This window comes from Blennius ocellaris (genome assembly GCF_963422515.1).
Source record: "Blennius ocellaris genome assembly, chromosome: 21".
Classification (NCBI taxonomy): domain Eukaryota; kingdom Metazoa; phylum Chordata; class Actinopteri; order Blenniiformes; family Blenniidae; genus Blennius; species Blennius ocellaris.
In genome coordinates, this window is record NC_137670.1 from 17,087,632 (window position 1) to 17,231,810 (window position 144,179).

Below are 144,179 nucleotides of genomic sequence, written 5' to 3' on the forward strand. Positions count from 1 at the left end.
TATTATGCCTCGGGTGTTTTAAATGCGCATTTATTTATTGCACACTTCTCTTTTTATGATTTCCAGTTGCTTGTAATTTGACACCAGCTTCATTGTCCCATCAGCTGCTGGAGAAATCGAAGACTGAAGAATACAATCATGTCATTTGAGCTCTAAACAGTGTAACACGTGACAGGAGACGTGAAAAGGCATAATATGTCCTCTCTATCAAACTTCTTATGATTCCAGACTAAATAGTTTCATTTACTTTCAGAGATGGTAGAAATATATACGATCGGGAAATGTCAGTTTTATAACAGCTCAGTATTTCAATCTAATCAATACCTGAGCTGCAACACCTTCTGGACCTAGAGCGAGAGGACTTGTTATATTTCTACTTTGGTAAGAGATAAATGAGAAGCAAAAGAAAAAAAAATATATATATATATCTATATATCTGAACTTTTTATGGCCCTTTAAGCGACTGGTGTCTGTATGGAGCGGAGCTTGTTAAATGCAGTATTCTGGCCACCGGTGCAACACGTGTTGACTTTGCCTGATACATTTCATCGACACATGAAGTCTTGTATTGTTCACACTTGCCTTTTTAATCCGTGTCAAGTTGCTTGGCAGACTTTATCCAAATAAAATTTCAGCCATTTGAAATGAGCGTCGACCGGTTTTAGTGTTGCATTGATGTTTCCCCTCTGAAAAGACATTTGTCCTCACATTTAATCAAAACGGCGAAGTGTTTGTAGACTTTAGATTCACTACACATAAGATAGATTTCTTTTTTTTCTCTCTCCCAAATGGTTTTTTTTATTTATTCATTCATTCATTCATTCATTCATTCATTCATTCATTCATTCATTTATTTATTTATTTATGTCCTGGCTAAAACGAGGCAGCAGTACATTTATGTTGACGACAAAAAAACGGCACATAAAACACATTAAACATATAAGAAAAATGTCAATACAGTAAAAAAAAAAAAAAAAATCATGCAAATGTGCTGAAAAAAATAATTGCCAACAAATTAAAATTAGGTCCATAATTCAAAACATCTGCAGACTCCAATTCAATAATAATAGACATAATCTTAAAATATAAAAAATATATAATGTAGCCCAAGGATCACAATTAACATTGAAAAAATGCTTGGATGGGTCTTCTTGCTCTAAATTGTTAATTATTGGTGCAGAATTAAATGGTAATACCTTGCCAAAGCTTGAATTGCCAAATACTACTGTAAATTATGAAATAATTTTTCCAGACGTTAATACACTCTTGTCCATTATTGTCTACTTATTATACTTATTAATTTGAAGACTTTTTTTTGTACCTAGTGCAGAAATACTGTGACTCGAGCTTCACGCTAAAACTTCCACTTTATAGTAAGATCTTAAACAACCTAAATATTTTCATTCGGACTATCTAGTAAATTCACCTCATGTATTATTCCAAAAACATAAAGCCTAAGTGAAGATTTTAATCACAATAAAACCTTGACATTTTTCTCTTCATTATTATTAGTAATAATGAGTATTTATGGGTAATTGCTTCAATTCACACTGGTGGAGGGGTTCAGACTCCCGCCTCACAATGAGGATATCCTCTGTTGAAGCTTTTAATGAGGTTGGTTTTTTTTTTCTCAATTTCAGTCCAAACACATGTATTTGAGAGTGAATTCTGCCTCGGTCAGTTGGATAAACCGGTGCAGAAGATGGAAGTTAATTAAATTTAGTTTGAGTCTGTTGGGAAGGAAGTCTTTGTGCTTTGTGAGCAATCCATCGAGCCCCTCTCCCTCCTCAAAGTTCACCACGGAGAAGGCTGGAGGAACTTTTTATTTTTAATTGTGAGCCACGATACAGTGAAGTGTTTTATCTGAAGTCTGGCAGAAGCCGGGTCATTAAGCTGCAGAATTAGCAGCTTTTAAACCTCTCACATTTAATTTGACGAGTGCATAGCTTTGTATTAAGGAACCCAGCGGAGGGTGTCACACCAGGGGTGATATTAGACACTGAGTGGTCCTTATTACCTGGAATTAGCAGACTGTACCGCCGAGTCATATTTTAAACTGGAAGAGAGGGCCCGTCTGAGTGGATGTTATTGATTCAACCAAATGAGCCCATTATGTTACCGACTCCTGAGTCCGCTGTGCTTTATTAAGCTACGACAGCGGCAGCAAAGTTTAGATTAGTACGAGCTGGAACCGTGTTCAGAAGATTTAACCCTGAAACCACAACATCAATAAAGAGCGTGCAGACAACAGTAGACCACTACTGTGGGAAGTCAGGTGATTTATGCTTAATGAGACACATTACAAGAAAAACACTCCCTTTCAGGGTTCAGAGTTTAATAACAGTGTATGATAAACTGTCACTTATAACCTGTTTTAAATAGCTTCTTTTGTGCAATGGAGGGACGTGATATAAGCTGACTTTAATTTCTAATCATGATTTCTAGTTCATCCAATAATTAAAAAATTTTTTCCCTTACTTTGTGAAACACCAGTCTTGTGAGTCAACAACTGCTAGCTGTATTAGCCAACGTGCTTAGATAGACAATAACAAGAACAATTAGGCCATTTTAGATTAAATAAAGCCAATAATAAGAGTAAAGTGCTGCATGTGACCTCCGGGCCTTATGATGTCGAGGTCTGCTTTAATCGATTCTAAAGTTAATTGTGGGACTGAAACAATTCCATCCTGTAAAACTCAGAAAAATCTGTTGTTTTTTTCCTCCAAAACATTTCAGCAGACAAACAAAATATAAACTTTTTTTTTATTGTTGTCTTGGTACATGACAAATCCACCAATTTATCTTCCATTTAAAAATTCAAGTAAATAAGACAAATTCTCACTTCACGGTCGAAACACGCTGAACCTCTCAGAGTGCTAAAGACAAAAAAACTACACATCAGATTCAAGTGGATATAATGAAGGTTCAAATTCTCAGGTTCCATCCGTTAAAAGATACTGTAGGATAACATGAATATCATACTGAAGGTTTTACAAATAAAGTCAAATATTTATTTACACATCTAAATATGTTTGAGTAACTTAAGGGCAGTAAAATTCACCTGCTCACATACTGAAATAAATACAAAAAAAAAGAAAAAAAAACAGGAAAAAAAGAAACTACATAGAAGAATTTTTACATACATTAAACAACAAACATTTGCCAACCAGGGCTTCACATTGAAATAAATAACATCCAAACACACTTGTCTCAGGCTGAGAAGACGTTAAGAAATGTTACATTCAGAAATGAGGTCTACAGGTTAAGAAGGTGGACGGGAAGCAGAAAGCTCACAGAAAAGCCCCGTCACGCGAGTGGATTTCTTCTTCTTCTTCTTTTTTTCAACAAAACAATACAATGTGCTTCGCGTGAGCAGGTTCATGACCAGCGAAGCAGAATCGTTGTTTTGTGGGATCAAATCTGCCTCAATCAGCTTCACCAATGACAAGATGCGAAACGTCTACATTTACAGTCGAAGGTTTTAAAACTGAAACAGAATCGATCAGTGGCGTCAACACAGAAAAAACAAAACTTCACTATTGCACTAAAAGTCAAACTCATCCCTCGGCACAGTTTCATATAAAGTTGTTAGTGGAGTGTGGGCCTCATTTAACCAAAGAGTTTTCAAATACATTGCACTAAGTTGTTTTTTTTGACATTTTCAATAATCTATTATTGAAATTCAATCTGAGAAATGAAGATTGTGTCAAAAAATACTGAGCAGATGGAGCAGGAATGCATTCAAAATCCTCGATGGATTAAAAAAATTTATAAAATCATGTACTTTGATAATAGTAAAGTCTGATTTATGGACTCTAACTTGCACTTCATTTGTTTGGATTTAAATCAGGGGTGTCAAACATGAGGCCCGTGGGCTATAACTGGCCCACAAGAGTCTCCAATCCGGCCCTCCAAACTAAATTATACATATTTTTTCAGGACTCAATAAGACTAAAAATGACCGAAATCTATGAAAAAGAAAATCTATATTAATAAGTGAATACCAAAAAAGTATGTGCTACTGGAACAAATTCTTTTCAATTTGAAATGTCAATGATAAAAAGAGAAGAGACAAAAGCCCTAAGTTATTAAGTATTTTATATTCACTTATAGGACTTTGAGAAATAAAGAAAACCTAATAAAACGCAGTCAATGAATGCAACTAAACTATAAAGACACCGCTTCAAAACTAATGGAGAGTAAAAACAGGCCAATAAATTAAAGGAAAATGTAATTAATCATAAGTTTTACTGTCCCTCTGATACCAAAATGGCTCTGGTGCTTCCCTAAAAACTCAATCTGGGCTGAAATAAAAAGTCATAAATACGATGATCGCAGGTAAATAAAAGGAAAATCCGACCTGCTGATCTTTCATCAGGTCTGTTAACACGGAAACATTACAGAGGAAAACAAAATGTGCAAAATACTATTTGAAGATGACGCAGCCGCTTTTATCTTCAGAGGATCTTAGAGCTGAAATCATTATTGATCCATTTATAATACTGACCCCCCCCCCAAAAAAGTCTTCAGTCTTTTTATTTTTAACCAAAATGCAGTGACCGTTGCACCGGGCCGTGACAGATCAGGACTGGAGGTGGAGAATCACTCAACATCTTCATCACACTCCAAACTAAATCTTGTAATGTGCCTCGAGGAGACTGAGAGCCCAAATGTTAAACATTAGATTTGAAATCCTACAGCCATCAGACCATCAGTGTGAGCAGCCTGAAGGGACCTGAAGTTATCAGATTTGACGATTTATCGACAAAATGGCAAATAAACAAGAGTTTCCTCTGTCGTTTGAATGTGATGGAATACGACTTGATGGTTCAGACCAGTTGTCTGCAGACGTTATGATCAAAACAGTTATTTAATTTGACTGGAGCCGCAAAGCACGTTTATCCTTTATAAAGCGGTGAACACAGCCCATGAAGTCTCATATATAGTTATGATAAACGCACAAAAACAGTATCTTTTGAGGCGTTTATGGAGTTGCAATCACAATTCAGTATGTAAACATTTTATTCCTTAATGTTTTTGCAGTTTCATGCTTCATTTTCAGCATTTTTGAGATTATTTCTACATTTTAGCGACTAACTGAGCATCTTTGCATGTTTAGTTTAAAAATGTTTAATCTTTTTTATCCAAGACATAAAAAGACTCCTGGTTCAGACTGACGAGGAAAAACATCAAATATGTTAGTGATTTAGGCCCACAGTTCTGATTTAACAATAAATTAAAATTTGTACAGACTCATAGAAAAACAAAAGATGCCTGAAGTGTTTAGAGGAAGCAATGCCCTGTGATGGTTTTGAGATATCTCAGAAATTCCCTCCTTAGCAAACTGTCACGGCACAGAGAGGCGGGAGCTGAAGCTTCCACGTTAACGTGTGAGCTTGTTTTTTGGTTTTTTTTTTTAGGATCTTTAGACACTGAACTCAGCCCTGTGATACTTAGTGGAACAAGCGGCTCATCCCCTGCAGAATAAAACACAGGAAAAAGAAAAAACATTAACTGTTGGAAATTTGACCAATAACTGGGTTAAGAAGTTGTTTCATTGTTGATATTGCACTTATACGTCATCACAATGCTGCCTGCGTATCAACCCCCTTTAGGGCAGAAATGGTAGTGTCTTAAAAAAAAAAAAAAAAAAAAACAACTGCCTGAAGCTTTTCTGCTTCCAGAATATTGGAGAGAAAAAAAAAAAAATACAGCGAACATATGAATGGGTTGTCACAACTTCACTGCATCTTTCTGTGAGCTACAGTACTGCGACACCGGAAACGGTAAGAAAAGAACCAAACAAGCCGGCTCGTCAGCCTCCTTCACGAACGCCCTCAGCCTAATAAAAGCCCCGGGAAAAGAGAGAGAGAGAGAGAGAGAGAGAAAAAGAGAGAGACCTCTTTCAGTCCTCGCACTTCTCTCTTTCCATTTCTTCACCACTGGAGTCATTCAGAATAGAACCAACGGCATCAATTCAGCCTGAGCTGTGTGAGAAGAACTCCCCAGTCTTTTATTTTATCGAGTCAAATTCAGTCCCTCCAGGATCTCGCGCCCCCTTTGTGACATCATCGGGGTCAAAACACAATTTGCAGCCACTTTCCTGGAAAGTTTTAGACTTTTTTCCCTTCTTAACAAATTGTGAATTTAGAAAAATAAAAAAATTAAAAAGTATGGAAAAACACTGGCAATCGGGCATTTTGTAACATATTACAGTAACAGAAGTGACTTTACTGTTAAGACCCGAAAACATGACTTTTGGGACAATTATTTAGCACTCATCAGAATATTACCAAAAACAGTACTGCTATGTACCTTTGTACATATATTCATTTTAACAGGTCTTTATGATAAAAAGTACACTCGGGGGTGTGATATGTGAAGAAACCAGTCAGAAAAAGACCAATTTTTCAATCTGACTATAAGGAAAATATAAAGGATATTTATGGTGAACAACCAGATGTCGCTTCTTTGGTTTCTAATTCTATTATAGGTGTTATATGATGACAGGAACTCTGCAAAGTTTCATGCAAGCTATTTTCTGGATGCGTCTCAGTGGTAATTCCATCCAGCCCTAAGTGATCATGTGACTTCTGGTCAAAGCATTAGAAGTGCAAAAATGTATGGAGTCTTTCTTTTTTGTTTGTTTTCTTAAAAATCACATATGAAGTTGCAAGGTCATGATTTCTCTGGAGGGACTGTTCCAATTTTCCTTGACCATAACAAGACGTAATACATCCCTCGAATATAGAGACCAATCAGTAGCCTGCCATTGTTTTTCCTTTTCACTTTTCTAGACGGAAAATAAAAAAATAAAAAATAAACTGGCACATCAAAGCAACACGATACCTCTTCATCTTTTAAACATGACTTTCTTTTTTCCTCCGTTCTGTTCTTCAGAAATGGGAGGAATACATTGCTGCACTAATACGCCTCTTGATTACTGAAATAACACAGCTGCTAGACGGGACGCTCGCTGAGAGCCACACGGTTTTCCAATCTGCCAGGAGGAGCTGGAGCTACCTGCTCATCACCACTCTCAAGTGATGCTGGGAGGGTTTTTGTCCAATCTCAGGCTGGATGTGTCTCGCCTCTCCCACCGACTGGACTTCAATTGAACACACGGCAGGGTATTACGCGGAACGCTTCCTCGACTTCCACCCCATTCGAAAACACCCTCTCGTGGAGAAATGGAAGTTTCACAGGTTGGCACGTCACTTCCTCTCGCTGGATCTCATTTGTGGACCTTCCAGTTCCTGAGGAGATGAAGCTTCCAGGCTGCAGGGCTTAGAGGAGAGGTGGGACTGTGGAGCGGTCGGACTTGCCCCTGAAATGAGGAGGAGGAAGGAGAGGCGGCAGTCTGCAGGAACCTCCCTGCTCCGACCCTGCCCGCTGCCACCCATGCCTTCAGGCCTGCAGCTGCAGACAGACACCCTGCAAAGGAAAGAGAGTTCATCTCCCTGGATTCCTTCCATGCCTTTTGAGAAACTTTAATGCACCAGATTCCCACGACAGACCAAACATCATCAGCACAACCATGATGAATTGTCACCGATTACATGCTGATGGGTTTTATATATTAGCGTAAATATGCAATGTGCAAAACGTAAATACAAACAAGCCTCACAAACCCGTCAGTCTAATACACACTACAATACTGAGAACTGTAGATGATTTGAGGAGCATTTTTTGGGGGAAATTGCTTTTCCATTTTAAGATGTTTTTTGCAGATTGTTAAATCTGCCCACGTATTCACTTCTGAGAGACTCTGAGAAAAAAAATACATTATTTTCATACTCAACAAATTAACCGAAGTGTTTGCTTAATGCACCTCCTTTGTTGAGGCACGTTGTCGCCATCAAATTGAACCTCAGTATCTTTCATGAAATGGTGAATGTCTTACGTCCAACAAGTGATGTAGACTATTTTCTACTGTGAAATATAAAAACTGGCTTTATGAGTACTGCAAGTCAATGCTTCCTCCTGTCAACACTAAACTGTATAGAAATTGTGTGTTTTTATGGTCAACTACACTTCTAAAGACCAAATCTTAGCAAATAATCCAGACTACAAATCGACACACACTTAATCCAATTAAATACGAGCTCTTCTTTTAAACGCTGTGTTTTTGATTAAAGCTGTCCTGTCCTGCAGGTTTAGGATCCCCATGCATTTTAGCATATCTGACTTCAAGAGGCTTTCCCACAGAGCCTGAGGATCCATCACTTGTCAAAATGCACAGAATGACACTTTTCTGTCTGTTTGTTCGTGACGTTAGATGTTAGGGACTACATACGGTACCTCTGTTGCCTCTCCATGCACAGGCAGAGTGTGAGCCTCACTCCTGGAGCTCTGTCAGAGCCACACAGCATGCAGCTCGATCATCCTTACTCTGGGCGGGTCCGTCCACGCCGCCGCCAGTCGTCATGCTGCGACTGCGACTGGTCAGCTTCTTCAGCTCGCTGGCCAAGGAATTGACTTTCTTTTTGTCTTCCCGAACCACCTGGAAGCAGAAGAGGAATCATGTTGATAAGGAAATGTAGAAATGCGGCAGCCAGCTGGAAACGGGCTTTCTTCTTCTGCATAATCGTAAGAGTAGATCAAGAAAAGAAAAAAAAAATGATTTGACACAGCTTTCAGTTTCTTAAAAATTCAAATAAAAATGCTCAAGTAGTCCCTTAAGCTTTATTTAAAGCGGCAGAACATTCAAGGTGTTCACAGAAAGTTATTTCAGGCGTTAAAGGACAAAAACAATTAATAAAAGCAAGACAACACTTGACTCTACATACACAGAACAACAGCGTAGCACATGAGAAATATTAAAAACAAGACAGGCATGGTGAAAATATGCAACAAGATGAAAGAATGAATAAGATTCTCGCATGCACATACAACAAAAACATCCAAATTAAATACATAAACAGCAGTTACAGATAAAAGTGTAAGCGTGACTCACAAAGCTTTATCAGTTAGTACAACCAGAAAACGACCAAACCACTGACAGTCGAATCGGAAACTGACAAAGTCTCTACCACTGGAAGGTGGCGATCAGCTTTAGAGCTGCTACCTGCTCCTTGAGTTTGAGAATGAACTTCCCGGCTCCGCGCCAGCGGCTCTGGGCTTGATAGACGCACTCGTGATCCAGCAGCGCTCGCTGAAGGGGCTTGGTGGTGGAGGACTTCTTGGAGCCGACGTTGTTGGCCACTTCCTCCATCAGGACGTAGTCACACGGATTGGGATTTGCCAGGATGCTGTAGGAATACTTTGCTTTTGTCAGTGTCTGGTTGAAAGAAGAAGAGGAAAGAGAAAACAGAGCAGGTGAATGAGCAAAGATGTAGAATCGACAAGCAAGCGTTTTTTTTTTTTTTTTTTTTTTTAACTTCTTTCCTCTGGGGGGCGCCGGAGAGCTTCAGCAAGAGGAAAAAGTCGGGATCTTGCTTTTTTCTTAGAACGATTTTATCTTCTTTGGGCCACATTCCATATTCATCTGTGTTAATTCTCAAAACGAAAATTCTCCACTACCCTCCCAACTGGCTGCCAGTGTGCCAAAGGATTGACTTCAAAATGTTACTTCTGGTATATAAAGCTTTGAATGGTCTCGGGCCTAGATGCATCACAGAATCTAAAACCTCCAGACCTCCGAGATCCTCAGGAAGAGGTTCACTTAGAGTCCCTAGAGTCCAAAACAAACAAGGTGAAGCAGCTGTTAGTTCCTACCTCCTCACTCGTGGAACAAACTTCCTGAACACCTGAAGACTGCTGACACAATCTCTTCTTTTAAATCACGACTTAATACATTCTTATTTGCACAGGCCTTTGAATAAAAAAATTGATTCTACTTACTTTATTAAACTTATCTTATTAAATCTCTAACCTTATTACTTTTCTTCATTATTTGTTTAAATGCATTTCTTTCATTTCCTCTAAAGCTTTAATGTATTTATTTTATTCTGTATTTATTCCTTTTATTTCTTTGTAAAGCACCGTGAACTGCCTTGTGTTTGAATGGTGCTCTATAAATAAACTTGCCTTGCCTTTAAATGTTTTTTTTTATCTGTAGTGTGCATAATTTTCCCTTTTTGTCTTCTCTGCTCGCTCTGTGGTAAAACTTCATTTGCCTTTGTAATAGACTTAAAAGTGCAAGGTGTTGTTACTTGCAATTTAACAAATATAAATCCTCTTTGGATTGAGATGAAAGGAAATTATTCCTTAAAATGTACTGACAATACATAAATGGGAGAGTCAAATTGCTATAAAAAGAGACTGAATTCACTGTAACTGATATAGATTTGTAATTAGCAGTTCACTTAAATAACCGGTTATTATCGGATTAATTCTTAGCACTTTATATTGAATTGTTTTTAAATTTCAGGTTTGTTTATTTCCTTTAATTCTTTATTCTCAGAATTCCTGTGTGACTGCCACTTTAAGAGGTGAGGCGCAAAGATTACTATCCTTGGTGCTGGATTTATTTTAATCAAAAAACACATCAAAATGTGTGGAAAATGTGGGAATAGTGAGATACAACTTTTGTTAATGATTTGGCAAACTATTTTTGCAAAAATCGCAAAAAATGGTGAAAAATTGTCCAGTTAAAGTGGATGAGATTTTGGTGGGAAAAAAACCTAAAAATAGCGGGGATACTCGTCGGCAGCGAGCGGCTGGGCACACGCAACATTTGATCTGAAATGTTCTACTTCACCTCAGTATTTTACTATTTACTTAAAATAAATGTTGACCTGCTGTATGATGTCCTGCGCTGTGCTGTAGCGTGGGGCCTTGATCACAGTGCGAGGTTGTTCTGGTGAAACTTCATGGACCTGGACGAAGAACATCTCATCCTCTCCCACTCCCACTCCTCCTCCTCCTCCACCGCCTCCCCTTGCTCCTTCTCTGCATCCCACAGTGGTGTCCTCCTCTCCTTCCAGCACCGCGTTTTTCTCATTCAAGTTCTACAAAAACACAAAATACACGTCTAAGCAACACGGGTGATGTTTACCGACATGACACAGGCACCAGGGGGAGACAGAGTCCACGCAGTGGGACGTATGAGGAGGGACGCACGATAACGCACTGTGTGTACCTCCTCTCTGGTTTTGAGACAGATCCTCCCCACGTAGCCGTCCTCGGAGCTCCAGCTGTAAATCAGCCGTACCACCTCCTCCTCCGGGGCTAACGAGCGGTACTGAGCGCAGCGCTTCGCCTCGCTGCGTTCCTTCAGCAGGGGAATCCTCTCCTCGCACAGGAAGCACTCGCACTGGTTCCTCGCCGGTGTCACGATCTGATGGAGGAGAGATTTCTGGATTATTGACATCTCATTTTTAGGCATCGTGATACAATGAAACGTCCAGTGGTGGGAAAGCGCCGCCTCGCTCTAATGTCAAAGATGCTCAAAGTATGACTCACGGGTATGTGTGTACGCATCGGGCCTCCTCCCTCAATATTTATCTTCTCCTTTAAACAGGGAACTGGAAAATATATGCAATAATCTAGACTGATCTTCAGTGTAGAATCAGAGTTTTATATGTTTTATAATCTATGTCTGTTAATTACTACACTGACTGCTGCTGGTATCTGGGCCAGGACTCCCTTCAAGCAGAGATCTTCATCTCTGTAGGACTGCCTAGTCAAATAAACATGTCTTGGCGATAATAAATAAAAACCACTACAATCAAATACTGTAATAGACATGGCTGGGAGAGCTACTGATGTAAACTAAAGGTTAGGGAAATTATTACTGACCGACAGTGACTTGTATCTGTAAGGTATAACCTATTTACTCCAAACTGGATTAAGTAAAAGTATTTAACTATGACTCAGATTGCTCATGATGCCAACAAAACTCAGAACCAATTGGACAATACTTAATTTCATGTGTCCCTGTGGTGAACCTCTGCAGTATTACCATCCAATCAATTCACTTTTGACGATTCTACAGCCATAAAATCTAAATGAATTCATAAATCATGTCATTAGAGACATGCAACCCTGGTCAGTAAAGAAACATTCTGAATCGAGTGAAAGTTACAGCAACTGATGCATGCAATTGTTCTGATTTTATTTTGAGGATGAAAGCTTTAGTGTCTGTGTATTGAGTTCGTGCTCACGAGAAAGAACAAGCATGGGAAAACTAGAATTGCACCGATCTCGATTATGTTGCCCACTGCTACGGATAATACATCTTTTATTAACTAGATGTATTATTATAATTGACGAAAACCGAGTAGAACTTATGATTCGGGCCTAATCATTTGACCCCCTTAGGGAAATGATTGCCCGCCCGGACATCAGACGGCTAAACTCTCATTGAAGCGAGAGCGAAGACAACTCTGAGGATTTTCTGGTCCCCAGTCCAGTGCTCTCGCAGCTCGACCAACAAAACAGTCAAAGCGTCACGCGACTGATTAATTCACACACGTTTCACCAGAATACAAACCATGTCCAGCAGCTGTTTGGCAGTGGTCTGCTCAGTGACACAGAAAACGGTGAAGGGCTCGGGACCGGGAGCTCCATGCACCGTCACCCGGTGCTGCCGGGGCTTCTCCTCGGAGCTGAACAGCTGTGGAGCCAAGCAACAGGTTAACGCCGAATACGACGACAAGACAGAGGTTCCTACTTCAGTAGACAGTCTGTCTTTACTTTCCCTCTTATTCTCTTGTTAGATAGCACGATATCACTAAAGCAAAGAGCACTAGATTCAAAGTCACGATGCGGCTGACAGTGCCAGCAGGACTTCTTTGAACATTCTTGGACTGCGGTCTTCTGCGCTTCAAATATTAATGAGCGCGTGCCATTAAGAGGGTTTTGAAGACTTTAAAAGTGCTGTCGACTGATCAAACAGTCTGAACGAGATCAGAATAAAAGTCCTACCAAAGTCGAGGGAGTAGCGCCCCCTGCAGGACCCTCCTCCATCCTGTGGCTGTAGATAAATAGGCTGGACACCTCAAGTGGCTCGTTGTGTTGTGTCCTCAACTGGACGTGTCTGTAACCTGAAACATAGCAAAACAACATTCTGAATGTAGAATTGCCAATCACCGAAGAGATTCATTTCAAAGGGGCCATATTGTCCAGATTGTCAACGTTTTTACAAGAGTCTTGTTGGTCCAAAAATATGTATTCAAAGTTTATTGCCCCAAATCTAACTTTTCCTTGATTTCTTTGGAATACTGGATCATATGAGCTGCATTCAGAATCTGCTGTGTCTGTGTGAGCTGGACTGGCTCCGCCCACACATGCCTATCTTGGGAAGAGGAGGAAGTACTTCCTCTCGTGGTGCCATGTGCCAGAGCAGAGCTGCCTGATTGTAGGAGGAGTCAAAGGGAGGAGCGTACCTTGATTGTGATTAGCTGAACCCCCGATGACACTCTATAGGGTTTGATTTCTGATTGGCTGGTTGGAGCAAAAACACTTTTTAAAAACTGAAACAAGCCAGGGAGAGAGAGGACACACTTTCTACACTTCTGGGGCGTCGTTCAGGGTATGGGGACGATTATCGCTGTTGGAAAACCTTTAGAAAGTGAATATTGCATAATATGGCCCCTTTAAAAGAATCAGGTGTGGAGCGTTTACATCGTTTCTTGGACGCACGCCGACCTGCTTTGAGAGCTTTTAGCGGCAGCGTCCTCTGCGCAGTGGTTTGGGAGCTGTTGTTCTCCACCACAGCAACGCGCAGGAAGCACATCTCCTCGAAGTGCACGGTGAACTGGAAGTGCTCGCTCCACATGGGGTTGAGGGTGTTGCGGTGGATGGGTTTCGTGCGGAAGTGGCAGCTGTCGACGGGCATGCCGAGAACGTCCACCTCGATGCAGGGGCTGCCGGCCGTGTTGCCGGGACAGACGTTCTGTCCGGACACAATCTGCGGAAAGCAAGAAGGGAGGGAAAAAAGGAAGGTGTGATGTGACACATGATCAAGCTTATCTTTACTTCCATCTGATTAAAAGCTATGAAAGCCAAAGCAGCCACCAGTGAAGTCACTCCGACCTTCCAACGGAGACTCTGTGTTCTTTACACTAATTCCCTCAGTCTCTCTTTTCTTTCACTCTTTTATGAGTGTGAGATCATTCCTCCTCTTAAACTGCAGCTTTGCCACATTAGTGGTCGACTCCTCGAAGAGTTGAGCCCCAAACAATACGCACGTTAGAGAGAACCCGTGTTGTGCACGTCACAAAAAAAATACCCATGAGTGAAGTCCCTTTACTAGTAACTGGAAATAAGTTAGTTCTTTTCAGCACAGCTGTATTATTTTACTATAAGTGTGCTTTGCCCTACTGATGACAAAAGAAGCAGCAACGCCAGCTGGGATGAACTCCCCATGTGCTCTTCAGGATTAATGAGGCTCTCCTCCTACACTAAAGAGGAATTTAGTAGGATAGTAACAATTAATGTGATGGATGTAGCTCATGCTAAAGCTAACAACTGCTTCATCAACGGGACACAACATCTCTACAACAGTCTAACACAGTTCTGCTGCCTTATTTTGTCACCAATTCATTGATGATAGTTCCTTCAATTGAAAAAAGTAAGCTGAGCAATGCTTGTGTCTTTCCTAATTGTATGGTTTTAATGCATTTCATAATCTCAATCGCTTAACATTGTCAATCGCCTTGTTTTAATATATTTTCTTGTAAAGCACTGTGAAATTCCTTGTGTCTGAATGGTGCAACATAAACACATTTGCCTTGCCTTAAAACAAAATGTGACAATGATTAAATTTAGTTTTTTTTATTGTCATATATTTTGTCTTTACAGCCCCAAGATGTCACTGTTCAGCAGTGTTTTTTTCTTGGAAAAAAAGAACAAAAGATTGCATAAATGGTACAAATGAAACACCCAAGTACAGTTTACTCCCATTTTCAAGTACTAACTCACATTACTATTGTTCAATAAATAAGTTCTATTTAAAATTTAAATAACTTAATTTATGTCCAGCAAAATCCAAATAATAATATCCGGTATGGACCTAAATGTAATTGTTTATGAGGCTGCTTCCATTTACAGTGAGGATTTTATGTTGTAATCACACAGAAGATGCACTCTGTGGAAGAACCACAACCACTTTCACTGTAGTGTGTGTGTGTGTGTGTGTGTGTGTGTGTGTGTGTGTGTGTGTGTGTGTGTGTGTGTGTGTGTGTGTGTGTGTGTGTGTGTGTTTCAGTGTTCAGTCAAAAATGCTGGAGAAGAGGAAACACCAAAGAGGCACTTTCAGTGCCAAATACCTCAGATTAAATGTTTTTCATAAAGAAATCTGTAAACCGGACGAATGTGTATACAAATGAAAACATCTTATGAAGCACTTATGACTGGCTCAGCGTTGCTCCCTGGGAAAATGTATCTGCACCTCTTCTAAAATTGACAGCAAGAAAGAGGCAAATAGAAAAAAATGTGCAAATAGAACAGAGGGGGCCGGGAATAAAAATCGAAAGCGTAAACAAATACAGATAAAGTGGTGACGTCGCAACGCATGTCATCTTAACTGACCGTGAGGGAATAGACGGCGGGGCTCATCTTCTCCACATCCCTCTCCATCGGACAGAACTGCTGATAGAGCGGGCAGCTCCGGTCCCAGAGCACCGCCGGCTTCAGGACGTAGCCACAGCCACCATTGGCCTCGAACAACGCTGTGTTTAACTGCATGGGAAGATCTGAGAGGACAAAAACAGAGAGACTTTTGTCTTAAAAAAGGATTAAGGGGATCGAGATGATGATATTTAGATGTGATCGGCTAAATGTCATATAAAACAAATCCAGGCACTTCCAGCACATAACTGGTTAAGCTTAAGTTCGAAAGGGAAAAATTGAGAAATGGGAAGACAGTGGGAGTGAAAGGAGAGAGAGAGAGAGAGAGAGAGAGAGAGCGAGAGAGAGCGAGAGAGAGCGAGAGAGAGAGAGAGAGAGAGAGAGAGAAGGAAGAAGGAAATGTGTTTCGATGTAATGTGCCTTTTAGTGAAAATAACTTCATCTGTCAGGGCCCGGACGGCAAACACTGACATCAGAGGACTTCTGAAGAGGGAGAGGAAGATAAAGTTAAAAAAACAAAAAACAAAAAAACAAAAACAAAAAAAAAAACAAGGGAGAACTGAGGAGGCAGAAACAAGAAAAGAGTGAACCAATTTATCCACTCAAATAAAGCGCTGTTATCTGTTACATGTCCATTCTGGGGTATTTTAAGTCCAACAATAATGAGAAATCCACCAAAGTTAATGAACTGACTAATTACAGGTCAACTGGTTTCAAACCTTAAAAAGGTTAACAACAGACACAAACCAGTAACACATGCCACAACGTCTTTTTTAACTTCAACACCAACAGAGTTTTTCTCAACTGTTTTATTTTTTTTTGTCTTATCCAAGGCTATTAAACGAAACACAAATTCTCCCAATACATCTAGAAGGTGAACTTGTGGTTGCTAGGCAACGTGCTTGGATTAATTTGTATATATTTGGCTGCGACAAGAGTACTTTCTATTTGAAATTTTTATCACTACCTCTGTTGCATGTCTATTTTTTTAAATGTCTGATACTGTTGTGTGTATTTATTCTGTGTAATAATAATCTCTGGTATCCAAGCCAATCAATAACAACATTATTGTAAAATATTGTCAGTTATTTTCTTGTTTCTATATTTTTGTTACTGCTATTGTTTTTAATATGGATTATTATTGTCTGTATTATGTCTACAACTGTCCACTTGCTGCTACAAACAAGGTATTTTACTCTATTTAGAGAATCGGGGAATTTGAAGAAATGAATAGTCTCTTTGGCAAATTCTGGGCGAGTTTGTAGGAGAGTATTGTTTTAATGCAAAAATTCTGTGATCCACATTTTATGCATCTCAGAAGTCAAAGAGCCATTAAAGAGTCAGTCAAATACACTTCTTGCATCCAGTGAAGACCAAACAACAAACAGCAATCGGCTGAAACTTGGACGAAAAAGTATTCGCGACTGCCAACGAGTTCAGAAAACTGGCATTATTTAAATCTTAAAGACTAATGCAAGAATAGCCTTGGAGCTTATTTTTTATTTAATTAAAGTGGAAGCAAATATTGAACTTTGACTGTTAATACTGTTTTATCCTCCACAAAGGGCTCAAACGTTCTCTTCGCTATAAGAAGCCTCTCCGGATGTGATCCTCACCGTCGGTCTGATAGTTGAGCGCCACCAGCTGGATGCCGTGCAGCCAGAAGAGCAGCGGGTTGGGGTTGGTGGAGTCGATCCTGGTGGCGGCCGGGTACGTCCTGAGCAGCTGGCTCGCCGTGTGCTGGATTAGCTTCTGGGAGTAGCGGCGGCACAGGCGCTTGGCGGCGTTTTCGTTGACGGAGGAGATGTGGTAGCACTTGGGCGTGCGGATGATGGCGCTGAGGGAGGTGGGGGGGTTGAGGGTAGGAGACGTTTGCTGCTCCTCCCAGCTCAGCCGCTCAGAACCACCTGGGGGGGGGGGGGGTGGTGGTTACGTTACGCAGTTTTTACATTATTCATGTCTGCACACACTCCAACGGGAGCGCAGCTTACCTTTGCCAGGAGTGCGGTTCTGGGTCGTGACCTCCCCTGCAGTGCTGCCTCGAGAAGGAGCCGTACCAAATATGGACTTCCTGCTCTTTCCTCGGTCCTTCCCTCTGCCGGAGCCAGCTGGAGACAGCGTGGCCAGGCCTGGGATCGCACATGAGCAGAAGAAGGGAGAGAACAGTCAATAATGCAACACTGATCCCAATCCCAATCCAACTTTATTTGTTAAGCGCTTTAAAACAATTGCAGCTGACCTGAAATGCTGTACAGAAGAAAAATAAGATACATAACAGCTCACATGAGATAAAAAACACTACATTGGAAATACAAAACAAGTTAAAAGGCATAAAACATGAAATACAAAAATACATTAAGAGGCATAAAACATCAGTCAAAATACACAGTATAAAAGAAATAGCGTCAACGTCTTTACCAGGACCAACGTCAAAGGCCAAGGAAAATAGATGGGTCTTAAGAAGGGACTTAAAAACAGGCAGAGAAGAGGCCTGTTCAAGGTGCTGAGGCAGATCATAATGAATTATAATAAATGCCACAACATTCCCATCTTTTTCTATCTCAGTCTAATGTGATTAGACACATTTTTCTCTGAACCAAATCATTGTCTTCAACTTGTGTCTCTGCCTTTCTGGTAGTTCAGCAAATTTCCTACCATTTATTTGTCATATTCTATTTATTTCGATTATGTTCTATTCTGGAAAGAAATTTCTAAAATGTGTGAAACTTGAGATGATAAGAGCCTGATAAACATTTTGACATTCATAACAAAGTTTTTACATTTTAATTGGAGTAATTATGTCTTCCAGGTTACAAACAAAAAAAAGCCATGCGTTATGAAATAATCTAACATTTTGATGTATTGAGAGAAAAATTTTAAAAATTAGAGAACGTTTATGTGCAATAAGTCTGAAAGCTATGCAGGCTGTGCCTGGAAATTGCATTTTAGTATATCCAAGACAATTACAATAGTTACACACAAGTTTTAACAAGTGGCAAGGGCATCTGAAATCACTCTGTACAGAACGATGGTCTAAACTGGGCCACTTGCATCACTTTCTCCCTCTCAGATCTCAGGTCCGTGGAAACAGTAAACAAATAAAATACCAGTGGAAACACAGGTCGGTTTATAAGGGCACATGTCATTTAAAAAGCAAGATGAGACTAACAGAGGAGACGACACATGGGGGGGAGGAAAGGAGAGATAATGGGTGATATATAAAGGACAAAGGGAAATATTTCCGATACTTCAGTGGAATGAAAAATTCCAGCGAAGAGTGATAGTTAAAATGGAAACCATCCCTCTTCACTGGAATGGAAAGTCAAATGTTATGAACTGCAGAGTTGTATTAATACATCTAAAATTAAACACAGGGTTTCATTTGGATAGTTTTTACATGAGGCCCAGTGAAAGACATTTAAAAGCAGTTAACTATGCAACCACCAGGAAGTTTTCTCATTGCCCTGCTCCACTGTTGTTTTGTCATTCGGGGAATAACAGCACAATAAGCAACCGCATCTTTCCCATGGGGAGAAGCAGAACCATCCTCTTGGTGGGTGTCCCGTGTGGGATAGTGTTTGCAGTGTAACACAGGGATATTAAATGACTTGCAATGAAAAAATGATGGAAAAAAAAAACCCCACGACAGAAACATGAAGAAAGACTTGACCTCTTCAATATAACATGGGAGTAGATAAGAGTGTAGAAAAGAGAGAGTAAAACTTTATTCATAAAGAATAAGTTACTTTTGTAGTGGGGGAAAAAAAAGAGAATATATGTTAAACTGAGTATAATCCTTTAAAATGAGACCAAAAAAAGGACTGATTCGTGACATAATCTCTTCCCTACCAGGGAACTTGACAGCCTGGCAGTAGATGACGAGGTCGGAGAGCTCCTGGGCAATCTGTCGACTCTCCTTCTTGTTCTGAGGAAGGTAGAACTCTTCGCCCAGCTCCATGTCAAACACCTGCAGGGGAAGGAGGAAACACACCGTGGATGGTACTGGTGCTAGTTTACCTGAAGAGTGAGTGGCAGCATACAGAAGCACAGGCAAAACTGCACAGATGAATGGAAGCACATGGGCTTTTCTTCGAGTTTCATACCTTATACTAGATTTCATGGTTGATTTTCCCTTTTGCTTGCGTTAACTTCAAAATCATTAATCATTGCTCATTAAAAGAACAACCGGATGATCAGCACCTATTGCTGAGGCGGAGGAAAAGATCTATGTTCCTTTAAGTGGGAGGGATGCGTCACTTATTTTATTGCTTTATTTTTATTGCAAGAGGAGTAATATCCCCTTTTCAAGGTGATTAAAGTTACTTCACCGGCGAATAAAACACATCAAATAAATGAAAATTTATCGACTGAAAATCCAAGTTCAGCTGACCTGCCACTTATCAAGAGAAAAAAAAACCTACTCACTTTAAAAACACACGCAAGAACATATAATCTCCAAATTCCAACTCAGAATAAATTACACATTAAAGAATGTTATTGTTTATAGCTGCTTATTCAAAAAAAGCATAACCGAAGTCATGATAAATTCAAGTTTTTACTAAGTAAATACTGTAAGCCTGCAAGAGTCATACATGTTACATTTATAGTTGTTCACTTTGTGTTAAATTGTCTTTTTAAACAGCTTTTATTTTATTTACATTGCTTTATATTATGATTTCTAGTAACAAATCGCTGGTCAAATCACAGGCGTCAAACTCATTTCAGTTCAGGAGCCACAATTGAGTGGATTAGTCTGGTATAATAGTGCCATATGAACCTTTATATTTAAACTTGAAAGTTGTTATTGAAAGTATACATGATGGAAAAAATCTTTATTTTTCCCATAACCAAACAATTCCTACTAAAGATTACTACAATCTTAAGGAAGTAGACCGTCGGTCAGTGGTTGTGGGAAACGCAAAGATCTGAAGATAAAGCTCAAGATTCTTCCTTACTTGTTTGAATGTACCGGTGCTTCTTTAATTTCTTTTGAAGCTTTAATGTACTCCTCGTTTTATGTGTTTGATTTTGTAAAGCTTTTCTGTATTTCTACAATACCTTTGTTAAGCACTATGAATTTCCCTGTGTTTGAATGGTGCTCTGTAAATAAATTTGCCTTACCTTGCCTATCTATAGCAGCCTATCGCTGTTGCATTATGTATGTTTTGACAAACTCATCCGGACAACATGGCTTTGAGGAACAAATTAGCTGGTTTTCATGCTAATATCTCCGCTCTGGTCTCAGTGTCACATTGTGCATGCTATATTCTCTATTTTCCATTTTCCATTTTTACAATCTGCTTGGTGGTTTGGCCAGATTGGAGCTTCTTGTGGACCAATTTTGAGCTTTATGTTTGACACTCCTGGTTTAGATGCATGGAGGATTTTGTACATATGCGGAAAACTTTAATTGGAAAACAAAACAATCAAATAAAACAATCCCAAAAACTTTAAATACCAACTTGGCTGTTCCTAATTTAAAACTTTCTTGACTTTCTGCCCCCCCCCCCCAAAAAAAAAAAATCTAATTGTTAAAGATGAGTCTTGCTCATAATTGGAGTGTGTACCTTTCCTTTGCTCTGCACTGTGCTGTCGGCCTTTTTCATCCTCTTGGGGATTTCATCGACAGGCTGCTCTTCTTTGTCTGCAGGGCTCTTTCCCTCAGGTTTGTCATCCAGCAGGTTATCTGCACAAACAAAAACAACCAATTACTGAGAAAGGAAACCAAACCAGGCAGAGATTCGTAGAAATGGACGGTAAATAGACAGTAGGGGAGCCGGGGTTCGTGCCAAACAGTTGACAACAGAAGCCACAAGTGCAAAGCAAGACAGTCTCAAATGAAAAACAAACTGAAGTTGCTGCACAAACTAATTGTTGAGGGGCGATAAACTTTTTGTTCAAAACTTGTTTGGTTTTATTTTAACAGTCAAACTAAAATGGTTTACAGCAATAAAACCATGAAAATGAGAAGTAATTCTCAACACCTACAGATATAAGGCCTTCTCTCTCCTTCGGGACACATTCTCTCTTCTGTACTCATAGAATAAGTCTGCATGTGTGGAATTACATAAAATAAAGTCAAAACATATTGAAAGCCAATACCAACACTCTCTATATGCCTTGTGTAGAAGTAGCATAACAGAGAAGATTAGATCCAGAAATGAACCTGTCAAAGACACGAAAACATTGGATGTTGGAGCTGGCGGTCCAGTTCTGCTTGATCTACTGTACATTTAATCACCATTGAGACATGCTGTGTTTAAAAACAAACTTGTAGTCCAAGCGGGGAATTGAGTAAATAACTGGTAGGAAACATTTTGAGTTCATGTTTACAATTTTGTTGTATTTTATTGCTTTTTAATAACGTGGTGACACAGATCACCTCAGTGGAGTTACATGGCGAAGTGGATGAAAAATTGACAAGTGGGCAAACACGATGAATGTACCTCCAGTCTCCATAAGCACAGTGGGTGTGTTTGCCCGGTGGATGGAAACCTTTGCACAGGTGGGAACCATTTCAGAATAATTTGAGAAGGAAAACAATAAGTGGCTATCTCGTAAAATCCCCCACTGTTTGCAGAGCATGTTCCCGAGCAAACGCACCTCCTGACTCAGTAAGCAAAGTCTCCGGGCTGTAAACAGGAGCCACAGTAGGGAGTTCTTCCCTTTGCTCCCATTCCTCCTACACAATGATCGCAGCCAAAACTAAAGCTAAAAGAGAGAGACATCTCGAAACATTTTCATCACAAAAAATTGGTTTGATTCTTGACATTTGCCATCTTGTGTGAGAAATAGTTTTAGCTACAGGATTTAACCTTTGGTTGCTTTTTGAAAGACAGCAGCCAGAAAAGAGTTTGTGACTAGAAGAAGAAGCTCCGACTGAGCCGGAAGATCTCAGCAGCGTACGACTGCAGCGTCGAACAATGGGCCTTGTGAAGAGCGGACGCAGTGAAAGTGAACCAAGCAACATTGGTTTAAAACCTCAAGATGCTATCGTGCTGTGTTTGTAAGGTCCGTGACCGGTAAGGTCTTCTGACGGGAGACGAGCCGGGATGAGGAGGGAGCACTTCTGGGACTGGGACCGGGACAGGGTAGTTTCCCCTGGTCTGTTGTTTAGTGCAGGGGCAGTGCGGGGCCTGAGAAACCAGATGGCTTTGTTTTGTTTCCCTGACGAGCCTGCCCAGCCAGTGGCGAGGTCACAGACAAATACAGTACGGAGGGAATGGAGAAGGGAGGTGATGTGTTTGTGGAAGAGGGAGAAATGGAGGGAGACCATGCTGACAGCATATTGTGTTAACACAAAATAAATCTGTGTTGTTTTGTTAAAAAAAACTAAACACATTTGAATCCGATATCGCACACAATCAAATGTGGTGAAAGAGCAATCGATAAAGAAGCAGATGTTATCTTCCTATATTGTCCATATAAAGCATTTTGATATCATAAATAAACTGGATTTATACTGAGGCAGATCATATATAAAGCAAGTTGCACCCCATGGAAGACTGAAAGCACTGCATCAAACACACACAAGCAAACCAAAACCAGACACAGTACGATAACACAAGCTCACACAAACATCATCAGGCTGTAAACAGTGTTCACAGTGAGTGAATTTAACTATTCTGGATGGTGGCCACACAGACACCGACACGTCACACATTACTGCTGCAAGCTGGGAGGTTGAGATGCTTTGAACGGCTGCAATTATGTAACGGCGATAAAACACACGCGGCACCAAATCTAAACTCTCCTGATGTCACCGACCAGCATTTGTTAGCAATCCAGCGGTTATAAATGTGCTCGCATGTTGAGTCTGTAAAATGCTGCAAGGCAGAGCAATCGCTGCACAAAGCTGCAGTTTTCCTGCGTGAGAATCTGCACTGCGGCCACAAGTGAAGAATACCAGCCTTCGAGGAAACTGTGAAAGAAAATATGCCAATAGAAAAATAGAAATTGTCCCAATCGTGAGAGATGGGTGGAGTTTGCTTGTTGTTTTTCATACCACAGTCCAGTCACTAAAATGGTCCCGAATCAGATAGTAAATAAAGTTAAAATCTGGAAAACGGACTTTATTAAAGGAACTGAATGGCAAAATTGCATATGCAACACGAGAACATGGCATTAACACTATACGGCAATGTTTGTGGCACATCATGCAAGACATGTATTCAAACTCTTATATGATGCAATGCTGGCTGCTGGGAAAAGCTGGACTGTGTTGGTTCCTATTAGAGCGGTTATTTTTTGTTAATTACTTGACCTTAGATTGTAGAAAAAACATGTTTATTAAATTAGTCGACCACCAGCTAAATGTAGTCAGCTATTAACACGTCGTCCCAACCCTAGTTTGAATCACCCACAACCCAAACTTAAATCAATTCTGTTATGAAGATAAATGAAATTAAAAACGTATTCTAGTTCTTGATGCCACGGGTTATATAATAGTAATATGTGGAACTGCTGGTCCTCATTAAAGTGAAGTACAACATGGCAGAACTTGGCATGTTGTCCACAAAAAGCAAGAAAAGATTAAAAAAAGAGCAAAGATGCAATAAAGCTCTTCAACCGAGTGTTTCCTCTGCAGTGTCTCAGTGGTAGACAAGCGCAGTGCTATTATGATGCACCTTAAGCACCATGACATATCGTTGAATTCGATTCCGCCGGTCTGCACTTTCATGTGCCAATGTAGTATTTTTGGACGATATTAAGGATCATACAGTTTTTGTTTCATTGATAAAAGGGGAAAAAAGCACACGCTACTACCACATGCCAAAAACAGAGGAGAACAGCGGCACACAGAGAAGTGTAACAAGACTGAAATTACCTTCCAGGCAATAAGAGGCAGTAGAAGCTGTGAGGCCGTCGGCTAAGTGGGAAAGCAAGTACAATGACATAGCAAAGGAATGAAAAGTTAGAAGAGGGTCATGGTAAAATAGATTTGAGTGTTAACAAGAAAGGAGGCAGAATGAAGTATTAGACAGAAACTGATTTAACGGTTAGAACAGGAGACTCTGGAGCAGCGTTTTGCGTTCCGATCACACCGCGGCTCTCCATACCGTCTGATAGAGACTCGTAGTCGTAGTCGTACTCGTCTTCCTCCTCTTCTTCCTCTTCGTTGGTGTGGTTGCTGGGGGAAGTGACGCCTGGCGACCCGTTGCTCGCCTGGGCTTGCATGTGTGCCAGCTGGTGGGCCTGTGAAGGAGTTGGAAAAAACGAGATTGAGGCCTTCAAATCTATTGCGGAAACATAAAACTCAAGCTTTGCAGTGCAGAAAGATACTGATATTTCTAGATCAGGTTGGTATGACGAGTTTAACTTTGAAGGCAGGTATTATTTACGCAAGAAGCTCTTCACACTCAAAGCAAGACAAAGTCCAACTTGTTGACCCGCGTGCGTCTCGACACGCACCGAATGCAGTTTTGTTCCGTACCTTTTGTTTGAGTATGTCCACAGGTGCTTGATGGGCCTTGAGCTTCTTGTTCTTTAGGAGAATCCTCCCACGCAGCTGCAGTGGCGACGGAAGGTGAGGGTCGTCACTGAAGTCGCTTTCAAAGAGGAAGCGCGTCACAAGGCGTTCTCCGAACACCGTCTAATGGGAAGACATTGAACGAGAAGGGAGGTGAATGCAGCTCAATGATGGCGAGACATGCCGAGTGGAGGGAGGGAGAAAAACGCATTTCTGAAGAAGAATCCTTCACTTGAGAAAATGAAAGTGCTTTTATCTGTACAAAACAACATTACAAATAAACACGGCCGCGGTGATGTAAGCCGGCCTGAGGCACAGAGCTGTCTGAACATAAAAGACTTTTCGTTATCAAGCAACTCAGAAGTTGGTCTCCAGGGGGGATGAAACGCTGGGAAGTTTCGGCAGATGAAAGCGGGATGATATTCCATGATGATGTATCTGTCGTGCCCAGATATGTGTGGCCCTGAGTGTACAGAGTTACTTAAAAAAAAAAAAGAAAAGAAAAGAAAAAGACGGGGACAATTGTGGCCCAAAGATTAGAAAAGCAAGCGTCTGGCAGTCTGCCAGCTTGGATGCCAAGAGGAGCAGGGGGAAAATGTGGCTAAGAAAAACACGAGTAGAGTTTTGCTCCGGATGAAAAATTGCTGCTCTGAGTGAAAGTACAGAAAGTACTCCCACCTGTTCAGCAGAGCATTTCAGTTGTAATGTTGAAAGTGGAGGTAATCTTCGAAATAAGATGCATGAGCTGACTGAGACATGAGAGCTGAACTGACTATTTCCACATCTTATATTAGTTGTGCTCTTGAATTAAATTGTAGATTCGTCACACACATTAACTGTTGGAACATGGTCCAGGAATCGTACCTTAAAGATTTCAGCCATCTTGCGCTGCTGCGGCAGAGAGCAGTGGTTCTCTATGGACAGGATGACTGGCATGTCCGAATTGACGAATGCAGACCGGTTAACAGCTTCGACCACATCCTGGAGGATCACGGGAGACAATGAATTCTCCAAAACAGCAGCCAAAGTTAAATATATGTCACTAAATCCACAGACAAGAGAGTTTCCATAAGACGCCCATCAGCTTTAAACTAAATTGAAATGCTGGTTCAAAACTCAGATAAAATGCATTGACTTATAGATATGAATCCCTAAAAAAAAAACAGTTATGTGGTAAGTACCATCAGTTCATTTCCTATTTGTTGTCAGATCGCAAGATATTAGTGTTCGCAGCTGGTGGAATCAATAGGAAACAATGTATAATGACTCTGGCAGATCTTCATATATAATCTTCAATAGTGGTAATGATTGCATTAATCTTAATTTTCAGATTTACACTTAAGTTCTAAAACTAGCTTCAATAAACAATGAATAGTTTCACTCTAATGTTGTTTATTTGTATCGATAGTCTTTTTCATAAGTTGAAAACCTTCAAACCAATTCTAAAACCTACTTTTACTCACTGGCTTTCAAACCAGCATGATGCATTGATCTGTTTTTATTTGTTTTCACTATTTTTTATGGATTCTTCAGTTTCTGTTTTAGTATTTTTTATTCTTGTTTCAGTTGTAATTTATCATTTTGTCACCTACTTTATTTTATGCCCTATGTTTTAATAAACTTCTCACGCACAGCACTCTGTGTGAAAGTGCTTTATAAATAAATCTGGTGTGGTGAAAAAAAAAAAATGACAAAACATTTCTGGGAAAAGGCTTCACCTGACTCCCAAACAATTCTCAGTGTCCACCAGGTTATCCAGGCCCACAATTCTAAGTTTATTGATAAAAAACAAAACAAAAGAAATCTACCGAACTGTATTGAAAAAATGTCTGACTGTGTGACGGAATTATAAAACAACTTCAAACTCAAGGTTGAAGAAACTTCCCCGAATCGAAGCACTGGAGTGGCTCATAAGCACAATTATAGTATTCACTGATTATTTTTGAAACACAAGAGAATTCCTCTCCTTCATAAATGTAATTATCTATGAGCATTTCGAACCTTGAAGGGGATCTTAGTGGTGAGTGTGTGTCCGTGGTAGATAACTGGCATCCCATCATCTCCATCCCAGCAGTCCAACTCGACACTCCTGCAGCCTTGTAGTAACACCTAAGAGTCCACAATGTTCATAAAACCTCTACTTGTGAACAATTAGAAAAGTGTGACATAATTGTAGAGGGCAATTATGTACCTGACTGTAAAGCTCAACCGAGGACTCTCCTTTGAGCTGGTGCCCCGTCAGATAGGTGTTATGAGAAGATTCAATGTAGTAGTAAGTCAGCGGGTACTGCAGCTCCTCCGTGTTAATCTGGGACTCATCATTGTGAGAGGCAAAGTTATCTTTGTCCATCAAGAACCTGAAAATAATCACAACGGACATGTTATAGCAACGTATTACAGAAAAATCAGGTGTGATACAGGACACAATCTAATTTTAAGTTAAAAACTTAACGACGCATCTTGAAACGAACAGATAATTTAGTGTTTAGATTTACCTTGCAAAACCTTCAAATGACATCCAGCCCATTTGTCTCATGGTTGCTGAAGGCTCAAATTTCTACAAGAAAACAACAAGTTGTTAAAGCTGTATATCAAAAATCCATGTTTAAGCTATGTTTTAGCTTTATTAATCTCTATCACAGCCGAGTGAGTGCTTGCACGCACACACACACACACACGCGCACACACTAAGGGTCAACAATTATCTTAAAGTTCTTGGATGAAAGGCAAAATCAAAGACTGCCCACGCTTGTACAGACAGAAGATGCAGGCTATACACAGAAAGGCCCCCGACATAGAACTTCTTGCTATGAAATAGTGCTAACCACTACACCCAAGTGCAGCCAACTTCTTCTGTCTCAGTTATTCGTGTGAAAATAACCTGAACTTCAATTTCTGTGAAAGTCCGGCATTTTCTTATCACCCAAAAGATGTTCCTTTCCACCACATTCGCTTGCATTCACTCGTCTGTCTCATCAGTCCTCCGGACTCCAGATTCTACCTGGATAATGCTGAGAATCTCATCATAGCTCAGGTGTTCCCTCTGACAGTTGACTAAGAAGTCGTTGAGCTGAGGAATTGCCAATCCCAGGACGCCCAATGAAGCATTTTCCACCCCGGTCCCATTGGTCACAATGCTGGCTGCTGCGATGGCGTCTGAGATCTGCTTCTGGTTGTCAGACATTTGCTGCCTGGTCCGGATGAACAGGCCAAGATCTGAACCATTACGAGTCAGTAGGTCTGCAGAATGGAGGAAGGAATAAAAAGTATGGAGGGATAAATGATCAGAGAGCAGATTTATCATGTGTAACAGTCGTTCTTTTTCTCTGTTTTTACCGAGCTCTGGCTGGAGCCCTGTGTCTTTGTCATCTATCCTGAGGTTTGTATAAAGAGGAGATGATTCTGGACTGGAGCGACTGCAGGGGACAGCAAAGGTGTCGAATAGCTCTTTCAGGTCCTTCCTACTTCGAATACTGTTGAGAAAAAAAGAAGCGCAAGTTGTTTTTGAGTTACACTTATAAATGACATTGCAAATAATCATTGAATCTTCATGAGACATTCCAGCTGTGAGCTTCTTTGAAAAAACAAGAATTTTTGAGACACTGATTGACTCGAGCAGAGCTAAAATGAAAAGGAAGCAGCTGGGCAGCAGATAAAAGGATGAACCGCAATCTAAGAAATGTAGGAGGATTGGTATGAAAATAATCCTTGGCTTATCAAGGTAAAACATTTGTGTGAATTCAATAGGAAAACATCTTATACAAGCTACATAACATACAGACAAGAGACAACATCTTAGGAATTTATTGAATTTGCTTTATCACACTGGCTTTAGCTGCGTTTGATAACTATACTTAAGTTATACAACAATGGAACAGAACATGTACAGTATACATATATGAATGAGTGAGGCCTTGATTCCACACTGTGTGTATGTTTGGAATAGAGTTGCAGAAAGTAGATAGATGTAAAAACAACCCCAAAAATCTAGTCAAATCAGTTTACCTGAATGATTTGAATAGCTCGACAAACTCGATGAAGCTCATGGTGCTGTCAGAAATCATGAGATTCTGGAAGCCCTTGAAGCAGCCTTTACCTCGACCGTGCCACGATCTGCTGCTCCAGGCCCTGCCAGGCAAAGGGAAAACCTCAATGTGGCATCAAAAAGGAAGATTTTGATCAAATCCGAACACTTCCAATGGAGCTGACATACCCTGGCTGTGACTTGGCTGTGCCCGACAGGACTGGAGAGGATTGTGGCCGGGAGGGGTTGGACCCGGCCATGCTGGAGGAGGAGGAGGAGGAGGAGGAAGAGGACGCCAGCAATCCAGAGTTTTTGTTGGATGTGAGTGAGAAGGGTCCAGGAAAGTTGTCTTCTGTTTCGGAAAAAGGGTAAACAAAACCGGACACAATGCTTCATTTCTTAAATGTAATTAAATCTGGCCATCTGGAGTGTCACAATGTTTTATGTCTTGAAAATATGTGAATCGGCATTTAATTCATTTGTGTCATAAAACTACTAAGTTTAAACATTTACATCAAAATTATGATGCAATTATTGTATATACAATATATACCACTTAATTTTGGTTCTCTCATTTTTAAGGCCTCAATCAAAAGTTACCTGGATCCTCTTGGTCCATGCTGTCGCCGTCTGGTCCGTTTCGATGCAGTCCTTCCTTGCAGCTGCGCGTTTTCCTGGAAACCATCTCGTCATCAGTAGCATCACCACTGTCTCCCTGTGGAGGAGGAGTATTACCAATACCTTACCGGCTGCTCAACTCAAAATAAGTCCAATCAATCCAGCAGCAAAAGGGTTAAAGACACAAAAATGCTCTCAGCTACTCCACTACGTAAAGTGCTTGATTGACTGACCCTGACGAGGACCTTCTTCTTCTTCTTGGACTTATCGTTGATGCCCAGGGGGCTGGTTTTTTGGGTCCCGGGTCTCTCCACACCACCGGTGCCCATGTTCCACCTGCGCCCACCGAAAAGTTCAATGGCCTGAGCGAGAGTGGGACCCTCATACCTGTTATCCTCCTGAAAAAGATGGACACACACGAGACAGGATCAGACAAACAGTGAAACATGTTAAGGGATTCAAGGCTTTGATGAAGGACCTAATTTATTTTAAGGTAATATATATCTGCACCGAAAACATTTTCATGCACTCAGTACGATATGCACTAGAAAAAAAGCTGAAAATCTTTTTTAATGGAGAATAATTGTATACTTTTATTGACTTTATTAATGCTGTAAAAGCACAAGCAGTACTTAGGGTTCTTTTATATAGTTATCATATCAACAGGCTATACAAATCATTCGATTTTAAATTTAGACCCTTGGGAGGGGTTTAATACTAACCCTAACCCAAATAAGGTTAAACTCTGGACAAGAAAACAAAACCGTGTACAAATAATACTGATGGGGAACATACAGAAAGACTATATTGGTGAAATGGTGCAGTTCAGAGTTTACCTGATAGAGACTGACATACTGCTTCCTCAGCCACTGCAATCTCTGATCGGGAAACTTCTTTAACTTCCTGGTTGCGTTCACCAGCTCTGATAAGCCCTTGTGAAGCATCTGCGCAGTGTGATTGGGGGCCACAAAGTGCAGGAGTCTAGTGGCATTAATCAAAAAGAAGAGTGGAAATACTTGGTACTGAAGACAGTGTTCTGGCAGTGCAGTGGAGATTCACTGCACAGTTTGACAACACGGTGGGAAGAACAAACTAACCTGTTGTCAGTGGTGCTCAGTCCGTAGAGCAGAGTAAGAGCATTCTCCTCCACGGTCATCTGGCTCAGTTTGTTTTGCAAACATACAGCGTGGACGTCGACTCCCTGATGACCCAGAAAAACTGCCTGCAGGTACAAATAAACGCACCGCTGAGGGTACGTTTCGCTACTGGCAGGCACCACGAGGTACAAAGTCTGCAATTCTCAATCAGTCTCAAGTAGTGAAAATGTGTTTTTAAGCTTTGGATATATATATATATTTTTTTTTTTTTTCAACAAACCTTCACCACTCCGAGGTCCAACAGGCCCTCTGCCAGTCCAGCTACTACAGTCTGTCCTAACCCCAACGGCTGCTCTGGTGGGGAAGCCCCTCCACTCTGGGGCTTACCTGCAATAAATCCACACATTTACGATATGTTTGAAATGTAGTGTCGTCAAAGGAAATTAGAGGAGCTCATGCACACATAAACACATTTACGACCAATTTTAACTGAGACTTATACAAGGCATGGAGATCATCCACTGCAGATAAACACATGTATTCTATGTTTACAACATAATAAAGACACAGGAAATATTGGTTACTATTTTGTGGATGCCGGTTCTAAATTAGTTTGATGTGAGGAGACATGAAGCTTGTCTGCCCCACCATGTGAATGTACTAATATTTACAGATAAGGACGATAAAATACATGCACGCTTCTGAGTCTACCAATGTGAGCGAAATCATGTGCTCCCTATTTTTATTGCAATGGTGCTCAGTGCTGTCCTGGATGGCCAGTGTTCACCATGTTTCAGTGGTTTTCCCTCGACTGTGACAAGTGACCCACTATCAATCTTTGTGAAGAAATAGAGGATGACACATTCATTACATCCAGGAGCAAGGAGACCAGGACTGACTCACCGGAAGGATTTAGATTTGAATGATCCAAACTTGACAGGAAAATGTTGCAGAGTCTCAAAAGCCCAAAACCTTGACATCTTTTTCATTCCACTAATTTATAATGATTTGATGTATGGTGATAAATCATTTCATAGGTTTGGAATTGTAATGATAACGAGTAAGACACAGTTTGATGTATAAAGGCTGAGAAGGTAAGAAAACCAGACTGTCAAATCAATCAGAGAGCTGAACAGTAATGATGGCATCTGGAACTGCTTTAGTTCATACTTTGAATTTCTTCACAGAAACCTGTAATGGGCCACAAAAGTTCTCTTTAGACTCATATTACAAGTAGATTCCTTATCAAATGTGCATGTGTTCGCAAAGTTACCCGCACAATGTGGATTTGGTGCTGGAAGCCAACTTTTACGGCATTATCAAGTCCCAATCTTCTGTTAAAGATGTAGGTCAAAGTGTTGTGCAGATTATCTTTATTTTGGTTTCACTTATAAATGACATTTCAAGAACCAGATTTTGCACAGATTGACAGTGACCTGGTAACAGAAACTGTGAGTGATCTGTGTTTTAATACAGGCGGTAGTACCATCTCCACTCTCCTCCGGTGTCCCACAGGGCTATGTCCTAGGCCCCAACTTCTTCATTATTTATCTGCTACCCCCTTGGCCATATTCTTCTAAAGCATAATATTCAATTTCACTGCTATGCTGATAACAGTCGGCTCAACCATTCCACCAGAGAATTTAGTGAAATGGGTAAACAACTGAGTTAAGACAGAGTTGTAATAGGATACCGACAATATAATAACATGAGTAAAGCAGAAGGGTAAAGCTGGGCATAATCTCTTTTTTTAGTTAGCATAATTTATCTAGGATCCATGTTTTCCAACAAGATTTTATCCCATGATGTGCAGAAAATTAGATGCAAATGATGTTGAAATCATGATTAGTTTCAAACATTGGACATATCTTTATATAATGACATTTCTATGAATGCAGGGAAAAATAAGATAGATGTGGGGAAAAAAGCAAGTTCATTGGCATAAGTTAATAAAACTATGTTATAAGGTAGATTTACATGATTTGTTATGAATAGGAAGGCTATATGACAAGGTCAAGTACGGCCAATGGAAAAAAAAAAAAAAAGAAATCCAATGACAACATGATAAAGTTGTAGTTGTTGGCCCAAGTCCAATGCAATTTACCCCAGGTGAGTGTGGTGTTATCAGGCTGCAGTCGCAGCAGACAGCGAGCAGTGAGGTGGCTGTCCTGCTCATAATGGATGACTGTAGCTCCCTGCAGCAGGAACTGGTGATTGTCTGGTTGGAGTGACAACACATACCTAGAAAGAGACAAAAAATGTTTTCAAAAAAGAAAAGAAATATTGTGTAGCAAATCTATCAGACTGCTATGACTGTTATGTGTCTGTTGTGTGTTTTCCTACCAGGGGATGAGCTCGGTGCCGTGGTTGAAAGCTCTGTGCGTCTCCTCGGTGCCCTGAAACTCAGCCTCCTTCACAATAAGCTCAGATGACAAGTCGCCCTCTGAATCCGACAAGTCGCCGACCGTGAATCTGAAGATGGACATAAGTTGGATTACGAGGGCGGGCAAGAAGAAAGCGTGAACAGACTTTAGTAGAGTTGCCATTTCTATCGGTTGGTCTGCCAATTTCAAACGAATCATTCAATATGAAGTTGTGTAACAAGATGGTTATTCGTCAGAAATCCCGCATTCAAAGTCAGATACAAAGACCAAACAAGCAGAGAAGTGTCATGCAACTGTTATTGCTCATTCCTTCACTATGAATCAAGCAAATAACTCAAACTGGCAACTTCATGTTGATGTTAGCAAACGTACAAATTCCTGTGACTGTTATGGATCAACCACTTACAAAACATGGTTTGTTTCAGGTGCTGTCCTGAATGAATGGGAACTACAATGGGAGAAGGAAACAAAGGAGACAGTGAAGAGGAGGTGTGAAAAGACAAACGGGCACTCTGGAACGTTTTGACAGTCCGCCAACATGAAAAACTAGCAGGAGAGAGTGCCAACGACATCCAGAGCACAGGAAGAGAAATCCTGAACGTGTTTTGAGTTATTTATCTGCGGCGCCGTCCAGTCAGATCAACACCGTGTGGCAGCCAAGATGAGGTACGCTTGTTATCGTGAGAGCCAACATCAAATCATATGTCAGAGTCAGACTTGAAAACATAGAAGAAAACCCAGATTTCCATCATACAAGTGTTAAAAGATTAAATCGGGTTTCTACGTGCTCACAAATTCTAGCTTCTGTTATTAGCAACCTGCCACCAGTCTGCTGATAAGAACCAGGACTCTGCTCCTTCCTGCCCTCACAGGAAACTAGCCTTTCATGGTTTTAATCGAGGTGACACAAGCATTCGTTTGCACATCGTCTTGATGACGATGTGCAAACGTGTCCCTTGGCTCACCTATAGCTCAGGCAGGTGTTTATGAAAGAAGACTGCATTAATGAAGTAACAGAAGAATGGATGGATGGATGGATGGATGGATGGATGACCCCTGAATGCATATAAAATGTATAAAATGACCCATTTATTATCATACTGGTGATCTTTATTAGCCTATTTTTTGTAATCTTAAGTGTTCATAGGCAAAACATTTAAGAGGGTTAAGATTTAAGCAAAGGAAAAAGCAGATGAAGAAACTCACTGATTGAGGCAGCGGTCCCTGAAGGAGTTGTTTCTGGATGCAGGTGATGGGCCAGTTGAAGAAGGACTGGTGGAAGCGTCGTCTGGATCTTCCGTCTCCAAACTGCGGTTACACGATCTGAGGGGCAGACAAATCAAATGAGTATTCGCAACACTGCACTCATATAGTCTTTCACTCTTTAAAACACACTCAGTACCTGATAATCTGGAGGATGTTGCTAACTGTAGCTTCTTTCTCTGGGATGTGGAGCCCATCAGGACCAGACCGGGACAAGAAATTGTGCTGGCCACTATAGTCAGATACAAACTACAGCATAGAACAAATAATCGTTGATGGCTTCAGCTATATCCCACATGTGTGTATATTTTGGCTGTTTTGTGGGTGTCTGCAATACCTCTATTGAGTCCTCTGTGTTATCTGGGGCAGGTTTGAGGCTGATGATACTTGCAGTGCCATCCAGAGCTTCACTTAACTCCTTCAAGAAAACCCCACAGAATGGCACCACCTAATATTGGAGAGTTATAAAAGCACCAATCATAAGAGGGGCCACGGCCAGGGAGAAACCCCCAGAAACCTCCAAATGGAGAAAAACCAACCTTGCATCCAGGAATATTGAGAGCCCTGGTCACCACTTTTTTATACTCAGCAGACAACTCGTGCTGAGCCATGGCGTCTTTTAAACTTCTCATGGTCTCGATATCTGACTGGTCCATAAACTGCCACATTTTCAGGACTTTGCGGGACCTGAAAGCCAAAAACCATTTTCAAATGAGTGTGTCGAGAGGCGTTACCCATTAAACATTGGACAAAAATAACCACTAATTGTGCAATATTGGGAATCTTCTACATGCTTCCAATAACCTGAGTCCAGCCAGGAACTCCATGACACTGTTATAGTTCCCCATGTTCCAACAGCATTTAGCGACATGAACCAGATAGGAGAAAACTTCTCTCTTCTCCTCCATGGAGCTTGCAGTCAGGACCAGCCACGTCACCCACGAGCTCACCTGCAGAGTCACAGATTTTCACAGTTACACCAACAGTCCTTGTCAAACTCCAATTACTAAACAAACACTCGCATGTTGTCACTGTTTCATTGAAAGGTCATAAAGCGATACAAGGCAATTAAAAAACCCCACAAGAAAACAGTGTAATACAGCGACATTCAGCTGGAACTTGAACCACAGATCAATCTCCTGTGCATACTCTCTGCCAATGCAACAGTAAGGGTGCGTTTTTAAAGACTCAAGCACACACTGTACTGGGGCTTCAACCACAGATGACTTGACAGTGTGTTATTACAAGGGTCCGGCTAGATGCGTTACAGCCCCACATTCACAGCAATATTATGGTCAGCTGAGCTCCTTTTATCATGTGCAGTCTAATCTATGCCCATGCATTCTTTGTCTAAAGTGGAAATGTATGCGCCGCACGCATACACACACGCACAAACATACAAACGAAAGAATGGGATCAGATATCTATCAGCTGCGCTCCGTCTGTGCACCGACTGCCCTCCAGCACGCGCAACAGTCATGATGGCAGAACCAGATACACATCAGCGTCAGCTTCCCTTCACATTCTTTGTAGTGGACACAGACACACGACACAGGAAAAGATCATATTTCAGTGTGACTACTCTCTCTCGAGTGCTTTTGTCTGTGCATTAGGGCCTTGTGGATATACGCACGCACGCACACGCACACACACACACACACACCCAACCCCCTTGCAGGTGGTAAAAACATCCCCCTGGCTCAGAGATCTATTACCGGGTTATGTAAGGATCTTTAAAGCCCACCACAGTCTGACTTCACAGGGGCTAAAAACAAAAAGCCACAAACACAGCGGCTGCCAATCACAGTCCAGAGCACATACTTTTCAATGTGTTTGTTTTTGAATGTGATTTGCCCAATCTGACCCCGACACCACAGCAGTTGATTATATTCAAGATGAGTCCTGTTGTGATTGGAGATCTCTTTTTTTTTAACAGCAGCACTTTGATTATATAATTAGAAAACAAGTTAATAGACAAGAAATCCTGTTCAAAAACATATTGAAATATAAAAGTGCTGTGTAAATAGTTTGATGTGATGTGCTCCGACCTTTTTTTCTTCTAAACACAATATTTTCAGTGAGAATTTGATGCCATATCAGCAGACTCATATAATTAACTGAAAAACTCTTTTAATGGGCTAATCTTGTTACGCAGTCAGAAGAAATTACTCTCGCTCGTCACCATTGTAAATCTGATCAAATGGTAGAGAAAATATCTTCTGATTCCTTGGAGGATGCAGCTTTACTGCTTCTTGACTGCTTCAGTGCTGCAGCAGGTTGTTCTGGATCTACTGTACCGTGTGTGGTTTCCTGACAAATAACGCCGCAGCCCTACAGTCTCTTATCTGTTGCTACTCTGAGCGAGCCAAGATGTGCCGGCTCTTCAGTCTCTGCTCGCGTTATGACATAATGCAAAGACATGTCAGCACTGGGGTTGAATTACAATCGCCAGTTGAAACATTCGGACCGTCTGCAAAGTGGCTTTCTGAACTGCCATGGCTCAGGACATTGTACCGAGCTGGCATCTCTTCTGATATTCTAGAAAGCCAAAGTGTGTACTGAGTGTTGCGTGCATGATGGATAATAGACAGGATAAGAGGGGATGGACACTATATATAGAGAAAGCATGCAGTGGCACAAAAGAACATCAAACAGCAACAATGTGAGAGAAATCGGTTCAGTAAAGTAGATAAATATTGTGTAAAATAATTCTCAGTCCAAAATATCTGTTGCATGCTGACTGTGTATCAATGGCCCCCTGACAAAAGTTGTCACACACACACGCACACACATAACTGGGGCCGGGGACAATCTGATCCCTCCTTTGAAGTTGTGTGCATGAGTCCATCTGTCTGTCCTTCCGTCTGTCTGTCTCCACCTGGGCATGTGTTGTTGGTCGAATTAAGGGGGTCAGTTTCCCCTTGACACAAGAATTACATAACCAAGGTTGACAGAGAACTATTACAAACTCGGCGCATGAGCACATACTGGCCCTGTCAAAGCTAAACACCCCGGACAGACGCAAAGAGGCCCAAACCGCCTCGCAGTTTTCTTTTCCCCAGATTTCCTCTCTGGCGGCAGCAGGGCTCACTCCCATACATGGCTTGAAAATGATCAAGATCGAATAACCATGAGAGGTGATTTAAGTGACCAAGTGGGCAAAGAGATTAAATCTCAAGTTACTATTGCAAAACAGTGGATCCAGGTGTTTTCCACGATCCCTCCAACCAATGATATCCCCAATGTATTTCGACGTAAAACGATCACATAACACATTCCTTACATACACTTGTGATGACAAAACACTGTCGTACATCAACGCTGAGGAAACCCAAAGGGAGGTTCACCTAAACCAGACCGAAGCGGAGTCCCGAGTGTCACAATTTAAAGGCCTTTCAAGGTTTCATTAGTGCCTTCAAACCAGTATCACTGTTGTCATTTGACTCTCATTCCATTGTGCCCATATATGGCCACAATAAACATTTCAAATCTTTTTTTTCCCCCCGTATCTCTCCTTTCGCTGACTTAAATGAAAACCAGCTGATGTGAAAGGCATGCAACTTAAATATGACATCATCATTCCAGATCAATCTCTCCCTGCAACACGTTCTCCCTCTCTCTCTCTCAGCTGCACAATTCCCTGATTGTTTATTCTCCAAGTCACTCACCACATATGAGACGGAGCTCAGGAGTGCAAGAACTTTAGCCAACTTGCACCACACTGAGTGAGTCGGTTCGCGTACACACAACGCCAGCTGATAAAAGAGCGTGACCCACGGAACAAATACAAAATGACCAATCAAAATCACTGATCTGGTGTTTGTTTGAATGTAAAATAACTAGCTGCACGAGTTGACTCAAATTCTTTCTGCAGATGAAGTCATTGGATGACCAGTAAAGGGAGAGTTCTTCTACCTAGTGACACATTTAAATTATAGAACGTTGCTAATTTGTTTAATTGAGGCCTCACCACACTTGTGAATTTTCAAGAGATGATGCTCCCTGTATGGCCACTGTGATGACCATAAAAACTGAACCTGGTTTACTGACTGTAAAAACCACGTCAATGTCGGGATAGCGAAACATTAAGGGAGGTTTTCCTTTTATTTTTCAGGGCAACAAGTTGGTTTCGCCTAATAGCAAGAAGGTGCATGTTTCAAAAAAGTTGATGTCTTTCTATGTTCTCTGCATGGAAAGAGTTTTTCTGGGGAACCCTGATTTATTACCAAAATACCCCCCAAAATCGCCTATGACATTAACAGCTGACTACAAAACTCACAAGCACAATGGAAAACGTTGGTGCCTGTTGACGTTAGGGGCCGTCACTGATTGATCAGTGACGGCCCCTAACGTCAGCATGTACCTACCGTTTCCTTTGTCTCTGTGAACTTTGTGGCATTTTCAGTATTTCCAGGCGTTTATATGCAAATTGGGTAGTGTTTTGCACTACGGGGTCACCGTACATGACCGTGGGTAAATGCGATAAGGAACCAGGATGGAATATCTTATTGAATAAAGAGCAACTCAGTACCTCGTTGAAACGTGCCACCAGGTCTTCCACTGCGTTGCTCCTCTGAGCGCTCTGTGTCGACATGGTGGGGGCTGACAGAGATGCCCTGAGGTTTGGGTGGCGTCGAGTTTGACACTCGAGGCTGCCCAGGTCGCGGGTGAGGAAGCAGAGGTAGTCCAGGGGGAAGACCTGCACAAAGAACCACACTTGTTTTCACAATACAGTCCTGCTGAATGCTCTGTATTACTGAAGAGCAGTCTGCGCAACCATTGTTGAATGGTAAATTTAAGTTTTTAAAACTTTTAGTATTTTTCTTAACGGAGGAGCTGCAGATATTCCACACAAATATGTATAATCTTTTTCTTCCTACCTGCTGATAAAGCTGCTGTTCTTGTTCGGTGAGGATACAGGCGATTTCCTCGGGGAATTGAACAAGGTGACGCAGCTCGGCCAGCTCTTTGCTGATCCCGCTGACACTGGCAGGGAGAGTGCTGCTGCTGGTCATGCTGTTGGCCAGCTGACGTTCTGCAAGAACAGATTCAAAAAGGGGCAGATGCTGTGATTTTCACATGTCAAAACTGCTTTAATCATCATTTTAGAGCAGACTTGGAAGAAAGGCAATATATGAGTAAAGGAAATAAAAGCAGTGCCTTCTGATGTGCTTATTCAGGATTTACCCTGGAGACTTGGGTCTTCTGATCCATGAGTGCATGCACAATATACCAAAGACACAGACACACATAGACACACACACACACAAGTGTGCAGACGTGTCCTCATCTCTGCTAACAATGAACTAATGGATGGTTCCTACACTGGTGCTGGAGCTGCCAGTGAGACAGATTGTTCAGTGTTGGGACGAATACCACATAAACAGACCCTTTCAATTTCAGAGGTTCTTTTTCCAGGAGTTCCAACTGCAGTAAACGCGAGAAACTTTCAGATCTCATTTCAGTCTCCCAGTTATGAGAAAGTGCTTGTGGTTTATCAGTTTTACTTTTATGTGTTAATCATCTGTTATAGTGCTTGTCCCTGAAATGTGTCTGCTCATAACCTGCACCCTTTGGGTCAGCAATCTGCTGAGCCAATAACCGGACAAGCCAAGTCAAACCATTTACAGTGAAAAACTTCAATTATGCAACATAAAGATTTGACTAGACAGGAAAGCATCCACCTTTTGAAAGGCATGACGAGGCGTGCACATTTTGTTTATGAAGAAATGCACAATAAAAAGAGCTGAATCTGATACGTAGGGTCTAATAAGTCATACAAAGATGGGATACCGGCAAATGTAAATGCCTCTTGGTTTTGGGCTCGCTTTCGAATATATCATCCAACAAAAGTGAGTATTAATGTCTTTATTGCTCAAGAAAAAGTTAATTGCCACCATGAATTATGACAATGCTTATGACTGGGTGAAGTACCTCTGAAGTGTTTGTTCAGTAGTTCAATGTGTTAATTTAATGAGTTAGACGTTGTCTATGGTTAAACACCCGGAAAGCAAGTACATGTGCTCTGGCTGAAGTGAGAAGCAGTGATACAGGCTCTGCCTGGTACTCCTCAACTGTCATAAACAGAAACATACCTACCTACCTATCGAGCCCACTCCAGCACCCACACGTACACAAAACCTGTCCATCCATAAACATGCTGGCACTTAAAGGTCGTCCTTGGTAACCCTTGAGATGTGCAACAGGTCGGCATGGCAACAGCAGACACTGCTCAGTGGGAACAAAACTTGCTTATTTACACAGTTTGATTTGTGGATCTGGTCTCACAGCTTCTGTAATGAACTCAGTGTGTGTGTGTGTGTGTGTGTGTGTGTGTGTGTGTGTGTGTGTGTGTGTGTGTGTGTGTGTGTGTGTGTGTGTGTGTGTGTGTGTGTGTGTGTGTGTGTGTGTGTGTGTGTGTCGACAACACAGTAGCATTAACCACAAAAGAGCAAGAGAGGGCAGAAAAATAAAGAAAGAAAAAGAATTTAAAGAAGGAAGACAGCCAGAGTAAATAAAAGCACATTTGGAAAAATGGAGATATGGTCACTACAGGAGATGACAGAGCAAAGAAAATTTTGATAAAACATAATTCACCTGAATAAAAACATTAAAAAGTGAGAGTAGAATGAGTGCAGAGCAGAAGAGCAACGGGAAGACAATGTGGAGATAATACAGCGAGGAAGAAAGGGATAAGGGGAATAAGTGGAAATTTTGCAGTTTACATTATGCAGCAGGTGTGTGCCATCTATCACGGTTTGAGAGACAACATAAAATACCCAATCCTTTAAATGTCCTACAGAAAGACGTGCTGCAAGCTATTAATGGTGCTTTAATAAACAGTCCAGAACCGAGCACATTTTTAATAGACACTTCTGCATTAAATAAAGCAGATTGAAAGCAACTGGACGTAGGAAAAAAAAAAAAAAAAAGAAATGTTCTTGAAAGATTCTGACGTTCCAAACTTCTCGCTATATAACTAATAGGTGACCTGTAAATAAATTGTAAACAAATAGAAAAATCTATTAATAATGTAAATCCCTGCTACTGTTCTAGAAACAGATAAAGCTAATCCAAATACTTATCATCTATTAGCTTTTTGCTCCCAAAAGGTATGAATATATTACCTTTCACAACAGAACGAACACATCTGTAGTTAAAACCTCTCAGGTAAGGTTTATGTAGGTTAAAACTACTAGGTTTTCCATCTGCCAGCCAATTAGAGCTCAGCTCCACGTGTCCACCCTGCGATTATTATTGCAAGCTGCCCTTGTGAAGTGGAAATTGAGACTCAAATTAGTCGCATGAAATTCATGAGCATGCAGAAGCATCAGTCATTCATTTATTCCTTCTTTAAATGGGGCATTTATTCCTTCTTTAAATGAGGGGGGGGGGGGCACACGGGCAGACAAAGCTGTGACCCATAACAATGAAGAAAAAAAAAAGATTTTCAAAGAATAAATTAAAGCATAGGCCAGCCCCATCAAAGCAAATGTATTGCCTTAATTCATGGGGCTTTCTGGTGCGTTAGCTGCGTTCCCCTCACGTTCTGATTGGAAAAGATAATATTTACAGCACGACTCAACTGTGACAACAAAACACGAACTCGGATTACTGGATGGGACAAGATCTGGGATTCCACTGAGCAGAGTCTGCAGAGCTCATGAGGACAAGGGTCCTGATGCGCTGCAGATCATAAACACTCATCTGAGAAACAGTGATGAGTAATATCCAGCATGCAGCACTCCAACTATGCAACCGCAGGGAACAAGGACTAATGGACCGTGTTGTCCCCGGCATCCCCATGTAGAGGTTCAGCTGTCTGCGATGCAAATCCAAACACCTCATGGTGTTTCTGAGTGTTTCTGGGATGAACTTGAAATGCAGCAAATTGGCTGAACATCCTTTGTAACCATTTTCAGAGAAGAAGAATGAGGGTGTGTATGTGTGTGTCGTAGATGTTGATACAATACAACACCAATATTGAACCGACATTCACGAGTGGCTGCAAAAAAATGTTTCCCGTAGGAGATACATCCTCTTCAGACCCCCCCCTCTATAAATCTGTGGTTTTGCCAGAACATTAAAGTTGAGGCCAAAAACTGCAAACAACACCGCTGGAACAAACGCGGACAGGCAGGAGCCAGGCTTCCTCTAAATTAGAAAAGCATCTTCTTATGGATTTCTTCGATAGGTGAAAATCTAATTTTGACATCCTCGGAACAGACAAAGGTCCATGAGCTTCGGGCACTTCCCATCAAATAGGTTGCCGGCCAGGGGTGGGACTCGACTGGTTTAGACTAAAGCACTTTGTCTGGATGGCCTCTGCCTTCACCTTTTTCTTCTTCAACCGTCTCATAACACTTTAAACGACGGGTGTTGAACACATTTTCCTTCAGGGGTCACATGCATCCTAATTTCATCTCAGGTGGGCCGGAACGGTACAATAGTGACAGAAATACTTTCAAATTGCCAATTTGGCAGAGTGTAGGTGATGAAAAGGTCTATACTTTCATTAAACCAGACAATTATTAAGGAAATGACTGAAATCTCAACATAAAGTTAATTTGAATGAAACTTTCTGGTGAAAAACACAGTGAAAAGTTCCCCCAAAAACAACTTCTCCTAAAGTTGTTGTAAGGTGGATGTTATCCAAACTCACCCTGACAGCATGGCTTTGAGCAATTACGTGACCATCTTGCCAACAAAGTCAGGGTCGAGCCCAAGGACGTTTTCTCACATCGTTAATCCGACAGACAGCAGTCAGACGTCCAGCTTCAGGAGTGGAGGAACCGCCGTGTGACACCTTTTCAAACATCTCTCTATACAAACAGTAGAGTTTAGGATGCTTCTTCAATCTTCACCCCAATCAGCAAGGAAGTGAAATATTTGAGGATATTACTCAATGCTAAACCAAAGACAGAAAGCAGGGGTTTTGGCCATTTCATTAAATTGGATGCGAGTCGTTAGACATTTAAAAAAAAAAAGAAGATTCATCAGCATGATGGTAAAATGGGTTAAATCTTCCATTTCTATTTTTATTGTTTACTTTATTCCTTAAGCAAACTGCCATCATTCATACCTATATCTATACCTATTATAAGACCATTGAGTCGGGCACAGGCAGTAATACACTGTTCCCACATGTGCGCTGAGAGGCGATGACAACCTCACCGCCGGGATATGTAGGGCACGCAAACAGGTGCAGCACAAACAGATTGTACGAAAAGACTGTGAACAAATGAGTCCATTGAACCGGTGAGTACAAAATCATCACATGTACAACATAAACGGTTCTTAAAATAGTATTGTTTGGGAAGTGAACACAATGGCCACATGCTGAAGAAAATACCCTCAACAGACCGAATCTTAGATTTGCAAAGAAGAGCTGAATAAATCATCTCACATCAATACCTCATGATCCATCTTTTTTTTTGTGTGTGTGTGTGTGTGTGTATAGAAAAAACTAAATGTTCAAAGCAGAGTTAGTACGGGTGTACATCACAATCTAGAAAGGTCAAAAAGACTCTTGTCTAAACAAATTCAGCAAGTAATAGTAAACAGAGTCACGCATATACAGCGGCAAACATAAACACACAGGAATATACTGTGTAAGAACCCATAATACACAAACAAGAGTCAAAATCCTCAGATACAAAGCAGCAGAAGCAATAAACTGACTGGTGACAGGACGGACTTATCAGGGAGTTTTCCTTTGGAACAGATAAGCAACCTCAGAACCAGCAGCAGGAATAAATACGGCCTTTAAACATGAAAAACCTGCACAAAGTGAAAAATGTAGTCGTATTGAGTGAATTGTTCTCCGCAGTCCCAAAGAAAGAAACTGAGGATTATTCAATTTACTGTCAATTACACAGTTAAACGCGAGTCTACGACTCCACATGACTTGAATAGCTCAGGCTGAACATGTGAGTGTGTCCGGTGTAACTCTCACGGTGGGTTACTGTGTTCTCAGAGTCAAACAATACACATAGTGACTTACACCTTTACGATCTATCTAAGGGGAAATTACCGAGACACAGATGTTCTAATACTGTGACAGTGATGAAAATATTGGTAAATACAATGCAGAATATAAACAAAAGATAAGATACAACAACAACAAAATCCCACAAATTCTAACTCATGCTCAAATGTGAGTCACAGAGATTTGATTATGTTGATGTTATTTCTCAATGAAAACATAAATCTACTTTTTTGAACCAATTAGTAAAAAATGTGAAGTGACTAGTTTTTAAATGTATTAACTTTGAAGTTGTTTTTTTTTTTTTATTTAAAAAGTTAAAAAGGATAAAAATTATCAGCCTATACGACATCAAAACATCAACCATTATTAAAAAGGGAAAGGTTTCACAACACATCAGAGCATTTTTTCCCCACAATCAGTTCCAGTATGAGGTCTTTACTTCACTCGTGTGTGTATGAAACCACCACATCAAGAGACACAGCGTCTCTGCGCACAACACACACATGCAGGCAGAGTCGGTGGAAACCAGACTGAGGTTCACTTCACAGCAGCGTGAAGAGACCTGCAGCCACGTTTCCTCTACTCACTGATCAGCTTCAGGTCCATTCTGTGAGCGTGCTTCATGGTTGCTGGATACGGCCGGCGACTCTGCCTCCCACACTGACAGCTCAGCGCCGGGCTGTTCAAGGTACACCCTTCTACATTTGGAGCCACCGGTCCTCCTGCAGCTGCTCTCTCTCTCTCTCTCTCTTACACTCCTCTTTCTCTCTCACTCCATTTCTACTTTGAACTCTTTAGCCGCTTCTCTTTTGCTCTCCTTCACTCACCTTGCCTGCCTCACAAGCAAGCAGCTTTTCCTTGCTCCCTCTGGACTATATTTACGGTCTCTCTCTCTCTCTCTCTGTCTCTCTCCCTCCCTCCCTCCCTCTCTCAAACTATACATAGTTCACAGCCGTGCGTTAACGTCGGTCGAACGACACTCTCCCTCTGATGCTGGGCTCCACGGTGGTTTAGTGGTTACCGCTCTCACCTCAAGACCTCAATGTCTCTGGATTCCAGTCTGTGTTGGGCTTTCTGTGTGGAGTATGCATGTTCTCCCGCTGCAATGTACTCCAATCAAACTTGAGGTTATTTAGTCATCTAAATCAGTGATTCCCAATCAGGTGGGGATCCAAAGATTCATGACATTTAACTTTTCTTTTTAAATAGGTGAGTCAGCATTTAATCAATTCATGTCATAAAACTATGATGTATAAGCATTAATTTATCTCCATTGCCTTGTCTGGTGTTACACATATTTTTTTTAAATGGTGGTGGATGTGACTTTTACAGGAAAAAGTTATTCTCTGTATGTTTTATAGAATTTTGTTAAGAGATGAAATGGTCACTTAATATTTGTTTTATGTACACCGGTCCCCTTAAACCTTTATTGTTATGAAGGGAAATTGACTGTTGAATGTATTCATATGTATTCAAAAAGCAAAAACATTCAAAACATGAGTTGTGTTTCAAAACATGAGTTGTGTTTCAAAACGTGAGTTGTGTTTCAAAACATGAGTTGTGTTTCAAAACGTTACATACTGAGGCGAAACTAGACGCAAAAGTAAACTTGTATTACTTCAAAGTATACTTTCAAGTAAACGTCACATTGTGGCTGTTTTAGTGTCACAGTAAAGAGTAATGATGACTTCAACATTATAACTTAAACATCTGTCAAGAGGTTTGACTCAGAGGTAATGTGATTATTCTGCATATTGAAAGTGACAGTAGCTCTGTGTGCCTCTATACTCAGTTGAGTATATTTAGCAATAATGTCCAGACAAACAATACGTGTTCGCACAATCCTTGAGAATTCCCTTCACACTGATTCCCCACCACATTTTCTGGCAGCGAGGCCTAAATGCTCGTCCGCAACACAATGTACAATAAAAGCTGGGAGGAAGAGAGAAGAAAGAAAGAAACACCCGTACTCAACCAGAGGGATGGCAGCCTTTACTGTGCTGGGCGCTTTCCTCTTCAGTCGCACGGCGCAGTAAATTGTGCTATAAAGGAAATGATCTCAAGTAAATCCCTGAAAACACCCCGCCACCCCAACTTACAGTTGACATAAATACGGCCAAATCCCGGTGGTCTTCGGGAGAATTTGTGAGACTGCAAGCTTTGGGAGGAAAGGAGGCAAAGAGGTAGGTGCTGTTTAACATCAGAACGCTTATACATCACTATATATATTAAAAAAAAAATGTTTTGATTTGTTCATTTATTTGGACGGGACAGTACATATTAATGAACGGACCATCTCTTCATGAGATCACTGTAAATATGCCAAATTTAGCACAGTGGTAATTTCCATCCGTTAACTCTGGTTTTCTTGAAATGTATATAATGTGTTTTTATGCGTTCTGAAAGGGGTTGATCCCTTCAAAACACCCAGCAAATCAAACCCTGCCTGAAACTCGCGGTGTTTGAACTGCCAGACCCCGTGAAGTATAAACAAGCACTTTCAATCATCACCGTATTCAGCAATGATTTACGATCTCCCGTTTCTTGGTATCTTTACAGCTGCATTTTAAACGCCACTTGAAGCCCTGCCGGCGTGTGCCTCACTTGATGTTCTTCCACCACCAGTGTTTTGCCTTCGTAGAAGTCTGTGGTGTACCCTTACACAGACATGTGCCAACTCCGGTTGTAAAATGTAACTTATCATCCTGTCTCCCCTGACCTCCCTTTGGCAGTAAAGGCCGATGCAACACTAAACGTATCAGTCATTCAACTACATCAGAACCAACACAATGTGTTCAGGTTTTTACGGCATTGGTGGCACGTGAAGAACATTTCCAAAAAACATTGCATCTCTCACCATTCAAATCTGTCAGAAATGCATCAAGGCGAGTTAGGAAATTACATACTCGTCACTTTTTAAATTGTCAAGGGTATCAAACCCTGCGATGGAGGTCTGTTCGCTCTCCAGTGCCACAACATCAGTTATTTAAAAGATAGCTTAATTGAAAAGTGGACAAGGCCAAACATGCAGTATTTCATGTGCACTTCCATTTCTTAAACTACTGCAATGAAAACAAACAGCTTGATCGAAACCAACAAACTCTTTCACCGCACATGTAAGTTTATATTTTCATTTAACTCTTTGTTTTCTGTTTGCTTAGTTTTGTTTTTTTCTAAATGCTAGAATTCTTGACATAAGACATTACTATTATTATTTATAGATGCCAGGATATATTTATAAGCATAAGCATACCGTATTCTTTTGGAATTTAAGTCACTATTCTCAAAAACACACACCATGAAGATGAAAAATAACATGGAAGTCCTGACCAGCCAAACCTCTAAAAAAAAAAAAGTAATTTATAATCTGGAAAATAAAGTAGCCCATATGTACAATATTGATTTGAAATTTCTGAAAAGTCTTTATACATAGTCTGATTCCTTCTTGAAAAAATAAACCCCCCAAAATCCAGATTTCTCCTGCTGCTGTGCCCTTAGAGGTATACCAATACTACATTTTAGCAAAACTAAAAAACATTGCCCGAACAATGTAATATCAAATTAACACTGGAATCAGTTTTAGTTTCACAGCGTCTCTAATCATTTCAAGTTGGTTCTAATTCACTGCATCTTACGAATGACAGCAGTAAAATGATCAAAATAACTTCACATGTGAGTGAGAACACTGGGTTAAATAAAATAAAATGAAAATGTTACCTAACTTGCAGTTCTGACATTAAAGAAACCCAGAGCGCCATCATAAAGTAATAACAACAAGGAAGTGAGGAAGTTTTATTCTCTGTTATTCCTCCGCAAGACGGGCGTCTTCACTTCAGGATGACGACAAAATCGGAAAAAAAAAAAAAATCAAAAAAGAGACAATGCAGGGGCCTTGAGAGGGGACACGCTCAAGAGGAACAATTTAAATAGAGGACGTGAACAACACTGCGTTTCTAGAATTAGGAATGTTTTAAAGCCAGTCATTTAAACTTTGAGCAATACTGCAACAATCGGTTAAAAATCAAGGTAATAGGAAGACAGACTTCTTAATTTGTCATACGGAGCTCGTGTAATACAATTCAGTAGTTGATTAATCTTTCCACTGAGATGAAAAGTATTAATTGGGACTGTACATTACAAAAGCATGTTTCTTATGAGCAGAGCACTTGATTTTTATGTAGATGTCTGAGAGATAAGGAGTGAGTTGTTACTCTGAAACACTGAAGAGAGAGAGAGGAACAATACCAAAAATGGGAAGAAAGTAATAACGGACCAACACTTTCCAAGTTTGAAACTTAAGTCGGAGCTTGCCTCAGCTTTCAGGATAATGACATGTCTTGCATGAGATCAGATAATTACTTTGACCCTGCAGCTTTACTCGACACAGGTCGGACTTTCTCAAACAATTCGAGACCTTTCGCCTCAGCCCTGCACCTTTTAGTCCCGCTCGAAGTTTAAAACTTTAAAAAGAGGTGAAACCCTTTGACCTTGTTTAGAAATCGTCTTCATCTCGGGAGATACAATCTGCTCTGTGGCACACTGAGCATCAAATCAGTCACAGGTGGTTTCCAAGCTTGAGATGCACAGCTTTAGAAAAAAAATTAAATAAAAAGATTTGCTTTGGTTCGGAATCCAACAATGTCGTCGTGATGCGCGAAGCTCAGGAACTGTACCGCTCTGGCTCGTGTTTCCAATAAAAATTCAATAGAGGAGCCCTTCGTGCTTTCAAAGCCTCGTCCTGCCAAGTCCTCCAAGCCGTTATGCGCGTGTGTCTGTTTCAATTCAGTTTCCTGCAAGACCGATTACAACAGAGCAGTGTTGAAGATATGCACTCAGTGTGCCTGTGTGTGTGTGGGATAGTGTCTTCATGAAGCGAAAGACCAAAAAAAACAAAAAAAACTCTCCTGATGAACAAAATTGATAATAGAGGAAGTCGAAGTGAAGGAAATACCAAATTGAAAGTTTAGTGTGCTTCTGAGCGGGTGGCTCATTATCTCAACAGAGACGGCCGGTCCACTGGCCCGCAGCCAGTTGAACGTCGGGATCGGCTTACGCTCAAGTCAAACATAACGTGGTTGTAGAGTAGGTGGATTGGTACCAGCTGAGCAACAACCACACTGGTTGGTGATGCGAGCACAAAGGTTAAAAAGAGCTTTTCACCGAGGGAGCGCGCGCACGACTGAGATGTAGCTGACGTGAGGTAAATCTGCAGGAAATGTATGTAATTCAATGTGTGCATATGGGCGTGTGTGCGTACATAATATAAGTGTGCATGCGTGTGTGTGTGTGTGTGTGTGCGCGCACGCTCACTTGTTTGTTCTGTACAAGCGAGGACCTTAATTCTGAGCGCACACTGACTCATGAGGACTCATGTCACCATGGAGACAAAACCGAAAATCCCCATTAGAGAAATCCATACATCTTAAAGTGAAGGTGTGTTTTGTCGTCAGGCTGCGGTCGGGAGGTTACTTTAAGTTCAGATTTAGGTTTAGACAAATGGTAGCCTGCAGGAACCTAAGCTGAGATATTGTCCCACTAAAGCATGGAACCGTTACGTGCGTGTGTGTTGACTTGAACGTCGGTGTAAATGTGTGTTTGAATTGGAGAGGGAGACCGGGAGAGAGAGAGACTGACAGACACTGAGACAGAGAGAAAGGGAGACAGACAACCACTGGGATCAACCACAGACCCTAATCGACCCAGATCCTGCTGCGGATAAGGATCCATGTGGGAAAACAGCAAAGAGGAAACGAAAGAATAGAACAGCAGACCGCGGGAGAATAATGAGAACTCCTGTAGTGTTTCTTTCACTTTCCAACCAATTCATAAACCTCCATTCACTACCTTTTGAGCAGATTTAACAGCTCATGATCACATTGGCCATTATTGCAGAGCACTGGTGGAACACAACATTCCCCTCATGTGCTGAGGAATAAATCACACTGTCTTTATTCTAATCTAAATCTCCACTTCAATGGTGCTAACCTCATTTCAAGTCTGGATCAAGTCTAGATGTATAACACTCACCTTTCAACACGCCGTGGCCGTTGGGGCACTGAGGCAAAGGGAAGGGAAGAGCGGAGCGGGCGCCGAGGGCAGTCGTGGCCTCAAGTAGGGCTCCGGTTAGCAGGGAGCAAACCGATGTCCTCTGACCACACGCTCGGTAAAACCTACAATAAAACAGTGTCCACAAATATGGTCTGAATCGCTCATGTCTAGCACAGTGGTTATATCACTGAAAAGTCATGGGTCAGCCTGTGTTTGTTGAGAGGAAGTAACCAACTGTCTGCCGGATTAAAGTATTTATAAGTGATCTCAGTGGAAAAGGTTAATACATGTGAAATAGTGCCTTTGGCTTACAAAACATCCCAGACATGAGGTAATAGTGAAAAAAATAAGCATTTGAATGAGGAAAGACAATTTAGGGTTGTTGTTTTTCTTCACATCAATTAAATTAATGTCAGATAAAGATTCTGTCAAACCTGGGTGGATGTGAAGGATGATGATGGCGGCCGGGGCTCAGATCAGGTCTGGTCGGACCTGATCTGACAACGTGTGATGACCCGGGTGGCTCCCTGAGACACACACATCCAGGACTGGACAACAGGAGCTTTTTGGCAGGATGAATCAGATTGACGTCTGTCCTGTCCTGCACATAGTTATATATCTGTTTAAAAAAAGAAAAGAAAAGATATCAGTCACTGCAAACCAAAATTAAAATGCAACTTCCAGGTAGAATACTCACACCACTCTATAGATTTTGTTTGTTTTTTTATCTCTACGTGAAGGTTCAATTTAATTGAAAATCCAATAAGCCGATTAAAAGCATGACATCGAATGAAGAACTCATCTTTATTAGCTTTATCGTACAATGAAATAAAGGAAAATCCACTTTGCACGTGGCTCGTTCGGCTTTCTCATTAAACATTAAAGTCTCCTCGTCGCCTTCTTCAGAAGCAATTTCCTCTTGAAAAGACGGAAACTGTGAGAAGAAAAGCATCAGCAGACGGAAATGCAACCGAGACAGAAAACAGAAGAAAAGGTGAGCGACGGGTCCGGACAGTAGAATGATAGGAGCGAAGGGAAAAGAGTGAGAGGCCATAGACAGAAGTGAAGGGAGAAAAGAGAGGAATCAATAAGGAGCTCTAACCCAACAAAAATGCTGACTTCCGAGAAAAAAAAGCGCTTTGAATTCGCACTTGAAATCCAGCTCACATGGAAGGAAACACTTATCTAAAATGATGGGCTTTTCCTCCGTCCTTGAATGACCCTGGAGACGAGCTCTTTTGGCAAGGAGTTCAGAAAGAAGCCATTAAGGCAAACATTTTGCAGCCTGATAAGTGGGCACTTATGCCTGCTGCTTGGAGGTGGGTATCACAAAATTGGATCAAATCAATAGTGGTGACAAAGCGCAGAATGAGTACAATGCAAGTTTAATGAGAGAATACTTCCCGGATTTAATCAGCGGAGTCTATCTGTGCTGCTGTGGTGCCAGGGAAACGAGCAGGTGACTTCGATCCCTCAACCTTTTTTTATACAAGGCACATGACAAGCTATGATTAGCCTTTACAGAGCATTATATGATGACGGATCTGTTTTGACATAGTTTTCATACACACAGCATATCATAGCACCCGGCCAACGAGTTGTCGTAATGGGACGGGTTTCCTGCGTGGGGTGTTGGCCTGCCTGTTGTCAGATCTGGGCCCTCCCTCGGGGGAAAGACGGCATACCAGCCTGCACATTGGTGCCGTGAAAGAAGGAGCGAGGGACGATTTCACCGAATCACGACCGTCAGTGCGGGAATCTCCTCGACACGCGTTCATTCCCACAAGCCGGGAGTAGGATCAAGAGGCAGAATACGATCGGACTCACTCATTCACAGTAAAAAGTATAAAGTGAAAGTAAAGACACCAATGAACGAGAACATTCACTGTACAGCATTTGTTGGGAAAAAAAGCTTCTTTTGTTTTTACGAGCGTCGAAGGCTGGTGCCTGTTTATAAAGACATTCACTGCATATTTTTCAATTAAATATGGGGATGAAATCCATGCCGGGCATGCTTTCTCATCATCTGTTCTGAATGTCGATAAGAGTTCCAGTTAATGAGATGAGATTCTTGGTTTTCCATAAAAAGAGAAGTATCCATGATACTCAACATCGTATGAAGATTTGAGAGCGGAGTATCAAAGCAACTAGCAAACATAATGAAAACAATGCCAAAGAACACAACAGATTTCATATTTACTGATTAGAAACCATGTGGAGTGCAGATATATATTCAGTCAGCTAATTGGCTTGACCATGATTGCGTGAAATGTAAATGGGAACTATTTTGATCCTCATTTTGAGTCATTGGATCACTTTTCTGTTATTCTTGAGTTAATGTACACTAAAGTTTTGGTCGGATAAATCAAGATATATAGACATACATAAACCTTACTGAAGAACGTGGTGGAATCATTTTTCTTGGTTGATTTTCCAGAGGTTAGAGATCTCTGTATTCGGACAACCGGCAAAGATAAATAAATATTGAACCCATGTAGTCATGGCTGATTGATGTATGTGAACCTTTGAAAGGCCCACCTTGTATTTTATAGGACCTAAAAGATGTGTCACTAACAGATTGGTGCAAGATACCACAGCACACCTTCAGAGGTCTAGTGTACTCCAAACTTTCACCAGACAGAACTGTTTGGGCCTCGACACTATGAGGCGGGTGGTCTTAATGTTATGGCAGATCGGTGTAAGATTGGTGGAAAGCCCTTTCTTTTCATTTTAAAAAAAACAAAACAATTTTGATGTGATAAGATTTCATTTGACAGTTTATCCTTCTTAACAGTAACTGTAGTGGTTTTCACACACGTAAAGTGTGTAAAATGAGCCGGACTCGAGAATGTCGGAGCTGCCTTTGATCAACACAAGCAGCTGCCCATCCACAATCACACACAAACAAACACAAGCTCATGTTGAAGACAAACACATGGTCAGAGGGACAATCTTTCAGTCAAGATGTAGGACGCACACACACACACACACACACACACACACACACACACACACACACACGCGCGCGCACACGCACGCACACGCACACGCACACGCACACGCACTCTACTCAATGCAATGTTTTGTTGTTGCTGAGTAGAAAACTGAAACACAGCCTTTAATGAGGATTTGGGAGTGACACAACAAGTCTTGCCTAATCGTACCTTATAATAGTAAACAACTAACCACATCAGCAGAATTACTTTTGTTCTTTTAAATTCTTGGTTAACTTAAAAAAAAAAAAAAAAAAGGTTCCCAGTATCACAAAATTGAATATAAACTTTTCTTATTTGGAGCCACAGTGGCAAAAGGGGATTAATTGTATAAATCTATATTCTTCTTCATGGTATATTAGAGTCGTAGTCGTAGTGTTCGAGCCACTCGGCCCACTGGGGAGAACTGCAGTTCCCACTGGAACAGGACTGGATCTCATGTTACACTGTGTGCGTTCAGGAAACGCTAATGGCCTAAGCTCAGTAAAGAGAAACTGTAATTGCTGTAGGCAGCTGCACCAAGTCAGCTCAAAGGAATATGAACTAAATGTCTTCTACATAATGTATTATTGACATACTGTCAGTGTCAGCTGATCCTAATTTTAAAGTTACATAAAGGGATCAAATGTATCTGACAGGTTAAATCACACCAGCATAAACTCAAAAGACCGGATGAACTAAAAAAAATTAAATGAAAGAAACTCAAAACTCACTGGTACATATTATTAAATATTGTGTTTTGAGTCTGCAGCTTTAGACAGGACATGACATAACTGGCCATGTTTGATCTTGTCATTCAAAACTTGTCAACTGGAAAATGTGAACTAGTGACATTACCAGTTCAACTCCATGAACAAAGCAGTAGAAAACAAAAAATGTGGAGGGGATATTTTTTTTACAAATAAGTCATCCAACAAAAAAAAGAAAACTTATAACACCACCAAACCGGCGACATTGTAAATTGCGAATATCATGTGTGCAAAGAACATGTTTCATACATGTGCATTTTGCACTTTATACAGTTCTGCAAATAATCGGTAAAATTATCTCAGAGTGATAATAAGTTAACGTAGAACTTATTTAGCTACCATAGTACTCTCTACCAAATGAGAATATTGCAGAGAATAATAATTATTAACCCAACTTTTAATTTCAAAGTTAATATCTCTGACAATACTATTCGCTTCATTATTCCCAAAATTAGAAAAGGCGTCTCCTTTAAAATGCAACTTGACCACATCAAGATGGTGTACTTGATCGGACTGTCCTGTGTGGACTTATGATCCAAGTTACACACTCAATTATGCAGTATACGATAATTATGAAGATACCCGATATTTACAATGACATGTTGCCTGAATCTGACATCCAATAACTCAACATGATCTACAGCTATGACAGAGTTTGCCATCAGGCCCGATTAGCACCCTGTTGGGTAATTTCTCTGCCTGGCAACAGCCCGTTCTGGGCGAGGATTAGCGAGAGCCACCGGGGGGGGGCAACACACAGACCACTGAACTTTGAGCTGGAATGCTCACACACAAGGACACATATATATCCATAGGCATGCTGAAGTCCAGACGTACAAACGCATTGTGAGTCATGCCTGTGCAGTTATGCATAACATAGTCAGCGCATAGAGCGTGCATGAGAAAGCAGGACACTGGAGAGGCTCATGCCGTCTCCCTGAAATCCTACCACCCACATCTTGAACTCTTCACTTTGATGTCCCCCGACCAGCCACATATTCCCACACTGACACCACAACCCCGCAGGCAGCAAGAACCACTTTCTCCTACGTATGTATAGACACACGCTCCTCTGCGGATTCCCGTACATCACACTGTAGCCATGCACGCACGGGAACACACACATAACGCCACAGAGTTTAATCTGGCAATTGGATCATACAATAAAAGACACACAAGCGCTCGCATGGGATTAGGCAAACGACTGTGATATTACCCAGTCCCGCCCCCTCACATGTACTCTCCCACGAAGCAGACAGTCGAGGAACAGAAATGCGTCGTTTCTGGCTACTTTTAGAAGCGTCCTGGAGGGTGGAGGTCAGCTGAGGTCAGTGGGGGTCAGACTGTTATTCTGGTAGAGACTCACTCAATCTTAACCCTTCCCTTACTTACATTTTCCAGTGGTTTTTAACTTATAGCTTCAGAGATCCGACAACAAACAGGCAACAACACGCCCCCGGACACAAACAAACCAATGGCATTCAACTGCCGGGACTCGGACAAACATTCTCGGCTCCTCTCTCAGCTTCTCAGGTTTTATTTTCTGGGCTATTTAAATCACGTCAAATGCAAAAATGATCTATGAATGGTAAACCATGGGGCCCTTTGCATCTTCTGGGATGGTATTGCAAAGGTTGGAGTTTACAAAGGAAGGAAGAACTTTTATTATACTATAATTGACTGTATGAAATAATGTCAGACAGGCAAACTCACTATCCTGTTGTAAGTCTAGTCTAAAAACAAATTTTTATTGCTTTGCTTTTTTAAACTGAATTTCTTTTGATGATGTTTTTCTGATCTCCGTATTTTATTTCTGTCAATTTTATTGTGTTTTTAATGTTAAGGCACTCTGTAACAATGCAAGTTACCATTATTATTATTATTATTATTATTATTACTATGATGTCAAAATGCACATGGTTCTCAAAATGTACTCCCAAGACAAATGGGAGGATTTGCGATTGTCCAAAAAGTATATTTGGGCATTTCTTGCCCAATCAAATTGGGTTGTATGTGGCAAGAAAAAGCGTCAGCTCATAATAATTTTAACTCCTCCCTGGTACTGCCAAGCTTATCCTGCTACAGGTTGGAAACATTTGTGTTATATAAATAAAACTGCCTTGCTTTGTCTAAATTGAAGGTAACATGGACATATCACCGAGGATCACTGCAAAAGGGGGAACTCACTGCAAGGTAATAGCTGCGGCAGAATTTCCTTTTAAATGGCGGCTCCAAAGAGCTTCTGAAAAGCACAACACCAGGAACACTGAGCTGCATCTCTCCACTGCAACTCACCAGGACAGTAATGTTTGAGAAAGACCTACAGTCCGCTAATCCTCCAGACTGCTTGTGCGTTTTCATACGTTGAAAACGAAGCCGACAAAGCTGTCTGAGAGAAGTAAAGAAATGTGCACCCTGCCCTCGCATCAGCGGGATTGAGAGTCTGTTCGAAAACTCAGACAAGGAGCCAGGCATACTTAACAGCTCTGACATCTCAGCGGCCAGACACTCTTAACTCCGCCCATCCTGGAGAGCGCAAGCCAACTCAAAAAGCATAAGGCAAGCCCTCCCCAGACGTGCCCACCATACATCGGTCACCCCGAACACATGACGGATTTTCTTCCAGTGTGTTTCTTACTTGGCAATCGCTGGCGCCGATTTATATGTGCGTGCGCACACACACACACACACGCGGAACACCGTCGTCTTGATCTCAGGCATTTCCCAATCCTGGTTTGCATCACTGAGAAAACAGACAACTTCTCAGCGCCGTCCCGTTCTCTTCTAACCTTCTCTGTCACTGCTGTCTCCACAAGGTAATGTTTGCTTCCCTGCCCCCGGAGCCTGGACTGTCTCACTGCTGGATGAGGGCTGAGCCCGGCTGTGTGTGTGTGCGTGCACGAACGCAAGCTCATGAGGAAAGTTTTACACATTGGATCCAGAACTGTGAACACCTATGAACAGGTTTTCGAGGGGGAACCTGTAAAACACTACATCAGACGCTTTATTGATCACAGTTACACGATTTAGACTCATTCTGCGTGTGATTTTGGACTTTTTATATGATCACGTCAAGGTTTTGCACATTTTCAAGCTGCTTTGCATTCACATCACACTGAAAAAAAAGAAAAAGATTTCGCTATCAAAAGGGAGAGAGGCTGATTAAAAAAAAAAAAAAAAAAAAAAGCCTCGGACTTCTTTAAGGAGTGCACAACTGATTTGAGGTATGTTTTGGTTGTTATCCTGCAGAGAAAAGTTTCATTTTCTTCCATTTCACTTGTGTGAATAGTTGCATTAAAGTGGCAATTAAAGCAGGCTTTAGAGGAATCGATGGGGGTCTGAGTTTGTATTTTTTTCCTGAAAGTATAGAAGATTGACAGATGGAGAGATGAATTGATATACTCTGAGATTTAATCGTTCCTTTATTCACACACCGTTCACAAACACAGAAATGAAGCAGGACTCCCATTATTGTATCATTACATTTACATTTCTTAAGTAACCGCGGAAAAGATAATTAAATTATTGATCATATGTCCACAAAGTCAGGTTTTAAAATGACTGGCTCATCCAGCTGTGGCATCTCTAGTTGACTGTAGTCGAAATGTGGGTTACACCCTGGACAGTTCGTCAACATTTTTATTTCTGTTTTTGTTAGCATGCAGCAAAAGAGTGTTGCTGATTTATATTTTTTCCCACTTTAAAAAATTTCACAACAAACTGCTCCAATACAGATGTACCTTCTGAATTTCTGCTTTTAACGTGTTTATTTCAGGCTGTGTACACGTCTGCATGCATGGACTAATCTGTGTATCATTTATGTACTTTTTGAACAAAGTTTTATCTCCGTGTATATTGGATCATGTATGTAGGTGGTCTGCATCCAAGCTGTGCTCCTCGGCCTCAGGAAGGAGTGTTTAGACTGGGGAATCCTGTCTGAGTATCTGCTTTGAAAAAGACAGTGCAGTCTATACTGTGGCTTGTATAAACACAGAAACACTTCAGAAAGTCTCACCCATGACTGACCTCGTGATCCAATTGAGAAGAAAGTTACGTGATAATAAAGACTATCAAAAATTGAGAAATTGTCAGGGATATATTCACTAAATGCAGCATGAGAAATATGAAACACTCGATGTGGAGAATTAACTTACCATGTGCAAGTCATGCTGAATACTTAATTTACTTAAACACGAATCACTTTTTTAACAAATCCTAACAGGACAAAATGACAATATTTCTAATGATACTCGACTGATTCTTGATGGGCAATTATGAATGCTGTGCAGGAAACAACATACTCCAACGCCGTAGTGAGCCACTTCAACCCTTTACCAGTCAAGTGCTTATAATTTAAAATAAATGCAATAATATGAATACTGCTGCTTGTGTAGGGTTTATATAATTTGGGAAAATAATAAATATAGCAAAGCTTTTCTGGTATCATTTCAAAATAAACATTGTGTTTTTGCTCAAAGGATTTGGTACAATATTAAGTACATCCCATTAGTGCACATGATGATGAATGTTTGTGGATGACCTTATATTTAGGGAAGAAATGTTGCATATATGTAGGACAGAAGAAGTGGTAGTAGTAGTAGTCCTGTAAAGAATGATACAAGAGTAATCCAGCGAGATCTGGTGCGATTTTGATAAGTTCACAGTCTCGAACAGATGTGTCATGAGAATCTTAGAGTTTAAAAAGAAGAATAGAATAGAATAGAATAGACTAGAACTGAATAGAACTTTATTGACACAGCAGTGATAAAACACTGTTAACAGCAGTGGAATGTCGAGCAGTAGCCTCAGTGACGGCATTAAACACACAAGAGCAAAAATACAAAACTGTGGAGACGGCTAAAATATTAAGCATTAAATACTGAAAAGCAAGATTGGAAAATATAAACAAAGTATTTATAGAAGCAGTGCAATATACATGCGAGATCTTTGAAGTGCCCTAGAAATACACTAGAGTTGAAATGTTCTATTTGCAGGTATTTCAATGTGTTTCTCAAGGACGACGGGAGCAACAACAATGGAAACGAAAGCAAAATGAGGCAAACAAAAGAGAATTTCTGGAAAAATATAAGCGGACAGACACAAGATGGCTGAGGTTACATGAACCAGAGGTAATCTGATGAAATGCTGACCCGATAAAATGTACACCACAAAAACCATTCAACCTGATAATACGTTCACTGCACATTTCGAAATAAAAGAAAATTAGGATCAGACTGTCGGGGGTGGGGTGGTCCGGATTTTGATCCAATGTAAACAATGTAAACAACACGTCAGATAACTTCGCGTGCACGTCTGTGACGCCAGTTCACCGAACGTCAAGATGTGACTGCGTAGGAGAGGAATTTATGTCACAACATGCAAAAAAGCAACCCGTGTCTACTCTTCCTGACTAGAGAAAGTTTCTTTGACGTTGCAGTTTCTAATAATAATTTTTTTTTAAAGCACCACAAGCCTTATCACAATCGGAAATAATTCAATCAGATTGACAAAAAAAGTGTAATATGCAGCTAGTGTGACCAGTTTTAAAGCATCTGCAGAAAAAAATGCTGCAAGTTTTGTCGCACGGGTAAATATGGACAAACTAACAAAGGAAAAGCTGAAGCAGAAGATCAAGAAAGATGGTGACCTTCTGTGGAGCCGTGGCCGCCACTGTTGTAACACCTGCCGCACCTCAATGACATAAAAGTCAGAAGAAATGGGGACATGACATTTCAAAAACCCACGCAGCTTTGAAAAACCGGCGTACATCCCATTTAGGAACAAATAACAAAGCGGCCTGCTGTTCAGATTGTCGTAACAGAAAACATGTCATTTCGGAAACAGGGACAGAAAAAAAGTCGCCTACTTTCTAAATAAACTGTGGATCAGCAAGGGGGTCTGTGTGTGTGTGTGTGTGTGTGTGTGGGGGGGGGGGGGGGGGGTGAGTGTTATGCACATGGTACACATGTAAACATTGTGACAAACTGGAGTATGTACGCGTTTAGTAACCACCAACATAAGAGTCTTTCTGGATGTCATATAGTTTTAGAGAGAATAATAAATTCAGGCATCTATTTTGGTGTGTGTTTAAATTCGAAAACTCATGGGTGTTATTTATTTCTCAGTGTGTTCAATAAATCAAAAATCACAGAATTGCACACATAATTAAAAATTAGTATTTAAAAAAACATGCTTGGATTTTGAATTACTGAATCAAGTTTAAGCTCTCTTCAAAATATACAAGATAAAAGGAAAACATAAAGGAGGAGGCGACTGAAGAGAGGAAACCGAGGATGGAGTGGAATTGGAGGAAAATGAAGTTTTGGAGTAAAGAGAGGATATGAAAAAGGACAGTGCCGCCGGAAAGACAAGAGCGGAGGTAAAGACAGGAAAACACAGGGGAACATCACAGAGGAAATGGAGAACGAAGCCAAGGGCAACTTGAGTCATAATTCCTTGTTGAATTTCACGAGGAGCCGTTTCACCCAGGATGCAGGAGGCGGGCCTCCTCAAGAGCGGCGCCTCACACCTTTAGCAAGCTCCCAGCAGTGTTGTGTGTACTTCACATGTGCAGAGGAAAACTACGAATGATGGACACGTACATAAATCCTGTGCTATTGATTAGAAACTCTGAGGCTGCAGTGTTGTGGATTAAATAAACAGCGAAAAAAAATGTAAAAACTAAAATAAAAATAAGCTGCAGTCAGGGATCAGCGACCTCTTTTAGAGGGGCCACCAGTGGGTACTGTGGTTTGTTTTTTGCAATGAAACCACACACGCAGAGAACAAACACACTATAAGCACCAGCGATTACAATGACAGTTCATAACGACAGACGAGCAAGTTGGATTGTTATTACGGGTGACTGTCAACTATAAAACTGGAGCATATGGGAGTCATGACACTCATGATGTTATTATCCATCTACTTGCTCATGTGCAGAAGAGCTGTTTCGTACACCCGCGGTGTGGATGCACATTTCACGGAGACGGGCCACCTTGTCATGTAAAGGGACACATTGATTTTTGAAATAAGCTTATTTGAAATAATCATTTCAGTTTGACTCTATTACACACAAAATTAATCGAGTTTTAGGAATGTGTCTTCATAGTTCAGATTTTTAGATTTCCTATTCTTCTGAAGAATTAATGCAATAGCAAAGCGAGGAAAAGGCGTCCCCGTCAACCGCCTAATTGTTGCTGCGACTTCATCCCTCTTGAAGCTTTTTGTGAGAAAAGCTGAGCCTACACTTTGAAAATGGATAAATTAAGATAAATATTAAGAAAAGTAAGAGTACAGAAGTGGAAGTGGAGCAAGAAAAAAAAGAAGGATCGTGGAGAGAGTCCCAGAGAGAGAGAGAGAAAAAAAAAAAACTGGGGTCAGAATGAGGGCCAAAACAACCTGGAACCCATTACCAAGCGCACCCAGCGGGACCACTCCGCCCCCGCCTGCAGTTCTCATGATGTCACATACTACGGCCAGTCGCCGCTCTCTCCGACATGGCAGCACGCAGCCCGGCTCAAGACAGCTCCAGATAAGCTTGATGAATGTTTTTTGAAAGTTCTGGACATAAAACTCCCCCTGCTGCTACATAAAGCACTCAAACATGTTTTAGTGAGTCATCATAAGCAACCCCCCCCCGCCCAAAAAAACCAAACAAAAACAAAAAGACTATTACTGTGTTATGTTACAGCTGAGAGTCTTGCTGCTTTTCTGAATTCAATACTTGGTGATCTATTTGCTGGCATCTGTTTGGAATTTCCATTCAGCTCAATGTGTTTGCTGAAAAGACTTTTCTTCTTGTAAGATTTACATTTTAACGTAACTTAAAAGTTCCTTTATTGAGTCAAAAACGTCTTTCTGATCTCTCCAGTGAATACAATACATCGAAATACGATTCATAGTGTCCTTGTGTTCACCCTGCAGACGTTCAGCTTAATGCATGGCTCAAAGTGGGCTCCTGCGTCGCTGATCAATCTGCACAATAACCCCGGCAGAGCTGCAAACGGTCACCAAACGTAATGAATGAAAAAAAAAAGAGAGTGGAATTATAAAAGTTTTTTCACTCATAGAGCCAGAAACTCGAGTAAGCGATTTACTTACTGTGGCAAGGAAAAGGATGATATGCTGTAGAGAGAAAAGGGAAGGGGAAAAAAAAAAAGCAGCACTGAACTCCAGTCCCTTTTAGTCTGTGTAGAGCGTTGAGAAGTGAGAGGAAGGAGGCTGGAGCGACAGGGAGCATGAGAGAGAGAGCGGGAGAGAGAGAGAGATGGAGGAAGAGAGGGAGTGTGAGAGATCTCCACAACAACAAAAACTAACACAGGAGGAGAAACAAGGATGAGAAGTTACAAAAGGACACAGACAGTGACTTAGAAACCTCTCCTCAACATGGAGGTACCCCCATATTAGGTGATGGGACAAGCTGCCCGCAAGAGGGGAGATTTTATCAGCAAGCACACTCTAAACACAAGACGGAGAAGACACTAGTATTTGGGGTTTCAATCGATTACTTCTGCAGGAGCTTGTCCGATGTGTAAACAGCATGTGAACAAACTCAAATAAGGTCTCTGTTGTCAGGGCCCCCCCCCCCCGAACTGGAAAACTGTCCATTGAAATCCTTTAACTTCTGAATCGATCAAGTTAAACTTCCATCTCCTATCAAATAAGAGATCAGTTTATTAAAAAGAAGAGCCACTTGCACCACAATAGTCGCTGATCATCTTTATGTATCATAGATAGGCATATAGAAAAAGAAATAAATAAAACATTAAATAAAAGAAGAGTTAAAAAATGTATTGAATAAAAGCTCACAGTTCATGCCAGTGGATGAAAATAGTGCATGTGAATGAGATCAGGACTTGTAAAAAGTCTGAAACCTACAAATTTAGCACAGCAGGAGGTCAACGTGATGCCTTCAAAACAGGCAGGGAATTATACTATACAGCGGGTTGCTGCCAAGAAGAAAAGAACGTGTCAATACAGTCTCTAATATCGCTTGGAAAATACACAGAGAAAGGCAACATGTTCTCCCGCTGGTTGCTGAAACTCTATCGAGCCCTGAGCAGTTACAGTCAAAATCACTTACATTTACAACCACATTAGTTTGTGATTACATTCTGGCTGACTAAGTGTCCCTAAGAAAATATGAAAATTATTAAATATAACAACCCTCAAGCCCACACCGCAACCTGCCGAGGCAAAATCTAACGCCTGAACAATATTGACGTTTCAGCTGAGATCTTCAGGGATCATTGAATCAAACAGCTTTTGCAGTTTGCTGGTGGTGTACGGCAAACAAACCCTCTTGTCATGACGTATATCAGTTGAGAAACATGTAAAAATTGTAAAAAGGTAGGTCCAAGGTACATCTATTAGTAAAACAAATTAATAATACACTAATGTAGTAATTCCCAACCAGGGGGCGCCAAAGATTTATCTGGGGTTGTGACGCCCTCTTGATTATGCAATAACATTTTTGGGGGAGTTTCAAAAATAAGGGAGTCAGCATTTATTTCATCTATGTTATGAAATTGCTATGTTTAAGCACGTAGATTCTACGTTTTTCATTTATCTAAAATATGTAAAATATTCAGAAGTGTCTGAAATATACACAAAATTAAGCAGATAAAATAAGCTGCGGGAGAAAACATGGCGATGCGTCAAGCTCATGAGAAAGATGAATCGGTCAAAAGGAGGACTTTTTTTTTTTTTAAAGAATGCACCAAGACAGTTGAATAGACTATAACTTTGTTCGTTGAAGCAATGAACACATTTAGAGCTTAATGCATCTGCTGCAGTAAAAGACTGGGGAAGAAACTTTTGAAACTGCGAGCTGAAGCAGAAGCTGCACCAGACCACCAAACAGACAGTGTGTAAACCCAAAGAACCCTAAAAAGAACCCTAAAAATTGCCTTTATAAATTTATGCTGGGATATTAACATATTTTCTTTGAGGTAAATAACAGGGGAAAAAAATAATTTCAAAACAAACAAGCAATATCTCAACAAAGAAACAGATTATATTGAATGTTACCGATGGTCTGGCTAATTTGTGCTATAATCAGCGTTTGCAAAGTACACGTGGACAAGGACAGGTCTAAATTAACACATGATGTCTTATTAGATCAGATTAATCAAGTGGAAGAATTCATCTGTTGCACGCTCAGTTCACATCAAAGTGGTCTTCAGAACAAAGCCAACAGCTGTCCCGCCCTCAGTCTGCACTTTGCATTTCTTTGATCAACCCCGCAGCTAATCAAACTGGTCTGCTGAGCCTCCAATACGAGATCAGATTCATGTACTACACAACATTTATTACAAGAGCTGTCTGTAGAGAACATGGAACCACTCGGAATCAATATGAATTCAGAAAATTATATATCAGAGGCTGATATTCTTGTGCACAGCTTTTGGACACTGCCCGGCCTAGCTCAAATGACCTTGTTAGAACATATAATTTTCGTAATAACAATTATTACAGATAATTTATTTTAAAAGTCATAGTTGTTCATTTTAAAAACCATGCTGCCCTCTGGTGGATCTGTATGAAAGCACTGAATACCGAAGCTAGAGCTTACGGCAACAGTCAAGAAACAAAACATCAAGACATATACAAGAATTCCTTAGTTATATGTTTTTAAAAGGTAACACACAATCCGTTCTATTGTCGTCACTATGATTTGAAGTGGTACTCATGGATTTGAGGGAATGCAAACGGCTACATAAACACAAACACGATACAAAGGTTGATTAAAAATCAACAACTGTAATAGCTTTTATGCCAAAAAATGTGGTTTCTCGTAAAACACAAATCATGACTCAGCAAGTCTCAGCACCCCTGAACAGTGACACTGGTCCTCCTGCCGGTTTAATCCATTTATCCCCGCTAGATGGCGCCAAAAGGATGACTGGAGGATGACCTTGAGTTCTTCAGGCTCTTTCCACTGTGCATGGGATCTCATGTCAAAATAGTAAGGCATTGATATTGAAGCTCAAAAAATCTCCTCGTCAAGGACTGATGAAACATGCTGGAAGAAATATGGTGGAACATCACAAAATGGAGATCTGGTCCAGCTCGTGGGGTCTCAATGATTCAGGGCGTCACCAGAGTGGAAGGCCAGCAGGGGCCAGCATGTGTTTATTTTGGGTTTTTTTTTTAACATTCTTTTCAGGTTTTGTCAATTATTCTGTTGTGACCTTTACATAATTAAAAATCAACAACAATGATGATCACTTCTTGCACAGAGACACAAGCCTGAGGAAATGTGGAGCATTTGGGAATTTCAAGAGAATCCAAGTATTCTTCTGAATTAATTTCACGAGCCGCCTACAACTTTAATAGGAACTACTTCAGTGCAGGAAAGCATGTTGAAGACTTTTCACATAAATCCTGTTTTGATGTTACTTGGAGCTGCTGTGTGGGGAAAAAAAACAACAATTAAAATCAGGACTATACAGCATCCTGAAAGCTTAAAGGTTTAATTTGGGCTAAATCCTCTCTGGTTGACCTCTCAATTTATGAGCTAAACTGTTAGGAAGGGGAGGAGACGGGCTATTTTTTACATCAATTGTGTTATTCTTTGACTCCGACAATAACAGCGCGACCCTTAACCGCTTCACGCTCTCATTTCATTTGTTTTCGGGAACATTGCTGGTCGACCTACACACTCTTTCAATCAAACGAGTAGTATACGAGGTGTTGCTTGGATTACGTCTCATAGCTGAATGCCATTACTTCACTGGAGGAATTCGGCAAAGACGTGACACATGTAGCAGCCGTGTCGTCCAAGTGCTGTGAGCAGCGGTCATATGAGGGTGATGACACTGGGAGGGGTCGGAAGAACACCAGCTTCAAGAGGTTTTCGTACGACACTTGTGACATTTATCAAAAAGTCTGTGGCGCTAATGTGACGCAATAGAGAATTCATGTGGCGTGTTTGATTGAAAGTCAACATTATGATTCATCCCCAAGGTTACAATCCAACATGTGACACAGTGACTGAGTAATATTGATCTGGAAGTGGTTGACACGTGGCGAGAGCACAAAGATTTTAACACTGTGTTAGTGTGAATTGACGCCAGTTAAACACATTTGACTCCCAGATCTCTGGATGGGGCTTGGTCCCAATGCTGTAGCGACGCAGATTTCTTTCCCCCAGAATGCCACAGACATGCGAGAGGCCAGAACCAACCACTAACACACACACACACACACACACACACACACGCACACATTCAAACAAGGAAAGCCAAAACACACCCGTGTGGAGATTTGACACCCTCCTGTCACTGTCAACAAACTGAGCGAGTCTGAGCAGAAAACAAATACGACGTCCACGTGTGCGTCTGTGTGGCGATTCAATTAAACTTATTAAAAAAAAAAAAAGGGGGGGGGGGGGGGGGTCACATGGCTGTCATTGGAAAAAGTAGTATTCTTAATAAAGGAATGACAGATATTTCTCATCCTTCCTCCTTTTAATGCAAGCAGCCATCTGACTAAACTGGAGTGTGTCTCAACACACGCACACACACACACACACACTAATCTCTCAAGCTAAGCCACAACACCCAGCTGGGTGAGAAAGTGGCCGGCTCGGCACATTCCTTTATAGACGCAAAACACACAGAGGGAGAGCATAGGAGTGATTGACGCAAGGTTAAACGAGCGTGGCGTGCATGGAGGGCAAGCGTGTGTGCAGAGCAGGGGTCTGATAAGTCATTTTATTGAGTCACTTCAGTGGGTTAATTCTTTCATATTTTTTTTCCCCCCCATAACTGTGCTGTGTAGAGAACACATCCTTCACTGGAGTAATGAGCTCCCGAGTATCCCAGATGGTTGTTTGGGAATGAAACCGACCTGAGGAAAGACAGTAAAAAAGATAGATTCATGCACAAATCCATTCTAACCTGGTAGCTGGATGGGTTATTGTCAAAAGATCGTCAGGTGGTTCTGGTCATGGAAACTTCTCATCTAAATGGGCAGCAGTTGGGGGTGTAAAACGCCCTGCCATGACGCCATTCCAAATTGCATTTTAAACTTAATCTGACACGAGCAAATTGGTTTCAACTGTCCAATCTACCCAAATTCAGGATCAATCGCAGTGTATTTTCACACAGAATGACCTCACCTTTGTGAAACACTATTTTATCAAAGCATATTTTTAAACTACCTCATTGACCTTTGCAACTGTAATGAGAGTAAAAGCATAGTTGGCATTCAGGGGCCATTTTACAAAAATCACAGTCCATCCATCCATCTTCTATACTACTTCATTCAATGTGGGTTCACAACTGGTGTACCAGGAGAAAACCCATACATGCACAGGGAGGATATGCAAACTCCCCAAAGAAAGGCTGCAAAGTGGTGTATTAGCGAGAGCGTGAACAGCTCCCCTATATTGAGTTCTATCCAAAAAGGAAGGACATGCTTTAGATGCGACGCTTCACCGTTCACACGTGCTAAAGTACCAGTAGACCTATGCCACTGAACACAAGCCACATGATTCCATTGCTCTATTTCACCTCCTAAGGATTTAAATTCCTTCCTTAACCAAATGTTCACAGCCTGGCATCAACAGACTGCAGTAAAATACACACTCACCATATGTGACAGCTCCAACAGGGAAGCATAAAGTGGTTGATATGGCTTAACTGGGGAAAAGGAAAAACTCAAGTAAACAAATTGGTACATGCAGATCAGCTCAATTTGTAACTGTCACTGTAACATCAGTCATTTTCTAAGTGGAACCCAGCTGTGGTCGATGAGATCCAATCAATAAAGTAGAGAAAAGGAGTCTTCTTTATTGAGCATATTTCATTTCAGGCAAAATTTATCCTTAAAGAAAACCACGGATACAAACGACGACGCCTGTCTGTCTGATGACCCGCACAATTAAATTAGCCAGTCTATTTACTGAAACAATTACCTGGAAAACCAATCAGTCCGGCCTCACCTCATGACAACATCTGCTGCATAACGAATGTTTTAAAACCGGATATTCGCTGCTCATTTTATTTGGAAACACGACCTTCGCAAACAAGCCCTAATGAGTGTGAAGATGTGCAATTGTTTACACAAGTTATTGCCAGAGCTCCCGACTTACCTGTTTTTGAAAATGGTGTCTGACGAGCAAAGTGCCGGAAGAAACATCGTTTTGAGCAAACATGACGGATTAACAACAGGGTTCCACCTGTTCCAGCACAAAATGTTGTACTTTAATTAAGTTGTCAGGCAGAACTTATGTAACGTAAAACAGAAACAACCACGACTCTATCATTAGTCACAACTTTTTAGACCAGGGGTGTCAAGAGTAAGACTAGAGGACACAACACGAAAGATAATTACTTTGTTGATAGCTAACTCGCCTCAAAGCCACGCTGCCAGGATGAGTTTGTAAAAAAACAAAAACAAAACAATTCAACAGCTACAAATGTTTTTTAGACATCTCACTGTATTTCGCACCACAAAAGGTCCTTACAATTGGTTTCGTGTAGGGATTGTAGTAATCTTAAATAGTAATTATTTGGTTTTATGAAAATATAGATGTTTATATCACCTATACTTGGTGCCACAACAAAGAAAAACTTTAAAGTTTAATTTTAAAAGTTATTATATCTCTATTTTACCAGTCCCGCCCACTTATATATATGAAATTGTCCTGTTTGTGACCTCTGAACTAAAATGTGTTTGAAACCCCTTTTTTTGATGGTTGGAAAAGTTGCTCTTCTCTTTACCAGCAGGTCACTGTTAAAGCATATTTTTACTCATCAACAGTTGTCTCATGCACCTTTTTAACTTAAAAAAAAAAAAAAAAAAACATGACAGAGAGCATGACCCAGTTTTAATCGACTTTGGCCGGACACAGGTTGCTGGTTCCACCATCATGCACATGTAAACCCTGGCGCACACAGAGAAAACATCCAAACTGTACAGAGAAAGGCACAAAATCTAATATGAACTAAAGCTAAAAAAGTAAATTGTCGGTAACGAAAAGAAGCAGCTGATGTTTAAGGCAGTCAATGTACTGGCCCGATAATGCCATTGTCCTCATATTGTCCCTTCACATACCATGTTCATGCATCACTTATTGTGAAAGCAGATGGGAAATTGAGTACTAAAGTTAAGCGTGTTTGTGTGGCTGAGAAAGAGAAAAATAGCGGTCCTGTGACGAGAGCTGATAAAACGGCCTCATTCTCCAACTATCAATCCGCTCATGCAGGAAATGATGTACACGGGCAAGACTGTTGTTTTAGTGAATCAAACCTGACCAGACTTGTTTTTGCTGAACCGTGCTTCAGTGGGTCGATAGCAACAGTTCACCTTTGTTTCACGAGAAGGAATTTCTTAATGAAGTACATGTCGAATGCCGTGCGTTTAATGGGAGACTCGTAAAAAAAAACACGCCGACCCGCACTCTCCTGAGTGGAAACTCGTTGAGGCACGGCAGCAGGACACAACACGAGCGAAGATGTCCTCACAAAACCTTGAGAACTTGAGTGCAATCTCATCTAATGAGCAACGACGAAGGTTCATAGGAGGATTAAAAAAAAAATAAAAAAAGTTTAGTTGATGAGAAGTTCGAAAGTGGTCGATGTAGAACAATCCGATTGTAGAGTTTAAAATAATGTTGATGGTGCCGCTATCAGTGAGCTGAAACTAATGAGTGTACTCTGCAGAATCCTGAAAATATATTAAGGACTTTAAAATATATCGCATTCATAATTTGCAGCAGCGGCTGAATTTTTAACAACGCCACGAGCTGTTACTTTTCAGACATGCTGCAATAATTAAAACCAATGGCCATAGAATAAGGCAGCAGTGTTCTTAAATCAGAGAGTTTATATTGTGTGGTCTCCTTGTTAGCAGCTGGTCGGCTCCCATCGGGTTTCGGAAGCTTCCAGAAGAAAACGACAGAAGGTCAACGACACGCACTTATTTTCTCATGTCCTTTCCCACCACAAATTTCCAGAATTTGAAGCAGCAGTGTCTACTTATGAGGAGGAGGGTGGCAGTAAAACATAGCGTCCCTTGAGAGGAGAATCTATTTATAAAGAAAAACATCTATATGAGGGAAAAGGATGTTTTTTTTTGTTTTTTTTAAATCCTCTATCTCTCAGGCCCATTCCAATTCAGCTCACTTGAAATGGTCACTTACCACTCAGCCTGACATCATGTTGGGGTGAATGAAAGGACACGGCGGGGTTCTAATTGGTCGACTTCACAAAGGCAAGCGGCGAAGAGCCCCTGGCTGCAGACGCCGTTTGATCCCTCCGCGACGTGCGTGTACGTAAGCCAGCATAACATAATGAAACACTTACCTATTCTGTGTCAAACATCCCTCACACTTACTGCATTTTCTATGCACGTATGTGGATTAATGAACAGAGAATATTAACATGGTTTGAAAGGAAACTTCTCTTCCAATTTAAATTGCACTTTTACAGCTAAACCAGGGCCTTAGAAATACAACATGCAACTTTAACGAAGCAGGGAATGGAAAAAGTTTGATTAACAAAACACAAAACCCGATTTATTTATTTTGTTTAATATTGTTGTTTCTGAATTTCCAATAAGCAGAATAGAATATGTGACGCAGGATCATAATCTGCAATGTAACGACAGCGCTAACTTGAGAAGTAACTAAATAAGAAAATAACAACTGTAATGTTTGAGAGGCTCGTCATTAAAAAGGTCTGGGCCACAATATTTTGGAAGTGCCAAAAGCAAAACTGAAAGTAATTATACTTGGGGTGAAGCATAAAGTTCCACTGGCTGATTCATTACATAAGTATGAAAAATGTACGTTTGCGGCTTTGACTTGGCCTGGAGGTTGTCGTTGCTTCCTCTCTTATACTCTCTCCACCCTTTCCCCAACAGCCTCCACCCCCCCCACCACCACCACCACCACCACTACCAGCAAGATTCTCATTTCGCGTCCACAGCTTCTTATTTTTTTTCTTTTTCCACTGTTAAAATCTCATTTTCTTCCTCTTTTTTTCCCCCCCACAGATTTTAACCCTCCATTACATTCTTGTCACTGCTGCCCTGCTCCAAACCCCTCCTGCACCTAATCCTGTGTTCTTTGGCTCATTTCATTAGATGAAGCAATAAACATAAAGGATACCTGCAGACAAACTCCTCAACATTATTACTGCAGAGTCAGGGTTAAACACCATAGAACTGTCAAGTGAGCAAGAATGTTTCCACATTTCCATCTATAAATTGTGCGCGTATATAAATTGTCGTGATAATCTAACACAACAAAAACCTTTTGTTTCTGCAATGGTCTACGTATTTCTTTGCAATATGACAAAGTCATTGCTTTCATTTTGCATCTATCAGTGTTTGTCAGAGCTTCACGGGTGACCCTTCACTGCAGGAGTTTGGATTGTGTTTTGACAAGGAAAAGAGCTGGCAACTCCCCCCCGTTTTCAATGGGCTCATTATTAAAGTGGCTCTCCTTGGACTCCAGTCAGGGCCGTATTTCTACGACCACGGAGGAGCCATAAAAACACTTTGGCAAAGTCAGAAACCACACTGCAGTGTGCACACTCGGTACGTGTGCTTTTATGGCGCGGGTGCACAAGCCCCTTCCACACATGAGACATTTTTCAGACAGTGCTTGCCTTTGTTGTGGAAAAGCATGGAACAATTAACAAAAAAAAGGCAAGGACATATGTATACATACGATTCGCATGCATGTACGACTGTGCGCAGACTTGCTGGAAAACCATCGTAAAAAAAAAAAAGCACAATTATGTGCATGCGAGTGTGCGAGGTCAGGTGTGCATGCACATTTAGTGCGTAAAGTAAAAGTTATTTCGATTGTGAAGAATGTTCCAGGTCACATGCTTACTAGACGATGTTCTGCAAAGCAAATACATGAAAAACGAGCCTGGGGAGTTTAAACAAGGTATGCAGGCAATTCTTTGGCTAAACATTAAAACTTGTAAATATTGTTCAGTTAAACTGAAACTCAACAGCATCTAGGTTGACTGCAATCCTCTCACAACACCAGTAAATTTTTTTAGTATTTAAATGAAAAAAATGGTAGCACTCCCATTGTCAATGTTTTTAGCGTATTGATCTCTTTGCATGTGTGCATGGTTTTATTGCAAAACCAAACAACAGCAACCACGAGTGAGCCTACAAGTTTGTTGATTTATATTGAACTAGAATTCACGTCGCCAGCCACAGTTCCATGAAATGGGGAGATAATCCAGCCAAAAAGAACAGGACAGCCTCCTGCGTGAAGCTGCAGTCACCCCATAATGTCTCCACTGAGCACTGAAAACTGCCACTTAGTGAATGAATTAAAAAGTGGATGCTTTAAATTTTTGCTGCCAAGTTTGCGAACGGGGAAGAGTTCCTTTGAGAAATGTTGTTGTGCGTAAAACACTGTTTGAAAGTGAAATAATAATGCAGTAATGCCCTGGGTCTCCCTCTATTTCTCCCCCCCCCCCCCCCCCCCCATCTCTGGTCTCTCTCTCTCCTTCTAACTCGTTCACCCTCTCCCTACTTTCCAGGACTGCAAGTCCAATGCAGATGCCAACTCTGCTCAGTCCATTTACACGTGTGCTTTCACACGCACAGGAGACGCAGTCAGTGAGTCTGTCAGTAATATGGGGGTGCAGGACCAACAGAATAAATCATTTTTCCACAGCAGGGGAAGCCCTAACAAAGAGACCTGTGTCTGTGTGTGAGAGAGAGAGAGAGAGAGAGAGACAGAGAGAGAGAGAGAGAGAGAGAGAGAGAGAGAGAGACGGAAAGCGAGAGCCTATTACATATTGCTTAAACGAATTACACATCATCCATCCATTACACGCGTAACACAAATGGACAGAAGCAAACACAAGGAACAATTGCTCTCCTCTAAACCGAGGATCAATCAAGTCGTAAAAAATCCTGAGCCTCCGTGGCTATAAGCTGCTGGTTTTTTGTTCTTGTGGCAGAACAGAGAATGTTGACGTCATCTAAAGATGACAATGGGTGAAGCCGGTGCACACCGGTTCATCGCGGGACAAACGTACACAGTCACATTCACACTCAGACGAGGGGCCTCGTCACTGTGTGGCAAAAGCACCAACGACTCCGCCGCCGTGCAGCCCCCGCTCCACAATTCATCATGCATCGCTGGCCTAAAGACTTAACTGTTCTCTCAACTTAAAGATCTCATGGTGCCGATGAAAAACTGATTGACTTGTTGAGATAAGAACCACAAACCAACAGGAAATGGGGGCATGTTCACACACGTGAACGCTAAAGTACGTGTAAGGCAAGGAATGACTCACTGCATCGCCGTCCTGATACGACTTCACAAACAACTTCGGTCAATAAAGATTCAAATGCCTTTCTAAATCTGTCTGAGTTGAGAAATTTGACACGCACGCGTGCACACACATGCACAGGGTATTCATTCGCTTACCTGCTGTACCTTCACTCCATAAAAGCGGAGCACTCCTCTGCAGCTCCGCAAATCTTCCCTCGCGCCACACATCAACACGGGCCATATATCCTGCTTGCTTGGGAGCCAGAGTTTGTGATGAACGGCGACCATGCGGACGTCCCCGGCGATGTGACCAGACGGCAGCGTCTTGACGATAGCTCTGGTCCCGGTGCACACGGATTTGGTCACCTTACGGGAAAAGAGAAACGTTTGCCGTCAAGTCGTAAAACGCACAGTTTAAACTCGTTTCGAAGTTATTATGATAAATACCTTCTGATTGTTTTTGAAGAACCGTCTCACCAGGACAGTGGAACGTTCTTTCCGGTTCCTAACAAACTCGGAGTTTTCTGACAGGGCGTCGCCGTCGTCCTCGTCGCTGCTGCTGCTCCTGCAGTTCCCTTCCCTTCCTGCAGACGGCGGCTCACCGTGGCCCAGGTTGGCCGCCATGGTTTCAAAAGACTGTCGCCGAAAGAAGAGCTTCTCTAAAGAGTACTTGTCGACCCGAGGCTTTCTATTGAGCCTCTCTAGACTTGAAAACCCATCTCTGAGGCGCTGGCGATTGATGTGTCCATTGGCGTGGTGCTGGCGGTGGCTCGGCAGAGGGGAGCTCCAGGGAGACGATACCAAAGAGCTTGGTTCACTGGAGGGGCCGCCTCGGGACGAGAAGTAAGGCGACATCTAAAAGCACAAAACATAGCGACAAGAGAACTTTTCATTGTATTTCTCTGTAGATAAAACAAAAAAAAGGAAAAAAAGGAAGGGAAGGAACACGTGATGTTTGATTGACTCATTGTGTGCCTTTAGTACCTTGTTGAAAGCCAGCATCGACACTGGCAGGCTGCCGCGGCGGATGTGTCCCCGTTTGCGGCGTGAAGGGCTGGGCTGCCGGCTGAGAGCGGGACTGGAGCTCGGGCTTGGACTGGATCTCAGGCTGTGGCAGCTAAAGGTGTTTGGATTTGTGTAGAAGCTAGACAGGGAACAGGAGCAGCGGGCGCTGCCAGTTCTGCTCCTGCCTGCATCCACACCGTCTCCAGCAGTGACCAGCTGGCACAGACACCCCTCGGAATTTTTCCTCGGTACGGCGGTTATCCCATCCATGCTGCCGCCAGCCGGCCGCTCTGCGCAAAGTTTCTCTTTACTGCCGAGGACTTTCGAGCTATAATCCAAACATTCACACTCTTCATCCAGAATGGTCCCTTTTCCACTGTCACAAGACAACTTCCTATAGAGGAGCAGGGACGGGCTGCTCCGCTGTTTCGACTGCCACAGTTGGTCGGGGGTTCGCCATGTTCCCTGGCTGCTGTTTGCATGTTTGGCGTCTCTGCTCGGTTTGCTAGAAAGGTGCTGAGTCAATACCGCAGACCCAACCTGTGGCTGGTTCTCTTCGGTGGCCATCACGTCTGTGGCGTCCCGATTTTGTCCTCTGTATCACCGGAAGCCTGAAAAGAAGAGGACGATTACAGATTCTCAATAACAAGTCTGAAGTTATTGTTTGTCTTTTTCTGTCTGAAAAATCAAGGTCATTGATCATTACATTTACTTGGCCGATGAAAAAACATATTTTGGCAGCAGATTATTATTTGGAATGCACCGATGCCAGCATAGGGTGTCGGGTTCAATACTGCACAGCACACGTGCACACTTGTATTTGTAACAGATCCCCGATGCAACCTGGCGAGTATTACATGACGTCATCAGTCAGCAATGACAGCTGCAGGCAGGCAAGCGAGGAGTGTGTGGAGATGATTTGATATTAATCAGAATGACCAAAGTAAGACAGAGAGTCAATTATGTTCTGCCAAAATATCAAGAGGTGGAAAATAGTTTGTGCAGCAACAGCAACATCTGCCCATCAGCAACACTGACGGGTAGTAACGTGTTACTGTCGTCCAAAAAGGCAGTGTTTCATTTGAATTGGTTTTAAATGATGGAATCTGCAGAACGAATAGAATGAGGCTGAAAGGTCTATAGCTTCACAGCGTATTCAAGTTGTGCATCATATTTTTGAAAAGTAACCAAAATAGGACTGTAATTATTATTGAATTATTTATAAAATGATTGACAGTAGTTCATTGAGAAGAGTTTTCCTCGCTCAACTGAGAATTATTACACCACTTCTCATACTTTAGAGAGAGTTAACAAAATTAGAAATCACACAATAGAAAAATTTTACTCTATTCATTATAAATCACTATTTTCTGTACTACTAGTATCTGCAGCTAAAAAGATCAATAAAAGCTACTATAGGATGTTCTAAATACACCGGAGACGTAAAGTGACGTCTTCTATCTCAATTACAGTCACAACAAGACGCTGACCACTTACAGCACAACATTAAGGAAATTTAATTTGCAGAGGAAATAAAATTTGAAGACTTCAAACCATATATTGTATAAAATGACAGCTTTTGTATGTGCCAAGTATTCAGGTTTATCTATGTAGTTTTACCAAGCCCCCTCCCAAAGCCATTTATTCCATGTAGGTTATTATAATAGCCGGCAAGGATTAAAATATTATTTCAAAGTCCTTGTTTCCTACCTAGTTAACTTTGAAGGTCCGTGTGAGGCAGTGCTACCCGGCAGTTTCAGGTTTCTTAGTGGATTTCACGGTGCCATCGTGGGTGCAGGCTTCTTGTGCTGGGACAAATAGTCAGCTCAGCTTCCAGTGACCTCCTAAGTGACTAAAGACAGCACATCCAGACAGAGTGCGCTCTGTCTGTGTTGTGGAAACGGCGGCTTGTGCAGCTGTACAAACCAGCAGATAGTGAAACCCACCGAGGTCACCCTGGAGGACTGAGGAATTTCCTTGATAGTACCGTCACAGTCGCCACTTAAGAGGCCATGTGTGTGCTCGCAGGGCCTGGACCTGCATCTGAAGCATCGTTATCCACTCGCAGACCCTGAGGAAACAAAAAAAAAAAAAAAGAAGAACATGAAACAACCAGTTATTGTTGTGACTTTTCGATATTTTACATTTGGCACCATTGAAGCACAATTAAAATATAAAGAATCTGAGATGCTACCCAAGTTTTTTTGTTGAGTCTCTGAGGATTGTATAGGCTAGTACCAAAGAAACACTCATGAGAAAATGGAAAACATCATTAAAAAAAAGAAAGAGGGGAAAAAGGCAATCTTCTTCTCATCTTTTATATCTTCATCTGTATGCTTCATACTATCACCTCGTTTTTCTCATATTGTCCAGCAGTCTTTAAATACAACACAGTTCTAGTAAATGGAGGCAAAAAGGCTATAAAAGAAACCAAGACATAAACTCAATGATGTGAACAGTCATGCTTGTGAAACTGGACAGGGTAGTTCATAAGACTGAAGTTCCATATATTATAAGTATAAGAGCGCTGTCTCTACAATACCTAGAAAAGGGGTAAGAAAACCCTTTTCTTTCCACATAAATCCAGCATAATAATGATAAGCATAGGGATTAGATCTGAGCAGACAATGGTTCTGCACCCTGCAAATATGAACTATAACCCGAATGGACACGTTCAGCCACAACATGTGTGTGAACTAATTGTGTGGTTCTTGTATTGTCGCAGTGGCCAATGAAGAATAAATCCCTCCACAAAAAAAAAAAAAAAAAAATACAAAAATGAAGCCTGCAAGCTTATAATTATTCTGACCACAGCCCTCTGGTGCCTGCCAGAATGTGTGGGCTACAGTTGGCATGTGAGATCGACTCAAAGAGGAAGGACTTGCTCAAAGTTTTAATGTGTGGGAGAACGGGATGTATATAAACAATATTTGTTATGTGTATTGATTCATTGTATTTTTCTGAATCTTTGAATATTCTGTACAGAACTTTTAAAATATAGTTTATTAACTCTGAAATGACAAAGTGTCTGCGGTGGGCGTCTGCAGACTCTTTTTCAAGGCTCCACGCTACATTCACATAGAACCTCAGCAAAAGGAATAAAACAGGCCCAAGTGGCCCATTCATAAGCTTTCGGTGACATCTAACCTTCCAGCAAGGTCCTCTAATTTGCAGTTAATCTGTGGCTTTTTGATGACAGTGACTGGAAAGTCTCCAAAAAAAAAAAGAGAGAGAGATAACATTTGATGATGGGATGTTTAGGGAGGGAGGGCTCAGCTGGAGTTTCGCTCATTAAGTTAAAAGCCAGAACGCAGTTGCACAATTAACGGCATGGGAGGATTACATAAATAGATCAAACCTGCCGTGATCACCACTTGCCACTACCGTTTTACTTCCTGTGGGAGACATAAAAGACTAAATCATACCTGTTGGGAAAAAGTACATGCTCGATTCAGCATTTTGTCAAAACTGACGTCGATCTCTCGGCTGCTGCCGTCCAGGGTCGCCACAGCAAATAATGCGATCCGTATGTTTGAATTGGCACAAGGTTATACATTGGATTTTTCTCCTGCTTTAATTTCCCGACCACTGAAAAAAACTATATGCAGTGAATTTCGATCACTAAATGGTACCATCTCAAAAATGCTAATTTATCCATCTTCTTAAATCGTTTCCTCAGAGTTATAGACACACAGAGCTGAAGCTTATCCCAGAAAACATTGGGTGAAGAGCATTGTGTCCAGGGAAAACCCATGCATGCACAAAACAACATGCAAACTCCAAGGCTTTCTAGATGTGAGCCGTTTGGTAGAAACTCACTTTATACAAGTTATAGTTTATTATATTGATAATTTTCTGTCAAGCGCAGCATCTCTATGAATATCTAATATTGTAATATTTAAAAAAAAACATTTAAAAATAGTTTATTAAATTGTTTTCAAATTTTTATGAGAATATTTAATGCAACCAATGTGATAAACATGCCATTTTTCTCTGAACAACACTTTTTAAAAGAACATTAATGTTCCCTCCATTTTATCAGTAACATTATCCCGTCATAATAAATACCGGCATCGAAAAAGGGTGTTAGATGAGGCACAGAAATGGAGTTCGAGTTTCGAGGTGAATACCAGATTGCAGTTGCACAATGAGGAACAGAGCAGCACCTCTGGCGCTCACATTGCACCATACTGGAGCTGCTTGCCCGGAGCAACATTGTGGATCAAGAGCAGACACTCTCTGACATCTGACCTGCTGAAAGGGTGATAGAAGAAATATTATCACCTGCATTTTGGAAGGTTTGTTGGTGGGAGGGGGGGCAAAAAGAGACTTTGCTGGTTGAATTCATCGAAATAAAGGCTCAGATTGTCCTTTTTAGGAAATCTGTTTTCTCCAACGTGCTTTTTTAAAACAATAACAATGTCTCCTGATGTGTCACTGTCAAAACTAACAGGTCCAACCAGATGTATCAAAAGCTGGTGGAGAATTCATGCAGCCTGAGTCAGCACATGTGACAGTTTAGGTCTCACCTGTCCCCATTTGTGTTTTTGTCATTCCTGCTGGTTGTGAAAAACGAAGGCTGCTATACGTCCATCGTGACAAATGAACAAATTAATGAATGATGCAAACCAGCACAATGTATTCCCAATTGGTAATAAGAAAAAGAAACAGCTTAAACAGTATCATCAAAGTGGCTGAAGAATCATTTGAGTTCACCAGAGAGTTTTGGGAACAATCTTGGGAGGAAAAAGTAACTGAAAAAGCAACAAAAGTAAATAAAGAAATAAAATAAAAAAACCAGGAGCCAACCAGACAATGCTCTTTCAAAAGAATTCTCTCTGTATGCCTTCAGGCAGATGATTTTGTTTGCCCAAAAGAAAAAAAAATAATGGCAACACAAAGTCCTTCATTCCTTCTGCTGTTAAGCTCCAGAACACAGACCAGGACATTATTTCTTGTTGGGTTTATTTTTTAACCTTGCTCTACGACTCATATATGAAGGCTGCTTACAAAGTCCCGACATCTCCCTCTGTCTATATTTAAAATATTTCCATGACATTGATTGATTTGTTTATTGTGTTGTTGACTGACTGTAACCATGAGTGCACACTGGGAAGCTCTAAACGTCATTTAGTATTGTGGGGTAAATAAGGTTGTCTGAACTTAACTGAACAATTATCTGCAATCACAAATCAAGTTTGGCATTTGGTGAGTTTTACACAAGCGAGTTGGGGAAACGGCTCCATCAGACAAGATGTCATCAACGTCACTTTTCTAACCGGGAACTACCGGTAATCGTCTCCTGCTCCTTGCATGCAGCTGTGAGATGTGGGTCAATGTCATTAAAGGTCACAGACCGTGACACGCATTAAGATCTGTGCCAGGATAAACTCATTTCCAAACAATATGTCGTCACACTGTCACTTTAAATCCTGCAGCACTGTGCCGAGGCACGTGATGGACAGCTGTGCTTGCCTTTAAGCTAATTTAAAATCTCTCTGAAATTAGAAACAGGATTGCATTTCCTCACATGGTCACATAAAATGGACACAAGCGTAGTTAAAGTGAAGTTTATGGGAAGCGTGCGCGACATGTTCATTCACCGTCAATCCTCAGGAGGACTCTTACTTCCTAGAATTTCACAAACTGCAAATTAAATCGTTATATAAAAAAGTCAGTCAGACAGAGCAGACCTGCAATGTGATCAAAAGGTAAGCTGAGCATGCACACGTTACAATCTGCACATTATCACAAGGAATAAATGAAATCTCTCAAGAGTAACACAAACAAACCAACTCTGTTTTGAAGTAACTCCTGATCGCAGTTGAACTGTGACCCTGACCGAGAGAGCAAACGGCTCTTCCAGGTTCAATCTCAGCCGACGGCTAAAAACGCAGACGGACACACACACACGTGAACACACACACACACACACACTGTGAAAATCAGGTCACACAGAGTGACAAGTGCACTGACCAAGAAAGCGCTCAATCACTTCTACTTCACTTGCTGGACAGTATTGTCCACAATATTGTTCAATACATGAAATCACAACTACTGGAGCAACATTCAAAGTCTTTGCATATTCTTCTATGACAATACTCACATTTAATGTCAGTAAATGGCTCGAAAAGGCTTTTTTTCCCCCTATTATCTCCCAGTGATTGAAGCTTCCTGCTCACTCTGTTGCTGTCAACTCAACTCAGTGAGGGTGACCGAGGGTGTGTGAGCTGGTAAACCAATGACACGAGGGATGGGCCACGCTCAATCCAGAAGCCAATCAAAACTTGTGTTATTGGGGCTTTTTTTTTTTTTTTTTAAGTGTGTGTACAAGATTTATTGACAGGGACTATCATAACGGTCATCTGGCAAAGTTACAGCATGACAGAAATACCGGGGCGTGACGCAAGGTTGTTTAACTTTCTGACACACTTGACGGGTTCATTTAGAATCTCCTTTCACAGCTCTTGTCATTATTAAACCTTTTTATTTTTTAGAAAAACCGATGTATTTATGTTGATTTGGGCAGTCAATGTTTACAGTAGTGAACAAAAATAAATGTAAAAACAAATTTAACAATAATTATTCTCTATTCTCCAATTGTGACAAATGTACCAACGTTGGTCATTATTTTTATTTCAGCTGCAAGTTAAATCTTTTCAGAGATTTGTAGCAATTAAGGACGCTACCAAACTGTGACAGCATTAAGAACATGAACTGCGAAAACAAAAAGTTCTTTGTTTTGCTTGTTTTAACCCCATAAAGGCAAGTAATTCTCCCAACCATTATGCTAAAAATTCTGGAAATGTTTACTACGACCACACATCACGTCAGTTTTTGCTGCCAGATGAGAGCGTTTCTTAATACCGTGATGGAATCTGGCTTCATGTGACGGCAAGTTGAGTTTCTGCGTACATAAAAATGGAAAATTTGGGGAGTTTTCAAGAATTTTAGGCTCGTGAAAACACTTTTATGACGACCAAATCTGAAGTAAGAACCTACCGAATTAATTTAAAAAAAATTTCAGAAAAGTTTCTCGTTTACGCAGAAACGTTTTAAAAACGATGCTCATTTACACGGAAACGACACAAAACAGACACCCAAAACACAAAAGTTTTATGTTTTCACAGCTTGTCATGTAAACAGGACAAAGCCTCAGTTTGCGAGTACATTCGTTGGATACATCCAGTGGTTTTATTTGTTTGGGTTTTTTTTTTTTTTTATCATAATGATAAAAACAACGGTTGTGTCTGGTCAATTAACAGAATAGGAGAATTCATCCTTGAGTGTTGCAATTAGAAAACAAACCATCGGTTTAAACTAAAGCACAAGTTGTACTTGGGGCCTTCAGAATTATTCCGTAATATTTTCTGCATCCTCTACATTCGTCTGCCCTCAAGGCTTGGAGGGTTTCCATGCACTGATGTAGTAAAGTCGAACACATGGGGATGAGAGTAAAACAGTTTGATCTCAGCACCTCTGACAGTGTTTAAGAAACTGGATATAATCACAATCAGATGATTTACCAAAAGATTTTGTTTTTTGTTTGTTCCTTTGTTTATATCTCAGTGCAAACAGCAAAACTTAATATCCTTTGTGCAGTCGTGAGCTTTCAAACTTAACGCACGACTAGTTTCGGCTAAAAAAATTCACTTAATCCCAAAAAGCGCGAGACAATTACAGAAAGGAATGCTCTTATTGCTAAAGATCACTTTTAATGACTCCGTATCTGTTTGTGATTATTGCGAAATTAATTTGGAAATGACCGAATGTCTCCTGGAGCGTGTCGTGTGACAAATACACACAATAAAGTCAAACTTTAGTCTCATTGTGGCTTTGTGATGCTAATTTGACTGTTTTGCAGGGGCGACCCACACGAAACAATGATGTAACTCAGCCAGTCCACATCTGCTTTGTCAGACAGCAGGAACTTCAAAAGTACACCGTGTGTTATGTAATGTAATGAGAAGCCAGAGCAGAGATACTCAGTAGGAGTAGAGCAATGATAGGGAGAGTGCAGGGTATCGTGTCTGTTACTATTTGTTGCCAAATGTTTGGAGAAAGAGCCACCAAACATTGGAAAAGGAAGATGAAAGTTCTAATCACGTCTGACTTTTCGAAGTAGCTCTTTTTTTTTTTTTTTTTACAAATCAGAGCCATTAAACACTAAACCCGATTACAGATTTTAACCATAATGCGCCTGATGTGCGGCAAATCTTGGTTTTGGGCGAATTTAATCAAAATGAGTAACAATTTGTTTTAATGAGTTTGTCTTGGGAACGGAACCGTTTTCCGAACCCCGGCCTGAGTCACTGTTTACCCCCCCCCCCCCCCCAACAGGGGGCCATTCACTCTCACATAAAAGCTTTTTTTTTTTTTTTTTTAATCTCATTCATGAAGGATTATTTCACAACTCATCCAAAAAGATGACTCACAGCCTGGTATGTGATTAGATCCACCCACACATGGAGCACATTAAAGCAAAACCCTATCAGTGGAGTAAAAACCAAAGAGTGTGGATCACTTGTCGCAAAACTTTAACCTTGACGTAATCAAATTCAGGCGGCACAACCGGTAGGCGAAGCGAAGCAGCAGGAGGGGTAAGTGGCGTGAAAAGTAAATTTAACACAGGAGCTGTATGCAAGCCTGAAGCTGAAATGCCACTTGTTCGCCTGAGCCTTCAGAAATGCCCCACTAAATACTTCACACTGAGATTTAGTATTAGATCTCTCACATTCCACTGGCATAACAAACAGGGCGGGGAGAGAAGGAATCCTCCCCTTTTTGTATTGGGTGGGAGTCACAGAAGAAAAAGGTCTTGATGCTCCCGGTGTCATTCCAAACCAAGTACAACACCAAGAGAATCATTTCTCACAACGCATGTATGTGGCAGGTATTTTGGCTGAAGCACAGACAACAGGAATGAGTTTAAATGGAGGTGTTCAGTCGTGTGGAAGTTCAAGCGGCCAAATAGATTAAAAAAATAAATCAATCAATTTCTGAAATCCAGCAGCAGAAAATCCTCCATACTCCCCTTTTAAATCTACAATAACAATCATGAACCCTCCTCTTTTTAACACATGAGGCAGAAAAGAAAAGACACATCATATGACTACAACACAATCACATTCCATAAAGTTGCCACCATTGAAAAGAAGCTAATAAGTGTTTTAATGCTGCGAATAAACCTGGACAGAAAATGTTTGTTGTGCTTGAGAAAAAAATGTTTCGCTTACAATGTATGCAAGAAGTATTACAACAGTATTTCTTCCATCAATTTTGCGACTAATGTGTGAAAATAAAATGTGGACAAAATAATAACTTGAGGTCAACTGCGAGTAATTCTTCTCAAAGGCTTGACTCTTCATAGAGGCTGGTGGGAAATAACAAGCAAAAGATGCAGCAAATTTGCTATGAAATCTATGAAATCTATCTTTAAAGTTACAATTCAATTCAACAATATATGAATAAACATACTTTTTGTATGTGTTGTTTAGAAAACTTTTAGTAAAAACATTTATAGAACTAGAACTGTGCTAACTGCTAATTCAGTTCAAAGTCTAACATCTAACAAAAAACATTAAAACAAGTCAAATCTACTCTTCAATCAAAGAAGAAAGTGCTTTTCTCTTTTGTAGTCATTTCCAATAGTAATTGTTTGGCTATGTGAAAATATAGACATGTTCATCACATATACTCTGAGCCACAGCAAAGAAAACGTTTAGATTTAAAGGTTATTGTGGCACTACTCCACTGGTCAGGCCCGCTCAAGATGCAATTGGGATTTATGTGGTCCCTCAAATAAAATGTGTTTGACACCCCTGGCTGAATTGGAATACAATGGGATTTCTGAGGGGACGCCTTAAAGGGACAGTATCTGGGAAAAGTAGTTTCAGACATTGGGTGAACTGAGGGGCTCCACCAACGAACAGCTTAATTATGAAATCATGAAAAAAAAGCTTCTTTATTAAGGTTTGTTCATATTAAAAATCTGAGTGATTATGTATTAGGCCCACTTTAATTTGAATTTCTGTCTTGTTAAAGAATTGTGGTAAGTGAGTAAACTCAGAAAAATCGAAACAGATGCTAATCAAAATGTGGACAAAATAAATGTGTTGCATCAGCATGTTGTTCTAGCGATGATGTAAGAGATAGTGCCGTTGTAATTCGAACAATGGCTCACTGATGTGTTGTTTTAACATGCAACTAAAAGATCGTTATTCCTTTTCAACCCTGAGCAAACTTGACAGAAGCCTGTGGCTCAACGTTGGCAAAAAAAATAAATACAAAAATCAAAGCCCAAGTGGGTAATAAGTGATGGAAAACTGCTTTCCATCAACTAGCATCTGCATTTCAGAGAAGAAAACTTGGACTGAAGACTGCATTTATCCATGACCAGATAAACAGGATGCCATACCCCTTATTAGGAGAATTGAAGGCCTCCATTAGCAGTCCGTTTGAAGGACGTATTATTATTTGGGTTGGGTCCCAAAATGAGTCACATGACAATTTCTGGTCAGCAAACATAAAACAAGAGAGCTGGTCGGGACAGTCGTAGCAACGGGCATGTGACTGAGCCAAAACGGCAAGAACCCTCAAACAAATATGTCTGATGTGTGCGTCCGAGGCAGCCAGTTTGTTTTTCACCGAGGGGCGCTGAAGTCTGATCAAAGTAAATCAAAGAGATGATGTCAATTTTATTCTGTAAATCTTTTACACTGTGATCTGTCATGAGCGAGCAGGGCTGTGGAGTCCAAACGCTTTTGATTGATGAAGATGATACTCAAACCAAACACTCATAAATACTGAAAGAACTGCATGGGAAGTGCAGGAATATGAAGGATTTAGGATGTTGGGAGCCGACTTGACGTTACCACTTCTTACCGACATCGATTTGACATGTTTGTGCCAATTTCAGGCAGAAACGCAAAAAAAAAAAAAAAAAAAGAGGAAAGTTTGTATGACACCATTTCAGACTGAAATCTTTTCCAGGCTACCTTTTGTCTTGAGCGATTCCCTCAGAGTCGCAGAGCGAGAGGCTGCTTTCACTGGTACTGTGCTTGCAAACAGAACAGACTTTTCATGCAAGGGATCTGAAGAAACATATGGCTTTGATTAGAGGGCAGGGCAACGAGAGAGCGAGAGAGCGAGAGAGAGAGAGAGAGAGAGAGGCCAGATAAAACTGCAGAGGAAGACAGAAAGGTGGTCTGTGTGTGTGTGTGCATCAGTAAAACAACAGAGGGAGAGGGCTGACTCAAGCAGTGACAGAGTTTTCACGCTGGATGAGCGCATGAATGCGAAGTGCGTGTGGGGAGGGTGCGTGCGCCCATTAACAAAGGCCGAATAAAAGATGACTCACAAGAGAGCTGGATTTGAAAAACAGTGCTCTGTGTGCGAGCTCTTCTTCTGCACTTGTGGGGACATTAACCCGATTGCACACTGACCCATGAGGAAGCACAGCAGTGTGTGGACACAACACGACATCTCCCATCAGGAACATGTGCACATTTTAACGTGAAAGCGTGTTTGCGGCTACAATGAGATCAGTGGTAGGTGGGGAGAGATTACATCCAAGTTTACAGGAAATGAATGTAAGTCATTGCAATGTTCCCTGAAGGCGTGGAAAGAGAACAGATCTTTATCTGCAAAATGGCCAATGGAGGTGTGTTTCAAAAATAAAGAGGTTTTATGGCAAGACTACGGTTTGGGATGATGTTTAATAATAGGATGTATTCGCTGAGGCGGAGTTCAGTGCCAATCTGCAGAAAAAGAATGTACAGTAATCAGAAGCGACGACAACGTTTCTGAAACACTCCCACTGTGCATGCACGCCACGGCCGTAGTAAAGAGTTCTTCTGGACGATCCACAATGATAACAGAGTGGCATGCTCACTGCAGAGTTTTGAGTGTTTCTGTGTAAACGGACATCGTTTGGGAACGTCGCCATGTAAACGCAACATATTGTGAAATGAGAACAATGCGTTTTTCACTTGAAACGTCATGTCAACGGAATCTCAGACTCTTTGGTATCTAGAGGTACAACATTTGTACTGTAATCATCCAAAAAGTGAATGTTTTCTTTCTCTAGCATCGGAAAACCAGTTTATTTCCCCTTTTTTTTTTATTAAAATTTCCTCTGCCAATTGCTCATTGTACAAATGCTTTTTAATAATGTCACTAGAATTTGGGACCATAAAGAACATTATGTAATGAGTGTATGCTTTACCTACTATCAAGAATGTCATGAAGGATTAATTCTGTGCAGCCTGTTAATTAGTCTGACACAAACTTTAAAATAAAAAATAAAAAAATCACATCAGAGGCAAACAAAGTCTCAGCCAATGGAGGATTTGGTTTCAATATTGGAATCTGTTGCGTGGGATCTGGTTTATATATACATCAATTGCTTTATTTACAATTCCCCTTTGCCGACCATTTGATCATGTTCACACATCCCGTCGGAATTACGCACCGCAGTACAGCTTGCATAGTGACACGCTGGAGAGCAAAGTGGGCTATGTATTAAAACACCACTTATTAAGGAGGCGTCTAATGTAAGCGGTGCAAAAAATATCGTGAGAACAGAAAAAAAGCATGAAAGTGACGATCTTAAACAAGAAAACGTTCATAGCGTTGATTGCTTGTTGAGGCTTATCACTGTCAACGTGTAAACTCCTTCAACTGACAAACGGCAGAAGAAATACTGAATGCTAAAACTCAGAGATGATGTAGACGGTTGGCAGTGTTTGAAACATGGCAGTGAGCTATTGGGATCCAGGGTGGATGGATCTGCTCGCACTATCTGCTCCTGCAGAGTTTTGGCCGGAGCAGGTTTAATACATCAAACCACCACGGGTCCACGGCGGCTCGCAGCTGTGCATCTGTGCTTCAAGTGCATCATCTGAAGGAATATTCAGCCCCCCCCCCCCCCCCCTCAACACTGCTCACGGGAACTAACTGGCCCAGTTTGTACTTGCAATCTGTGGATTTGAGTTATTCAGTCCTTTTTCTTTGAATAAGATATTTGCCACAATCAAAAGAAGAATTGGGAAACAGCCCATGTTTTTTCATACTGAAGGCTCCTTCAGTATGTTGGCGAGGCGAAGTGTGTCCTCCTGATTTTGCCAAAATATTACAGTGAAGCCAAATGGACAGTCTTTCTCCAGAAGAACCTTAGGGGGGGTTAAAAAATGAGCAAAAAATTATAATAATATGTCTACATTATATATTTAAACCCACAAACATCATCTAATCTCTTGACCTGCCCTGGATGCTACCCTTTTCTTTGGTGTTCCCCAGGGCTCTGTACTTTTTTTTTTCAAATGTTTCTCTCCATTGGCCACTTTTTTCTTAAATAAATGCATTTCTACTGTTTTACAGACAATACAAAAATGTTTTTTCCACCAAACCGGCCAGCCCTCTGCCAGTGTGTACTGGCACAAATCATGGTACTCATCTTCTGAACTGGAACCTAAGCTATTGCCTCCAACTTTTCCATTTCCACCCTCATCCTTGAGAGTCTTGGTGTCACCTTGGAATTGCTCCAACTGGTGTTGAACATGAGATTTTTTTTTAAATCATAACAATCCACTGCTCACATCACACCTGTCCTGCAGCCATTTCACCGACCTCTCCATACATTCAACTTTGAGTTGATTGCTTTTATAAACGCGCTCCTCGACACCTGCCAGACCGTCTCCTCATCGGTTCAGAGTCCCTCTGGTCTGCTTTTCATGCATGAGACTCATCCTTTCTGCATTTTCATTTCAGAAAAGTCTCACACTCACATGGCAACGGTGTGAAAACGATGCCCAGTCACACAGAAACGGCAATCAAGAATGAAAATGATGTTAACTGGCATGACCCGCCACAAGATAGTTAATAATGGTCTGTTTGGACAGACGACAAAGTTGGAGCGCTATTTCAGGGAACTCTCCACTATAAATCTACCAAGTCCCAGAAGAATATGGACATGACACTCTGGAGGCAAACGTTGTTATTGTCCTTCTACTCTTGAATGTGCAACTGAACTGTAGCGTGAGTGAGGAGTGGCGGCGTTTCAGAAGTGTTGCGTTTTCCGCCATTTTCACAGGGTCAGAGCGTTTTTGAAATATTCCACCTTGGGAGCCGTTTTCAAAAAGTTTTAAGTTGCATTTTAAGTGGCTGTGAACACCGTTGTCCTGTGAAAAAAAAAAAACACCAAAAATGCAACAATTCTGCACCCCAACTTTGAAAAGCCTTTCCTCCTGACATCAGTAACACTGAATTGACCTGAACATTTTTACATTCTTTTTTTTTTTTAACACATACAGTACATACTTTCACTTTTAGTTTTAAATCCCGCCCTTTTAAAACTAGCTGCTCATCATGATTATTATTGTTTTGGTGCATATTTAATTATTTCTAATCTAAATTTAACATGCTTTAACTGTCCCTGCCTGGTGTCCTTGAACACTTGTTTATATAATATGTATTATTATTATGGCACAGAAAAACGGCCTTTCACGTTCATGCCCCGTCTCACAGAAACTAAGTCAACTTGAGTAAAAGTCTCTTCAGTGCAACTTAAGTTTATGTGTGCAAACTTGACTTTGTGCAAAAAAACATGAGCAATTCTAGGAAACGAGTCCAACCAGTCGCCTGAGTTCCACCTGAGAAACACTGCCACTCCTCTTCGCTTGCCGAAACACACAGATTAATAAATTGCGCGTGCATTTAATGGATTCTTGCGCTATTTTTTTCGGCAGCGATTTGGATTAAAGGCCCCACGTTTTAATACTACGCCCAGTTAAGAGTCTTACAGCTTAATACAACAGTTCCACAATAAATCCTCTCTTCATGAGGGTTTTAAGGGTTCACTGTTGGTGGAGGCCGCTTCGGGCTCGGTTCGACACCGTGGTCACTCTGGAGGTTTTTGCCGAGCCCATTTATTTGAAAGAGGGGGTAAGCTCAGTAACAGAAACACATCAAATGCAACAGCAGTTCAAAAGCACCACAAACTGTTGCAGTTTCTCCCAAAAATAACTGGCAAAACTGTGGCAATGGAGGGTTCTCATTATGTGTTTACTGTAAATTGCCTCCCAAATGTCTTTTGTCCCTGCGGCCTCTCACTTCGTGGTGTGAATAGGAGGCCTGTTGTGGGTCAGAGTGTTTATTTTCACCACCTTGCCCGTGTGTGTGTGTGTGTGTGTGTGTGTGTGTGTGTGTGTGTGTGTGTGTGTGTGTGTGTGTGTGTGTGTGTGTGTGTGTGTGTGTGTGTGTGTGTGTGTGTGTGTGTGTGTGTGTGTGCAGAACAGAAATCCAGGAGAAAAAACAAAATTCCTTCTTCTTGCGCTCTGGATTTGATTCATCTGAGCTGTGGAGCTCATTTGCTCTGTTCAATTTCTGGAAGGCATCACACACATACAAAAAAAATTCCCAAAAAATGTACCATCCCACCACCGAAAGGATGTCTCACAAGACTTTATGTAAACACTGATATCACCTGTCACACCCCCCCAAAAAAACCTTTGCACGGGAATGAGGATGATGGAGTGCACAAAAAAACAAACTTTTGTTTATCTAAGTTTTACCTGCAGAACCAAAACACACAAACAAAGTGTAGCAGCAGTCCATGCACTGACTCATGCAGAGCACATGAAGCGGAGTTTAAATCCGGGATTGTGTTGACGTGGAGCAATAAATTGGAGTTAATTCTGCCCTAACAAACCAAAAGTAGATGCAGAAGCTTTGCTGCAGGGGCTGATTCGGGGTGAAGCTGAAGCTCCCGGCTGCTGCTTGCCTGTTTGAGCCCCTTCAATCTCCAGCAACAGACTCGTGCAACGCGACCCGAGGAAAGTTGTCGAAAAGTTTGAAGCGATGGAGCGACAGAGCAAACTCACCCTCCCCGATGTCGTCGAAGTCCACTTAGCATCCACTGATTCCCCACATGAGGACCGGCGGTGAAGTTCTGGATGAGTGGAGCCGCTTCATGTCTCCGCTGGAGGACAGTTCATGATGCGGCGGCGGCTCGTGCTGCGGTGGGAACCAACGCGCTCTCTCTACGGTGACGCCTTCAGGGTGGCTCGGAATCCTGAGCTCCAGGTTCACAATTCTGTTGAGCATGGTTTACCCACTCATTTTCCAACAACTGATAACCGGTTTTGTTTGTTAATTTTCAGTTATTGATGCTTGTTGTTTATTAGTTCCCAATAATTATTGCTGTTGTTGTTGTTGTTGTTTCTGTATTAAATAAGTGATTTTAAAGGGGTTATATGGCACAAAATCCACTTTCTAATGGTCTTCCAACCACAATTAACCGTCCCATACCTTGAAATGATGCCCCAGAAGTGAAGAAAGTCTGTCATCTCTCTTTCTGGCTTGTTTTATTTTTTTAAGTATATAGTGTCATAAATAGTGTCAACAGAAAGTTTGCATATTACCACCTTACGGTATATTATGAACAGGTGAGTGTTGCAAAATAAAATGTTGACGAAGGCCAGTGTGTAATTTTCCTAGATACGTGTTGTTTTAGGTTATTTTGAAACTAAAGCTTTGTTGTGTTAAAATGTATAGTACAGTTTCACCTGAATTTAAAGGTGTGGGTTTTTGTTTTCGTGCAAAAACATGCATTGGGGGTAAATGGTGACTCTCAGGGATGCACAGTTCTCCCCATGTGCCTGGGTTTCCTCCAGGTACTCCAGTTTCCTCCTGGAATCCAGAAACATGCCCGTGTTTAATTGGTGAACCTAAATTGGTCCCTGTCTGTTTGCCATGTAATTGGAAATCAAGGTTGTGACTGTCAGTAAGGATCAGCACCAGCCAACCTGAATGGGATAAATGGGTATAGAAGCTAGATTGGTTGGTCAAAGTTCATATTACATTTTGAAAATTGCTGCATAACTAACATTAGTATTGATATAGTGTTTGTTTATTTGTTTGTTTCAATGAAAGAATTGCTGTTTTTTTATGCTCTGCACAAATTTAGTCCACATACCATGTAGCTGAAATTGCATGCAAGTATTTCACAGGTAGCAAAACACATTAATGAATTTCCGGGACTGCTGGTAAGTTCATTCAATGGGTCTAGATTATTTTACAGTGACATGTGAGGCGAATTGTTTGCTTTACAAAACAGCTTTTTGTAATAGAATATCACATTCTTAATTAATTTGCTAAGAGACTCTGATTGCCATTTGTATTGTAATAGCGATATGTCCGAGTGCACCTGAACGCAGCATGCGTCTCAACCAGTAGCCAGACGGGTCGTGGACAGGAGGACAATAAGTTCAACACTGAACGCGCGTGTGTCACTACATTGGAATGTTTGGCAATCGTTACTCACTGTTGTTAATGTCTCACATTTTGCATCATATTCTATGCATTCCTGTAATTGGCCTAAAATGAACCAAACCCATTTACTGAACAACTCTGTGTGTGTGTGAGTGTGTGTGTGTGTGTGTGTGTGTGTGTGTGTGTGTGTGTGTGTGTGTGTGTGTGTGTGTGTGTGTGTGTGTGTTATACGCATTACATTTTTTTTTTGCATTTGGGGTTCATTCATCACTCTATATTTCACAATAATTACTTCCAAATAGCCGCACCAGTCATTTCCACTGCAGGTTGCCTTGCACTTTACATTCTGACATTTCAGTCCTATAATTGATCCATCTGGCTCCTACTCTCTTGAGGCACATTTCTGTTATTTGAATTAAATCGACATATATATCACAGGCCAGTTTTGCATAGGTTGAAAAACTAATTGATATTCAGATTGTATGTTCATATCCTCTTGGTTATTGCTAAAGTTGTTTTTTTTAAAAAGGGGAAAAAAGTAGGTTAGAGTTGTAGACTTTCAATTTTTTCCACATCTGAACGTGCGCGAGAGAAATGCCCTTTTCCACTTCACAGCCTGTAACTACATTTATTTCAACCTGGAAAATGAGGGATTATTTTCCAAATCCCTCCGATGGGAAGTCTTATGCCATCCAGCAGGAATGTGCTATACCCTTCCATCCTTCCAGCTTTCCTCCACCCAAGAACAAACCTGTGGGAATCCCCAGACCCTTCATGACCAGGCATTTTTACATCTCACGTGCCTGCGATGACAGTTTATTAAGACTTCCTCGAGTGAAGTGAGAACAAACCCCACACAGAAAAAAAACTGGTTTAATTAACATTACGTGGGGAAGCGTATTGAAAACCTGTCCTCAAATACTATCAATGCTAATTTGCTTTCATTGTACTCCACTGCAAGTACATAATACACCTTTGAAAGACACAGGTGATGAAATGATGTACACATAATGCTTGATTTTTATTGTATTGACAAACAAATTTGTAACAAAAATGATGGTAAAATGACTTGAATGCTTGTTTTGAAAAGGGGACAAAAGCTAATGTCCCACAAAACTGAATTTTAATACCTGAAGGTGATTTTCACTTATACTGTAAATCTGGCTAAAGTTCCCTCAAAGGTTGTACACCTGTTGTGTTTTATGACTTGATGCTTTTCAAGTACAAAATCTCAACTGTGAGAAACTGTAATTACTCACTGCTGATTTTGAATGATGCAAAATTCATCTTTGTCTCACGTTCAAGCTGTAACTGATTGCGGAGAAGATTGTATTAATTCAACTTGGCCATGACTTTCTGGAGTTTTCTTAAACTCCAGAAAGTCTAGTGTAATACTGCATTACACTGTATCACGTTCATCCCAAATTGTTGTATTAATGAAGATTGCTTAAGGTTTCGAAGACGTTTCACATCTCATCCAAGAGGCTATCGCAGTTTTGATAAAGTCCAGTTGCTATTACACAGAAAAAAACAACTATAATGGCCTGATAACTGTGCAAGTTATGTTCATATCTTTGCTTCATCTGATCTGACGATGCAGAAACTATTTGGAATTGCTGAGTAATGTAAAGCCACAAAACTCTTCTTCACACACTTTTTGCCTTTAAAAATATCTGCCTTTTCTTGATTAACTCAATTTAAAATCCCCTCAATGATTACTTTTTTTTATTTTTGCTGTAACAGTAACTCAAATTGAAATCTTGATCACTCTGAAACTGAGGTTTACTTTATTGTATTGATTTTACAGTTTATATAACCATGGAGACAAAGCTCCCACAGTTACAAAAGCTGGTGATGTGATAACAACCCAGTGGTAAGTAAACATGCGGTCAAGGGGAAGACCACAATAAAACTCATGAATGCCAGTGCTGTATGTTATATTTTTCTGGGAAATTAAAAAAAGTCATTCCCATAGAACAGGTGATGCCACACAGGTGTTTACTTTAAGTTCTCTTGACAATTCCCTATCAAGAACAAAATATAAAACTGTAAATTGTTATGTCCCTGTGAAGGAAAGAAGCTGTTTTTAACACTTCCAGTGGCAAGTGGTCATGAATGATTATAACTTACACAATATGACAATTACAGAATCCAAGCTCATATAAAAAAAAGATGCACATGGCAGTTGGGTAAACAACAAGTTTATATATTTAAAAAAAAACTATTACAGACATTCACTGGCAATTCTTTCCCTTTCAAAGCATATTTAAGGTATACATGTTCAATAGGTTCCACGTGAGTAAGCGATCTTTAAAGGGTTAAGAGGAGGTTGTTACTTTTGTGGACCCTGCCCTCTGCTGTTAAATTAAGTTCATTACATATGCAAGCACATTGTATTATTTTCCACTTCTGCCAGAACAATGTTGTTAATAGAAGAGGCACTGTTCCCCCTCAAACAAACCTCAGTTCAATAATCACACAGTGGTGTGTGTTGTGGTTGACGGTGTTAAACAGCAATAATACAAAGTGACTTCTCTGCAACTGTAAATAGAAAGAAAACAAAAAGTGGTAGGACTTTAAGTGGCAGTCTTTATTTTTCAAGATTCTCAAGTTATTCCACCCCGCAACAAAGAAGTACTCTTTTCCTGTCCCGCTTGTTTCTGCTCACTGCTTGGCCTAAACAATTCGCCCTGCCGAGATCCAGAGTTTGTGTCTCCATCTGCATGCACTTAACCCTCTATGTGGGCTGCAACCTTGTGCTTCTGCACGACGTGGCTTTACACTGCAGCACAGCCCACTCGTTCTGTTACGAATACACAAAGCCTGGAAGGGGGAATAAACAAACATACAATGCCAAGTACTCAGTCGGTTACTGTGGCAGCAACAGCGGCGCGGCGACCTGACTTGACGTACAACAAGTTTCATTCAGGTGGAAACGATTCATTCAAGAAGATTTTAAAAGTGTGAAAAGTCACGAGCAGCGACAATTAAAGTTGTACATCTACCAGGTATTTATTATTGCATCGCAAACAAATAATACACATGAATAACAATATTGGTGCGGTACAGTGGTTTTCAAAGTATGGGGCAGGCGTGGTGGTGTCAGGGATCCACAGTGGAGGAAAGCGAAACAAGTAGGAGGGTAACGTTGTGAGGTAATCGAAGAAAAGGAACATTTTAGAATCTAATTCATTGTGGTTACAAGATTGGAAAATAATTGTAAGTGCAAATTCATAAATGTGAAAGTGATAACTATGTGAAGAACTAACCTGGTATTTAAAATTACAAGCATCAAACACAAAAAAAATGTCATTGAGATAATGTGGAAAAACATGAGGAAGTCTGGCGTTCAACCAAAACTGACGACTTGGTGTGAGTTTATCATGTCACACGTTAAAACAAAAAGCCCTTATATGATAAAAAGGTGTAAAACTATTTCAGTATAAACACACTCAAAACAGCTGGAGTTGGGTGATAAGGCTTATTGGTCATCAGCTTTCACCGAACAGACAATTGGAAACGGTGTATTGTCCAGACACTGCCAGCATCAAGTCTACCGAGCTATAGTATTAAAAGAAATTAGGAAGTAACTTAAAAGCAAATCATTTAGCTCAGCATCCAAAGTAAACAAAACATCCAACTGTACTATGAGCCTCTTTAGCCAACGTCACATCCATTTCAAATAATATGTAATGCTTGTTTTACAAGTTGAAATACAAAGTTCTTAGTGACCGATACTGTTAATTGCATACAGCACAACATTTGGATCAATTAGCTTCATGCTTTCCTTTGACTTTGAATAAAGAGAGTTTCAGATTTATTTTTTTTAAAGTGCCCACTCCAACGTACATTGCTGCATTGTTCTTTAAGCCCCCACAAGTCTCGCTACATCCTGACCCAAGAGCATATTAATCCTGTGTGACTTTTCAGAATAGAGGAATCCAAAAACAATCATCACAAACACAGACGAGATGTGTCACTTCAAGCATTTAAAAAAAAGAGAAGAAATGGACAGGGTTAACAGCGGACATTAACATGGACATTAACAGCGAAGAAGCGTATTATCTTTTGCAGCTCCTCCGGCACGGAGAGAAACGGCAGCCAGCGTGTGGAAAGTGGAGAAATGAATATGAATAAGAGTGGCACTGTAGCTGCCTTTGCTTTCTGGCTGTACTTTGCTCGATTAAATATAGTGAAGAGTCTACATGTAGATTATGACTTCATCAGTCATGGTGACAGGGACAATCCTTTCGTATGGACAAATAAGAAAAGTCTGTTTAAAACTTGTTTGAATGTTTTTCTACAAGCACACAAGAAAACCTCCAACTTCTCTCACAGAACACATTTACAGGATCACGAGTTGGGAAAAAAAAAAAAAAAAAGGCTCTGGCACAGCTGGACTCAAGAGATCAAGTCACATTCTAACCACAAGATGACTGCACATGGCAAACAGACATTTCTTTCAAAATCGCCTTCCTAAAATATTCCTGGAAGCAAATCCTCACCCACCGTTTTATCCGATGAGCTTGGTTTATTGTGAAGTTTCACCTCTCACGAGCCCGCTTCAGGTCCTGAAATGAACCGAGGAAGTCATTAGCGTGCGGGGCTCGAAGGCATCCTGGTGTGCAGCTGTTTATCAGCTGATTTGTGGGATTATACTTCGACACCTCCTCTATGCCCTCGCAGAGATAAAGTGCAAATAACGTTCCAGTTTTAGCTTCCTCTGGACTATATTTTTAGACTTTTGAAAATACCAATTGGATAATTTACCTTCAAGACATAGGTGCTACTCAATCATAACCCTCCCGAGGTCCAGCTTTTATTCCTTAAAAAGTCGAGCAGAGGTCAGTCGTGGGCCAAATGTGTTATTTCCAGCTCAGCATCCTGTTCAAAAGAACGATGATGTTTTCACGATGTAGTTGTTAGACTGACAATCATAAAACAATATGTCTGCTCAGACAGGGACCACCTCCACACCACAGACTTTGACAATAGAAACAATTGCACAAAGTGCACATACTATACCTTAAGTAGCTTTGCCAATTATGGGTTAGTGCAGGAAAAATATATGAAATTTACATTGATGTTCAAACCCCTTAAAACAAGTGCGAGGTAGTCTAAACAATAAATAATAAAGACAGAAGCCCGGAAGATCAGCTCAGTTTGTCAGCACATGAGCAATATACTCTAAATATGGATGTTGGCACAGTGCAACAGAAGGAAGTCCAGCAGGACATTTCTCCTTGCAGCAAATACGAGTTAACCTAAATAGTGCAATGTGATGAAGACCCAAAATGAGACAAATTGGATCATTTCATTTGAGGAGTTGCTCATATACTATCAATACAACCACAGGGGTGGTTACAGACCAGCATATATTTTATGAGAAGAGATATGTATTTTCCAAGCAGTGTCAAGTATTTCACACCCGTCTTTATCTCCAGTTTCAATCTCAAGGTCTTGGGAGTATTGACAAATCCAGCTGATCAAAGTGTGTCATAAAAAGAAACAATTAAGCTCCGGTTAAGACTACGTACGAGAGCTTTCCTGATTGGAGGTAACTCGGTGTTGGTTGTCAAGAGTTGTTTTTCTGAAGTAAAAAAACTCTTATTTGCAGAAACCTGAAGAACTCAAATTGATCAGAAAAACATCACAGTGAGTCCATCAAACATACTTCCTTGTTTGGGCCTTCGTCCTTCGAGGCGTTAAAATGAGAGTGAAAAAGAAAACCTTTGGGTGTGTGTAACACTGACCTGCCTTCAGATTTAAGTGAAGCAAACGGGTGCAATTTCACTTTAGGCAGTTCAAGACATCCAGACGAAGAGTGAAATGTCTTTTCTTTTGGGGTCTTCATTTATTTTTCTTAATAATTTAGCATGAAAGAATGAGAGGAGTAATCTTCAGTGGATACATAAATCTTTGTTAAAAATTAATTACCTGAGAAGGTTATGTCTTCGTCTGCATGCATTTATTTATATATTGGTTTGTATGCATGTACTGTATTTTACCAACGTTTTGCTAAAGTGTAAATCTCTTCTATTTCACGAGCACATTTTGAGTGTTCAGTGCCTCTTAATATTACAGAAAGATAAACTTAGAAATGGCGAAAGCCAGGATTTGAACCAAGCTAACCTGGATACCACCATGTGACCCCACAATGCTGCTGGCTACCCATTTAATCCTACAGTACGAGTTTACACCACCAGGTGGATTGAGTGACAAAACAAATGTGGAAGCGCTTCTTGTGTTTACGCGATTAAACAGGTTTACATCCGTTTCTAGACCCGACCTGATCTCCTGAGAAGAGCTCAAATGCTGAAAGCCAGACGAAGGCAAAAACTTGACTTACGTTTTACACAGTGTTCCTTTGAACAGATGTCTGTGCAAATCACTCACACAAAAAAAAGAAGCCAAATGTGCATATCAAGTGCTCCTAAGTAGCTGTAAATGAGGAGGTGGGACCGAGAGGCACGTTACACTAATTGGCGTCTGAATGCGGCAACTTTCAAACAAACTTGGACCGGAGGGCACACGATGACGCGGCGTCTCCGAGGCATCACTCGACATCTGTAGCGATGATGAGGCAGCATGAGACGCACACATTAACTTTGAGTGTGCTCTCAAGCACGGAGCTCACGGCGAAAGCCGCACGTCAGGCACGACCGAGGCCCGATGCATCCGGAGAGGTCACGCTCGCCGCGCGTCACTTCAAGGGCAGCGAACCATCAGCTCTTTCATTGTGACAAAACTGGCTTTTGTGACACTTTAAACAGTGCTTAAGACCTCGTTATTGGAATGTGCGTGCGTGTTGCTGCTGAAACTAATAGCCAGCAGACTTGGGATGGTGAAAGCAAAACGCAATACACCAATTTGAATGGGAAATAGATAGTCCCTATCCATGTTGTCCTGATCTGTATGGATTTCTGGAAACGCCTCAACTCAGACTGTACTATGCTCATGTCATTGATAGATTCATGAAGTAGTACATGCCATGACTGTATAAAAGGATCCTTGCACTGTGCCTCCTTTCCTCTCTCTACTGATAACTCTTATTGCGTAACGTATTGCGGTCATTGTGACGTAGGCGGTAAAGCAATAAAAAATGACCCCACCTCAGAATAATCAAAGATGCTTGTGTCTACTAAACCACATGAAAATGAAGACTGTGGAAGGTGAAACACGTTTCGTCAGGCCTCAGCCCTCATTGGTCAGGGTTTGACTTGCCCTTTCTTGTCATGACGAATATAAATTAAAGAAATTGTATAAGAGGACAGCCAAACTGCGATACTGCCAGCACAGATACTCTGGGTATTTCAGCTTAATTGCAAATACGACACCAGACTGCAGATGGATTTATACGATAGAAATTGGGTTGGTAAGGTTTTTAACATTACAAAGAGATTATGATCAGAATCAACAGTCCATAATGAGCAAAATGTGAATTAAAGCCCCATTACAAACAAGTACAGAAGCTGAAAAACATAACAAACCCCCCCCTGAAAACCACCAATATGTCAAAGAAATTTACACATAACACTCAATCTTTGATGTAAAAACACTAGAACCATTACTGCTGCGATTTGCAGTTGACTGAGAAAGAGAACCTGGAAGTTAAAGATCTTTACAAAAGGCACTTCAAAGTTAGTGAAACAAGCATGTAGCTTTTTGGGGATTTTTTCCCCAAGTTTGCTTATATTTACTTCACATCATAAGTCATAGTTTTGCAATTCTTGCACCACTTTGAGTGAAAACTGCATTCGTGAAAAAGAGAAAACAATTAAAAAGAAATCTGTCAGTACTGCAAATTTGCTGCATCGACAATCACAGATTTACAAATCTGTCTTTGGATTGAATCCAGGTCAAAACAAAAGGAAATAGGGAAACGGCTGACTGAATACAAAATACTGCATACATTTTAAAGGTTAAAAAAAAAAAAAATAGTAAAGCAAAGTACTCATTCAGTCACAGGATTCAGGGAGCAGGTACTTCTTTCATTTTAATCTAGGACTAAACAATAGAGATCAAATAATGCACACATATATATATATATAGTTGTGAATATCAAACTACCACAAACTCATGACAGACCCCAAACAGAACGGGTCTATAGTGCTGGTTTTGGCTCTCCACAGAGCAAAAAGCACTCACAGGTTTTGATTTGCATAATAATAATAATTAAAAAAGTAAAGATATATTTTGTGTTCTTGAGTATGTCAAGACAACAGAAGGTTAAAAACTAGCATTACAGAAAAGGCGACAGTACTTCTTGATTCTCCTGCTCGTCAACTCTTGCGAGTCATGACGTACCACTTCCTCAGCACCGTCCCGCTCGTGCTCGCCACGATGCACAGCGCCCCGCCGAGGCTCCACAGAGTGGGCGCCCGGTTGAAGAACATGAACTGGAACAAAAACGACAGCACCACATCGCCGGTCCTCATCAGGGACACCGGTCCGGCTTTCTCCAGCTGCAGGGCCTTTGTGAGGAGGGTCTGGCCGCCGATGCCCAAAACGGCGATCAGGACCAGCAGCCAGCGGTCGCGGCCACAGAAAGGGAGTTTCCATTCCCCGAGGACGGACACGGCGATAACGCTCTGGATTAGGCCGATGACGGCGTAGTACCAAACGGAGAGGTAGTAGTGGACACTCTTCCCCAACTTGCGAAGAATAACAAATGTACAAGCAGCTGCAATCGCACCTACAAGGGGGAAAAAAATTAAAATTACTACATGTAAGAGTACAGAAAATCGCAACGAACTAAAATTAGTAATGTAGACATCTTTCATGATGGTGACGGTGACACCGTGGTGTTACTGTGTCTAGTCAACACTGTTGTTGGCTTTTGTTTCAATAAATTGTTTGAGATGAGGACTTCACTGCTGCATGAGTCTATTAAATGCTGAAATGAAAGAAAAGCAGGCAGCAAAATATTCCTGTTTCTTCTCTTCAGTATACCGGTTAATGTTTTACTTTCCATTCTACCTTCCTTCAGTGCCAAAATCCTGATTTAATTGATCCTGGTAGACACAAAAATAAGGGAATTGCTAATAACAGCGGGCCATCAATGCCAGGATTCTGGTATGAATGAAGGATTGCCTATCAGTGAAAATCAGAAAGAAAAGCAAACTGAATTCATTTTGCTATTGGTGTTTGAGCCACATTTTGAGACACCTGGGTGGTATAAAGGAAGCTATTAGGACTTAATGGTCATCAATCAATTGTTAACTAAGCGATTTAATGGAAACATTTAGATAAGGGAGGAAGGAGGAAAACTTAATCTATTCTCTGCAGCCGGCACACGCAGCTAAACTCTTCCTGGTTCGCTTACAGAGTAACTCTGCCCCGGTTTTATAAATGCACCACTCTCAAACACCTTAAAGGACCTTCATGACAGAAGCTATTGAAGCATCATGACAGAGAGGAGACCCACACCGAGAACTATGATTAATGAGGGGGAAGAGCATCTCGCGGCTGCCCCCGACGTTCCAGGAGGTTAAATTAGAGTCAGTTCCCCCGCCTGCTGTGCTAATCCAGACCGAGAAAGTGTGAAGTTCCTGTCACCTCAACCTGGATGTTGGAGATGAAGGAAAAAAAAAAGAAAAAGGTTAATTATATTACCCATAAAGGCAGCAATGGCCCCCTTTATGTGCTTGGTGTAGTCGGTCTCAAGGCCACCAAGAGCCTCGCCGAAGATGAAAGACGGTCTGGCGATGACGATGACGCCAGTGAGGGTGAAAATGGTGAAAACACAGTCCCAGAGTGTGCACTTTTCTTTCAGGAAAATCCAAGCCAGAAGGGAGGTGAACACTGGGTTACTGAAAGAAAGGGTTGGGGAAAAAAAAAAAAAAAAGATGCAGCAAAATAAGATAGCGGGAGTACCGTGACAACGAAATGAATGGCCCCGGTTATTTAATGGCGAAAAGGAGAGAAGCAACCAAGAAAACAACAAAGAAGCAGAAAGTACGACAAGCGCACGCAAGACACGATGTCTAAACTGGAAGCATAAACAAAGTGTCGTTCCGTCTCTCACCTGAACATGATGACAGTGGCGTCTGCCAGTGGCATCTGCTGAACTGCATAGAAGAGCAGGATCATGGCGATGGAGCCGAGGAAGCCGCGAAGCATCAAGTATATGCGCTTATCTCTGGGACCGAGGAAACCTGTCCTGGAGGCGCAAAGATAGGAGGATGATGGATGCATGGATGAGTGAATGGACGGATGACGAGACTGATAGAGGAAGTTATAAACTAAAATCTTTAGAAGGATGGGGAAAAAAAAAACCCCAAGATGACGAATGACTGGATGCAGAAGATAAGGATGAATGAGGGTAATGAGAGTATGACAGTGATGAATGGACGCATGGTTGAGCGCTATAAAAAAATAAAACGAGGCAATGAACTAATGCAGGAATAAAGAAAAATGTCGACAATGAATTGATGGATGGGTGAGCAGGTAGATGCATGAATAGAAGAGCTAGAAGCAGCTTTTGTGAATTCAATTTAATTCCGATTGTGATTCAGTGCAATTCTTCTCCAGTTGTATTAAGAAAAGCTACAGAAATCAGGCAATGGTGATGCAACAGATGGGCAAAGAATGAAAACAATGATTGCCCTTCTCTTTCTCCATCGTGAACATAAGCTTTCTCACCTTAGTTCTATTGTATGGCAACTCAATGTATCATTGCATAATAATTTCACATGGGTCGTTTGTAATCATTGATTTTAAAAGATCCTAGTGTAAGTTCCACATAGTTATTGGAATAATACACATATCCACACACATGCATATATACAAATTTAATTTATTCGGATATAAACGTCTAGATTAGCTGTTGGGTTTTATCTCTGCTGTACATGTGTGCTCTGGCCATAAAATGTAAAATGTTTCACAACTTCTGATGTGTGTGCAAATATTCACTTTTCGGCCGTCCAAAATGGAGTAGTTTCGGCTGTAAGGGAGCCGTAAACAATAATAATAATACTGTTATACCTTGCATTTCAATGGGGTCTTGCCCACTTTCAGAAGTCATTGGCCGTTAAGCCTAATGATAAGGAATACGCATGAAAGCAAGTTTCCCGTGAGAAAAACTACCGGTAAAGAATCATTACCTGATATGGTTTCATGTTCTTAATCCTCATAATCTTGTCTCAGCAAATAAATTGCTGGTTTAAAGAGTGAATAGTTTATTATGAAACCACAGCGTCAAGCCAAGTATGTGTTAGAGTTAAACCTGATATTAAAGCCATGCTTACTTGTGGTAGATGAGCAACGGTATCATGAAGAGCATCTGGAAGAAGCAGCGCATGGCACTGATCTCTACGGCGTGGATTCCCTGGATAGTTTTCACCAGGACAGTGATGGTGGAGAATAAAACTGTGGACAGGAGAGCGTAGAACAAGCCAAGACCTGGACATTTTTTTGGCTTCTCCGCGTCTGTGAAAAAGACGAAGAGAGAGCAGAGTGAGAGTGGAAGAATGGGCTGTGGCAGTGAGAAGTCAGCGCGGTATCATTCTGGGAAATGAAGCACACAGAGACCCTGGAGTTGAGTAAAACTGATCTACGTTTCGTTTCACGCCGGGAGTAGGGTACTGAACTCAAAATGACCGCAGAAAAAAAAACTCAGCTGCCAAAACCTCAAACAAAAGATGGGCCAAAGACTGTGAGGGTAGCGTTTCCAAACCCTGCGTGTGAAGAGATTCAATATCAGCCTGGGGTTGAATGGGAGATCTTTCTTTGTATATACAGATTATATATACACATGGTATTTACTTTCTTCACTTTAATCAGCGATGTGGGTGGATGGAAGATATCATATTGCAATAATAATGTCAAATGTATGCCATGTATGCATATTGAGTGTCTGTAATAAACAGCTCTTGAGGTTTTGTCTCTATATTTTGAGTTAAATGACTTAAGCCTGCTTATCAGAGACGACAGCACAGTCTCGGACCCAGAGCTACCGTTCCTCAGGTTTGTCTCCATACATCAGCTTGTTGTGCCAAACTGGAGGAGAGATAGAAAGCCTGCTTACTTTGGAAGATATACCGACTAAATACCAGCTCAACATCACAAGCTCATCTTTAAGATGAGGACAGAACTGTTGTTTTTGTCTCACCTGGCTAATTATTTACATTTATATTGATTTATATTCTGCAAAAAAAAGATTGAAATTTGTTTGGTACATTTTTAATAGTCAAAGTCTATAATCTACTTGGAATTATTTATATCATATTATTAAATATACACCCCTTTTACAAGGTAAGCAGAAACCAGGTGCAAACAGTTCAAGCACATCGAGTTAAAATGAATACAGTTCCATATTTGTCTGTTCAAAACTGTTGAAAGTGAGCAACGCCAAAAACTGGGAATTCAAATGGGAATAACACGCACATTTCCAAAGTTACTATTGTTACTGTGTGAATAGAATCAGCATCTGTGAGCAAATATATAGCTTGAAATTGCAACTATTTCGGGATGGAAAATGTATGCATGCATGTTTACATATATCAGAACACAACTTATAAACTGTGAGGCAACATGTCAGTTCAGGCTGCATACTTCCCCGGGGATCATCATTGAAAGAAGTCGATGTTGGCAAGATTGTTAACTGGACAAACTGGTTGTGCTCACAGAAACAACACTGCAATCGAATCTCCGTAGGGTGGGGTATAATATACTTCATAAAAGTTAGTCATTGAAGTATTTGATCTCACGAAATGCCTGTTTTGTCTTGCAACAATCACTTTGTTATGACACTACTGCAGTTGTAAATCAAACCGCTCAATTTGACTGTTGTCTAATAAAGACTCACAATAAGTATGAAAAGGAGAGAGATGGATATGGTCACGAAATAGCGCAGTTTATACATTTCATAGATGTAAACTGCAAGAAAAAAAAACATGTTTTGCACCAACACAAAGAAATATTATTCAAATTTTAATTTAAAAGATGAACTGTCACCATGACCCTAAAATTACCAAATGTGTCAATATATAATTTAGTATCATTCATTAGATACCACCTTACCCAACATGCAAATGACCCAAATCTGAAATGACATCTGGGATTTCTTCCACCATGAGGTGAGAGTGATCACCACCACAACCTTGTACTTTTTCATTTATAATCCATTACAACAAAAAGATTCATATTTTGGCAAAAGCCAGCAAACATTAAATATGAGTAAATTAAAGATTTCATCAAAACAGTGTTGGTAAAGAATACTTCTATACTTCAATCAATATAAAGATGTACTATTACATCATTACATACATGAAACAGTCAAATCTCTTGCAAAGTGGTGCAGAAATGACACAATTAATGCCAAAATCATATTTCTCCTTTTATCATGAAATATTTCACTGGATGAGCTTATCTATACCGAGGGGTGTCAAACATAAGGCCCATGAGCTAAAACTGGTCCACAAGAAGCTCCAATCCGGCCCTTTAAGCCACCAAGCAAACTGAAAAAAAAGTAATAAAAAAAAAAAAACGTTTTAAGAGAAGTGGACACAACATACCACTGAGACCCGAGCTGAGGTATCGATAATGCTACCATCACGCTGGCCTCAAAGCCAGGTGAGGGTAGCATTATCAGGGTGAGTTTGTAAAAACATGCACAATGCAACAACAATAGGCCACGTCAATGTAATTTGCATCAGTGTGTTGTTAAAATTGGCTTTATGCTGAGATTGTAGCCATTTTCTATTATAATTGTTCAGTTTCGCAAGAACATACTTTTTTTTTTTTTAATCACGTATAGTCTGCACCACAACAAAGAAAAACTTTACAGTTTACCTTTTTAGGTTATTATGGCACTATTTTACAAGTCTTTTCCATTCAAAGTAAAATTGGGCTGTTTGTGGCCCCTTAACAAAAATGTGTTTGATACCCCTGGACTATCTATTATTGTGAGCTACAAGTCCTACAATTCAAAGTAGTGAATAAAGCTTACAAGATTAACTTGGTGTACATTTATAAAGACATACTGCTGTTGTCCATGTACTCGTTGTCACATTTAAAAATATATGTATATTCATCAACCATGTACACTGATGTGGAGAAGTAGTGTTGTCCACTGATGCTTTTAGAATAAATACGAGATGGTTAAGACATATTTATTCATCTACTGTAATTGAGTATACATTTCAAAAGATTTAAGAGGAAAAGCGCAGAGAAGCTCAAGTCAAATAAATGATTTGTTGTTATAAAATCGCACATAATGATTTTAACTTTTTTTATTATTACTATTTACACGGTGGGATTTATTGCAAAATGAAGAATGGAGAAAAACGTGTCCTGTCCATCAGGGCATAAGTTTGCGTCTCCTTGGATAAATTGCGTCCAATAGGCTAATAGCGTACACGTGACGTGTTCGTTATTGCTGACGGTTGCGTAACGTCGGGTCACTCAGGAAGTCGGTTATTTGACTCTCCATGCCGTCTAATCGCCTCGTTTCTCCGACCCTTTCCAGAAAGTGCATTAAGAGTGGAGGGAGATGTGAGAGAGGAAGCGGACACTGATCATTATCCGCGCGCCTCCCTACCTTCCTCTTCCTGTGCGCGTCCCTCGCTGGATGCGGTGACGCACGGCGCCGCCGGGCACAACGTTCTCCTCACGCTTCCTCCCGCCGGCACCTCGCGCTCCTCTTCTTCTTCCTCCTCCTCCTCAGCATCGCGGTCGTGTTCACAAGACACATGGCAGTTCGCGTGCAGACGGACGCTCTCCGCCGCGCGCTCCTCTCGGTCATGGCTGTCAAGTTTGTGGAAGGTCACGGTGGCGGCGGCGCCGTCCTCTGTGGATGAATCCCGGCCGCGTGCGCTCATGGTGAGAAGATGTGACGGCCGAGCGGCAGCATGCCTCGGTGAGAGAGCTGCGCTTCTCCTCCGGTGTCCACAGTGACCGAGGAGACCAGGTTAATGGCTAATCTGGATGCCACGGGCGCACAAACTCCCGTGCGGTGATTACTTTACCCACAGGGGGGCAGAAATGAACCCAAGCCGACTGTGCCGGGCAACTGAAGCATTTCCCACCAAACGTGTACGCCCATTTCAGAGGCAGCCGGGGAAGTGTGAACCAACCAAAACTCACCTGACGTGCATTTCGTCGAGGGTGGGAAATTAATTGGCACCTGGGAAGACGGAGCTCTACACCTTCTCCCCCCATTCAGCTGACATGTTTTTGATCAAAATGTTCTTTTTGCTTGAGCATGGTGATAAAAGTTGTCATTCAAATCTTGCATTTTATTTATCAGTTTTCTCTTTCTAAATTCCTGAAATCCATCATGGATCAAGTAGAAAGCACATGCACAAAGCTGCACAGCACTGTAAAACAAGAAAAACAACCTCTCATTTAGCGTTTTAGTATTTTTATTACCACTGTACATAAAATACACTGAGCAGGATGACACAGGACTGGCTAACACCCGCTACTCCCCTCTAACTAGATTGGATGGACACATAAGTCAATGCTCAGGATGAATGGAACTGAATTTTAATCGTTATGCTAAGAAGTCGACACAGAATCACACAGCTTATTAAAAACACACATACACACTTACATACACACACTGTGTGGTCCCATCTACCTAGAAAAGTAATATAAACTGCACAGCACTGCAAAAAAAAAAGAAAAGAAAAGTAAAAATTTTTTGGCAGATTGTTGTCAGTGAAGTTACTCATTATCAATATTCAGTTTCTTTTGTGTGGGAATAAGTGGACTGTGTGAAAGCACAGGTAGCGTGTGCTGCACAGTGGTTGGCTTTTAGCTGCGGAGTGAAGACAACAATGGTTTTTTGTCAATTAGGGAGAAAGGGGGCAAGAGAGCAGTGAAAGAGAGAGTGCCTGGTGGCACAGTGGGATGCTTCCAGTAAGTCATTCATGGGAACTCCACACCACGAGTGTCTGTATCATACATACAGTCTTGCTCAATTGAGAACAGGCAAGGGAGAGATTATTGCTACCCTTTTTCCCCCCCGCAAGTTCTTCACAGTGTTAAATACATTTTACAGGTAAATTATAAGGTTAACCACTGACGGAAACTAACATTTTACAATTTGAGCTGCCGAATAATGCACAGCCACTGTGTTGTCATTATATTGTCAAACACTGGAGGAAATCTTTGATTCAAATTTTATTTTATTTTTTTAAAAGTTGGACGATCTTCCGCATCTGGAAAGTAAACTGCAGCTGAGATGAACCTATATAGACAAATAGTCCTCACAAGAAGAACGTAACACAATGATGAAGTATTAAAAAAATATTTTTGGAGGAAATAAATGTCACGACTCATCAATCAATTTCAGAGATGGATGCAAATGAAGTCCCACACGGAGGAGCTAAAAACGCACTTTGAACACCCGGGCGGATATGTTTGCTGGTAAGATTTTTCAAACGTAGTAAAAAGGTGTCAGGAAAAATAGAAAGTACTTTATCAATTCGACCAGTCGCACAAGGTTTGCAAATGCTAGCCATCAGGGATCGTGTAAAATACTGTACAGTTTCAATGTCGCAGGATGTTCGTCGATTTCTCAAAGTAAAGAGAATCGGTCAGTCATTAATCTCATTCCTAAACTAGCTTCAAAATTCAGAAATATATTAGAAAAAATCTGATGAAATCTGATGGATGCACCTCGACAGCGAACACGGTTTGGCGGACGGATGCCTTTATGTAAAGTCGCCGGCATTTCTCGATCAAAATAACTTGATTTAATTGCTCAAATCGATCATGAGGTGTTCGTAGATCTGTGTTTTCCCCTTGAAACTGGAGGCGAGCAGGAACACTCTGTTGTCAACGGAGAGCACAGAAAACGCTCGGGGCGCCTGAATATTCAGCTCCTGGGATGGGACAAACTGGCCTCCCTTGGTATCCCATTGGTAAACCTGCGTTAGTGAATAATCGCTGCCGAGGATGGCGTACTGCCAGTTGCCGATGGAGACGGGCTGGAACACCATAGACCCGCGGGAAGGAAATGTCTGGACCTCTTTAAACATGGCACCGTCCCAGCGCATCACCTTGGAGTCCCCGATGAATCTTGTCAGGCATATAAATAGATCACCTTTGAGGAAGACAAAGATTCAAGGAGCCCGTTTAGTTTGGACAAGTCGGACCTGAAATAGAAGAGCTCACCAAAACAGTTTATGTAATCCGCAAATACTTGCTCTAAAACAAACAGGTTCCCGCGAATGAACAGAGAAGGAGTGCAGATAGCATGAAACAGCTATGAATTCTGTGCAGATTTAATGGGATTGGCTCTTAACAACCTTCAACACGAATGCCTTGTGAAATTCTGAGCGATCCAGAATGATCAATTACAACTAAGACTGTCAGTCATAAATGTTTTTTATTAAACCAACCACATTCGAGATCATGTTGACCCTGATATTAAACACACAACACGCATTACATTTTGGCATTCAGGACTCTGTGAATTCAATAACACACCTTCCCAGCTCTTGTGTCTATAAGATAATAAATCTCTAGTGTGTGATCTGTGCTGAATAATAGTCAAAAAGTCTATGATTGGAGAATTTGAACATGGAATTCTTGTTTTTTGGTGTTTTTTTGCCAAAGCATTAAAATTGTCAGTTATATCTGGGACCATTGATTTTCTAATTTGCTGTATTTTTTAGCAGGAACACTTAAATATACAGAAATCAGAGTCATTAAAAGCCCCAACTCGCAGAGTTTATACCAAACTTCTCCCCCCTGCTGAAGTTGTGTCACAATCCAAGTTCTAATTTATGGTTACGAGCCAGCGTTTGTAATCCTTTTGTAATCACATTGTAAAACATTATTGTTTTGGCAATTGTGTAAGTCTTTGTACACAGTCACTGCCACTGTTCTTATAGTTATGGTTAATTTATCATTCCAATACCGTACATCTCCATAATGCAACAAGTCAAGTAATAAAAATGGTTCCTTTTATGTTTTTCTATTATAATTTCATCTCCAAAAAAATAAAAAAATAAAAAAAGGCCCTGCTGGATAAAGCCTTTCTCCTGATGTCCCAGATTTCTCCTGCTGCTACTGTGCACCCCAAAGCACTCTGTGGCCTCCAGGAGAGAATCACTTCTTTGAAGATTTGAATGAAAAACTAGGTCATGTTAGCTGATGATCCTGGGGTTTTTTTTAATGTATTTTTTTTTAAACTACTACAGTGTGGTAGTGTGGTACACCATGATCCCGAATTCTAATCAAAATCACGACGCTCACGATGTTGGTATTCAAACTGCACCGCTCACCTTTCACCACAAAATGCTTGACTGAGAAGACGTCCTCCATATCCGGTATGTCGGTCCTGCGGTCGAACTGTTTCTGGCTCCTGTTCCACTGGTACACCACAGGCCTCTGCGAGCTGCTGGATAAAATCAGGTGGGGCTTGTTGGAGATCTCCAGATACTCCACATCTGTATCCCGGTACCAAGGGTGCAGCGACTGATGAGAGTAGAAGCCGTTGCCGTTCCATTTGTACACTGTGGTGGAGCCAGCCTGGTCATTTAAAAAGACAATATAACAAATTATAACATCAACCTGTCTCAGGTTACTTTTTTAATGTAGTAAACAGATTATAAATTAGTCGAGGTTAAGAAAAAAGACGAAACAAAAAATTAGGCAGTAAATCAAGGAAGCTAAATGTGTGTGTGCGTGTGCGCGTGCGCACAAACCCCAAAGTGTCCCCAAGCATATGTGAGAGCATATGTGAACATTTGGCAATACAAGCCTAATCAGCAGGAGCAGACACAAACTGACATGCTGGAGAGAAGGACACCGGGGGAAAGACTGGCTGACATGGTGGGAACAGAAGATTAGAGGAGCTTTATTCATACAGGGTTTGGACACAATAACACCTACACAATATTCTGGAATCACGTACAAGAGCCTTTAGTCTCGTATCTAAAAAGAATATAGCCATCGGTACGATTGGCTGGGAAAAAAAATTATTCAGGCACAGACAGCAAAAATAAGACATCATTTAATTGACGTTTCAAGCGAAAATGCCTCGTTTTTTATGTTTTCGTTTCCGAAATGTAGTTTGAAAAAACAACATCCGCACACGGAAACGGCTGAAAGGCCAAAAACTATGTAGTTAGCATGCCGGGCCACTAGTGAGTGCTCGTGGTTGTGTTTGTAATTAAACCACACAGGCAGAGCAATGCGCTATACACATTAACAATCTAAGTACACAGACATTTGTATGGCCAGACGACCAAGTTGAATTGGTATTATTGTTATTATAAGACTGTCAAAATAAAACTGCCAAGTCCCTGGAGAACATGGACTGGGAGTCATGACACTCTGGAGGCTGCCATTGTTGTTATTGTCCATCTACTGAGCATGTGCAGATGAAGCCTTTACTTGTGTACATGCACTGTAGCAGGAACCTGTGCCTTTTCAAAAAGCTCAGTGACTCTGAGCACTGTTGTTGTGTAAACGTTGGCCCAAAACTCCACGAAGGTTTCACACGTTCACTTTTTAAAAAACTTTTTTTTTAAATGTTGTCGTGTAAACAGAGCCCAAGTCCGCCTCACAGTAAGAAGATACAAGGTCAAGTTTCTTCTGCGTGGACGCCATGCTCTCGTGTGGCCTTTACCCAGTAACGTAAGTGTGAATGTGAATGTGAGCGAATGAATCAACGGGAAAAACACCAACCTTTGAGCTGTCAGCGATGACAAAGAACGACTCTCCGTCGACCAAGAAAGTCTCGATGTCGTTGGGTTTGCGAATCTTCAGGATGTCGATGTCTTGGATTTTGATGAACTTGTTGGCAGAGGTGTCTCGCTTGTAGATGTGTGAGCCGCCAAACAACTGGGCCACGATGACAAACAGGTGGTTGTCGATCACCATGGGCTTGCAGACGACAGTGGAGGTACCTTGGTGGGAAACCAAACGCAAAAAAACCCAGAAAAAAAACACAATAAACCCTTGATCATTAGCAGATTTGGTGCAATTGTCTAGAACATTGATCTTCACACCAAGATGCCATTAAATCCCAACACAAGGCCTTTATAGAAAATCTACATTGGTAAACGACAGTGATTGTTAAAATGTTTTTGTTAAAAACACAGTTTTGTTTACTTCCATTTTTTACTTTTACTCCTTTACCGGTGCAGCCGCAACACCTTGGCTACAGAGCAGCAGAATACCGCATTTTATTATATATAATAATAAAAAAGTTGCCGGATGACTCGTTGAAACAAGCGAAAGTGAAAATCATTAGCACACTTTGTAAAGCTGAATTTAACGACCACAGAAGTGACTTTGCAGGAAAACAGCAGGTTGTCATGTTGTCAAGTTGCCAAACTGCTTAAGCTGGTAAATATCTCCTCACTGTCGCTTTTTTGTCTGTGTATGTGTGTATATATATCATTGCAACCTTGTTCATGTACAAGTTTATAACTTTGTTTCTAGAAATATTAAAAGTGTTGGATCTGCACTCGAACAAACCCCAGGCATAAGTGGGGTTTGTTAGTTGATGTACGAAAGATTCATTTAATTTATGCATTTTTTTTTTGCTCACCTTGGAAACAGCAAGTTCAATTATGTGTGATTAATTAGTTAATTTCTTTTCTTTTTTTTATGGACTGACAGCACAAGTGAAAGATACAGAACATGTACATGAAGCTTTAAATGTGGAAATATTGAGTCAGAATACACTTCCATGTATTTGTTTTTCAACTCACTTTGGATGGTGTCATGAGTTCTGAAGGTCATCTCCACGTGATCCCATTCCAGGAAACTGCAGGTCCCGGCAAAGGGCTGGGCAAACACCACATATTGCTCCTTGCCAAAGGTGAAGGCCTCCACCGAAATCGACTCAAACTTCATGGACTGATAAGAAGCAAATTCTGCAAAAAAAGGATGACATGAAAACTTAAAGGCAAATACTTCCGTGCGGGATAATCTCTGCACGCTGACAGCGTCGATGAAGAGATGCTGGGAGAAGACAGAGAGCGGCGGCTGTAAGCAACGGGGAGTCGTACCTGCCGTGAGGCAGTCAAACGAGTGCGGCAGCAGGTCATTGATCTTCTTCCCCTGGTGAACGGGCGGGCCGCTGCAGTAGATCTGATCCAAAGTGGCGTTGGTGTGATGCATCCACTCCACCAGCCACTTCAGCTTGCAGTCGCATATCAGGTTGTTGCCTCGCAGATCCCTGCGTTCACAGATCACTTGTATTGGAGCAACGGGAGGATGTTTTCCGGAAAGGCGCACTTCAGGCATGGACTACTTTCCTCCCTCCCTCCTTCGCTCTCTCTCTCTCTCTCTTTCTCTCGCTATCTCATGTGGCGGCAATTTGGCTTCAAGCCAACAGAGCCACAACAAGTGTCTTATCTCCAGGGTAGCCTCTCTTCATCACACACTCTCAGCTTGAATAGCTATTAACTTTAGATGAGTGTATTGAATCCACAGACACAGACATTATTCCGGTTGATTGTATCAGTGGGACCAAAGCCAGGATCTGGATTTTTTTCTCCATAATTGACTTGTTTACCATTTGTTTACATTGGGATTCGAGCTTCTTAACCCAAGCTTTCCTCCTCTCTCCCTTTGATTATTATCTACTTTTGATTGTCCCCACTTTCCTCTGTTGTGTTTTATTTTCCAAAGCTGCTCTTTTCTTTTCTTTTCTTTTCATTTCTCTCATTTCTTTCTCATCCTTTTGGACTTCTTTACAGTGCCATGACCTTTCACGATTATTCTCTTTATTCTGCCGTGTCATGACAGGAGAGAAGATCAAGACTTCACTCATCCTCTCATGGTGTATTATATATTTAGCAATTCCTTTTTTAGCCTCACGTAACAAACATAAGTTGAAAACATTACAGTCAAATGTTTTGAAATCAATTCTAATCAAACCTACTGCCTGTTAGTTATATTTCATCATAACACAACTAAGTGGACATAACAGAAGCAAGCAGGAATCAATAAAATAGCTAACACAAATAAAGAGTAGGATCACATTTTTATTACGTTCAGTACTAATGAGCAAGTGAAGATAAATTGCATTGAAATGAAAACTCACACTTTTGTCAGAGCATCCATTCCCTTGAAAACATCCTTGGGCAGCGTCTCAAGGTTGTTGTAAGCCAGACTCCTAATCAACAAAGAGGAAAATAATACACACGGTGATTAGGTTAGAAGCCGGCTGTGTGTCTGCCGACGACGGATGCGGCTTTTCATTCGGCATGATTGATTTGAGGAGGTGGAGGAATAGATGCAAAATAACAAGCAACCAGTCTCAGCAAGGTAAAGATCAAGATACAAATCTTCCACTCTCATTCTTTTGGCACGGTGCAATCAAATAACAGGTGCTTGAAATTATCAGCAGTGAAGAGGAAGAGAGGCAGACAATCAGTGACGGATTGATTCTGTTGGATGCTAATATCAACCATGCCGAGGACTGAAAGTCCATATTACTATTTTATTTGTTGAACCACCTTACACAACGCTCCCTTTTGCCAGGGGCCTTAAGTTGCTTGTTTCTCTGCCAGCCAAGTAAAGAGCGAGCAGCGAGGACAGACGCGACAGGGACTTTTCATTTGCGACTGAGAGACTGAACTCTCAAACCGAGCGAGAGGCGAATGAAATGAAATGTCGGCCTAATTCATGAAAGCTGCATTATTTATTTGATACGAGGCCTTCCGGAGAAGAGAGACCATTTTATTTAAAGTTTGTGCAAGAACGCTCTCTCCAAACAGATTAGGTTAGAGCACAGTGGATAGGACTCCGACAGGACACCAGTCTCTGCCCTTTAATAATGTATTTATTGTGTGCGATGCATTTAAAGTGCCCCGCGATGCTGTTTATTCATCTTTTCTGTGTGGAGTTTGTTTACTTTTCTAAGCTAGAACCTCGGTAGGAAGAAAAGCAGTAATACACCAATAATTCTGAGTTTATTCTAAATTGATTATTGTTTAATTGCTTATTTGGATGTAGTTTCAATCACAGATCAATCACTCTGTACTGCAGATAGTCTTTGCATGCAACATGGTCTGTTGTTTTTTGTTGTTGGTAAAACTGCAGCGTTTTCATGACGAATCCAACCAACCAAGGCTTTGATGACTTCATACTGTATATGAGCCTATGTATCATATTTCTTAGCCTGTTGCTTCTAGTTTCTGCCATGGAAGTCATTAATACTCTGAACAAATGTGTTGTATCGATGAATACCTTGGCATTGCCACTTCACTCCTATCAAGTCACTGTTGACATGATTTGACATGTACTTCTAATAACCACACTTCCTAGGGTATTTACAACATCTAAATAATTCTACAACTACTAGAAAGTAGAGAACAAAAAAAATGTGTACATATACCACCGGCTGAAAAAAAATGCTCAAATTAATATATTATATAGATGCTATAAGATGCTTTCATTTCACATTTAGATCATTCTTTAAATTTAAAAGGTGTCCTCGTCTTGAAAGGCAAAGAGTTCTTTTCCCCAAATGAGGAATGCATTTCTATGTTAAATATTATTTTAAAAAATAACAATTATATACACACATACATATAGTTTTTTTTTGTCTGAGTGAGAATAAACTGAATTGTCCTCCCCAGTATGTAAAATAATGCTCCATTTGTAGCATATAAAGTCATTTTTTCCACTGCGCAGAATGTGCCGCTACGTATGAAACGGTACGGTTCGGGTTTTCATGTGTCTCCACTGCAAAAGTTGTGGACGGTACCGAAGGGTTACGATTTTTTTCGTCACCCTCCCATTTGGGTACCCAGCACTGCAGAATGGGTCGGATAAGAAGAAGCTGATTGGTCGGCGATTTACGTCACCTTTGACACGCCCGCAAATATTTCACCGGCTGTATAAATCCTCTGTTGTTGTTTACATACTCGGCTTTGCAGCCGCGGAGTTCCAGCTGCGACTTCCACGTTGGTCCCAAGAGAGCGGTCGCGGCCGGACCGGACCGGACTGGACCGGACCGGACTGGAGACGACTGTTGCGTCACGTAGCTGCGGCGCTCACAATCCCGCCTATATTTTAATCGTATTCTCTGCGGTGGAAACGCGCAACAGATTTGGGTCTGGGTACGCTTTGCTGTACCGCACTGTACGGGCACATTCTGTGCAGTGGAAACAGGGCTTGAGATGAAGGACGCATGCCATTTGATGTTTTTTTTTCCTGCATTGCGTAAGCACAAAATGTGCAAAGGACAACTTGTTCATGAGTCCAATGTTGATTATAGGTCACGGGGTTTAAGATTACAGGACAGTTATCTTTAGACGTGACCCGGAGGTCGCTCACGTTCTCTGCTGCATTTAGCTTTGGCTTTCGCGTGTCATGAAGTGTTTTGGAACGCGGGTCTCAGGGGGTGCTGGCTGGCTTTTCCCCGCGTTATGCGTTCCTCGGCTTCATTACAGCCTAATGTTTCCTCGGACACCGTTACTGTAGACCCCGTGCTTTAATCATCACATTCACAACACAATATGTCGACACAAACAGAAAAAAAAAAAAAATCTGATTAGGTAATCTTTCTTTTACTTCCAGACACTGATGAAGTGATCTTTCCAGACATCACTGTGCTACTTTTGCTGTATTCATGCCTCTGGTCACTACTCAAACTAAACTCATAAACTCCACTGCCTGTTTTTAGAGAGGTTTTTCAGTTTAGTTTTTTACATCAATATTTAGACAAATATAATAACAACGTCTATAATAAAGCAATACATTTGATTTGGAATAAGTTCTATGAGAGATCTCCAGATGCAACCTGATTTGAAGAGCCTCGATAATGACCCGCAGCACAAACCCATCAGCGATGGGATTTACCTTTGGGCTGCCACTGCCCCTGTAGACTAACTCAATTTAATGGTGGAGGATATACAGCGAACCAATCTGCAATTGGAATAAGATGTCCAGGTCTGCCCTTCAGTAACCTGATCCAGCTCCAGCCTTCAGTCACCTTGGGAATTGACCACTGGCAGCAGCAGTCCGTTCTGCTTACCGCCGCAGAGCAGACGGGTGACAAAGTGATCCGCTGACAGAAAAGGTAAATTTATGCACAGTCTGGGAGAAAAACGCCACGAATGCTAATATAAAATTACATTTTCCTCCAAACGGTGGCATTTTGAGAAAGGCGCTCTGCAGAGAATGTGACGATGCATTCCGTTAACATCGGGAAGGTGATCACGACCGGCGAGGAAGTAATGAGATATAGGAAAGCCAGGATGGGAGAAGGAGATGTAGAAAGACCGAAGGAAGGAAGAAAGAAAGTGAAAAGGATAATAAAGACTTATTTCCACACACAAAAAAAGAAAAATAAAGTAAGATACTTACAGATGTATTAGGGTTTTCAGGCCCCGGAAAGCATGCGGGGAGATCAATTCAATCTTGTTGTTTTCAATAAATCTGCAAATGACAAGAAGCGAAGGAGAATTCGCGAAACATATTCACACAAATTACACAAAATCATAGTTTTGACACCTTGTGTGACCCCGTGAGACGATTTATTTACTGGATGTACAAAGTGAGGGTGTGTTTGACGGCAATGAAAAGCATTCTAAGATATTTGATAAGTTTGGAGCTGAGTTGGGAGTGACAAAAAAAAATAACAGTGACGATTTAAGTTAAGTGAAGTTTGTATAAATGTGTTTGGCGGTCGGTAACTTTTTAAACTTTAGACTGAAAGTGTGCCTGATTAATAATAATAAGTGGCAAAACAAATGAAATCCAAACAGGGAAAAGAGAGTACTTACAGGTATTCGAGATGCGGTAAACCAAGGAATGCGTCCTCATCGATAAGGTCGAAAGAGTTTGCCGTGAACAACCTGAGAGAGAAAACACATTCTGAACACACTCAAACATTTCTCTTTATACTTCTAAACTGAAGTGACATATTGATGAATCTGGGCTCCGGTCTGGTGAGTGCAGAACACATCAGACGTGATGTTTATGGGAGTCAGTATGACCTTGGAGAAAGTGAAGACACATGACGCCAGGCTTGTTTCGAGGGAACAGCTTTCTCATATTTATTCCACCGGGCGTAACCGCAGCACACGCGTGCTGATCTGTTGTGGCCGTCTCATTTTGTACAACGTTGTTTCTTCACGTGGGGGCGATAGTTCGAAATGCTAGTCGCCCTGTGGATGCGGACATTTTACCCAGCGGAGAATAATAGTTTTGAAAAACAGGAAGAAGAAAGGGGGGACTGGTAATATAGAAATATAAGCTCCCTTGACGTGGTTGTTGTTGTTATGGGACCAGATATTTCATATCTATTTCAGGTTGATAAATGTTGGTGTGAGTCCAGCTATTCAGAGCAGCCGCGCTACTTCTGAAAGTAAAACGGATAAACAGATGCAGCGTGAGACTGGAGCTGACAACAGACTCATTCAGAGTTTTCACCCACAGCGGGCGGTTGCTGCCTGGATGAAAACAGAGATATTCTCACTTCCTTCACGAGCGGAAAGGTTTTTTATCTTCATTGTCTCTGATGCCTTTATTTAAGCGTTCAACCCCGAGATCCTCCTCCTTGACAACGTCGGAACGCTCACCGACAAATAGTACAAGTGAAGATTTGAGAGCGAAAACGCTGCTGGACAACAGAAGCCGTCATCTCACAAAACTGCTACACGCACACACGAAAAACACGACAAGAAAAACACACATTGACAGACTGTGTGAGAAATCTGACACTTTACCATCTTCGAGGCAACTCATGGAGTGACACTTACTACTCTGCCTTTACTGTGTCCTTGTATCATCTCACAATATGACAACACAGTGGAAAAGTGTGTTTTTTTTGTGGTCTGCAGCTTAGTTCAAATTGAGAAACTGAAATATAATACGTTATATTGATTACAGATAGACTGAAATAGTTCATGTTTTTTTTTCTGTTAATCTTTATCAAATCACTGTGTCTCAACATTGTAGAACATTTCATATGATCAGACGCATGAAAGTCTTATACTGTATATATTATGGGTGTAACCATAACTGACAATTCTTTAAAAATGGTTTTGTTTTATTTTTAACTTTTTTTTAAAGTAACCTTAAGTCATTTGAAAGGCGCCTATAAATAAAATGTATTCTTCTTCTTTTTCTTCTTACATTTACAAAACTGTTCAGGAACAGTTTACTTTTTTGAGATATTTTTACTATTATTGTTTTAAATGCTTATTTTATTTTATTATTATTGTTCAAATAGCTCTGCGGCCCTCGCGAGCCTGTCACATTGCCATTTATTGAATTAATTCATCTGCTTATTTATTTATTTACCATCTGTTCACTTTGTAAACACTGTACATATTGTTTTATTGTGCCTATTTTATATGGCTTTTCTTTCCTATTTTCAATTTGACTTCTATTGTATTCTATTTCTTTCTTTACTATTTATGTTTTCGGTGTCGACCGGACCTGAGGAGCAGAATTTCGTACCAGGTCATGTGAAAACATGGAACGGTGTGACAATGAAAAGTACTTGAACATATTGAGTAAACTGTTAATTCAGTATATATGTCTTTCTTTAGCTTGGCGTAATCTCTTAAGTCCATGGGGTTGGGGGGGGGGGGGGGGGGCTTCCACTGGGTGACCCTTGTACCATTGGTCTGCTCATTGTGACCACAGGCAGGCCTCCACTGCTTACAGCAATGAGGGTCAACACAGGCCTCTTCACCTCAGCGGTAAATAATACCAGCTGGGTGCAGAATCCCTCATTCAGCGTCTTCAGTTACATCCAGCCTCCCTCCGGTCACGAGCACGCCTCGCCAACCCACGGCGGCTCCTGCCTCCGCCTCCATCCGACAGTTGGTGCACGTTCCAACCGACTCAGTGTCATCTGAGCATATGAGGGAGCTGATGCCAAGAAAGATGCTTCGCCGAGACAAAGTGACGCTTGGCGATAGCGTGCCATTATGCGCGGCGTGAAGTGTGATTAGAGCACCGTCGAGCCCGCCTGGCTGTTAATTTGTGGATTTGCATGGACAAATTTGCTCAATAGACTCCTGCCCTGCGAACATGCATAATGGACCGGGGCTGTTAAGTGAAAGCACTGCCCGAGACAAACCACACAGTTGTGTGGATGACCACCGCCAGGCTGCTGCTGCTGCTGCTGCTGCTGCTTCTGTGAGGGGAATTTTAGGATTTTTCAGGATAGGACCGGACAAAAAAAAAAAAAAACAACAGTGGAAAAAAAGATCTTTGTTTATCTCTTCCCACTCCATCTCTACTGAACACACACACACACACACACACACACACACACACCCACACACACACACACACACACTGCTTCTATCTTCTCAGCTCCTGCTGTTAGTTGGTGTAGCCATGTGGTATATTGCATAATGCTGACACCATTACAGAGAAGAGAAGCCCCCCTTTAAATCTGCATATCAGCCTCTAGACAACTTCTAAAGGGAGACAGGCCTCATTGTTTACTGCCGTCCACACGGGTCTGATAGATAGATAGATAGATAGATAGATAGATAGATAGATAGATAGATAGATAGATAGATAGATAGATAGATAGATAGATAGATAGATAGATAGATAGATAGATAGATAGATAGATAGATAGATAGATAAATAGTACTCACAGCAGTTGTAGGGCAGGTGTATGAACAAAGCTTCCTCCAGTGATTTCATTGAATCCAGACTTGACAAAAGATCTGATTAAAGGGTGGAATATATTATTAAAGAAGGATCCATGAGGGGGCGAACAGAATTTATACACAGCTAAAGAAAAGCGCATGAAGGACTATCACCATAAGTCAGTTGGACAAACATCGCATTCTTTGGAGTTAATTTCTGGCACGGTTAAATCATCCATCACTTACAGCGAGACGACGTCCGACGGGAAAGTGTGGGGAACGGATCGGACGTTCTCACACAGGGCATTGTCTTTGGTGCAGGTGCATCCAGCGGGGCATCTGGGCTGCCTCACTCTCCGACCGTCCGCCACAGCCGAGCTGACAGCGAGCAGCCCCACCAGGAGCGTCCATCCTCCCCAGCCTCTGCCCGGGTGTCCCATTCCGGCGGCCAACGCATGCAACTTCCCGGCCAAAAATAAATAAATAAATAAATAAATATATAAATAAATAAAAGATGCAAGGAGCAACCAAATAGATACGATTTCTTCTTCGTCTCCCTCTTCTCCTTGCCTATAAGTGGATGTTTTCCTCAGGCGCTGGGATGCAGGCTTGTGTCTATGCCGCCTGCGTCTCAATAGGAAGGCACCCGTCCAGCGGATTGGTTCTGCAGGGCGCACGATTACAAATGCGGGACAAAAAAAAAACACACATCAAAAGAAAAAAAAAAAAAAAAGAACAAAATCCTAGAAAAGTGACGCGCAGCGCTGGAATCCGTCTCTCCCCTTATTTCCGCTTCGAGAAAAGTTGTATTTTGGATGAAATGTGGTGGCCATGGAGGATTGTAGAGAAAGAGAAAGGCATAAAGAGAGAGATGGGGAGATGGGGGAGGAGGAGAGGAGGGGGGGGGGGGGGGGGAGGCCCCAAGGTGCGCTTTTTTTATCAGCTCTGCCAGCTATTATTTATGCGCGCTTCAGAGCCGTGCATGGCTAATGGGAAGCTCCTATTCATGAGGCTCTGTGCAAATGCACCTGCCCCACTCATTCACATGCCTCTTTTCTTCCAGGCTTTGGCATAGTAATGATTCTGAAAGGAAGACAAGCTGCCACAGGGGGGGCAAAAACACAGCCTACAATCCTGCATATTGCCCTATACCATAATAATAATAATAATAATAATAACTTGTCAATTCCATTCTTATACGCTTATACCAGTCATCGTTGAGCCTTATATATCCACAATTAATACTACTCGTCAATTGTCTTATTGATATTTTAACCTCTATTTTAATTAGTGCAAATAATTTCCCTTTGGGATTGATAAAGCATTTTCTACTCTATCATTAAAATTAGAAGAAGTAGAAAAATGTTCTTTATTCATCCCCAGAGAGGAAAGTCAAGGTTTCCAGCAGGTCACAGTGTCATCATCACAGTGCCCATTAAAAAAAGAATCACCGTTGCATACAATAAAAGATTTAAAAAAAAAAAAGTCACGACAATGTAAAAAAAAAAAAAAAAAATGAAAAAAAGGGATTCAGCAACGAAATAAGTGAAATAAAGAATTAAAAATACATTCTATAATAACAATCATAATAAAACATAATAGATCTAAAAAATTAAATAAAAAAATTAAATCTCAAAATATAATAATAATAATCATATGACTGACTCGGACAACTTAGCAATCCATATAAATTTAGAATAATATACAAATTAGAATAAAAGCAGTAAAAATTAAGAAAGGAACAAAAATACAGCCTATCAAAAATAAATGAACTGAATTTATATATGCCAGTTAGGTTTAGATTTAAATAAATTACTATATGAAAAAGAATGAAGATAATATATTAAAGCTGCCCCTCACTTCCCATCGTCCTCTCCATCTTACAATGTTGAATTCAGTGGGCTGAAGGAAGCCCTGAAACACTGGACTTTTGTTCCTTGTCCAAAGTGAACTCTCACCCCATGTCTCATAACTCATGAACTGAATTATACCCAAGCATCCAAACAGCACAATACCCCTTTTATGTGTCATCCACTATCTAAACGCCTACATGCATCCCTCTTGTTGTCCCCCTGCAGAAATTATTGATATGAGCTCATAATTGGTGATTAATCAATAGTAGCGAGGCCGTTTGATCCAAAATGAAAGTCATTGTCTCATCTCTTCCTGTTACTTTCAATAGTCCATTCACCAAGTCATGAGAAATGATAAAGACTGTTCCCAATAAGATATTAAACAATCGATGTGTTATGTCTGCAATGTGGATAAATGTCAGGGTCATTCACAAATAAGTTTTGGCAAGAAGTTTAAACTAGATGTTTTTAACTTGTTTATGAAGCTTATGTCAGTCTGCATTAAATTATTAAGGCTTTTATGGCTTTGTAAGCTTAAACATAATCAGAGGTAGTGTAGTTCTCTGGAACATGAAGACAAACTTTTGGAGTATCCATCCATCCATCCATCCATCCATCCATCCATCCATCCATCCAAAACAAAAAAAGTAATAATAGAAGACATTTTAGAATTTATAAAAGGTTGTTAGGGCAGTAGAGGTTAGGGGTTAGAAAAGCTGCCTTGGGATTAGGAGTTCACAGGTTCAACTCCCACAGTAGACAGATCACAAATGTGGGTCAATGAGCAAGATCCTGGAGCGCTGTAATGTGATCCATGGATCCATGGAGCGCTGGAATGTGGCTTCTCGCCGCATCCTACTAATAGAATGGGGAAATGGGGACAAAAAGTGAATTTTCCTCAGAGGATTAAAAAAGTATGATTTAATTTAGTAGAAATTAGTTCAGTAAGATTTTTTCTTTTAACCATTAACCATTTAAATGTAACTTTCACATATACAAAACATTGTAGATGCAGTCCATAATCGATGTTGGAAAGGGGTTTCCTTATGTCTGAAGTATAATAACACATTTCCAAAATAAATAAATAAATAAATAATGATCAAAACAATCACAATAATTAAAATAGAACTGCATTGCATTATTGTCTCGTTGAAAATATATCACTGACCTCATCTTTCTGAGACGCTTTTTGCCTACGTCATCAGGCGAGGACGGCCGCCCTACTGTAAACACTGGGAGTCGATCATGGACAGTCTTGTGAAGGTAAATGTTTCTTTTAACGCTTAAAAATGATTCCCTGCAGACACGTGAAGAGATGTAGCAGTCCGTTCCTGCTTTCTCTATCAACATCGTTCCCATGGAGTCATTAGTCTGAAGATGGATGAATCTTTTACTTGTTTCAGGACTGCACCGTCGATCAACTAAACCATTAAATCTTCTGCTTTTTATGAACAAAAAAGGAGTAAAGTGCACCCTTGAGGATTGTTTTCTTCCGTTATTACTACTATATTCACGCGAACGTCAGCGCGGTTGTTTGCGACAGTTAATAATGTCTGATGTCTCTGTAGCTTGTTATATGTTTTTTGAGCCTGCCAGTGTGGGTTAAAACACTATCAGATGCGATCTAATGTCTGTTATTATGTCCATTCACACTAATGATTTATCGCGTCTCTCCCAGGTTCATGGAGGAGGGGGTTATGACTCTGACTTCAGTGAAGATGATGAACGAGGAGAGTCATCAGAGAGAGGACTTAAAAGGTGCATATTAAACTATTACACAAGCTCAGTGAACAGATCACTTTTTTTTTGCCCCTTTTTGACTGTTTACTAAACAGTTAGATGGGTAGGCATATAGATATTATGGATATTATACCGTTTCTTATATCCACCCAGAATTTGAAGCTGTCTGTATTTTTAAACGACAGGAAACACGAGGAGGAAATCTTGCAGAAACCCTTTCAGAATGCTCGCCACTCCAAGGTGGCTCATAGCAGTTTTCATTCCAATGAAGTGGACAGGTAATGTGCAGTTACAGTAAATTACTTGATTCTGTTTAAGCTTGAATTGTCCGAGAGCTTCCTTCTATTTCTATTTCTGTTTTTTGTTTTTTGTTTTTTTTTAACACCTTCAGTCAAACTGAAAATGTACTTGTACAATATATGCACACAATATATCATATACTTAACATGAGTGCAAAATTAATTTTCCATTTTAATTTTGGACTGTAAAAATGACCCTCCAGAGGGTCGTGATAGCTATTAATTTATGTCTCTAATTAAATGAAATTGGACTGTTATTCATGTGTAAATAAATGTCCTGTCACTTTTCCTTCTCTCTGTTGTACTCTTTCATTTTAACAGGCTAAAGAAACTTTAGTGAGACTAAACCTTCAATTTCATATAATCTCTCCCCCTCTCTCTCGCAAAGCCTGACTGATTAAGTCCACTTGATTTTTTTTTTTTTTTTTTTGGGCATTATAGATAAAAATCCTTTTTGCCTTGTTTTTCAGAGAGGAAGCCAGGAACAGAAGAGCTCACATCATATCGTTGAATGCTGTATCCTTTTTCTATTTTAAACCTGATCTTCAAGCTGCTTAGTGAAAATGAACAGATTGCTAAAAATAAGAATTGAATAATGACATCATGACAAAGTTGCATTGATGTTTACATAATTCAACACAAAGTCAAATATTCAGTGTTGGACAAAGTGCTCTGTCCCCCTCAGTTGAAGTTATTAGGTTTTAGAAATGTGGACATTTTTAATTTTATACTGAAGCTCACTGTGTTTAGAAATAGTTTGACCTTAAGGAGATGTCTGAAGTTTGAGCGACATAAGAAGTTTGTGGGTGACTACATACTGTACTATGGCGGACAGATGGCCGACTTCAGACGCGCTGCGTAAGTATTCTGGCTCACAGTTCTGCTTGAGAATCATCTGTTGTCACATCAGACAAGATTAATGAGAATATTAAAGGCATATCAGACCAATTGATACACACTGTTTTGATTTACTTCATGAATTACTATCATTTATCAGGTTCAGAATTGTTGTTCAACTGTCGTCATGGTGACATAATTAGAAAATGTCGAAGTATAAATCCATAAAACCTTGTAATTATTAACAAAACTTACATATTTTTACATCTCAAGGCATGAGATTTGCTTGTTTGTTTGTAAACTTTATTTTGAACATGAACCAGTGAAATCAACAAAAAAAACAAAAAATTAAATTAAATTAAAAATAATAATCCATAATAAATAAAGGTAAATAAGAAAATAAAAAGATAAAAAAATGCATGGATTATGATGCGCAGTTGTTCAAAAATGCTAATTCGAAGTAATTTTGGTCACAAAAATGGTTATTAGGTGGACAAAAATTAAGAAATAAAAGTAAGAGCAAGGCGTCTTTGTTAATAGCTGCCCCATGAGACGGTGAAAAGATGAACGTGAGGGAGTGCAGTCCTTAAATAAGGAGTGAACGGGGCTACTTAATCTGATAATGAGGTGCAATAAAGAATGAAAACAATACTCTGTTTAATGATGTGGGAAGGAAAGAAAGGAACACGATGAAAGGATGGAGAGGATGGTGAAAAACAAATGACTTTAATACAGTTGCAGTGTAGATGCACAGGTGCTAAACATTCTCTAGGTTACAGCGTTTTCACTTAATCTTTTAATTTCCCTCAGATCGAAGGACAAAACGGATCTGGATGTGCTGCGGGAGAATCATCGCTTTCTCTGGAAGGATGAGGATGAGGACGACATGACATGGTGATCGTCTTGAAATAGAGATGTTTTTGTTGTTTATTTCAGATTTAAAATGGACAGAAAAGCAACAAAAAAGTACCAAGATGTAGAAAATATGGTGTTTGCATATATGTCTATGAACACATTGGGAAAACGAACACTACCAGTAAAACATTGCTAAACATGATATGAAGTATAGCAGTTAGAAGCCATATTAATTATTGGTATTTGCATGCATTGTGCATAGGTACATTCATGTATACAACTAAGAAGGCTGAAACCATTTCCAGTCGACTACAAGCAAATAGCAAGGTGCTCTCTGGACACAACACCATCGTGGCACAAAATGCAGAGAGAGAGCGAGAGAGAGACATTTTCACACCTTTGCCCCTATTACAATCATATTTAAAGCTTTTTGGACTTTGGGATGAAGCTGAACATGCGAAACATGCACTGGAAAACCTCACAAGCTCAGAATCGAATCTCAAATTCCCTCGCTGTGAGGAACGAGTTCTTACCACTACACATACTATGAAATTCCAGATGATTGACAGACAGACAGACTTTATTATCTGCTCCAAGCAGTGACAGAAATTTGTCTTTGACAAGGCCCCAACCAATAAAATACAACACATATTTAAAACACAAATAAGACACAAGTACGGACATAAAGGAAATATTAAATGGAAACAGAAACAGAAGCTGATTATTATTATTTCATTTTGTTTAGAGTGGCTATTACATTTGGGATAAAGGATTGTTTTGTAAATGTTTTTAAGGGACTTTGAAGCATCTGCCTGATGGGAGTAATTGGAAGGACTGATGGCGGGGTGAGAGGAGTTCTCTGTGATCAGGGTGACTTTCCTGATCACAGAGCAGCTGGACAGTTCAGGGGTCGGTGTTTGTGGTGAACCAATGATTTTACCTGTTTGACAATACGGGAAAGTTTTGTTTTGTGTTTCATGGAGAGGGAACTGTACCAGGATGTGGTATTGAATGTAATGATGGATTCGATGAGTGATGTGTGAACCAGGGTTAAAATGCCTCTGCTGATGTTGAACGTTCTGTGTTTCCTCAGCAGGTGAAGGCGCGGTTGTGCTTTTCTATAAACAAAATTAGCCTGGTTTTACAAACAACAGGCTGGTGTCGATCTCTGTTCCCAAATATCTAAAAACCTCAACCTGCTCAACAGGCTCACCCTGGATGGTGAGGGGTGTGAAGAGGGGCGGAGCAGAGTTAACTCCTTTGTTTTTGCAATGTTCAACTGTGTTTGTTTTTATCCGAGGCTTGTCGTCTGCATATTTATAGTGTCATCCCTTCACTGTTGCAAGAGATGTTATTAGTGTACACAGAGAAGAGAATGGGAGATAAAACACAACCTTGAGGGATGCCTGAGTTTAAAAAAGTTTTGCTGGATTTAAAACCGTTTAAAAACACCTGCTGTGGCCTGTCATGTAAAAAAATTCAGAATCCATCAAATCAGGGTGGGGTGAACCTGAAGGTGTGAGAGGCGGTGCAGTAAAGTGTCTGTGTGCACGGCATTAAAAGCAGAAGAGCAGTCATGAATTAAAATCTTGGGAGTCCAGTTGTTCTGTGACAGTGTCCAAAAGTGTGAGACGTGCGTCCTCGACTCCACGTTTTGCGGGTCGCATCCATTTATTCTTGGTCATAGATAACTTTTAAGATCTACATATTTACTAATCACAGTCATTATTACAGAACATACACAATCTGCTGTCCCTCATTGGTGCAATTCATCTAAATTCTTTGATTTGAGTGCCAGCTGAGATTGGCTGAAGTGTTCCGGACAGAGAAGTATGGATGATGGATGAATATCTACGTGGATTTACACTAAACACAATCCTCTATTCTTTTTTTTCCAAATAAACACATTGGTTGTCTGAAAGCTTAAACAGCTTGTGCGTTCTTCCTTTGTGCTCTTGTTCTATCTTTCTCACGGGATTCTTCCATTTCAGGGAAAAAGAACTTGCCAAGAAGTATTACGACAAGCTGTTTAAAGAATACTGCATAGCCGATGTCAGCAGATACAAAGAAAATAAGGTGAGACCCACAAATCAAATTATTGTAATGGATCGATTGTCTATTTTAAAGAACAATAGCAGTAGCAGCAGCAATTGTGCAACTTAAAGCAACTGATGCAGAGAACAGTATTGTAAAGCTTGAGGATATGAGGGATTTTTCAGTTGAGAAAATCTTGTAAGAATATAATAAAACACAAAAAAAAAAAAAAATACCCGAGCAAATTGAGGCACCACTTCCAGGTAATGGTGGGATGATCCATTGTTAAATTGTGCTCTAATATTTATAAAGAACAAATTAATTGCCCCAGTAGTGTTGTCATCCGTAAAGGTTAATATTTGAGCTAACTCGCACTAATCGCCATCATAACCGGCTCAGTGCAGACAAAAGTTGTCGGTGTGATGTGTTTTGGCTCGGAGCTCAGTCTCTAGTGACCACCGGGCCGTTCTGGTCTGGAGCCAAGCTTTTAAAAGTGACGATTTGTTAAACAGAAAGGCAGAGGGCATATGTCCCCGCTCAGGAGCTGAGGAGTTTTCTGCCCTTGGATTTTTCTTCAACTTCACTCCCAGAACTGCTTCGATGAACCTTTTGCTGGATGTTTTGGGTGGACGATACTGACAATTTTTAACTCTACAATTAATGAATGGATGAATATAAAACTCACATTCAATGTGTAAAAACGCTGTTTGAATACCTCCTTCTGTGAGGACTCCTTCAATAAAAATGTACTTTTACTTCTGGAATAATGAATTTTGTGTCTCTACCGTGTGTCCTACAGTTCGGATTTCGCTGGCGGACTGAGAATGAAGTCGTTTCGGGCAAAGGTACAGCACACCCTTATTATCCCAATTGTCAGTCTGTACATGTTTGTACGTTTCTGCGCTTCCCTCCTCTCGCAGGTGAATCAACCACTACACACTGACATATTCACAGTTTGTTGACGTCCCGGGTACTCAAACATTGAAAACATTCCGGTGGCTAGAAAAGTTGCCATTTCTTTTTGCACTAAGAGATTTTAAGGGGCAGTTTAAAAAGTAAAGTCATGCTATATTTTTGCATTTGCTGGCTGCCGTGAATCCCGAGTACCTAGTTTATCTTCAATCCAGCTTTTATTAAAAATATTTCTACATTTTTGTGTCTTTAGCCACAGTGCTCGTTGGGCAGTGACGTGGAGATCAATAATGAAATATCAATACTTCAAAACCACAATTTTCAACACACGATCAATAAAATGTCTGTGTTTTTATCACATTTAGATAAATGCATGTTTAGTTCAAGGTATCCATCTTTTTCGCTCCTGTTTCCTCGAAATACTTTTTCTTTAACTGTGATTAGTGACACCTCACATGCTGATTGCTAACGCAGTCTATTTGCAGTGGACATAAAGAATATGAAAGAATACCATTTGACTTTATGACCTTTTGTCTTTGTATCTTTAAATCTTTAACGTCAGGTCACTCTCAAACATTAGGCTTGTCTCCAAATTGTTGTTATTGTCGATACCAGCTGTGGTTTTGAGGCTAAAACCTGCACTGGTTAGGTTTGCTTCAGTCGCATGACGTCGTCGTAATCCTTTACTGAGCACTGTGAGTCTTGTGAGCCTGTTGGATCTTTCATTGTCTTGGAAACGGAGGGCGACTGACGTTATCGGCCTTGAAATGCACCCTTGGAGAGATGCAGCAGTCAATGGAATGACATCAGGGCTCTTTTATGAGCCAAGCGTTGTCACACACACAAAAAAAACCCACACACACGTCTGCGTCTTTAAGCTCAAGAAATATCATGGAAAAACAACAAAATGAGTAAAAAAAAAAATTCCGCTAAAGGTCTTACTGTCCGTCTCATTGCGGGGTCATTTTAATGTTCAGGCCAGTTGTCTGTTTGTATAGAACTGGAAATGTGTTTTGTAAATGTGCAAAATGCCAAAACACTCCACTGCAATGAACCTGCGTGTTATTGTTCTTATTGGGTGAACTGATGTTGGATCGAGGTTTCTCACCCTCCACTAGATGGTGACAGAGATAAAGACTATTTACTCAGTGCTGCATGAGACGTTGTGGGCGCTTCCCTTCCCTTCACATATCACCTGCGCCACAGATACTGTATGATCACTCGGCATTCAGAATAGCATGTAAACCTCTTAAATCTTTCCCTTCTATCGACGCTTTCTTTCTGCTTTGTTTTGTGCATTTGTGGCTCTCAGGCTTCTTTTCCAAATATCACTGAATCTGTTCATTCATGCTTCATATTTAGTGGTTTCTGTTGACGCTTCACTCCACTTGTGCACTGCCTCCACAGTTTGGCTGAGCTCGGATGACTCCTGTCTATTAATTGTTGAGGATTAGTACAACACCTCCTCCCTGTCTGCTGCTGCTTTGTGAGGCGGTGACACATATTTATAGGTTTACCTGTAAGGACAATATCAGCAGCTCAGAGAGCGCGCACCTGGATCCACGCGTCAGTGATACGCTCACACCCGCCTGCTTTTTATACATCGGCTGATGTTGATGCCGACGCGGCCTCACAAACATACAAGTGTGTCTGAGGAAGCTGACTAAGCCAATATATTGTTCCAGATTAAGAGTGTGTAATCCTGGTCTCTTGACAGTTCACCCCCTGTAGCAATACGCTACAGGAAGTAGGATTAGATTAGGTCAGAGGCACTTTGCTTCAACTGTCACGCCTGCGATTTGTGTACATTAATAATTCCCGGAGAAATACTTGGTAAGTAGTGGTCAGGGCACGGGACACTAAACTCTCCCCAGTGAAATCAATACTAATCTCATTCAGCGAGGTGGGCCCTACAACAACGTTTAGGAGTGGAGAAAGAAAAACGGAGAAAGTGCTTTCACTTAAAGGCAGGATAAGTCTATATCAGACTTAGTTGGCAAGCTAAATTTGTACCAAAAACAAGCTTCTCAATATATAATTTTGCAGTTGATTTGCAGTTTAATAATTCGGGATAAGTTCGGGCTTATTGTTGGTTTACCAGCAGATGCACCTGGACTTAATGTTTGTCCTGGCTCGTGTGTTTATCGCCACACTAAGCTGAAGATGAAACTGATCCTGCGTCTCCTTGTAAAGGAGACACTGTACTTCCGCTCAGTACCAACACCTTTTTGGAAAGCAGTCCCTTATCGTCTCTGCTCTCTGTCCACTACAGGTCATGTTGGTATTAGGTAATGCCGACTCCACTCCACCCAATAAGGTGGATTACAAATAACACTGACCTTTCTTTTCATGGCTGCACAGTGATGTGGGATCAAGCAGTGCGCCGTACCGAAAGGTGTCGTTCTCTCCTCTGCGAGCAAGATCACAGGTGATCCTCCCACGGGAGTCCTTCATTTAGCTGTGTTTTGAAGATTTCTCCAAGAATGATTTATGTAAATGGAATGCTTTGACTTTTTGCTTGTTGCTCGCTTCTTTACGAGCCAGGTAACTTTCTCGACGTCTCGCCTGAAGCGGAAGTTTTGCATGCTTCACAAAAGCAGATGTAAAAAGTGCCTTTTCAGTGAACAAACGTCCTCTACATGTGATTCATGCAGTGTCACTTCCAGCCCTCGATGTCTAAACTGAACCTAACATGCTGCTCGAGCTCCCAGAGAAAAACATGGAAACACATCTCTGTGTTTGACGTGCAGTCTCATTTTTCATTTATGTTCATTTCCTTTCCCGCCACAGTGGAATTGCAGATGGTGGAATCTAAGATCTAGCAGTCACCTGAAATATACTTCCAGTAGTTTTTTTTTTTGTTTTTTTTTGTTCAAACAACATTGTGTAGTGTAATAATTGCATAATATACAGGATCAACAACCCCCAAGCATAATTAGGTATGTAAATAGGCAATTTCATCTTTATTTAGTAGGGCTGCTCACTGAGGCTGCAGTAGTTTAGACATTAACTTGGATTAAAATGAAATAAAATCATCCTCTTATACTGAATGAAGAGATGCATGACTTTATTACTACTGTCTACATTCATATGCATAGTCATAAAAAATATATATTTACAGTAAAGTAACTATTATCAGTGATTATGATCATATTACATGAATAAATTACTCCTAATCTATTGATTCACCAAGTGGCATTTTCTCAACAAATGGAACCCACATATAGAATATTTGACATTTATTGATAAGAGTGACCTGTGACCTTTCACCACATGGTTGTTATTTAACCAGAGATGGCTTGTATCGTCAGGAGGTCACTCAGACAAATAATATTGACTCCGGTCTAAATAAGGAAGGTGTCGATATCTCCGCTCACGCCTCTGCTATTTCAGTGAAAGCGACACTTTGCAGATGTTCCCTGAATGCCTCATGTGCATTAGTTTCTGCCTGGGGTGTTAAAAATAAGTCCTGTAGGCCCATAACAGTCCAGTCACGGCCTGAGAGATCTGTAAAGTTTTCACAAAACAACATTAACTTCATCGTGACTGCTGTGTCCATTTTATGCATTAATGCAGCCGGTACGCATTGATAGGTTCTGTAGCTTTGAGACTCCCTGAATGTCTCACATGTCGGAGCCTGGCTTTTACTTCCCTGCCAGTGTGACGGGTAGGTTGAGCAACTGCAGCCTGCATTTTGTGGGTGGGAGGTGCTACTATCCAATCTTGATGTGTTTGGAACTCAAATATGATGGAAAAGCGTAGCACATAAGATACATTTGTTTGTTTTTTTACTGAATATTACATTTTCTTTTGATGAAACACCCCATGTATAAGATCTCCATTAATTGACAGTATATTCAAACGTGTTTGTTTTCCACCCAGCCAGACGTGTAGTAATTCACTCCAAGGCTGTTTTTGTTCCCCCCTGCAGTTTTCCCTTCTGGTATAAATTGAGCTTCAGTTTAGAAGGAGGTCAGGGGTCAGAGGTAGCCGAGTGTGGGCTGGTTTTAGGTGGGCCTCTTGTCAGAATGAATTGAGTACAGACGTATGGCTTATGTAACTTCCCTGACTTAAAAAAAAAAAGAACATGCTATTTGGTTCCTTCTCGTGCAGAAAACATGTCTGACCGACCTCTGCTGACTCTGCGTTACGAGCAAAGTTGGCTTGAGTGTGAGGCGCCGTTATGCTTGCACTGTGACATTATGGCTCTTTCATGCTATTGACTTGCTGACCCTGGATTTTTCTCTCATTTTCACTGCTAATCTTTTTTTTTTGGGGAGGTTTTCACTTCTTGACATGACATTTTTACCGATTTAAACTTGCTCTTTTCCGAATCCCCGTCTCTCCTGCACTCTACCCATATGATCCCGCTCCATCTTTAGACATATTCGCCAGGTTCATACACTACTTAACACACCAACAAATGATTGAGTTCAAATAATGTCAGGTCTGATCACAACCGGGCCAGTTTCCCTTTCAATTTCTATCGAAGTAAATCAAGAGTGACAGGTCTATTTAAAGGTGAGGCCGTTTCTTTTGCTTAAATGGTTGCTTTTGCCCCGCTTCTGGACTTCTTTCTTCTCTCTCTCTCTCTCTTGCTTCTTTTTTTTTTTTTTTACTGTAAAAGTACATCCTGCTGGGCTCTGCTTTGCCAGACGAAATAACCCAGCTCAAGAAAAGTTACTGGAGTTTATGTGAAGTGTTAGAAGTGATTGATAATTACGCCACAGCCCACAAAGCTTTCAAAGTTGCCCTAACAATGGAGACTACCAATGTATATATGGCCAGCAGTGATCACATTTCACAGTAACTACTGTGTGTGCGTGTGCGTGTGCTCATAGCTCCGAGCAGAGTCCGAACGCTCTGCAAGTCAGCGACACACACACACCCAGCAGTAAAAGCTGAGGACTGCATTGTGAGAGCCCTGATATAAAAGCAACTGCTCAGCAGTTTGTGATCTTTTTTTTTGAAACCTTTTTTTCCGACTGACAATTACAATAAAAGACCAATGTGTGCTCTTGTTTTGGAATGCTCAACATAAATCTGCAGCTATTAGCCGGTTAAGCTTGTAAAACTGAGCTAACAGCAAACTGTCTAAGGGAGTTTCTCTATTTTACTATTACACACATTTCATTTTAAATATGCAGTGGTGTAGTGGGTTAGAGATCACACCTCGCAGCCTAGTTTGAGTCTTGGTTTATGTTTTTTTTCCCGTTTTTTTTTTCTGTACTCCGGATTAAAAACATGCATTTGACGCTAATTTGGTGACTCGGTGTGAGCGAGTGATGAACTGGTGACCTCTCTTCAATGTACCCTGCAGACTTCAGAAGCTGATTAGCAGGATGGTGATTTTTATCGGATCTTCAGCCTGCGCTGGTTTTGTTGTTTGTTTGTTGTTGTTGTTTTTACCCCATACCTGGGCTTGCTCATTGCCTGGCAGCCTCACAGTGGTGAGTGAAACTTCCAAAGAGATGACTACCCTCAGTCCAAAAGCAAACCCATGAGGTGGGAGAACAAGACTGTGGCGTTCAGACAGAGTCAGGCTGGATCACTCCAGATTTATACCTCAAACCTGAATATAAGTTCTCAGAAATAATGCCCCACAACGTCAGTTAACATTACTTGCAAGCTGGAAAAGAGGAGGGTTTTCCCGAATGGTCATGTCTTTGTGATCCCGCTGTGCCTGTGGACTTTACCTTTGGATAATGCCATGCGTAAAAAGTGAAAGTTTTTTTTCCCCAGAAAGGACCTCCCTAGATTAAAAATTCATCATAAGAAGAGCAAAGAACACTGACTTTGTTTGCACAGTTCGAGAGACTTTTTTAAATGATGGTGAATGGGGTAAAGCTTTTTTTAAATATTTTTGTCTCACGCAAGATTGTGAACAAGGTACTAAGAAATGAGAATAAAAGGCTTCACATACTTTAGTTTCCTACCTCATTATTTATGCTCATAAATAAATCTAGCCTTTTGTTTAGTCTCATATCAATTAAAATATTTACACACTTTTGATTGGATAATCTTTATGAAGACATTCAGTTTAAGAAGGTGTGGATAAAAAAAGTGAACGCATGCTCGCTCAGGCTGCTGCCCTTTGACTTGATCCAGTGAATGTTAATCATGCAGCCATCTGTCTTGCTGTATATATCCGTCCTGATCTCCGGCCACTGGCTGGTGGCATTATTAACCATTGACGCAAGAGGACAGGAGTTTCCTCCCTTAATGGGTTTAATCGGCCAGCCTGGTGTCAGCTGTTTTCACGCAGCACGTGAATCTCACCTGATGTGTGACAACACCCGATGCTTGTCAACAGAACGCAGTCAATACCTGTTGTTGGCTGTATTTTCTCTCTTAATCTGGCTTTTGAGGATAGTGCTTGGTACTGCAGTTATTATGTGAGAAAATTGTGAAGCCAGAGGCCTGAAAACCATTACAAATATGTGAAGGATTGCTTCCCGGCCTTGATTGTACTTAGTTTTTTTGACATTTATTTTGTCAAAGAAAATTGCCTGAAAACGATTGTTATTGACTCGGCTCTGCTGGGGTTCTACCTGCGTGTAGCCAGAGGGCCAAACACATTCACACTCTGTGTGTTTGTAACCTTCGAATATATCTCCTTTAATATTTGACTCTGAGCTGCATCTTTGCAGCAACGGGGGGATTGAAATACCTTGTTTAAAGACGCAGAGTAATTTGTAGGCAAAGCTCATGCTTTTATATCCCTTTCTTTTTGGTACATACGGTGTGTGAGAAACAGTTTTTCCCATGCTTGTTTTGGTGTGGGAGTGTTTTTGGCTTCACACGGTGTGTCTCTGACTGACGTCACTGATCTGGAGAGGAGAGTCGATATGGGATTCTCCCTGTGTCGGTCAGTAATCATGGTTTAAATCTGGCACTGAGACGAGAACATGTCCGCTCAAGTGACGCCTGAAGATTGTAAATGCAGGTCCATGTATAGCTCCTGTCTGTATTGGGGGAAAAACAAACAACTTGCATGTCTAAAGTGTACGGTGTGAAGAAAGGCTCAGAAACCCGGTGAGGTAAAGAAATCAAAGGAGTAACAAACTGACTGACTGCTTACTTTCATGTTACTCAACTACAGTCTGACATGTTCATTACATCCCACGGCCAGATCCAGTAATGTCTTGTGTTGCTTGCGTCATGGAGCTCTAATCTAATAAAGCACGTGAAAGGAAAGTTCGCCTTCTGGCCCCTGTGGCCCAAAGCCATTACAACCAGCGTCACCTGGGCCGAAGGTGCCCCGTGAGGCAGGGGAGAGCAGGCCTCACTTTCCCCTCGGAGTGAGGCAGTACTTGAGCCGGCGCCAGGATCGCACAACTCTGACGCACTCGCTTCCTCCGCTACCATCTTGAGGAACCCCGGAGGCCAGATCAATGCCTCCTTAAGCTCCTCGAGGGGATAATAGACCGGCTGTGCAGCGGTTGGAGGATGGCCTGAGAGGATGAGGCAAAGGTGGTGGAAGAGGGAGACGTGAAGGAGGAAAGGTTGCAGGGATACACCGAGGTGGAAGAAGGAGGGCCCTTTGAAATGCACATACACCATTTTGTAGTGTGGTGAGCTTTCTCACACGTCATACGACGCATCGGGTCTTTGATCCATTGTTTAAAAGTTGGAGGTTTTTCCTTCCATTTAAAAGTCGCCTGGCTTTCGCAAAAACTATCATATCGCTGGCTTGGTGATTGATTATGCAAATCCTGTGAATATATTTGAAATACTGTGATGAGAGCACAAGGGTTTGTGGGTAATCCCACAGTATCTGAAAATGTGTATTTGGAGAATTTGAAAGTAAAACCTGTTACCTGTCTTTTGTCTTCCCTTTCTAAATAAGAATTTGTCATGCATAAATATATCTACACTCACTGTGTCTTTTTAGCTTTTTAATTAAAAAAAATTAAATAAAAAAATTCCTTTCTGTATGCTTAATAAAATTCTCTTCACAACACATTCAACCTTTTAGGTGATGAATTATTTACATCTTGTCCTGCAGGTCAGTTCCAGTGTGGAAACAAACGCTGTGAGACAGACGAGGGCCTCAAAAGCTGGGAGGTGAATTTTGCCTACGTTGAACACGGCGAGAAGAGGAACGCACTCGTCAAACTCCGTAAGGTCAATCACGGGTGTGTGTGTGGGTGTGTGTGTGTGTGTGTGTGTGCGTGTGTGCGCGTGCCCCATGGAAGCTCCTGTCTGAGACTGGACTCATAATAATCCTCCTTCAGGTATCATACTGAAGACAATCCTGTTAAAATAATTCCGTTAATTGGAGGAGCCACCAGTCATGGGGAACTCACTCAAGCAGGAAATGACAGAATCTTTTAACAAGCTGGTTCAGCAGGTCACTTCCAGACATATTGTTTCTCCTCAACTGAAAATGTTTCCCCAATTTGTGCAACTTCTCAATCCTTTGTTTTGACAGTTCCCAGCGTTTCAACAGCAATTATATCTCACCTGGCAACCCCCGGTGCTTAAACCTGCTCTGCTTTGCTGGAAGAATGTTATTGATAACTGAAGTGTTGCAAAAGTTTGGACAATATTGAGCACATTTGTTTGTTTAAGCAGATTAAAGAAATATTTTAATTCCTTGTATTCCTCATGAGGCAGAAATGTAAATTTTTCTGAAATAGGAGCACCACAGGGTACTTGACTGGATCCCTTTCTTTTTAGTTGAGAAAAAAAAATTGGCATTGTGAGCTCCAGTGTGAACAATAATGTGTGCGAATTGATTAAATAGTCAGGTACTGCATTTAAATTCTGACATCTGACGTCTTTGCAAGAGAAACCTGCATATTTGGTGACAAGGGCAGCAGGTGTGTTTTAGTGAGAGGTACTTAATTAATAAAAACAAAACATAACCGCAAGCTTCATAATGGCTATTCAATGCAGATTAAGTTGACTCCAGCATTAACCACTGAATAATTTGGACTTTTCGACAGGGCATTCCTTCAAAACCACAAAGGGCCAAGGATTAAACCATTTTACAACAGTATTCAGCTACCTGCTACCAGTATTCAGCTACCATTCATGTGAAATAAAAAAAACTCACCAAATAAACAAGGACTTTTCTTCATCCAGTCCTTTCCGCCCGCCCTTTATAGCCTTTTAGCTACTCCTATGGGCAGTGAATGTACGTGTACATGGGGATCTGAATAAAGTGATTTTACAGACTTATGACTGTATTGCTACAGCCACCATCATCATACTGCGTTTCACGTCATTGCATTTGACTTGAATACTTTCTATAACAGGAGTGCCCAACACGTTTTAGTTCAGAGGCCACATGCGGCCGGTAAAATCGTGCCTTAATAACATTTAAAATTAATCTTTATAGATTCTCTTTGTTGTGGTGCCGAGCATATGTGATGAAAATGTCTATATATTATCGCAAAAAACAAACAAACAACTACTTCAGGTGCCACTGCGAGTGGCAGCCCCTTTCAGTAGCTCCATGTGTTTTGCATTTTATTTCTACGCTTCTGACGTATTTTACGAATGCTTTCTTTTTTAAATGTTTGCTTTTCACGTTTGTTTGTTTTTTCGTTCTCGTATATGGACACTTTGATTCTATAGATTTTAACATTTCAAAATGGAAAAAAAAACCACCCATGAATTTCCTACGATCGGCTTTAAAATACAGCGAATTCTTAAAAAAAACCTATATTTTTCCAAATCGTTTTATTTTAAATTTTTACCATTTGGATTGGAGCCGAGCCCCATTTTGTACCGGTTTTGGTGCACAGGCCTTATGTTTGACACCCCTGTTCTAAACGTACATACATCACACATAACCTGCTTTAGAGGTTGTAAAACACTTACTCATAATCCTGTTGACTCTCTTTAAAGTTCATCCAGTGTAAAAAATTGAGCGCCATCATAATTGCTGTCATAATAATGAAAAAAAAGAAAGCAGCGGTGAACAATGAAACCTTTATGACAACTGCTCGAGACAGTAATTATATCGTCCCTCTGTTTTAGGACTTTGCCCCGAATGCTCTTTCAAACTCAACTACCACCACAGGTAAGAGTAATTACACCTTTATTTTTTTTAAAAACTTAAAACTGTTTTCACTCATGACTGCCTCTGAGCAGAGTGTGCACTCAACTGCTAAAAGTAGGACGGGTCACCACGGACGACTGCGCGCGTCGTTTTGTTGCGTGCACGGCTCCAGAATCCAAACTGTGTTTCGCATCTCCCTAATATCATGATGTTATAACAATTTTGTATTCGGCTGCAGGCAATAAATACAGTACATTGAGCTGGTCAAGGACGACATTATGAAGTGAGAACGATCACAGGAGGGATTCTTAGACGTTCTCATTCGAGACTTTGGGCAAAGGTTTGTTATTGGACTTGATGCTGGCTGGTGTTTGACAAGTTCAATCTGTGGTTCTGCTCAGGAGGAAAGAGGTGAAACCGAAGACGAAAGATAAAAGTCTGATGGAGGAAAACCAGGAGCCATCGGAGAAGAAGAGGAAGAGGAAGAAGGAGAAGAGGAAGAGGTCGTCTTCACATTCAAAGAAGCACAAGCACAAGAGGCACAGAGGTAAAATCCATCCAGTTCACATTTTGTTGCTGGAAACTATATTGCCCTCACTTGTTTACACCAGTACTATTTGGTATCGTGGCCCCCTCCCCACTTTTTTTTTTTTAATGTTTTGTTCCAGATCACTCCTCCTCTTCAAGCGCCTCTGAGGACTCGGAAAACTCGGACAAAGGTGACGTTCACAACTCCCTCACACACGCAACTTTTAAAAAAACATTCTCCTCCCCCCCCCGACCCCGAGGAGGCTGAGACACTCCTCCAGACTTGTGGAGTGGAAACACATCCATTAGCTCGGTTAATGTTAATGGGTCGACAGCACGTCTGGCAATTTGTCTCCGCGCCTCTCGATTTATTTATATATTTTCACCCACTCATTGTTTTTTTGACGTTTGCCCTCGTGTCCCCGCTCTGTTTGCTGGAGTCCGGAAGAGATGGCGAGTACTTGCATACGGGCCCCATTTTACTGTCGTGTGTTGAGATTCAAACACAAACTCTCCCACAATGAAGCCTCGTTAACATAAATCACATGCATAACATAAATGTTGCATCCAAGGAGCCGGAGCAGCGTCTGTGGGGGAACTCTGCCTGCTGGAAATGTGCGTTAGTGTCACGTTCGAGCACTTTTCTTGAGATTTCTTCAAAAGTGCCACGAGCCCACAGTTAACCTGAGGTATTTTGGGAGCAATGCATGTCCGGTGCATCAGATTGATGCCTGCTTTATCTGCTCAATAATTAAGGCCGTGTCTGGCTACTCAAAACTGCCCGTTCTCTCCGTCAATAAAACATTAGAGGAGTTCTGAAAGAAACAGCCCACAAAGATCACGCTGCGTTTTTGTCAGCACTTCTGACAATACATAGTAATTGTAGCTGTGCTTCTGCACTTTAGTTCCCAGGGATCAGAGAAATGAAGCATTATCACACAAATGAGTTAATGAAAGTTTAAAGCATTGGCTCCACAAAGCCTCACGAGTGAAATTATAACTGCTGTGGGGGTAATGGAAAATGTGGCAGTGGTTGTTCCTGTGATCATTATTACTGCAGACCCAGCTGCTTCAATTTGTGAGGCGCGGCCTCAGTTATACCAGTAACATAACTGATAGTACATATCCATCCATCCATCCATCCATCCATCCATCCATCCATCCATCCATCCATCCTTCCTTCCTTCCTTCCTTCCTTCCTTCCTTCCTTCCTTCCTTCCTTCCATTCATCCATCCATCCATCCTTCCTTCCATTCATCCATCCATCCATCCATCCTTCCTTCCTTCCATTCATCCATCCATCCTTCCATCCATTCATCCATCCATCCATCCATTCATCCATCTGTCCATCCTTCCTTCCTTCCATCCATCCATTCATCTATCCATCCATTCATCCATCCATCCATTCATCCATCCTTCCTTCCATCCATCCATTCATCCATCCTTCCTTCCATCCATCCATCCATCCTTCCATCCATCCAGCCATCCGTCCACCCTTCCGTCCATCCATTCATCCATCCATCCATTCATCCATCCATCCATCCATTCACCCATCCATCCATCCATCCTTCCTTCCATTCATCCATCCATCCATCCTTCCATCCATCCGTCCTTCCATCCATCCATCCGTCCATCCATCCATCCTTCCTTCCATCCATCTATCCATCCTTCCTTCCTTCCATCCATCCATCCATTCATCCATCCATTCACCCATCCATCCATCCATCCTTCCTTCCTTCCTTCCTTCCTTCCTTCCTTCCTTCCTTCCTTCCTTCCTTCCATTCATCCATCCATCCATCCTTCCTTCCATTCATCCATCCATCCATCCATCCTTCCTTCCTTCCATTCATCCATCCATCCTTCCATCCATTCATCCATCCATCCATCCATTCATCCATCTGTCCATCCTTCCTTCCTTCCATCCATCCATTCATCTATCCATCCATTCATCCATCCTTCCTTCCATCCATCCATTCATCCATCCTTCCTTCCATCCATCCATCCATCCTTCCATCCATCCAGCCATCCGTCCACCCTTCCGTCCATCCATTCATCCATCCATCCATTCATCCATCCATCCATCCATTCACCCATCCATCCATCCATCCTTCCTTCCATTCATCCATCCATCCATCCTTCCATCCATCCGTCCTTCCATCCATCCATCCGTCCATCCATCCATCCTTCCTTCCATCCATCTATCCATCCTTCCTTCCTTCCATCCATCCATCCATTCATCCATCCATTCACCCATCCATCCATCCATCCTTCCTTCCATTCATCCATCCATCCATCCTTCCATCCATCCGTCCTTCCATCCATCCATCCGTCCATCCATCCATCCTTCCTTCCATCCATCTATCCATCCTTCCTTCCTTCCATCCATCCATCCATTCATCCATCCATTCATCCATCCATTCATCCATCCATTCATCCTTCCTTCCATTCATCCATCCATCTATCCATCCTTCCATCCATCCTTCCATCCATCCTTCCATCCATCCATCCATCCATCCATCCATCCTTCCATCCATCCTTCCATCCATGCATCCATCCATCCATCTTTCCATCCATCCATCCATCCTTCCATCCATCCATCCATCCATTTTCTTTTAACAAGCAAAGTATAGTTTTCAAGGCAGTTTTCATTATGCTCAGGATTATTTCCGTAGCCGTGGAGCGGTTCCCCGATCTGGATGATTGAAGACAAATGAAAAAGAAAGAAAGAGAAGAGAAGAAAAACTTCAGTTTGTTGAACTCAAACATGTTGTGAGGAACGAAAATGTAAAATATTCGACTCCAGCGCTGCGGCGCTGCACTCCCTTGGTTAATGTGATGGTCTTTTTTTTTTTTTTTCTTTACAATGTGGGAATTCAGCAAGGACATATAAAATGTATATAGGAGTGGAAATGGCTTTATAAATTCCCCCTGTGCCGTTTGGACGCCGTAAGTATGTGCTGGTATGTGTAGCGTCCATATGTGGACCGAATCCAACGGCTCAAACAGTTTCTGTCCTCTTGTTTCATGGCCACTGAGGCCCGAATGGCAGTGCTCACACCTCCACAAATAAACCACATTAAACTGTTTTTGCATCCTTAGAATAAGCTCAGTCTGCGCATATATATATATATATATATATATACGTAGGTGTGTATTTGTACTTTCAACAGCAGCTCTGAACAGCCAAAACCAACACTGACACTAAAGAAGTCTTTGTATACCTTATAAAGCCAAAAATCTTACGAGGCTGGAACAACTCGCGGCTGGTTGGAAGTGTTTTACAAAAAGTTGCGATTTCCCCGTTTCCCTCAGAGATCGAGTTGGAGCATTTACGAAAAGTTCTACCGCAAGGCTTGAAAACACTGTTGTGTAAATGGACTAAATATGCAAATCGGCTGTAATTTTCTCTAAATCAAACTGAATTGGGACTTTGAATGTCAGTGAAGTTCATGTCAGATTTGGTCTGCATGCTGCACAGCATTCACTCCACATTCATGCCACTTTCACCAGATAGTCGCTCCAAATTGGCACGACATTCACACAAAGATTGCCAACAGTGCACAGAGGAAGATTATTGGCTATACAGTGTAAACACTAGGTTCTCTCGCCAGTCCAGTCATCTTGTGTCAAACGCATAAAATCAGTGCAGAAGCTGGTAGATGAAGACACTGAAAAGTCATTTCTTGCACTGTCATTCACAAAAACTGACTTCTGAAGGGGTTCAATACATGTATGAAACCTCTGCGATGAAAATGAGATTTATAAAAAAAAAAAAAAATTTGGTTTGAGAATAGTTTTTTGAAAACTCTTCAGTGAATGCTGTTTGAAATGTGTCTTTTTAAGTAGAGGCCACTCATACGGCTGCAGCCTTCAACTAAACGACACTTCACGATATTACTTTCTATTTTCCACCGCTGAGTCAGTCGAACAAAGTTTTTGAAGTTTTGCCCAAAGTGTGGCTGATTCTTCTCTGAAACCTTCCCCACGTTAGACGGCGGCGGCGCGGACGAACCGGGGAGCCAATCGGACGCCAATCACTGGCGAGGGCCGGCCCCTACGGTGGAGGAAAAGTCAAGGTGAGTTTACAGGATAACGTCCATATTAAATCTGACCCGGTAAGCTCCTGTAAGACCTCCACAGACGGTTTGTCAGGACTTAGTGAATGACGATGGCTGTTCTCAGGAAGTCGACCACTTATATCCCCTTTCGCAAAGCCGCCCTCGACCGCCGGCACCGGCCAGTCACGGAAACCTTCCCGGTGTTCCTGCCCTGTTCCACCACACATTAAATTGACTCTCTCATGAAGCTAATTACAGTAGAAGGGGCTTCTTTTCCCCCACAAGCACCTATGCGAAACAGCAAAACCCCCCAAAACACCTTTGATGGGATAATGATAGTTTTCCGTCGTGCCGGCTTCTATGCAGTGTTTTTCTCGGTGCTGTAATTTATGTGATGGCGATTAGGTTTGAGATGAGTGTCGTGTTTTATGGAAATGCAATAGGACCATTATGCAGAGCTGTTCACGGATATTGCCCTTCTTTGTTTGCCTTTGTTTAAAATGCCATTATATTTCTTCCCACTGTTTATTTGTTTGTGTTCCCGATGTCACATCCTCTCATTCTGTCGAGACCTTTGACAGTGCCGCAGTTATTCCGTGGGGGAGGGGGGGTGGGGGGGGGGGGGGGGGGTCTCTCTCATACGAGGCGCTTTAACCGTTTGTGTCAACAATGTGCGTGACACATGTAACGTTTCCCTGTTGTTTTTTTCTTTCTTCTCTTTTCTGTGCGTTTAGGGAGGAGGAGTTTGACGAGTACTTTGAAGACATGTTTCTGTGAATCTGCTGTTATCAGCGGTAACCCTGCTGCGACTGCAC

At 41.1% G+C, this 144,179-nt stretch overlaps 4 protein-coding genes across 10 annotated transcripts in view; 1 reads left to right on the plus strand and 3 right to left on the minus strand.

Annotated features, from left to right (window-relative positions):
• Positions 1–2,776: 2,776 nt before the first annotated feature.
• On the minus strand, positions 2,777–90,386 carry plce1 (phospholipase C, epsilon 1). 7 transcript variants are annotated; one of them, XM_080517135.1, is made up of 46 exons: positions 90,303–90,386; positions 76,132–76,492; positions 74,401–75,032; positions 73,864–74,271; positions 73,573–73,782; positions 50,842–51,026; positions 50,387–50,529; positions 39,252–39,406; positions 38,903–39,070; positions 35,176–35,321; positions 34,911–35,058; positions 34,709–34,819; positions 34,511–34,620; positions 34,315–34,431; positions 33,515–33,556; positions 33,068–33,196; positions 32,829–32,965; positions 31,005–31,111; positions 30,725–30,849; positions 30,464–30,608; positions 29,861–30,025; positions 29,610–29,724; positions 29,199–29,361; positions 28,991–29,113; positions 28,322–28,458; positions 27,987–28,225; positions 27,481–27,542; positions 27,177–27,342; positions 26,987–27,094; positions 25,850–25,966; positions 24,950–25,108; positions 24,576–24,711; positions 24,344–24,385; positions 21,084–21,202; positions 19,366–19,483; positions 17,508–17,645; positions 17,133–17,423; positions 15,478–15,641; positions 13,594–13,855; positions 12,871–12,989; positions 12,437–12,559; positions 11,084–11,281; positions 10,740–10,952; positions 9,068–9,280; positions 8,392–8,503; positions 2,777–7,434 (listed from the first exon to the last, which is right to left on the minus strand). In XM_080517135.1, exons 3-46 carry the CDS (start codon positions 74,986–74,988, stop codon positions 7,235–7,237), a joined length of 7,176 nt encoding a protein of 2,391 aa, XP_080373261.1. In that variant the 5' UTR covers positions 74,989–75,032; positions 76,132–76,492; positions 90,303–90,386; the 3' UTR covers positions 2,777–7,234. The 7 variants fall into 7 exon arrangements, with proteins under 7 accessions (XP_080373261.1, XP_080373262.1, XP_080373260.1 ...); XM_080517136.1 differs by lacking the exon at positions 90,303–90,386 and adding an exon at positions 80,528–80,693 and having other exon boundaries at positions 29,199–29,358; XM_080517134.1 differs by lacking the exon at positions 90,303–90,386 and adding an exon at positions 80,528–80,693.
• Positions 90,387–99,040: 8,654 nt separating this feature from the next.
• Positions 99,041–106,657, minus strand: slc35g1 (solute carrier family 35 member G1). Its single transcript, XM_080517778.1, has 5 exons — positions 106,235–106,657; positions 102,942–103,122; positions 101,720–101,854; positions 101,308–101,504; positions 99,041–100,387 (listed from the first exon to the last, which is right to left on the minus strand). The coding sequence occupies exons 1-5, from the start codon at positions 106,512–106,514 to the stop codon at positions 99,975–99,977; spliced, it is 1,206 nt and encodes a 401-aa protein (XP_080373904.1). The 5' UTR covers positions 106,515–106,657; the 3' UTR covers positions 99,041–99,974.
• A 514-nt stretch (positions 106,658–107,171) lies between these two features.
• Positions 107,172–120,676, minus strand: lgi1b (leucine-rich, glioma inactivated 1b; the record flags this gene model as incomplete). Its single annotated transcript, XM_080517638.1, has 10 exons — positions 107,172–108,745; positions 109,932–110,178; positions 111,340–111,560; positions 112,371–112,535; positions 112,671–112,840; positions 113,711–113,782; positions 116,983–117,054; positions 117,402–117,473; positions 120,243–120,314; positions 120,483–120,676. 10 exons carry the CDS (start codon positions 120,674–120,676, stop codon positions 108,396–108,398), a joined length of 1,635 nt encoding a protein of 544 aa, XP_080373764.1. The 3' UTR covers positions 107,172–108,395.
• Positions 120,677–123,300: 2,624 nt separating this feature from the next.
• Positions 123,301–144,179, plus strand: part of fra10ac1 (FRA10A associated CGG repeat 1) — a 20,962-nt gene continuing 83 nt past the window's right edge. Inside the window, exons 1-14 of the mRNA XM_080517127.1 lie at positions 123,301–123,352; positions 123,768–123,847; positions 124,015–124,107; positions 124,599–124,644; positions 124,910–124,986; positions 125,776–125,859; positions 127,812–127,896; positions 128,654–128,699; positions 136,775–136,888; positions 138,757–138,799; positions 139,180–139,325; positions 139,447–139,497; positions 143,298–143,382; positions 144,099–144,179. The exon at positions 144,099–144,179 is cut by the window's right edge and continues 83 nt beyond it. Coding sequence (XP_080373253.1) covers positions 123,335–123,352; positions 123,768–123,847; positions 124,015–124,107; positions 124,599–124,644; positions 124,910–124,986; positions 125,776–125,859; positions 127,812–127,896; positions 128,654–128,699; positions 136,775–136,888; positions 138,757–138,799; positions 139,180–139,325; positions 139,447–139,497; positions 143,298–143,382; positions 144,099–144,141 — 1,011 coding nt within the window. The 5' untranslated portion in view covers positions 123,301–123,334 and the 3' untranslated portion in view covers positions 144,142–144,179. The remainder of the gene's footprint in view (positions 123,353–123,767; positions 123,848–124,014; positions 124,108–124,598; positions 124,645–124,909; positions 124,987–125,775; positions 125,860–127,811; positions 127,897–128,653; positions 128,700–136,774; positions 136,889–138,756; positions 138,800–139,179; positions 139,326–139,446; positions 139,498–143,297; positions 143,383–144,098) is intronic.

What these genes read in the sequence shown, in the direction of transcription:
- slc35g1 (XM_080517778.1), bottom strand. Translation starts at nt 106,514, where the DNA reads ATGAGCGCACGCGGCCGGGATTCATCCACAGAGGACGGCGCCGCCGCC. An exon ending in ACGCGCACAGGAAGAGGAAG is followed by an intron (nt 103,123 to 106,234) that starts GTAGGGAGGCGC and finishes TCTTTTTCACAG; the next exon opens with ACGCGGAGAAGCCAAAAAAA. An exon ending in GCCACTGTCATCATGTTCAG is followed by an intron (nt 101,505 to 101,719) that starts GTGAGAGACGGA and finishes CCTTTCTTTCAG; the next exon opens with TAACCCAGTGTTCACCTCCC.
- plce1 (XM_080517135.1), bottom strand. Translation starts at nt 74,988, where the DNA reads ATGGCCACCGAAGAGAACCAGCCACAGGTTGGGTCTGCGGTATTGACT. An exon ending in AGGGACCGCTGCCTCAATCA is followed by an intron (nt 33,557 to 34,314) that starts GTGAGTTTCTTC and finishes CTCCCATTGTAG; the next exon opens with TTCCCATTCATTCAGGACAG. An exon ending in ACAGCCAAGTCACAGCCAGG is followed by an intron (nt 29,114 to 29,198) that starts GTATGTCAGCTC and finishes TTTGCCTGGCAG; the next exon opens with GGCCTGGAGCAGCAGATCGT.